Source organism: Cryptomeria japonica, chromosome 6 (assembly GCF_030272615.1).
Source record: "Cryptomeria japonica chromosome 6, Sugi_1.0, whole genome shotgun sequence".
NCBI classification, from domain to species: domain Eukaryota; kingdom Viridiplantae; phylum Streptophyta; class Pinopsida; order Cupressales; family Cupressaceae; genus Cryptomeria; species Cryptomeria japonica.
This window is the reverse complement of record NC_081410.1, coordinates 627,270,917-627,415,095: the sequence shown is the minus strand read 5'-3', so window position 1 is coordinate 627,415,095 and position 144,179 is coordinate 627,270,917. Positions and strand designations below refer to the sequence as shown.

At 39.3% G+C, this 144,179-nt stretch overlaps 3 protein-coding genes and 1 pseudogene across 3 annotated transcripts; 2 read left to right on the top strand and 2 right to left on the bottom strand.

Moving 5' to 3' along the window:
- The first annotated feature begins 27,274 nt into the window (after positions 1-27,274).
- LOC131856136 (uncharacterized) lies at positions 27,275-98,685 on the top strand (annotated as a pseudogene).
- Positions 98,686-116,921: 18,236 nt separating this feature from the next.
- On the top strand, positions 116,922-119,373 carry LOC131876757 (G-type lectin S-receptor-like serine/threonine-protein kinase At2g19130). Its single transcript, XM_059222231.1, has one exon. The coding sequence runs from the start codon at positions 116,922-116,924 to the stop codon at positions 119,271-119,273; it is 2,352 nt and encodes a 783-aa protein (XP_059078214.1). The 3' UTR covers positions 119,274-119,373.
- A 7,411-nt stretch (positions 119,374-126,784) lies between these two features.
- On the bottom strand, positions 126,785-127,264 carry LOC131876756 (G-type lectin S-receptor-like serine/threonine-protein kinase SD2-2). The gene has a single exon (XM_059222230.1). It carries the CDS (start codon positions 127,262-127,264, stop codon positions 126,785-126,787), a length of 480 nt encoding a protein of 159 aa, XP_059078213.1.
- A 461-nt stretch (positions 127,265-127,725) lies between these two features.
- Positions 127,726-129,192, bottom strand: LOC131068689 (G-type lectin S-receptor-like serine/threonine-protein kinase At2g19130). The gene has a single exon (XM_059207069.1). The coding sequence runs from the start codon at positions 129,189-129,191 to the stop codon at positions 127,728-127,730; it is 1,464 nt and encodes a 487-aa protein (XP_059063052.1). The 5' UTR covers position 129,192; the 3' UTR covers positions 127,726-127,727.
- Positions 129,193-144,179: the final 14,987 nt, after the last annotated feature.

The following is a 144,179-nucleotide window of genomic DNA, read 5'->3' as shown; positions in this document are numbered from 1 at the left end:
AATGGCAAGATTTCATATTTACCATACATCCATGCAGAGAGATTCTCTCAAGCCCAAAACGATGTTGCTTCAAGGGCTAACAGAATAAAATTAGGGTTAAGAATACCCACCACGACAAGCTCAAAGTCAATCGTCCAAACTAGGTGTATGGAGGGATACAACCCTAAACAATGCTCAAACAACACTCAGAAGCCACCGTGCAATGGCATGGACAACATAGTGATAATAAGCGACGAACACACAGATGAATTGTGGGATCATTACAATGAACTTGGGCTCTTTGGCAAATGGTTTGGATTTAGAGTGTCAACCTCTGATGTCCTCCATTGGTTGAAGTCCGCCACGAAAAACCAAATAAGTATTACTTGTTTGGAAGATGATTTTCTGTTTATTAAATGCAATTCATGTGAACTTAAAAATCATTTACTTAGGAATAATCACATATTCTTTAAAGGTTATTGTTTTAAAAAATTTAGTTGGAAACCTAATTTCTTGCCCAAAGATTTTGAAAAGCTTAGGGTGCCTAAATGGATTCAGCTCCCTAAAATGCCAGTTGAATTGATCCACAATCATACCCTAAAAAAATTAGGGGATTTTTTAGGAGGATTTGAGGGTATGGAGGAAAATTACATGGTCTCCTCTGACATAAAAATATTAGCCAGCGTTGAGATAGACAAACAGAAATTCGAACCCATCAAAATAATTACAAACCATTCGATATACCAGATTCATCCAGAGATCTTTATGGGTGATATCACAGCCAAGGAAATTATCTTCCCTGTTCAAAATATTGAGAGAAAAAGTATTAAGACAAAAAAAGATCCTGGAGTTGATAAGGGTATAAACATAAATTTCAACCCAAAAGGCGGATTTGTGTTCCATAAACAAAACCCTAGGGCTAAGGAATTAGTAGACAATCAAAAAATGGTAGAATATGAAAAAGATAAAACAAAGATAGAAAACACACCTAAAGAACCAGTGATTGAACAAAGAGGGAAATATATAGAGAACAAAGAAAGCTCTAAGCAAGAAGCAATACCATTAATAAACAATGACTCAAAGGAACAGAGTGAAGATATTGGAAAAGAATACAGCTCCTTGATGAATGGAGTTAATATTGATAACCAGGAGGAAACAATAGGAGACATCAAAAATAAGGAGGATAACAGTGAGGAATCAGAAAACCATCCCACAACACACACAACAGAGAAGGCAAGATGCTCTAAAAAAAAAAAAGAACAAGAACAAAAAAGGGAAAAAAAATTAAAAAGGAAAAAATAAAAAGAAAAAGAACTCCAACAATAACAACAGTGAAAAGGATATTGAAAGGGAAGAAAGGATGGAAAGAGAAAACAAATGTATCCTAGAGTATGTTGGCAATGAAGTTACAAATGAACTCATAGAACTATTCATAAATGAAATTGCAGATGAGGATGAACTGACATTACAAAAAGTATTGTTAGCAAGAAAACTATTCAAACTTAATGTAACCAAGGAAGAATTACAGGACCATAAATATGATGTAGTGATGGATAAGATGGACAACCTAGGGATAGCTAAAACCATAGAAACCTGCTCACCCCCGGATTATGCTATTGAACTAAAAAAGAGAGGGAGAAAATCAATTGCGGAATTATTAATCAAAGCAGGATGCGCTGCTGGCCATATTAAAATCACAAACCTTTTTGAGGCAGGGAAGGGGAAGGACCTTCCCATGGAGTCATGAAACTCCTTACTTGGAATGTTAGGGGCCTGAATGCCCCTAACAAGCAACGTATCTTTAAACGTTGCATAGATAAATTCAATCCAGAAATATTCTTAATATAGGAAACTAAATTAAATAACACTGAGATGACAAACCTCAACAAAACATTAGGTGTCAGAGAAATAGAAGGACAAACTGCTTGTGGAGCCTTAGGAGGATTGGCCATCATATGGGATCCTAGGCTAATATCCTTTAAACTAATTAGCAAAAGCCCAAACTGGATGTGCATAGGGAAATTCCTTTCAAGTGACATGGATCAAACATACATAATAGGTGGGGATTTCAATGCCATCTTAGACCCCAAGGAAAAATGGGGAGGTAATAAAAAAATGTCCCAAACAAGTCAAGACTTCAAAGAATGGACACATAAGTGTAACTTGATGGAATTCAAGACAAAAAATGAAGCCTTTACTTGGAATAATAGAAGACAAGGTTTCTGCAACATTGCAGAAAAACTAGACAGATTCTTCCTATGTGGGAATCTCACATAGTCTTATGAGTCCTCAGTTCTCCCGTTCTCAGGATCGGACCATTTCCCGATCCAATTGACCATATCAGAGGGACTAAAGCCAACCAAAACCCCCTTCCGCTTTGAAATAATGTGGGTAAGGGATGAAAATCTAATACAACTAATAGAAAAATGGTGGAATGAAACAAAAGTTATAGGCTCCAAAACTTTCAAAGTAGTTACCAAACTAAAAAAGATAAAGCAGCAATTAACAATATGGAACAAAATGCACTTTGGAAACATCTTCACACAAAAAAGAGAAATTGAGATAGAAATGGAAAGAACTAATGAAGAGGTAATTAAGCATGGGATGGATAACATGCTTTATCAAAAGGAAAAAACCAATTTGGCCCAATATGAGGAAATCCTTGCAAGAGAAGAAATATATTGGAAACAAAAATCCAGGGAACATTGGTTGGAAGCTGGGGATAGAAATACAAGCTTCTTCCACAACAACACAAAACAACGAAGAGCTATAAACAGAATAAACATAATAAAATTAAATTCAGGAGACTTTAATGAGGACCCTGATAGTATAGCAAGGGAAGTAGTAGAGTATTTTAAAAATATCCTTAATAATAAAGAGGGTTCTAGGTGGACAAAAGAGAGTGAATTCTTAAAATACATTCCCAAATTAATCTCTAAGGAACACAACTTGATGCTTAATAAAAAAACTATCTATGGAAGAAGTGGAAACAACTTTATTCCAAATGGGACCGGATAAGGCTCCTGGCCCTCATGGTTTCCCAACACACTTTTTTCAAAAATGTTGGAGCTTCATGGGGAAATAAATTACAAAAGCACTAGAGGGGATGAGAAATTCAGGAAAGATTCTAAGAGAACTAAATAACACATTCATAACTTTGATTCCAAAAAAGGAAATAGTGGACTGTTTTGAGGATTTCCGACCAATAGTATTATGCAATACCCTTTATAAATTACTCACAAAAACAATTGCAAATAAACTTCACAAACTTCTCCCCATAATCATTAGTGAGGAACCGACTGGTTTGGTGCTAGGCAGATCTATATACGATGGCATAATCATTGCTCAAGAAGCAATCCATTCAGTACAAAATAATAAGGAACCAAGCATGATGATAAAATTAGATATTAAAAAGGCTTATGATAAAGTAGACTAGCACTTTCTATGCAAATGTCTTGAATCAGTCGGGTTCAATAAGCAATCGGTCAATCTGGTCTACGAATGCATTGCAACACCTAGAGTAACAATCTTAGTCAATGGGGCCTCAGAAGGTTTTTTTGAAATCTCAAGAGGACTCAGACAGGGGGATCCCCTTTCCTCCTTTCTTTTTATCATCATGGCAGAATCATTGGGAAGGATGATCAATATGGAAAGAGAAACACAACAGCTGAAGGGTATTAAAATTACTTCAGACATGGAACCAATTACCCATCAACAATTTGTCAATGACACCATGTTGTTTGGACAGAGCAATACAATAGAAGCAAAAACACTTAAAAAAATCTTAGACAACTATACTATGATTTCTGGACAGGAAATCAACACTTCGAAATCCAACATTATCTTTTTCAACACAAATAAAGAACTCCAAAGGAAAATCTTAAACATTCTTAAATACAATATAGGAGAATTACCATGTAAATACCTAGGACTTCCCTTAGACAAAGGGATTAGATCATCCAAATTATGGGATCAGGTGGTCTCCAAAATTACAAAAAGGATCTCCTCTTGGAAAGGGAAATGGTTATCCTCTGCTGGAAAGGCCACCATGATTAAGTCGGTTCTCTCAGCGATGCCAATATACCAACTCTCAAGCATGGATCTACCCTCAACCAAAAGAAAGGAAATTACAAAACATATCAGGACATTCTTCTGGCAAGACTCTGAAGATAAATTCAGACTACCATTGATAGCATGGGATAAGATATGCATGCCTAAAGACCTTGGGGGTTTAGGTATCAAAGATCTAAAAATTCAAAGCAAGGCTCTGGGAGAAAAGCTTGTATGGAGAATGTATAATAACCCTAACTTCAAATGGGCGCAGATTCTTTATAACAAATACCTTCATAACCCGGATCCCACAAGCATCTTTAGGACAGCCCATCCACATAAAGGATCCAGATTTTGGAACTTTATGATTGATTGTAGAGATATCATAACGGACAAGCTAACATGGAATTTAGGAAATGGGGAGGATGCCCTATTCTGGAGAGACTCCTGGGGGGCTCAAACTGCCATCAATAGACTTCATAACTTCAACAAAATTATACCCATCCTTGAAAAGCAATGGGGAGATAAAGTAAAAGACTATGTGGAAGAATACTACATTGATGACCACAAACAATGGAGATGGAAATCACTGAATAATTTAGACCTACCAGACCAGGAGAGATCCCTCTTAGCACAGATCCTAGCCTCAAGAAACCCTACATTAAATTCTGAAAAAGATAAACTGATGTGGGCAGGATCCAAGAAGGAGAAGTATGAAACTAAGGAGGGATATAAACACCTGTTAATCAAGAAAAATAACCCAAGCACCAACCTGCCCCTAACACTTTGTTGGGATAAAAGGTGCCTACCGAAGGCTGGTCTGTTTGCATGGTTGGCAATTCAAAACTGGCTCCTCACCAATGAAACCTTCAGAAAACTAGGATTTGAGGGCCTCAACAGATGCCCATTATGTGAAATGGAGGAAGAAAACACTAACCATATACTGTTAACCTGCGATTATGCACACAATTGTTGGGGATGGTTGAAAAAATAGCTGAACTGGTATACCCCTATTCCTAGCACTCTCTCTGACCTATTCCATGCTTGGCCCATTCGGAACATAGGGTGTATGTATGAAAATTTATGGATCATAGCCCCCTCCATTATGATCTGGGAAATCTGGAAGGAGAGAAATAGGAGAGTTTTCAAAGATAACAAAATGCACTGGGCCCAACTAACCAATAAAATCGAAGCAACCATTGTAGAAATGATAAACAACCAGACCTCTAACAATCAAAGGGATGTTAATATGTCCTATTGGGATGAAAAAATGAGACTAAGGTGGAAGGGTCTAAAGATTCCACCCTTCATAGGAAAAGGTCCACCATCCAACAACATAACACGTGCATAATGCAAGTGGCTACCCCCCAAAGATGGATGGATCAAGCTTAACTTTGATGGGGCATCTAGGGGTGACCCGGGAGATGTTGGACTTGGTTGTTGCCTTCACAATTCAAAAGGGGAAGAAATGGCCCACATGGCCATTTCCATGGTCAAATGCACAAACAATGAAGTAGAGTTGAAAGCATTAGCTGCTGGGATAAACCTATGCAAAGTATTGAATGTAAAGAGGATTAACATTGAAGGGGACTCAACAATAATCATTAATGCCCTAAGAAAAGGGGCAATGCCTGATTGGAAGCTAAATGCTTCCCTAACTAAGATAGTGACAGACATCAAAACATTTGACAGGGTCATCTATAACCACATCTACAGAGAGGGCAACAAAAGGGCTGACTACCTAGCTAACATGGGGGCTGATGGTAAAACAATGATCCATGTGACACCTGGCATCTATCCTTAAACAATATTTTACGACGACACAAAACCTATAAAAATAACAACATTTACACAGATTTATCCACAAAGTAACCAAACACTTTATCCCATTATATACATGGAGATAGCCTAAGCCCAAAATTAGGGGCAGGGGATAAGAATTAAATATCTAACACAACCTTTTACATATACATATACATAATAATTTGTATATACATAGACATATATATACTGACTGGATGAGTTTATCCATTGGCATTAAACCTATTATAAAATATGCAGAACAATCTACATGTTAAATTTAACAAACATTATATATATATATATATATTGTCTATTAGATATATATGAATATATATTATATATAAATATATATACATAGATATATATACACATTCTATATATACTTATATATAAATAATATATATTTGTATATACATATATATATTATATATATAAATATATATACATAGATATATATACACATTCTATATATACTTATATATAAATAATATATATTTGTATATACATATACATATATATATATATATATATATATATATATATATATATATATATATATATATATATATATATATATATATATATATATATATAAGTTATATCATATATTTATATACACTTTGTTTATTATTCACACATCACTTATTATATGATAAAATATTTATTCTTCTTAAGAACATGATAATCATTAGCTCCTTATGATGGGTATACTCAAATCTAAATATATACAATCATATGAAAAATCAAAACTCTTAATCAAAGTGCCTGATCATCATTACAAATCTGATCTCAGAGAGATCCGGGTCATTATGGCAGGTTAGAGTCCCGATGAAAAGGGCATTAGCTGGCTGTCTTAGTTGGTAACTCGAAAGATCATTAGCCAAAACATAAGTATGGTAACTCAAAATGATATCCCACAGGTGGATCTTCATTTGAAGATTTGGCAATTATACTAAATCAAATAGAAATGTCTGATGAGGATGAAAAACACGCAAGATTTAAGAGAGGATGTGACATTTCAGTCATTAACATAATTACCCAACACGACTATTAAGCCAAGCCTTCATGATAAAATTAAGAAGCTTTCAAACCAATTTAGGCCTGTATAGCTCTGTGTTATCAATACCTCTTGGACTGAAGTAAAACCAGAAATGGATACCCCGATCAAACTGAGCAGCTCAAAGAGGCAGATGGCCTTTGATGGGGCTATCACTAAGGATCGCCTCAAACACATTATTCACTTTCCTCATACCTTAGTACTAGATGCTATATAAAATATCCTCGGTCCAAGCTATCTCACAAAGACTAACCAAACTAGGGCAAAATCTGATGTGGCGGCCATGTTCTTGGCTATTACGGTGATCTCCACCAAGAAAAGAGATGACACAGGCGCTCTCTGCAAGGAGGTCTTCATAGCCTCGATCTTGGGCGATTTGGAGAGGGTTCTTGTCAATATTGACAATGATTGGACCATTCCAAGGCCAAGAGACTATGATGTTTTCATAAGAAACAACAGGTTGGTGCCGAGATACCCCATTATCACTATGGATGAGGTAGCTTTTATCAGGGAGAGGAATGTTGCAGTAAATAGGAATGTTAATTTCCTGCTGCACTTATTTCATGTGAGAAACCCACCAAAGACCACTTGGTTCGAGGACTTCCTAAAGGAAGAAGGCTTGGAACTAGATGAGGGAGAAGCAGTGACCCCTTCTTCAAGCTTGGAATAAGGAGGCTTCAGTTCCTGGTTAGATGATGTGACAATTTTGTTCCTTCCTTGTCACCATATATTAAACATAGATTGGTACTCTAGCTTATTACTATATTAAGAAGAACAATGTTAGCTTTTGATCAAATACAAACTTCGAAAGAGATAATAATCTCGCCATATCTTAAGGATAAACATAGTTGGTTTAAATGAAATTAAATAGTATGCATTAATTGTTAATTTTATGGTTTTACTTATATAAACTTCATAAGAGCAGCTTGGACCTGTCATTTTAGTCACTATTGATTGTTCCTGTTCATATATTTCTACATATGTTGAGAATCGGCCGATATATTCGTACTCTGTTTTGATATTCATAAATATGAATATATACTCATATATATGATTATAAGCAATAGGATATACTCATATACAGGTATATATTCACATTGGTGGATACATAATCAGGGAGGGATTTGTTAACAAAAATAACAATTAAGGCCTTCAATTTTTATATGCGTAGACCTATATGAACTAAGAAAATCAATTGTAACGTCTAGTAGTCCTGCCAGTTGTTAAAATATACTCATTTGATACTTGTTGCTGAGCTATCTATAAATGAAAGATTATCTAACATTCTACAGACTGCGGGTAATATGTGGCTTGCACGCAAAATACTTTGGGTGAGAATTTAGGATAAATTCTACCATGAAACTCATCCACTTCTATTACCCTCTCAGTATAAATTTTACATGGCTGAGTGAGTTAGTTGGACACAGATTCAGGCATGACAGAATCCCCTTTACCCCCTTTTGTTATTGTATCCTGGATATCATCCATTATCAGGGATAGCATCTTGATACAAAAGCAAAATGAAGTAAACAAGTGATTCATAACTTTGGATGACCATTGTTCAAAAAGGGAATTATCTAAAAACTCTGTTTGTGTTTATGTCATATCGACTACTTTATAATTATAGATAAATGAGGTTAAGAATTTAGAAACATTAGAGAAGGAAATCAAAACACTCTGTTTATAATTTTTTGTTTACATTTCTCTGTTTAAGTCTTGGAATGGTAGTTCCAATCGGATAAATGGCTGAGGAATAGTCCTAGTATGGAAGATAAAATATATTATTTGAAATAGAAAATTAAAATGTTACTAACAATCTTGGCAAGTGATTTGAAAACTAACCATGCAGGAGGAGCAAGGCCATCTTTAACAAAGGAAGACAATTGTGCTAAAAAGGCTATAAACAACATGTAATCAATGCTCAAACTCAAGACAAGGCACAAGGAGAACAATGATAATTGTAATATGTTAATAGGGGCATGTAAGGGAAAGAAAATATCTTCCCACTTGATCACCCTTAGCCTGGGGTGCTATTGTAATTTTCAAAATCTGTTCATATATGTAATAGCTGTAGAAATTTTCTGGACTATGGTCCCGGGCAAGGCCGGAGGTTTTCTCGCCTCCACTCTTTCCTACTGGTGCTCGCACGAGTGGAGTGATGTAAACTTTAATAATGATTAATAATTTTTTTTGGCTTCGGCCTCTTACCGATCAAAAAAAACAAAAAAACAAATGTCTATTTTTCTTTTCAAATAATTATTTCTCACAATATAGTTAGTAAAATCAAATATCTATTTATAGAGATTTAAATTCACATTATTATCAAAACAATAAAATAAAACTTATATTAAAATACATCCATAAAAGAGATAATCTTCTCTATTTTATAAAAAAATATTTTACATAATTAAAATAAAAATCTAGATCAAATATTAACTTATTTCATTAGAAGCCTTAAATTATTCTCATTTTGTAAAATTAATTAATCAAAACATAAATAAATACATACAAATAAAAAATAAATTAAAATAATTTAATCATTATATTGTTAATTAAATGGTAATTATGTCCATAGGGCATAAGGCTAACTCTACAATAGTAAGGAGCTTGAAAGCGTAACTCTATAATGCAAGTTGCATTTGGCTTTAGAGATTAAAAACTACAATGCACAAACATTGTTTTTAAAAAGATTAAAAGGTAGATTTTTTTATTATTTTTATGAGATTTGATATTATGGATATATTTTACATAGATTTTTAAAAATATATGTATGTTAGTTATAATCTTAATTATTATTAATTATTATAATCTTAAAAGTATTATAATTATAATTAGGATTAGATATAGAAATAAGATAAGAATTGTGGTTAGAATTAAAAACAATTGTTATTTAAAGATGATATTTGAAAACATTTAATATAATTAAATAATATATTAATAGTTTAATAATTATATATATATATATATATATATATTAAAAAATATAAAATATAAAATTACTATTAACTATTAAATTGGTCCATTTAGGGGTTGTTAAGGGTTGATCCTTCTTGCTTACAGGAGAAGAAGGTGAGATGGGAAAGGCCTAATTAAGAATGGGTAAATATAAACTTCAACGGTGCCTTTAAAGGAAATCCTAGAGTATCAGAGGTTGGATGTGTGGCCCAAAATGAATATGGAGTGATTCTAGCGATTGGTGCTCAAATAATCAAGGATAGAACCAATAATGAGGTCAAAGCTCAAGCAACCTTGCTTGCTATTACACTAGCAAGATGCCTTGGTGTATCTAGATTTTGTAAATGCTATAACATCGGGGGAACATCAAAATTGGAAGATCAATAGATATATCAGAATGATTTTGAACCTCTTAGAATAATTCTAAGACTTTAGATTTTCCCATAAACTAAGGGAAGGTTGTTGGCATTTGACTGAACTGGTAAAGATTGTTGTTGTTATGCAACCGATATATGATTAGTTAGTGATTGTGATGAAGAGATTGAGATTCATGTTTGATGACTAAGTTATGTGTTGTCATTGATGGCAACAATGTTTTTGTAGTCATCTAAGTCATAGAAGCCAACCGGTAAGGGTTAACTGGTACAAAAGATAGTTTTACAAAGAACTGGTAATTAGGATCTCAATCGGTAAACTGAGACAGAGTTGCATTCCAACAACTGGTACAGGCGATTCATGAAGAGTTGGATGATGCAGTTTCACAGCGATGATGGTGACAGGTATTTTCACAACCGCATTGGCAGATTCAACTAGATGAGCGAGATTTGATTTAAAAAACAGACAAACTGATAGAACACTTAACCAGTAGTGATTTAGTCACTTAAATAGGTAACACGACACAATTTTTAATTCGTTATGTCAGTGGTTGACATATGTAAAGCGCATGATGTAAGTTTGTCTAGATTCATTGAACCTAGGAAATGGTTGCAAGGTTGTAGCCGACTTAATGTAAAATGTTTATAAAAAGTGTGATGAGGTATAAAGTCGGTATGTATGTGAAGAGAGATTTCATGAGCGAATATTGTGAATGTGATCGTGCGGTGATTAGGGAAGTTCTGTAATGAAGTGTTGTTGATGTTTTAAGGATCAGAAGTGGATCTTATCAGACACAAAAGGTGTTACTTGAAGATCTTATCACTATTTTTTTCCTAACAGTTTACAACAGCAAAATCCCCTAACCGGGCAGGTCCTAACAAGGCTTAATTGTAAATCCCCTAACAGGGTAGCTCTGAATCAGAGTCTTAAATCCTCTTGCGAGGTTGATCATAATAGGTTATTGCTCCTAACAAGGCTTATCATTCAAATCCCCTAACCGGGTGACTCTTAACCGGGTCTACTCCTAATAGGGCATAATTGTAAGACCTCAACTGGTCAAGATCTATATTCTGCAGATAGTGAATCTTGTGGGTAATAACTCCCACCGTGGTTTTTCCCTTTTGGGTTTTCCACGTTTAATCTCGTGTTATGTGGAATCTATTTTATTGGGCATTTGCTTATGTGGTGATATTTCTCATATGCTTGATAAGTTTTAAGTTTTTAAAGTTGGTGATCAGATTTATATTGTTTTTGCTTGCACTGATTCACCCCCCCTCTTAATGCCTTATAAGTTCATCAAAGGCAATGTACTCGCTGACAAAGTTTCAAATTGGGTGTGCGAACTTGATAGGGTGGATGAAACTCGATGGTGGGATGAGAAGGATAAATTTTTCTTCCCAATTGATGAGGATTTTGACAATGTGGGTGAAATGATGGACGAGAGTATGTAAGGCAGAGTCCCCCATTGGTGCGACCTGACAGAGGGAAAGATGTTGTATATGCAGATTGATAAACTGACTTCAATGCCGTCGATTTTAGACACTTTGATCTAAAGAGTGCAATGCTCAAAGCAAGAGGAATGGATTAAAATGCTCCAAATCCACTCTAAACATAAAATTGAAGGAGTAAGGAAGGTGATAGAGGAGCAAGCACAACTTTAGAGTGAAGGAAAACAAAAGAGTGAGCAGATCGAGCAAAGATGGAAGCCAACTTCTCATTAGGGGCTGCCAAGCAATATGGGGCGTTCAAAGGGGTCGTAACAAAGGAACAAATGAAGCACATTTTTAAGATTGATGACCCTCGCTTCTTTCTCATGGTAGATTTGATGTTAGGTAAAAAAAATATATGAAGTCTTTTTTTAGATTTCGAACCAATGTGGATGTGGCCTCTATTTTCTTGGCTTGGTGTTTGGAATTTGGAATAAAAGAGGACGTAAAATGGGTTATGAGAGAATGCATCATAGAGGAATGGAAAGATGGTCTCAGTACTTTTTTAGCGATGGCAAGACCAAGTGAAGGATTTGTTACTACAGGTGGAGAATGGATGCTTGTGGCTGAGTTTGAGCCACCATTAAGACTGTTTTTAGTTTGGGGTGCTGATGATGACCATGAAGCAAGAAGAGTTGAGGCACATGATGGATGGAGGCATATTAAGGAATATCTTAGAGATAGAGAGGTGGCTTTGCAATATCAAGAGGAAGAGGATGAGAAGAAGAAGAAGAAGAAAAAGCCATACTTTAGGAAGGAGGACTATTGGCTTAGTAGAGGCTTCAACAAAAGAGAATCTTCCAAATAATCAAGATTGTTGTATTTGTATTATGTCTTAATATTTGTATCTAACCTTTGGAAGAAGGGCATTTTGTAACTATGTTCAAAGGGGTAGAAAAATAGAGTTGAAGGTTTAGGAAGTGTTTGCAAGTTTTGAAGTGGTTTAGGAGTATAGAAATTGGAGAATGAATGCTCAAGTATGTAAGAGATCTATTAAGTAACTGTTTTAGTAATTAATACAATATATATAACTTTTACCGATTAAAAAAAAATACTAAATTATAGTTTTAAATATAAAAAAATCATATTTTAAAAATGTGTGGGTCCTTCGTCAAATTATAATTTAAAAAATGTGTGTAGTATTGAGTTTCTAAATTGATATTTCGCGCTAGAAGTTTCTTTGCAAAACAAACTTTCGGGCAGTTGGAACGTTCGTCGCCTCCGCTTGAAAATAAATTTTAATTTTCCGGTTTAAAGGCTGCAAAAATCTTGTCTCGCGGACAAGAATATAGCCGTTTATTGTGAATAGATTGAAGCAGGACGTACAGAGTGATTGGTTGTGGTTAATCTCATTTTAAAAAAATTCGGCGTTTGTCGGTTTCGTTATGTTTTTCCCGCTACTCTGCTCATCACAATTTGTGCAGAATCTTTAGGTAAGTCACTTGCCATGGTTTTCGCTTTAGTTTTATTGTCGTTTTTCTCCACTCATTTCTAGCTCAACATTTTTGCATTTTGCTACTCCGACTAGAATAAGGGGTTTGAATGGAGGAAGAAGAGGATGTGGTTGCTGCAGTAGAACAAGTCTTGAAAGAACATACAACTGATCGAGGCTTGCGGCACTTCAGGAGGCACCGCGGAAGCCAACAATATGCCGAGACTCAATGCAACCGCGCAGGATTGGTTATCCGCACTGCGATCAGCACAATTGAGGTTGGATCTTCTTGCTTAACAGCAGCCCACCGATCACCAGATCGATTCCTGACAAAATACTCTGCAAACATGGAAGGATGAGTATCAGAGGTAGACCATTTGTATTTTTCAATTTAGTTCTTAGTCTTTCGGTGATTTTTTTTGTGGGGTAGACGTTATCTTCAGCGTGACAGTTGAGTACTATCTCTTCAGTTGAAAATTCCCTGGTCTACATTGCTTATACACTTTTAAACCCTAGAAACTTATAAAGGAACGAAAACCTCAACCATGAATATAATGTTTTTTTGATGATATTGGAGAAAATTTCCGCTATTTAGTATAGCTCGGGGCTAGTCGCCACAATCAAGGGCTATCTCTTCATCAATTTTACCTGGACTTTAACCTACTCTTGTTTCGTCCTCTTATGGTCATCTTATACAATCTAGTAAATTCTCTCTCTCTCTCTCTCACACACACACACACACACACACATACATACACACTTATTCATAATACATTTAGGCTTAGTAAATTCTCTCTCTCTCTCTCTCTCTCTCACACACACACACACACACACATACATACACACTTATTCATAATACATTTAGGCTTAGTTTCTATAATCAAGGGACATTTTTCCATCAGAATCACTTGGATCTTGCATCCATCCACCATGGTCCGCCATTAAAGCATTTACAATTTTATCAATTCTTCCTTTTTTTAATAAGTTTTGGTTTAGTTGTCAGTTATCTCTAACATTAAATTCATTATGGACCATAGTTACGTGGAGTACGGGTATTGGTATGGAGATGGGGATGCCATTAAAATTAGGATATCTAAGTAAATAGATAAGGGTATTGCTATAGTATCTAAAAATGTAGTCACCAAAATTTTTGGGCATCAGGGCATTATCCTCGTGTATGTTATGTTGAAATGTGGCGACCGATCAGAAAAGTACTGTACACTCAGCACGTATCCTTGCTGGGGTCTGGGGCTGGGCCGGGCCTCGGGCAGGGGTTCGGGGGCGGGAGCCCCCGAGAAATTTTTTTTTGGGGGTATTTTTTGTTGATGAAAACTGACATTGTAATAAAACCCTAAAAAGGCCAACTTTGATTGTTGCCTTAAAAACACATGTTATAAGTGGCTGGGATGCTTAAGGCATTGGAAGGTTGATGTACTGTTTTTGCTGGATAATAAGAAAGATTGGATGGCTGTGTATGGTGGACGTAATCCATTTTGGGTGAACCACGTTAAATCTCTGTGTTATCCGTGTCCTGTTTTATTTCTTTATCTTTTGTATTTAAATCTGCATATAATTGTTAGTTCATATTTGCTTCGGATTTGCTTGAAACCCTAACAATTGGTATTAGAGCGAGGTTTTCTGTAAATTGGCAAGACTTTCAGATTTGAGTGGGAGCAATGGAGGATTCCAAATTCAAGGTCGAAAAGTTTAACAACCAGAATTATCAGTTATGGAAAATGCAAATGGAGGATTACCTGTATCAAAAGGATTTGTGGCGGCCATTGGAAGGAAAGGCAAAGAAACCAACCACAATGTCAGATGAAGAGTGGGACATTTTAGATAGAAAGGCACTGGGATCCATTCGATTGTGCCTTGCACCGTCTGTAGCATTCAATATAACAAAAAGCAAAAACGACTGTAGATTTGATGGCGACATTGGCTAAGTTGTATGAGAAACCTTCGGCTTCAAATAAGGTATTTCTTATGAAGCGTCTGTTTAATTTAAAAATGAGTGAGGGAGGATCTGTAGCGGAGCACTTAAATGAATTTAATACAATTACCAGTCAATTGTCTTCGGTAAAAATTACTTTTGCAGAAGAGGTTAGGGCTCTCTTGATTTTATGTTCTTTGCCAGAAAGCTGGAATAACTTGGTTATGGCTGTAAGTAACTCTGTCTTTGGTAAAAATACTTTGGTATTTGATGATATTGTTGGTGTTATCCTAAGCGAGGAAATGCGAAGGAAAAGCACAGGTGAGACTTCAACATCATCGGGTAGTGTTTTGAATGTGGAGAACAGAGGAAGATCAAAGGAAAGAGGAAAAGGCCCTGGGAATGAGAAGTCACGAGGGAAGTCAAAGAAAGGACGCTCTCAATCTAGAGGAAAGAAAGATTGCTGGTACTGTGGAAAGCTTGGTCATCTAAAGAAAGACTGTTGGTCTCAGAAAAACAAAGAAGGAGACAAAAATGAAAATGACAGTAAGGAAGCTAATATTGCAAGTAATACTTTACAAGATGCTTTAATCTTATGTTTGGATAATGTTAATGATTCCTGGGTAATAGATTCTGGGGTTTCATTTCATATTACACCCCATAGAAAATATTTTCTAGATTATGTTCAAGGTGATTTTGGACAGGTATATTTGGGTGATGATGAGCCCTGTCAAATTGTTGGAAAAGGAAAGATAAAGATCAAGTTGTAGAATGGAAATGACTGGTTTCTGCAGGAGGTAAGACATGTTCCTAATTTAAGAAGAAATTTAATTTCTGCAGGGCAACTAGGTAGTGAAGGTTGCATAGTTACCCTCTCAGACAGTATGTGGAAGGTCGCTAAAGAATTATTAGTAATAGCTAAAGGTGCGAAGGTAGGCACATTATATCTGTGTACAGATAACACTTACTCTACCCTAGCTGCTACAGATAAAGTTATTGCAGGGACAACAACAATAAATGTTGCAAGAACAGATTCGATGATGTGGCACCATAGGCTTGGGCACATGAGTGAGAAAGGGATGAAAACCCTTCACTCCAAAAATCTATTGCTAGGACTAAAGAAGATTGATTTAGAGTTTTGTGAAAACTGTGTTTATGGTAAACAGAAAAGAGTCAGATCTCTCAAGGTTGGGAAAAAAAGAAGAATGAGAAGTTAGAGCTTGTACATTCAGATGTATGGGGACCGACTCAAGTATCATCTCTTGGTGGCTCTTGTTATTATGTTATTTTTATTGATGACTCAACGAGAAAAACATGGGTATATTTCCTAAAACAAAAATCAGATGTTTTTGAAACTTTTAAGAAATGGAAAGCTTTGGTTGAGAATGAGACAGGAAAAAAGTTGAAGTGTCTCAAATCGGATAATGGAGGTGAGTATTGTAGCAAAGCATTTGAAGATTACTGCTCTTTAAATAGGATTCGAAAGCAGAAGACAGTTCTAGGAACTTCACAGGAAAATGGTGTGTCAGAGAGAATGAATAGGACTATCATGGAACGCGTGAGGAGCATGAGATTGCATGCTGGATTGCCCTTATATTTTTGGGTAGATGCTGTACATACTGCTGTCTATTTGATAATTAGAGGACCTTCAACTCCTTTGGATGGTGGTATTCTAGAGGAGGCATGGATTGGTAAAAAGGTAAATTATTCTTTTCTAAAAACTTTTGGTTGCGAAGCTTTTGTCCATGTTGATAAAGAAAATAGAATCAAGCTTGATGCTAGATCTTAGAAATGTACCTTCATTGGATATGGGATAGATGAATATGGCTATCGGTTATGGGATTTTGAAAATAAGAAAATAATTAGAAGTAGAGATGTTATATTCAATGAGAAGGTTATGTATAAAGAACAGACGCAGGAAAAGAAGCATGAACAAAACAAACAAGAATATGTGGTGTTGGATGAGATTCCTGAAAATAAAATGCCACAGGTACCTGATGGTCAGCAACAACAGATTGTCCCACAAACTCCTGCAAGTGTTAGACATTCTACGAGGATAAGTAGACCCCCTGAAAGATTTTCTCCTTCTTTGTATTCTATTTTATTAACGGATTCTGGTGAACCAGAAGAATATGAAGAAGCAATGCAGATAGATGCCAAACAACAGTGGGAGCTAGGCATGAAAGAGGAGATGGACTCCTTGATGAAAAATAAGATTTGGGACTTAGTTCCTTTACCTGCAGAAAAAAGAGCCTTGCCTAACAAATGGGTTTATCGGCTGAAGGAGGAGGAAGGAGGTCAGAAAAGATATAAGGCCAGACTTGTGGTAAAAGGTTTTGCACAGAAAAAGGGTATAGATTATGATGAAATATTTTCTCCAATTGTAAAAATGACTTCAATTAAAACTGTACTTAGTCTTGTGGTTGCAGATGATTTACATCTTGAACAATTAGATGTCAAAACAGCTTTTCTCCATGGAGATTTGGAGGAGGAAATTTACATGTTGCAGCCACAGGGATATGAGGTCAAAGGTAAGGAGAACTTGGTGTGCAGGTTGAAGAAAAGTCTGTATGGCTTAAAGCAAGCACCTCGACAATGGTTTTTAAAATTTGATAGTTTCATGGCTGAACACGGTTATCATAGATGTCATTTTGATCATTGTGTATATTTTAAGAGATTTGATAATGGCAGTTATATTATCCTGTTGCTTTATGTTGATGACATGCTTGTTGCTGGGTCTAACATGCAACATATAAATGATCTTAAACATAAATTAGTCAGGTCATTTGCTATGAAGGATTTGGGTGCAGCTAAGCAAATTCTCGGTATGAGGATTACACGGGACAAGAAAAATAGAACCTTGAATTTGTCCCAAAGTGAATATATAAAGAAGGTGTCATTTCAAATTGACTAAGGAGATGTGCCCAAAGGCACAGGAAGAGGTTAATAAAATGTCTAACATCCTGTATTCATCAGCTGTTGGTAGTCTGATGTATGCAATGGTATGCACAAGGCCAGATATTGCACATGCAGTGGGAGTTGTGAGCAGGTTTATGAGCAATCCGGGTATGGAACATTGGAATGCTGTGAAATGGATTCTTCAGTATTTGAAAGGAACTACTACAAAAACATTATGTTTCAAAGGATCTAATGCTGCTCTGAGTGGATTTGTTGACTCTGATCTGGCGGGTGATATTGATTCACGGAGGAGTACTATAGGGTATGTTTTTACTATAGGGGGAACTGCAGTCAGTTGGATTTCTAGGCTGCAAAAGGTTGTTGCACTTTCAACCACAGAAGCTGAGTATGTTGCTACTACAGAAGCCAGCAAGGAGATGATTTGGTTGCAATGTTTTCTGGAGGAATTGGGTCAGACACAAGAGGATAGGCCTTTGTATACTGATAGCCAAAGTGCCATTCATCTTGTGAAGAACTCTGCTTTTCATTCAAGGACAAAGCACATTCAGCTCAAGTACCACTTCATCCGGACTGTTTTGGAGGAGGGTCAGTTACGACTTGAGAAGATTCACACAAGTGAGAATCTTGCCGATATGTTCACGAAGGCAGTTCCATAGGAGAAGCTGATTTCTTCATCAGTTTCTGTTGGTCTTCTTGATTGATAATTGTGGAATTTATACCAGTCGAGTCCTAGTGTTTTATCTAGCAGATGCTGCATGTACAGTGGTGTCGTGTAGTATCAGTCTCCAAGTGAGAGATTGTTCGGTGTGGAGCCTGATCAGTCTCCAAGTGGGAGATTGTTGAAATGTGGCGACTGATCAGAAAAGTACTGTACACTCAGCACGTATCCTCGTTGGGGTTCGGAGTCGGGCCGGGCCCCGGGCAGGGGTTCGAGGGCGGCAGCCCCCAAGAAAAGCAGGGGTTTGGGGGTGGGAGCCCCCGAAAATTTTTTTTTGGGGGGTATTTTTTGTTGATGAAAACCGACATTGTAATAAAACCCTAAAAAGGCCGACTTTGATTGTTGCCCTAAAAACGCATGTTATAAGTGGCTGGGATGCTTAAGGCATTGGAAGGTTGATGTACTGTTTTTGTTGGATAATAAGAAAGATCGGACGGCTGTGTATGGTGGACGTAACCCATTCTGGGTGAACCACGTTAAATCTCTGTGTCATCTGTGTCCTGTTTTATTTCTTTATCTTTTGTATTTAAATCTGCATATAATTGTTAGTTCATATTTGCTTCGGATCTGCTTGAAACCCTAACATGCTAGACGTTTTTGTTAAATATGCTTGGAACTTGCACCAGTCTTTTGATAATTCATTATTGATTATGGTGAGTTATATGATTTGCTTAATTCTTCCATTTTAAGTATAAGGTTAGTCTTAGTTGCCAATGCTAGATTGAGGAGTATATCTTCCAACAAAATCACACGGTACTTGTATCTGGCTCTCCATTAGGGCAACATATGTGATTTGATCTTCTTTTGGTATTAGTTGTCAATTTGACGACTCTTGATTAAAATTCATGACTCACCAGTTTAAGAATCTGGATGTGCTGAAAGGTTGGTTGTGTGTGTTCGAACCTTGGGTTTTACTATTTAAAAGAAAAGAAAAAAACAAACCATACTTTATGTGTAAGATTTATCATTTTTTGTAAATTGAGCCCCTTTAACTGCATCAGGGGAAGATGTTGAGCTTTAGATGCCATACCAGAAGGGTATCGAATTCTCTCCTATAAACCAACCCATAATTGAATAGTTCACAAGCTCTGGAACATGTCCTTAAAGTTATGGGCCATTTTCTTGTGGTTTGGGGATTTCAACTTGGGTTAGTTTTTATACATCTAATTATTGTCTATTGTAAAATCATTTTTGTGTTCTTTTGTTAGGGCATTTGCTATCAATTTCAGCCTGCTGTTAAAATTAAGGAATGCAAATTTAAAGGCCAAGGCAAACATTCAGAAAGCTGCTCAGGAAGAGGTAGGAAATAATTGACAATTTGAGCCATAATAATGTTGACAATGTTATGTGGAGGTGGTAATATGATAGGGCTTTCATGGCAGTTACAATTTCAAATACATATAAATTGTGTCAATTGAGTAACATATTATATAAACCAAAGGTTGTCACATACCTCAACTGTCAATGCGAGGCAAAAAGTTCTGTTTCATTTTGACAAAATAATACTCCTTGGTATTGTCCCTTTCATGGTTAAAAGGGGAACATTTATCACTAGAAATTTGCTTGATCTATGTTGACGAGGATAGTTTCCTACATTATCTTATTACCATACTGGCTTGAAAACCTTGATTCAGATCCTTTCTATTTCCTTTTTGTGCCCTCGTTCTTAATATATGCAATGTTTTTAGAGACTTTTGCAAATTTATATGATTTTCTTGTGCAGTTGTGGTGCATTAGATATAATAGAATGTTATACTACACTTTGTAGTACGTACACTTTTTGGTATATTGTTTATGTTAATGATTATCTAAACAGTAACTTAAATGCTTGTTGTAAACACCAACATAACTTCCCCATTTAATAATAAATGTCTATTGAAGTGCACACTGTGTACCTTTCAATTCTTGCATAACTCCATGCAATCATCATTCCAACATGGTATGAGTGTTATTTTCTCTCAATTGCTTGTAGGCAAACACTCTTGTTCATTTTCTTTCTATATCTTAGGGGGTACTATCAAACTTACAATAACTTGTTATTTTAGAAGACCTGTGATGGGCATCTATTTTTTAGTCTCAGAATAGATTTCCAGTAGGCTGGAAGCCCAGTTTTGGTAGTGTAATGTCCTACCCCATTTGCACTTATAATTTTTTGCACTTCTTTCACCCACTCAGCTATGTAGGTATTTTGTCAAACAGTTTCCTTGCAATTATCTTGTGAAATGATATGCGATATTGAGCACAAGCTTGCTGATTGGTTTGTTTTTTCAGTTATCACTCATTGGCTTTCTGATCATTAACAATCACATTGCATAAAGTAATGATAAACTAGTTTCATTAAGCATGCAACAATGAATTGCTTATTCACTGTTCACTTGGATTAATACATAAATGGAATGATTTTCAGTCATGACAGACCTGCAATAATAGTGGCACTAATGTTAGCAACCAGCTATGATTTTGAGACTCCCTTGAGGTTGATCCTTACACAAATACCAAGGATGATGAGGTATAAATGTCCTCCAAAACAAAGCCAAACTTCTTGAACAGTTTTAGACCTGGAAACTCATGCTTCATGGATTGTCTGAGAACTTAAATGCCTGAGAATGATGCTCAGAAGATATCAGCAGTCTTTCCAAGCTTGCAAAGGGAGTGTCAACCCAAACAATGAGACTGAAACTTCCTTGAACCTCTTCAAAATGATTCCAAACTGTTATACAAAGATCTGCAGCAATAAGCCTTCCCTTATTATCCTGCTAAGAATGGAATAGGAGCTCCAAATACATCACTGTAGTACAAGTATGAATCACTGTAGCATATGAACAAATCGCTGTATCAACAGAACGAATCACTGTAGCAGTGGTACTAATCACTGTAGCAACAGTAGGATCGCTGTAGCATGCTTTCGACATTCATTAAAGCTTCAGATCTTCACAAATTTCATGCCAAATCTCTTGATAACGTGCAACTGAAAGATATATGCCAAAATCACAAATATAATGCAATGTGGAATGCCTAAATGATATTTCCAACAACATCAACTAGGGTTGATCTTTCACAACTGAAGCCAATCTATTCCAAGAGGGGTTTCGTCCTCCGGAAGGCCAAGTTGAACCAACTCCAGAAACCATGCAAGGTTTTCTTGCCATAAGAGAAAAGAGCAGAAATTATTATCTTCAGCATGTCAAATAAGAGCTCAAAACATTTATATATAGGCTATCCTTCAATTTGAAACCTTTTCCCTCCAAAATCGAAACTTTAAATCCCCAAAGAATTTTGAACTTTTTATGAGCTCACAAACAAAACATTTTAATTTACTTTTGTCTCCTTATAACCCCTGGACATCCCTTTAAGCAAGTAATGTAAACTCATAAAATTTAAATACATTTCCTTCACTAAAATGGCCCCTCTTTTAAAACAACGTTGTGTAACTAGGCCAAGGGTGGGATATTTTAAAAAACACTTTATAAGACTTAGTGAATAAAATTAAACAAATATCTTCTAAAAGAAACATAACTCTCCAAGTCCAACTTAAACCCATTGTACTAACTCAAAGAAGAATTGAGACCATGACCAAGTGCTAAAAATAACACTTACTAAAAATAGCAAGAACTGTCCAAACCTTGAAACTGAAGATGCTGCACACTGAAGCTGAGAGGAGATGGAAGCTATGACCAACTGCCAAAAAACTGCTAACAACAGTAAGTCAGCCAAAACTCCCAGTTGACCAATCGGTGTCTAAACTAACGCTTACTAAAAATAGTAAGTCTCAGATAAGCTGTACTCTAGAAAGTGTCGTTCATCTCCATTAATTTGTTTGAAATTGCGTTTACCATACAATGCCAGTAAATAAGAAGGATGACTTGAAGGCCAAACATAATAGATTGTGAATAGTCCCTTTGGAAATAAGGTATAATTATGTTTTACTTGTCATTCAATGTGTAGATTAATGCACACAATGCACATTAAATCAGGGGAGCTTACTTGGTTTATTTGCAAAATATTGTGTCCCTAACCTGCTATTATAATTGAATGTCCTGAAATCTGAAATATTGAATTGTATATGGCATGCCTATAAACAAAGAAGAATAAAACAGATGCAAAAAATTAGGAACTATCAAAGCAAAACCATTGCTTTCTAGAAAGGGGCTTTGGACAAACCAAAATATTTAACAAAACTAAGTTCTCTTTGGAAGTCCCAACTCAGCTATATCTATGTTCAAGAAGCAGTGATTTAGATTCCAGGTGGTCCAAGGGACAAACTGATCGTAGTGTAAAGATGGGTTTATATATTATGCAGCGGAATACAAGAAATACAAGTAATCCAACACATAATTGAAAACACAGCAAAAGTCTCTTAACAATTATCTATTACTTCTATTCGAAGCAGAAATGAATAGCGCACAATTGGATGTTGTAGATAACAAAGCTAGGAATAAGAATTCATTTGGCTAGAAAGGGTTGAACACATCAAACTGGTTGGACTTCAATTATACATGTATTTGACCTTCCTCCTAAAGGATCGAATATCTATATTTACAAATGGTTACAAATTACAATACACGTTGAGAAGATGAAATAGTTCATATCCTTAACTGCTTGACCTGTGTAATGCCCCCTAGTAAATTGGTTTAAAATATCCTAGTTATGGATCTCAGTTCTTAGTACAGGGTTTGAGAGAAGGTACCTTAGCCTCTGCTTTTGTCAAATGACCTGCAAAAATAAAGTCAGAAGATACAGCAAATTACATTAAAGAATGATCGTATGAGCGACTATATATATATATAGAATTAGCTATGTATAACATAAAGAGGAATTCTTGTAACATTAACAGAGTAAAAATCATGAATTATGGTGGTGAACTATAGTGCAAGATTTGGTAGGGTGTCTTTAATAGTCCCCCTTACTGAATGTAACCATGTAGGGTGCCTTAATACAGCAGTTCCCCCTACTGAATGTAACCATATAGGATGCCTTTGTACAGAAGTTCCCCCTATCATATAGGGTGCCCTTGTACAACAGTTCCCCCTATCATGTAGGGTGCCCTTGTACAGCAGTTCTCCCTACAATTTAGGATGCCCAAATTTATTTATAAGTATTCAGATCGTTATCAGATTATTTAGCAAACAAGTACCAGTATCCAAATGTTTGTATATTCAGATTATTTAGATTTTATCTACCAATATTCAGATTGTTATCAGATTATTTATCAGGCAATTACCAGTATCCAGATGTATCGATATTCAGAAAATAAATAATTTCAGATAATCTCAATTAATCATCATTACTCAGATCATCACCAATTCCTAGACTATTTCAGGATACGCCTGCTTATTTATATATAAGGTTAACGCTATATGTGATATATTATATAATAATGTTATCATTGTATTGTACACCCAACTGCTGTTTATGTGTGGTGAGTGCATTGCTTTAACGGTATGATCATGAGTATACGTACCAGTGTAATGAGTGCCTAAGTTTGGTTACCGTAGCATGAAAATGGCCTGATGCTCTTCCGCAATGATTCCTCCTTCAGTTTCATTCATTAAGTATGGCACCAAGAACAAGGATGTTACTGCCTGTACCTTAATAACAATTCTGATCTGATCTGATCTGATCTTATCGATGGTGATGTACCTAATTGCTTTTGATTCATTTCCTTTATATCTCTTAATTAGAGGGAGAGGTCACACCTATTCATCATATATGCCCTTTGGCAAGAGACACACCATTTCACCATTAGCACCCTTTGAAAGAGTGCAACTCTTCATTATTTCTGCCCTTTGAAAGGGACACAACCTTTCACAATCAAGTCTGCACTTTTATTTAAATCAGATCTGCAACTCTGATTCCCAATTATTCCCCCCTCAAATGAGGTTTTCTTCTCCCTTTTATATCTCATTGTTGAGGGAGTCGCAACTTTTCCTTCAATGTCTTTTGATCATTCATTTACTTAATTAAATTTTAATTAATTATATTTTAATTTAATTTTTTATATTTAAATTTCATTATTATTATTTATTATTAAATTCTATTTCAAAGTGGGGACATTACAATCTGCCAACTTGCAATTATGGTGTTCCATTCCCACATTTGAAATCGGTTTTATGAAGATGCCATTTGTAAAGGATTGCTGATTGTGTAATGCTTGCTAGGTGACACATGGAGATATGTGACAACACAATGACTTGTGCATAGAGCACACCACTATACAATGACTTGTGGGTAGGGCACATGTGATGCTGTTGAAGTTTGCACAGTTAGTGTGCTACTAAGTCATGCGCATTAATGTAGAATGCTGCCAAGGTGTGCAGGTGGTTCTGGAGGTTCATGTGGCTATGCTGATTATTCACTTATTCTTGAGAAGTGATGGTCCCCATAGTATCTTTAGTGAGATGTGCAAACTAAATATGGAGCCGTTGAGGATTATATCACTTTGCTTGACTTGCATGCTATCTTGCCTTAGCTACTCCAAACAAATGATATGAACCTTGATGGGTGTGTTGTAGATTTTTTGTATGATCTCATCTTGTGCAATTATGCACAAGATCCAAGTTTGAAGGATGTTTATTTGATGCAGACTCAATAATAGGAGGAAAGTATGGCTTAAGGAGTTCCATATTGAATATTGGGTGAAAACTCAAGTATTGTGAGAAATCAAGAACAACAACATTCTCGCTAGCTATGCATAAAATGGTGTATAGATTATATCACAAAGGCTTAATGTTTGGTGTGAGCCTTGAAGCACACCTGAAGAACATACAGTTAGACTTTGTTGTTGACCTTGAATGAATGACATCTGTGATTCATGTCATGGCACTCTTTGTATATGTGCTATTGGTGTGAGAGAATCTTATGTATCTGTTGGTGGACATTTTAAATGCATTATAGAAATTTTTGTGCTTTATTCACTTCTTCCTCTTGCACGTGTGCATGAGGTGGTTTGTAGTAGGATATTTTCAAGTATGTTGTAGGATAGAACCTAAGACATCTCCAAAAAGGACTATGCTTCATGGAATTGTCAGGGTTCTATTGTAGGGGTGTTGAATGTGGAGCAGGTTGTCATCCTAAGTGTGTAGATGCATGAAATTATAGATGCACAAAGATGTAACAATGTGTGGTTAACCACTTATCTTTGGCCATCTATTTGCAAATGAAAAATTGTGGTCTGGTCCAATCGTGTATCCAATCTTTTCCCACAAAGATTGCCAAAATGCGTTAACAAAGCTTGGGATGTGGTTAAACACAATGGGCATTGTCCAAATACTAGATTTACACAATACCAAAGGTATACTTATTGAAATTGGCCTACAACTTCTGTTTGTGCACATTGTCTAGGATATGAGGGATGTGCTCCACATGTTTCTCCCATGTCTTATAAAGATGTGAATGTCATCCAAGTAGTCGATCACAATGAAATTGGAGAAGGGGAGTAGGATGGCATTCACTAGTTGCATGAATGTGATAAGCATATTACAATCCCTCCTTGGGTTTGAATGTTGTCTGCCAACTATCTTTACGATGAACTAGTTCTTGGTGATACCTTGACTTGAGGTTGATCTTGGTGAAGTATTATTTACAATGGAGTTGTTCCAGAAGGTCATTGATGCCATTGATGTGGGAAGTATTACTGCAACTAGAGCTTCCCATTCAGCTTCATTATTTGATCTACTCCGCAAGAAAAGGGAATCTCTATAGATAAATCACCCTTTAGAATCTCTTAGAACAAAGCCACCACTAGCATTATTTGGACTGGCCCTAGAACCACCTTCAAATATCAACTTTACAAAATTTTCATGAATGGGGATCCACTTCTTAATCACTCCTTGACTTTTAGAGTCTTTGCAGATCTCTTTTTTTCTTTCAAATTTATTTTCTAATATTCCTTGAATGATTCCTTTTTATGTTTAAATAGAAGAGCTTACACAGACTACTTGCTAAGCATTCTTCAAGGATGTAGCTGTTTTTCCTTTTTCCAAAGAAATACAAAAGCTACTTTTCTTGCCCTCGAAAAAAATTCTTCTTTAAATCTACTTTTTGAATTTTCTAGGAAAATAAAACTTCAGATTCTGGAAGCATTTTTGCATCATTCTTATGCATATTTGCAGTCAAAGTAATTGAATTTGTTAATCAAATAAAAATCTAGCTCATGTAGTTGAAAAGCTGTCAAAAGAACTATTGGAGATCAGTTTGTATGCCAATTTTTTCCAAGCAAATTAAAAACTATTCTCAGTAATTGTAGACATTAGTACTCTCTGGCCTAACCTACTAATTATTCCAATTTTGGTGATTGATTGTTATCATAAATGCCAACAGATAAAAGTGGATGGTTTAAAGTTTGGACATGTATCCAACAATTTGATCCGCTAAATCTAACTGTTTGCATGTGTAAAATGGCTGTTGTTTATTCCTTATATCTTAATCCCTTGTTTGCTTTCTAAAACCAAACATTCTAAAGTCTCATTATGAGAATTCTCTACGTGGTACTCAAGAAATCAAAGGTTGAGTTTACACCAGATTCAGTTGTGGTAAATTTCTTGTTAACTTTGTAAGAACTAAGGCTGGAATGACTGTGGCTGCTGAAAGCATTACCCAAGGTCTTCGACGAGCTCGACAAATGATGGCTCAGGTTGTATTGTACCTTATTTTCGGATATTATTTTTGTTGGTGTAAATAAATATTCATTTTGGATATTATTACACTTTACTTAAGTTAACTTAAGATAATGCATCTCTTTGTAGTTTGGATTTGAGACACTTAGGGAAGTGTGCACATAGGGATAGAGTTTGTAGGAGAAATTCCACCTTTTGTGGTCTTATTTTGCTGTTACATTCCACATTCGGTGGGTCATCGACCTCTTGTGGAATATTATATTATTTCTCCTACCTACCCTTAGCATTTCTTACCTACCCTTGTTTCTCATTGAGCCACATGTCATATTTGTGTGCTCATACATCCATATGGCCTTGCCTATATAAGCAAGCCTCTATTCATTGTATTGGTTAATCCAGTTGATCATTTGCATATTGATGAGAATACAGTTTGTTCTTGTCATTCTATTGTCTCTTTTATGCTTTTCATTGTGCCCTTGATCTTGGCAAAATCCTACATGGTATCAGAGCTATTGGGACTTCATTGATTGGTTTTTGGAGACATCATGGAAGGCTTCTATTTTCGGATTTGGGGATCTTCATTTTTTGGGGGCGTCATACAGCGATTTGGACATCACCGTTGAATCCGAGAGGCCGTTTCCATAAATTTCGAATATAAAGTCGACCTATTTTGGTGAGAAATTTTTTTTTCCCATTTAGGCTATTATTGTATAGATTTCGAAATTTTTTTTTTTTAATTTTTCAAAAAAAAATTTCGAAAAATAAAAAAAAAGCGATCAAAAATAAATAAAAAAAAAATTAAAAAAAAAAGCGTTTTTTGGGGGTCCGCAAACCCCCCCCCCCGGCTGTACGTGTGTTGTAGGTATCACAGGCATACCTGCTGTCGGAGCGTACTTGACCCGCGCCGCGTACACGTCACCCGCCGCTGCCCGTGCAGGTCCATGCCGCCGTCGTCGGCTGCTTCATTTTGCACAGAGCCGCCACCTCCGCCGACCGGTCACCTCTCCCGCCGGCCGCCTCGGCTCTCGGCAGCCGCCGGCCCCCTCGGCACTGGGCCCGTCGGTCTCTCGTCTTCGGTAGCGCCTCCTTTCGCCGGCGTCACTAAAACCGGCGAACCCGCGTCCGCCACGTGGCAGGCAGCCACTGGCCCGCAGGCTAAATCGTACACCCTGCACAGCCACGTCAGATCCGTACGCCTTGTCAGCAGATCTGCACAGTCATCTGCCCAGTCAGTAGTCCGTACAGTACGGACGCCCAGTCAGCAGGGAGGCGAGGTTTTTGCGACGGTCATACGGCCGTCAAATTTAACACAGTGAATTGCTGATGTCAGCACCACATCAGCATTTTTTGAAATTTTTTTGACCCCTCTCCATTGGGCTTCTCAGTTTTGCAGTCCAACTTTGAAAGGCCATATCTTGCTCATTTTTGCTCCTTTTTTGGTGCAATTTTTTTTGAAATGGGCTAAAATTTCGTGATCTTCGTAGTGGTGTGGTTATTTTTTGATTTTGGTGCATAGGTTTTTCGGAATTTTCGGATTCTCTCAGCTGTACCTGTCCAATCCTCAATTCTGCAACTTCAAAGGCCTCGTTTGAGCTCATGCGACCTCCTTTTCAGGTGCGGTTTTTTTGAAAGTGCTTATTTTTTCGTCTACTTTCATAATCAATGATCAGATGCCAGAGATTTTGAGTGGAAATTGTACTTTCAGATATTGGTCTTATTTGGCCTATTAGGTACTTGTAATTTGCTTGGATCTTAGTTAGATCTCTTGCATTATCAGTTTGAGACTCTTTTGGCCTTATTGAGGCAGTTGTAAAATTGTAAATCAGAAGTCCACTTTGCCATTTTTTGCAAGTGGCCCATTGTATACGCACTACTTATAAAGTGCCAAATCATCACATTTGGGGGGGTTTCTTTGATTGAGTGAATTTGGGGGGGGTGTCTTGTGTGATTGTGCCTCTCTTTGTGCTCTTTCCATTTTTGTTGCAATGAGTCCTAATAAATTTCCACCTTTAACTGCACATAATTATGCATCATGGAAAATTAAAGTATGGAGTAAATTAATGGAAAAGGGTCTCACACACTACATAGATGGAACAATAACATCACCACCTGATCCTAAGGCTGATCCAAATGCTCAATTAGAATGGCTCACAAAGAATTGCATGGCTCTTGGAACCTTACGCAAGTATGTATCAGATGACCTCATTTTTCACATTGAGAAGTGTAAAACAATCAAAGTGGCTTGGGATATGTTTCAAAAATTGTATGGTCAAGTTGATGAAATCAGAGGTTATCAGATTGACAATGAGCTCACCAACTTGGATCCCAAGAGTTTTGATACAATCCAAGATTATGTCACCAAAGCAAATGAGCTAAGAGCAAAGCTTAAGGATTGTGGAATTGACAAAAAGGATGCTCAATTGATATTCAATTTGTTGGACAAGCTTGCACCAGAATATGCAGCATTTGTATCTAGCTTCCAAACTCATCGTTTGACAGTGGGGAGTTCCTATGTTATGCCTTCATTTGATGCTTTCACAGAAATGTTGATATTGGAACAATCTAAGTTGTTGAACATGGGGTTTCTCAAGTCTTCAAAGTCCAAGGCTTTGGTAGCAAATCAAGGAAATCAAGGAAGTCAAGGCAAAGATTCCGACAAGAAGAAGAAGCACTCTAAGTCTAAGCCACACCAGGAAAAAGGACAATCATCCTCTCCATCCCAAGGCGATTTTTCATCCTCTTCCAAGAAGGGGACACCACCTAAGAAGGATAAACCAACTTGTGCATATTGCAAGAAGTATGGTCATGATGAGCATCGATGCCACGCAAAGCAAGTTGATGAATTAACCAATCTTCTTAAGAAAAACAACATCAACTTGCCATCCGCCTACACAAAGAAGGATTCATCTCCTTCTTCTTCCTCACAGTCTAAGGGAAAAGGGCAAGCATTTGTGGCTAAAACAGGTTCTTCACAGCAATGGATACTTGACTCGGGTGCCTCATATCACATGGGTTCTACAAGGGAGCAGTTTTCTTCATTGGAGCCATCTAAGGTACCTCACATTTACATAGGTGATGATACACAAGTAGAGGTTGAAGGGAAAGGTTCAGTTGACATGGATGATGGAACATTTGAGAATGTTCTCTATGTTCCTAACTTGTCTACCAACCTTCTCTCCATCTACCAAATTACTCACTATGGGAATGGGAAAAAGGTTGAGTTTACACCAGATTCAGTTGTGGTAAAGGAACTTGATGATGATGCCTTGGTAGCAGTGGGACAAGTCAATGACAACTCTAGGCTTTATTCATTTTCCCACTTTGTGCCAAGTTCACCTTCTAGGGCCTTGCTTACTCATTCAAATTCAGAAAGTAAGCTATGGCATGAGCGGTTTGGTCACCTCAACTACCGCTATCTTTAGAAGCTAAGCACTAAAGACATGGTCACAGGTCTACCTCGAATTAGTTTTTCAGAGGGTGTATGTTCAGGTTGTTCCATGGGCAAGCATCCCGAAGAGAAGTTTGATAAAGGGAAAACTTGGAGAGCTTTGGAAGTTCTTCAACTTGTTCACAGTGATGTAGTAGGTCCATTTCCAGCACCTTCATTTAGTAAGGCCCGCTATGTTCTTACCTTCATTGATGACTACTCCCGCTTCACTTGGGTCTACTTTCTCATTCATAAGAGTGAAGTATTTGACAGATTTCAGGACTTCAAGACTCGTGTGGAGAAGCAATCAGGGAAAGTGGTCAAGATTCTTCGCACAGATAATGGAAGGGAATATGTGAACAAAACACTTGAGGATTTTTGTACATTTGAGGGGATTGATCTTCAGCATTCTATCGCATACACTCCACAGTAGAACGGGGTTGCAGAACGCAAGAATAGAACTCTCAAAGAAATGGCTAGCTGTATGATACATGCACGTTCTCTTGATCCCGCCTTTTGGGCAGAGGCTATCAGTTGTGCCACACACATCCAGAATCGGGTTCCTCACAAAGCTTTGCAAGGTATTACTCCTTTTGAAGCTTGGGCTGGTAGGAAACCGATTGTGAGACATTTCAGAGTCTTTGGGTGTCCAGCATGGGCTCGCATACCTCCGTAGAAACGCAAGGCATTGGAACCTTAGAGTCGGCCTTGCATATTTGTTGGATATCCTGAGGGTGTTAAGGCATACAGATTGATGGATCCTGAGACACATGAGGTATTCATTGAGAGGAGTATTCACTTTGAGGAAAGCTCTCCTAGCTTAGCCTCTCTACCTCCTCCACCTTCCTCCATTGTGGATAGTGATGTTAGTGACTCAGATGATGAGACTCCTTCAACTCCGACTCACAGGGTTACACCTCCGCAGGGTCCACTTGAAGTTGAGGAGCCTCGTTCTCCACCTCCACCTAGACCTCGTTGGGCTCGACAGACACTTGAGTCCGCGGGTTCTCTTGTTGGGGATCCTTCAGATACACGGAGAACTCGATCACAACATCAGGATCTTCCACATGCATTCATTGCTACCGCTTCTGATCCACAGACATTTAGGGAAGCATCAGGGGTTCCTGAGTGGGACCAAGCTATGGAGGAAGAGTATAGTTCCTTGATGAGGAACAACACATGGGATCTTTTCCATCTCCCTAAGGGGAGAAAGATGGTTCGATGTAAGTGGATCTATTGGACCAAGTTTGCAGCGGATGGTAGTGTGGATAAGTATAAGGCTCGGCTTGTTGCGAAAGGTTTCTCGCAGGTTGCAGGTGTTGACTATACTGAGACCTTTGCACCCGTAGCCAAGATGAACTCCATTCGTTTGACACTTGCTATTGCTGCAGCTCATGGTTGGGCTGTACATCAGATGGATGTGAAGAGTGCTTTTCTTCATGGTGATCTTGATGAGGAGATTTATATGGAGCAGCCACAGGGTTTCCTCCAGGATACTTCCTTGGTTTGCAGACTAAGGAAATCTCTCTGTGGCCTTAAGTAGGCCCCCAGGGCTTGGTACGCCAAGATGGATTCCTTTCTTCTCTCCGCAGGGTTCACCAGGTGTCATTCCGATCCGAATGTCTACATTTTGCGACAGGATGACTCTCACTTGATACTTGTGCTCTATGTTGATGACTTGATCATTACAGGGAGTACTTCATCCATCATTAGCAGGGTCAAATCTGCTTTGCATGACAGATTTGCTATGACTGACTTGGGTCTTTTGCACTACTTTCTCGGGATAGAGATTTCACAGTCACCTTCCGGGATTACACTATCGCAGCCCAATTATGCTCTTGATCTACTGGCACGCTTTCATATGGCTGATTGTAAGCCTGCCCCGACTCCCTTTCTTTCAGGAGTCAAGCTTGAGGCTCAGTGTTCTTCTCCACCAGTTGATGCCACTTTGTATTGTCAGCTTGTGGGTAGTCTCATCTACTTGACTCATACACGCCCTGATATTTCATTTGCAGTTGGCATGGTTTCCCGCTTCATGCAGGAACCACATGAGCTTCATTGGAAAGCCACCAAACGCATCCTTCATTACATCCAGGGTACACATCACTATGGGATTCACTATGCAGCAGGCACAGGACTTCACTTGGTTGGTTACACAGACTCCGATTGGGCTGGCGATCTTGATGATCGTAAGTCTATTTCTGGTTACAGTTTTCACCTTGGTTCGAGCCCCATTTGTTGGCAGAGCAAGAAGCAACATGCTATTACTCTCTCTTCGACTGAGGCTGAGTATCGAGGCGCTGTTAACGCAGCGACTGAGACCATTTGGCTCTAGCAGATTCTCACAGAGTTTGGATTCACCACTCCACGGCCGACAGTTCTACATTGCGACAATTAGAGTGCTATCGCAATCTCGAAGAACCCGGTCCAGCACCAGCGGACCAAACACATCGAGATTCATATGCACTATATCCGAGAGCTCATCCAGGAGCAGGTCATTGATTTGCAGTATTGTCCTATAGCAGAGTAGGGTGCTGACATATTCACCAAACCTTTCACCGAGAGTAAGTTCCAGCAGTTGCGAGCTCTCTTGGGGGTGCGGGATGTGTCATTAGGGGGGGTCAGCTGACTTCTCCTTCCTCTCTTATGGGGGGGACTTTTTCCTCTTTGAGGTTTTGTCCTTCTTCTTTGAGAATCTTTTGTACATTCATCTCTCTTTTGGGGGGGAGTTTTTTCCCACTGGGTTTTCTCCCTTTCTCCGTTTGTGAGAGATTGCATTGCATAGTTTTGCTTGCATTTGCATATTGTACATGGGTACCTATCATGGCCTAGTAGCCGGGACCCATCTTGCATTGTTGACTTGAGTCTTCATTCCCCTAAGTTGCACTTAAGGGGGGGTGTTGGTGTAAATAAATATTCATTTTGGATATTATTACACTTTACTTAAGTTAACTTAGGATAATGCATCTCTTCGTAGTTTGGATTTGAGACACTTAGGGAAGTGTGCACATAGGGATAGAGTTTGTAGGAGAAATTCCACCTTTTGTGGTCTTATTTTGTTGTTACACTCCACATTCGGTGGGTCATCCACCTCTTGTGGAATATTATATTATTTCTCCTCCCTACCCTTAGTATTTCTTACCTACCCTTGTTTCTCATTGAGCCACATGTCATATTTGTGTGCTCATACATCCATATGGCCTTGCCTATATAAGCAGGCCTCTATTCATTGTATTGGTTAACCAGTTGATCATTTGCATATTGATGAGAATACAGTTTGTTCTTGTCATTCTATTGTCTCTTTAATGCTTTTCATTGTGCCCTTGATCTTGGCAAAATCCTACAATTTTAGTGTTGTTTGTTAGAGGAGTAGTAGAATAACAGGATTATGTAAAGAATTGCTGAACATTATCAGTGTTCTTGTCATTATCAAACTCGTTCTTTGAAGTAGTCTATTGTACATGCCTGGGTGTAGAAAATTGTTATAATGTCAATTGGAACTCATCCTTAATCAAGCTTTTTTTGTTAATCACTCAGCAATTGCTAATTGTGAAATATAGCACATGTTTCACAGGAGGTTGAAAGGGGTGCAAGTATTTTGGCCACTATAGGTAGGTTTCTATTAATGTGGCTTTTCCCTCTTGATTTTCTTGATTTGGAACACTTTCAGAGATAATAGTATAACTATTCATATATTTTGTTGTTCCAATTTCCAACTATCATGGCAAAAAAAATACTTGCTGCAATTGTTTTGAGAAATAATTGGTTGCAAGTTTTTGTTACATTAACTGAGGTTCGTGGGAGATAAAAGAATGCACAACTGTAGACTGATGGTTTTACTAATCCATTTTTCAATGTTAGAAGTTGTATTTTCTTCCTCTGCTTGAGTTTTACAATGTTGAGGCCAGTGTGGAAATTTCTAAATATGTCAAATTATATGTTCTTAACTAATTGATAATTAGCCCTACGTGAAGTTCTAATTAAGCAGCAATAATCCTCCCTTCTAAGATTAAAAAAGCAAATTCTTGATACCTAATCTCATTAAACTTTAAAAATGGATGGCTATGAAAGTTTATAATCCACAAATTGGGCTAGAGTTAGACTATACAAAGTTGTAGAGAACCAGGTTTCATAACATGATATTTGTATAATCCATGGATGTGATAGGGCATATTGCTGGAATGAAATGAACTTTCTTCCTTCATGGGAAGACATCTTGCATCTATATTTGGTTTTGTCTCTTCCAAAGGGGATGAACATTGTTTGGCAATCATAGATCTCCATTGTCATCCTTTGTTGAACATCCATCATCATTGTAGGAGTTTATCTCTCTCCTATTGGGGGACATCTATTGTACATTTGTAATAGAGGTAGTACTCAGGGGTCATGTTGAATCTTGTTTCCTTCCGTCAATTGTACATGTTTGTTTGCAATTTTGTTTCTATTGTGGAGAGGGGTTTTTTCTTACCTTTTTTTTACTTTATTTTTGAGAGATTTGTTTGTACATGGGCACCTAACGTGGCCTTTCAGTTGGGACCCATCCTTGCATCTTTGTATTGTTAGTTTTATGTTAAACTTAGCAATCAGATTGACAATAAAGAACAAGAAAACACAGATGCACACATAACACAGTGATACCCTGGGAAAACCTCCCTCTTGGAGTAAAAACCCAGCAAAAATAATCTCAGATCTGATTTGATTAAGCAGATTACAAGTTTACCCTTCTAGGGCATAAATCAACTATAGAAAAACTTATCTTAATCTGGAAGTCAGGGTGATGTGCAGATCGCTGTCAAACTTCGACAGCCTTTGGGCAGCCTTGACACACTCCAGCAGACCTAAGGCAAATTCGGCAGCCCAGAAGATCTTCGCCCAGCCTAGTAGACAAATCCCTGACTGATAAGCATTCACTGCCCTAGAGTGCAGCTCCAGATTTGCTGATCACGGATGCTAATCAATGAAGGAAATTGCAGATCACATACAATAGAAGTTTGCTAACCTTGCAGAGATAATTCGCTAAGTGTGTATATGTTGTGTTGATGCTTGCATTGCCTTGAATATATATGAGCTTTTACATCTTATTTGACTTAGGTCGGCCTTTACGGTAAATTTATAAGGCATCTAAAGTTGTGTTGTGACATATTCACACATCGCCCCATTAGAAATGGAGACCCCTACTTTTTGCCTTCTAGGGTTTGCTTTCTAGGTCTTTTAGGTTCTTGTCTATTAGCCTTTGCATTTTGGGAGTCGCCAGAGGGATCACTAAGATAACAGGCTCTGCTTGAGTTAGGGTGAGTCAGTGGATGCTCCAGGTCAGGGTTTCTTTAAAGGCCTTCCTTAGGTCAAGTTTTGTAATTGTGTCTTGTTTGAGTTTGAGGAGGTCAGTGAAGCTTTGTGAGTGAATATCATATTTGGGGGTCTGAGATAGGTCAAATTGATGAGTGATGAAGTTCTAGACATAGGATTGATGTGAAGTTATCCTATTTATCCTTTGGGAACACCTTGGACAAGTCTGGACTTGGAGATTTGATGAAAAGGTCAAAATTTGAGTCTAGAGGAGAGATTTCGCTCCTGACCCTTCCAAAGGGTCCAGAGCGAAATCCTTGGAAAAGACCTAAATTGTCATAAAAAACATTGAAATGATATCACCTTGAAGGCGAATTGACCTGAAAAGATGAAGGAACGATCTAACAACCCAGTCAAAGGGCAAAGTTGAGGAAAAAAATGAGAAATTCTATCCCAATTCACCAATTTCGCTCCCGACCCTTCCAAAGGGTCCAGAGCGAAATTCTAGGATAGGTCTTGTCCTTCCAGGGGTACTTAGGCGAAATGGTTAAAATGTCTTTGTAATCCAAAATTTTGAGCCAGGAACTCCTCAAGGTGGTTTGTTAGAGGTAGGAGCAATGTGGGAGATGAAGTCAAGATTTGAGCCTAAGGGTGAATTTGTTAAGTTCTGATACTAAATGTAAAGTACTGATGCCAATAGCTAACAAGATGAGAGGGGGGGGGGTGTGAATCATACAAACTTAATCTTCCATAAAATCAACAGATTCAACCTCGGCAACTTATACTTCAGCAATATAACCAAAAACTGCTAAACATGCTAACTCATAAACACATAATCAACATAACACATATAACACCAGATTTAACGTGGAAACCCAAATAGGGAAAAACCACTGTGGGATTTTGGACCCATTAAGAAATATACTCTTCTAGAGTATGCTCGGTTAAAAGCAAATCCTGTTAAAGATTACAAACACATTGCTAGATGTGACCCGGTGAAGGGATTTCCCTCAGATCTGTTAGGATCTTCACTTTGTTAGAAGTGACCTTGTCAAAGGATTTCAAACACTCATTTAGAATGTTACCTTGCTAGAGGGTTTACAAATAAGACTGTTAAGTCCACTCGGTTAAGAGATTTTTTGTCACTTACAAAATAGACAATAGTAATATATATCTGCAACTTCACATCTAAAATGCTAAAGTAGATTCTATTTGCTCAAAACAATCTTGTTATAGGACTTATCTTGTCCCTCTATTGGGCTCCTTACTCTGTTATTCAAACAGGTCTTCAAGCTTATGTGCTCGGTAATCACTATGTAGCATCCCTGTGCTTACACTTGCCTGCATACATTGTTCATCAACAATTCCTTATTTATAAACAATTTGCTAACTGCTGAATCTCCTTGATCACATTTCCCATGATCAATCTTAGCCATCGGATCTTCAAACTTGACCAGGTTCAATGTATCCTTCAATCTGAAAATGTTTTACCTCGCCTTGGAACTTGTATACTTTCCTAGGAACTTGTGCTAGGTTATTGCGGTTCAATCTGCGCTGTAGATCTTCCTCCTGATTTTCCATTGCCGTAGATTCTTAACAAACTTCATGCGCGGCATACCAATCATTAATCAACTCCAGCTCATTAGCTTCCTTCATTAAATAATGCTTTTATCCATCCAATGCGCTCTGTCATAACTCGGTTGCAACTCGGTAAATACTAAACTTTACTCGGTAGACATTCCGCCTTCATTAACCGATATCGATAACCTTAGGGTTTACCGACTAGGTTCCTTAGGGTTTACCGACTAGGTTCTTTGCTCGGTGACATAGTATAGTATTAACCTTACAATCAACAACATATGTAGGATATCAAAACAATCTAAACATCATGATCTCATCATTGTCTAACTCGGTAATAGTTGCCCATTGAATAACTAATTTCTCCCCTTATTCATCACATTCTTTCTGTGTCTTTTACCGACATCTTAATTCTCTTCAAATCAATCTTCTCAAGATATGGCAACATCATACTGAATCAGAAAATCAATTTCTTGACATCAATGACAAAATAATGTTATAAAGATAGTAATCATCCTTCTTTAGTTATATCAATAATCTCCAACAACCTTCTCAATATCCTTATTGAAATGCTAACAATCTTTCTTTCTACTGAAAATGCCAACAAAATTTTGCTCCTGACCCTTCAAAAGGGTTTAGAGCGAAATTCTTGTAAGACCCTATTTCTTCACAAAATCTTGAACTAAATGCCAATTCAAGGAGCAAATTCACTTGATGATGATTGAAGGAGACTTGAGAAGTTATATCCAAGGCTAGGAAAGGAGAAAGGAGGTGTGAAACGAGCTCAAGGAAGAATTTCGCTCTTGACCCTTTGAAAGGGTCCACAGCGAAATTCACATTTCCTCTATTTTGCTCCTTGTTATGACCAAATTTGTTGACTTCTAAGACATGGTTGGAAAGACTTTGATGCGTTCTTACCTTTGAAAGGTGAATTGAGGCGATGGAGTAGTGAAAATCAATCCAAACTAGGAATTTTGCTCCTGACCCTTCCAAAGGGTTCAAAGTGAAATCCTCAATTTGACACTCTATTTTGCCTAAGACATTGAAAAGTGACGATTTTGAGCTAAGTGGATGGCAAGTTGACTTGATGGTGGTAGAAGGAGGTTTGACAAGTTAAATACAAGGCAAAGAAAGGAGAAAAGAAGTGTGAAATGAGCCTAAGGAAGAAATTTGCTCCTGACCCTTCCAAAGGGTCCAGAGCGAAATTTCTTAAAACACCTATTTTCTCCTTGTTTAAGGTCAAAATCTTAGTTCCTAAGGCATGTTTGAGAGGAGATGGATATATTCTTGCCCTAAGAAGTGAATTGAAGTGGAGGAAATGATGGATTTAAGCTTAAAAGACAAAATTCGCTCCTGACCCTTCCAAAGGGTCCAGAGCAAAAGTCTTATAGGGCCTGTCCCTAGGGAGGATCCTAAAGCAAATTTCATTTCAATGTCTTCTTGTTGATGATTTAAGGTAAGAAATGCCATATTAAGATCATGTGTACTTAATCTTTTTTTGGTTTGTTTTGCTTATGGAAGGAGATCAGGCTAGGACAGGGATGACCTATTCCAAACCCATAATCATCAAGGATATTCCAAATGCATAAAGGAGGAGTCAAGGTGTTTTGAAGCGTTGGAAGACTACAAGTGTTCAAGGAGTTGCAAGCTATCTCCAAAACCTTCACTTGGCCACACAAAGAAACTGCATGATGGCAGAGAAGAATGACTTTACAAGGCGAGGTATGCTACCAGAGAAAGAAAACTTGACAGTGAGGAGGTCTCATCAAACACATGGGAGTCAAGGAGGTACATCATTCATCGCGTCAAAAGACAGAGGAGGATCAACCAAGACACAAATGCCAGACAAGGTGGCGTCCCAGTCACTGTTTCTCTAACCAGATTGGTTCACCTCAGCATGTCTAGATTCAATGTACTTGACTTATCGGGGATGGCACAAACTTCGTTGTACCTATCCCTACTTCCTATTGGTCCTCACTCCTTGAATGTAATTTTCTCATTGGCTAAGGAAGTTTGTTGTAACAAACTCTAATTAGGGTTTTTCATCTTGAAATCCTAGCCATTGATTCTAAGTCAATCAGAGCCATCAATTTGTAAAGGGCTCTCTATATAAAGCCCTGGCTCTTCATTTGTAAAGGTTAATAGTCAGAGAATATATAAGAGTTAAGAGTTAGTAGCCAGAATAGTGAATAAAATACCAATTAGAGTAGATTAGGAAGACAAGGCAAGAAATTGTTGCCCTTGATTGTAAATAAACTCCATTTTCATTGAATTCATGGTGAAATGTGTCATTTGTTTACAATATGCATGGTCTCATGTTGAATCTTCGTATGTGATGGTAAATAATTAGATTGAATGGAGAAAATTGTTGAATGTACTTGTGTGAAATCCGCCTAGTCCAAACCACTAGCCTCTTGCTGACTATAAGTGCACCTTGCGTGGTCAATTGGCATAGAACAAGCTTAATCTCGAGTCGCTACACATCCGTTGTTCATGCATTATCTCGAATGGTGATTAGAGACTGATAGTGTACGATTTGAACATATTTGAATCATCCCTTAGAAGATCGCATTGAGTTGATGTTGAATTGTTTTTCTTGATGGTGAAACCCAACCCAGTAGGACTCCACCTGGTCATTCATCCATCCTCTCGCATTCTAGGTCTTAGAGTAGTCTTTCCGAGCCCTGTATCTTTTGATATTTCTTTATCTCCTAGTTAGTAGATAGGACTTGTGATTCCAACAAATCAGATGCTCAGGTCATCAACGTTAGTCCCCTTGTGATTCCAGCAAATCACATCATACCGCAAGAGCTTATCCATAAGTAGAGAACCTACATGCAAGAACCTTGGAGTTGCCTCGATTGATCCTTCGGCGAAATCTTCAGCATTCAGGGAAACTTTGTTCAAGAGAGGATAAGATACCTTGGTATTTTATTCTGTGTTTGCATGTGCATGAAAAACACATCAACAGAATTGGTGCACAAAATAGGGTCTGACCCATAATAACAAGTTACACATTATAGGGTCAGCCCTATCACATCAACAAGTTACATTATATCATCCATTTAGTGCCCAACATGAATCACAAGTTACAATGCCCATTTAGGGCCAGACCCAATTACAAGTTACACAAGTTGACCGCCCAAATAGGGCTTGCCCTTTAACATTCACAAGCTACATAATATAGTCACATAAGTAGGCCCATCAAACATTTACCAAGCTAGGTCTGCCCAATCAAGGGATACGACCTAGCTATATTTCAACATGTATGACTTATTATTCTCCTTAAGTTGCACTAAGGGTGGGTATTGGTGTGAACATATTAGGTCCTATGCACACTTCATACTTAAGCTTACTTAGGTCATTTACTTTCTATGTCTCATATCATAGGATTAAGACACTTGTAATGATCTTAGTAATTCCTAGGGTTTTGACAAGGGTTTTCTCATTGTATATTCTATCAGTTTCATTTATGCATCTAATGAATTCTTTCTCTTCATAGCATTTCCATTGCTTCTCTTTTGTTTGGAAGGTTGTTTTGGTTGTAGGTGATCCTTGAGCTCTTGTGGGGTTGATCAACAACTCGTACATTGATAACACTTGTGATATCAATTTAATTCTTTAGAAGAGTGTTTAGTGGTATTGAAAGCTAAAATTAATCTAGTCTCCAACAAAATTTATGTCAAATAGAAGGGCTTTGGAAGGATTATAGCCAAGCCATAGCTTCAAGGAAATTAAAAAAAACGGGTTTTTGTTTTGAATTGTAGGGTGGTGAGTTGTGATTCTCCTTCTCTAGGCCTGTCATACACTTGGTAATCTAAAAAGATGGCACTGTTGTGACTTACTATGTGATTGTGGCATCTTCATTGCCTCTTGGAACTACAATGATGTGATGTGGTTTTCCCCGCACGTGTTTCAAGATGTTGCCTCATAAGATCTTTCCCTTTTTAATTTGGACTCTTGAGAACCTTGAGCGAAACCTCTCTCTGGTTAGACTACATTTTGTGTCTCAAATTTTTGATGCAAGATGTGGATTAGTAGTAGTTTGTATTTGTAATTTTGAACATGTAGCTTGCTTCATTGACTACCTTTGATCCAAGGCATTACTGTTAGTTACGTTTGTGCATTCATGATACACGTGTTTTAAGTTTATCTAGGCCCATCTTCTTTGAATAATATATTTATAATTTACTGGTCTATTATTCTCCTCTGGCTTTCCATTGCCATGCACATCTATGTTGGTCAATATCTAGTCTATCTAGAGATTTGCTTGCTATTCCTTTAGGAGATTGACTTTGAAGAGTTTAGTTTATACTTATGGACGACCTCAATTGATGGAGATAATTCTCTCACAGATTATGGGGGATTCTTCTCTAGTTGGGTGAGTGGCATGGTTTTTACATTCTTAATGGGCTATCGTGTTTCCTAGATTTTAACAAATATACATGTCTCATAGTGAGGCATGATTGTGGTGGTTGATTTTCGTTTTAGCTAGTGTTTGATTTCCCATACTTGATATTTTTTTCTACTTTCGAGTCGCTACCCATTGCCTATCATATTTGTTTGGATTTTGGTAGCTCGTTGGAGGATTCAACATCGTCATGCAATTACATTAATATCATGGCTAAGTACAACGTTACCTGTTAGCTGCTTCCGCCTGGTTTCCAGCCTTTTTGCCTCCTCTTCCACTGTACTCCCTTGGGTGGCGTGTTTAATACCTTCTGGAACACATGCGACCCCTTTTGAAGGCGTGGTGTCCTTTCAGCAATGGTTTTTGGCAATGGATGCAACCTTTCGTTACCAAGATTAGTTAAGGTGTAAACGATTAAATGGGTTATATAATTTTATTAATTTGAAATGTGGACGAATATACATATATGTGTATTTCTAATAAGGTTTCTGCCTCTCATGGTCCGGCTGTCTTCACGGGATATGATAGTCCTCCCCCCTTACATTGCTTGTCCTCAAGCGATGTGGAGATTTGGATGGTTGAAGATCTCTTCACCTTCCCAGGTTGCTTCCTCCTTTGGTAACCCTTTCCATAAGATTAGGTATTCTACAATGCTCTTATTCTTTATTTTCCTTTCTCTTATGTCCAAAAGGGCTTCTGGATCCAATGTCAACTTTCCCTCATCATCTAGCGGAGGTAACTCCTTGCATGGGGATATCTGCTGTCCCAATGCTTCTTTTAACCTAGACACATGGAATACATTGTGGATGCGGCTGCCAAGGGGAAGCTCGAGTTCATATGCTACCTCCCCTACCTTCCTTGAGATTGGGTAGGGTCCATAGAACCACAGTTTCAGCTTCTCCACCTGTTGACGTGTATTTTGTACACTATCAAACACAGAATAAAATACCCAAGGGTACCTTATCCTCTCTTGAGTAAAGCCTCCGAATGCTGAAGATGTCGCGAAAAGGTTCAATCGGGATGACTTCAAGGTTCTTGTATGTAGGGTCTCTACGTGTGGATAAGCTCTCTGTGGTATGATGTGATTTGCTGGAATCACAAGGGGACTTACACTTGATGACTGAACTTCTGATTTGCTTTGAATATTTCTGGAACACGGGCTCTTACTAGCTTTGATTTGAAAAAAGGAAAAAAGATGAGGGCGAGGAAAGGATCTAATCCTAACACTAAGAATGTAAGAGCAATGAATGATCTTTGATGGAATTCTAACTAAGTCTTGTTTTGACATCACAGGACCATCTCCACAAGGTTAGTGCGATCTTCGAAGGAAAGCTTTATGATGTTCAAATCATCACTGCAGGCATAGACACCATCAGGTTGATGCATATCAATGAAGAAGCGACAATTGAAGTTAAGCTTAAGCTGAATGATTCCAGTTGACTACACAAGGCAAGTCTGCAATCAACAAACTGCTAGTAGTATGGATATACGAATTCCACCATCAATCAAACACATTTCTTCCATTCGTCTAATAACACAAAATCAAATATGAGAAGTATAAAGACCATGCAAATTGTCTTAATCGACCCATAAATTTCACCATTTCTTCAATGAAGTTTTACAAGTCTCTTACAACAACATCTTGGCAACAATCTTTGCCTTCTCTCTCTACTCTACTCTAATTGCTATTCTATCAACTAGCTAATCACCTTCTAACTACTCTCTATCTGTCTTCTAACTGCTTCCAACTATTCTATTCTAACCATCTTTACAAATGAAATGCCAGGGCTTATATAGTGCCCTCAATACAATTCGATGGCTAAGATCAATTCGAGATCAATGGCCAAGATTTTACAATGAAAACCCTAATTAGGGTTTGTTACAACCATTACATAACATTTGATGCTTGACCAATGATAAAATTGTATTGCTTGGACACATGTCCTCTCTAGAAAATTCCACCAATGGATAGCTGGGGTAGGTACATCGGAGTTTGTGCCACCTTCCATGAGTTAGGTACATTGAATCTGGAAATGCTGAGGTGGACCACACTGACTGGAGAAGTGATGACTAGGATGCCACCTCATCTGACACTTGTAACTTAGTAAATATTCAACTTGATGTTGTTGAGAAGCTAGCTTTAATTAATTCATCTGGAACTATCTGCTTCTTCAACGAACCCTTGTTCTAACTTCTTGTGTCCTTGATGTGCAAGATGATTGATGTACCTCGCCTTGGAATACTGGATTGGAGAAGTCGCCCTTGATGATGTTACTCCAAAGAAGGCCGTCCTTGTCGATGCTAGGCTGGATCGAAGAAGGTCGTCCTTGTCCTTGCTTGATCGTCCTTGATCTGGCTTGATTTTCCTTGAGGAGAGTCTTCCGACTTGTAGATCTTTCGAGCTTGGGAGTCGCCATCTTGATACCTACACAACATTTCAAAATTAGTAATATATCTTGAAATCTAAAAATTAAACTTTAAAAGGAAGATTCAAGATTTTAATTAGGAAACTTCATGATAAATCTTGAGTTATCATTTCCTAATTTAGGATTTTCAAAGCAAAATTTAAATCTTCAAAAATGGTGCCAAGGTGATTACGCCATACCTCCACTTGGGAATTAATTCTAAAAAATGATGCAAAAATAGGAGAATTCGCTAGGCAAAATGTAGATCAAGACTCCCTTTAGCAAAATGCGCCCCCTTTAGTCTTCACAAGCATCAACTCCACCACCTTTAGTCTTCAACACTTGAGGAAAATTCGCCCCAAATAGGCCAGCTTTCGCACTTCTTCTTTGCTTTTCCAAATCGCACTTGAAACAATGAGTGAATGATTTGAATAATGAAAACACACCCCAAATATATAGAGCGCTCACCATTTCATTTCCCATAGGCCGACTTGATAAAATAGACAAAAAAAAAAAAAAAAAATTGCAAAAGGAGGGGCCGACTTGATAAAATGAATGAAAATAAACCTCAAGCGCTCCATTTTCGATTTTCAATTAATAAAAATTAATTTTAAATGCCTTCACAATAAAAGTTCGATTTTTTTAAGGCCTAAAATCAATTTATTAAATGCCAATTTAATTAAATTTTTTTTTTCAAATATTTCGAAGTTGATGATTTTGGCATTTCATGCGATTTGGAGGATATTAACGCCCAAGTAAAAAAAATAATGAATGCCAATAACTTCGCTCTGGTCCCTTGGAGAGGGACAAGAGCGCCTTTTCACTTTTGTCCTCAATCCTTCATTTCTTAATTGCCAATTCACGTTGTGGGGCTAGCAATGATCCCTTTCGTCCCTTCAGTGCATGTTCAACTCGTTTTTTGCAAGGCAAAATTGATGTTCTAGAGATTTTCGCCCTGGTCCTTCAGTGAGGGACAAGAGCGCCTTTTGCATTTGGCCTAGGATATCAAGTTTTTGGAGTCAAACCTTTGTTCATCATGATTTAGAAGACCTTTCCAATCTTGCTCAACTTTGCCTTAGCATAATCTCGGAGGGAAATTGTTGATTTTATAAAAATCGCCCTGGTCCTTTAGTGAGGGACAGGAGTGCCTTTTGCATCCATTGCGCAAATTCTTGATCATATCAACCTCAAGGCATTTTAAACATCATTTCAAATTCGCGCCTTGGCTTAGGTTCGTCCAAACTTGGCGAGAAGGACTGGATATTAGGTTTTTCGCCCTTGTCCCTTGGAGAGGGACAGGAGCGATTTTGCAAATCCAAGCTTATCCGTCCTTTGTTAGCCTTCCAAATTATATTCAATGGATAAATCATGTTTTCCTTGGTCTCTTCAAATCATAAAATTGTCTTGATCCTGCAAGAACAGTGCAAATTTGAAATTCAAGCTCCGGTCCTTCAGTGAGGGACGAGCGAATTTTGTCTTCTAGGCCAAAATGCTTCACTTTTCACCATGAAATGTCTTGGCTAAGGAAGATATCATCTTGTTACACGCCATGAATAAGAGTTCAAGTCTAAGAAAGGTCTAAAAATGTGTATATAAAGAAAATCGCTCTGGTCCCTTGGTGAGGGACAGGAGCGCTTTTACCTTTGTAGACAAAAACTCCATCATTTCATTGTCTTTGATCAAGTTTGGATGCTCTATCATGCTCATTTCGTCCTTCACCATGCCTTTGATGTTTCAATCTGACCAAACAAGGCCAGGAATGACTCAAATAAGCCTTTTCGCCCTGGACCCTTGGTGAGGGACAAGAGTGCTTTGCCTTGGTCCCTTGGAGAGGGACAGGAGCGAAATTCGCTCTGGATCCTCAGTGAAGGACAGGAGCGAAATTTGACTTTTTGAACTCTCTATCTTTCTTCTTTCTTATACTTTAAGTTATATTCCATATATACTTTCAGGATGTTTGAGAGTGGTTTCAGACCTCCAGGAGTTATATTGCAAAATCTAGTTTTTTGAGGTTTTTCAGTTTCCAGACTTAGTCAAATTTCAGGATTAGGACATTCCAGACTTAGCCAAATTTCAGGATCAGGACTTTCAGACTTAGCCAAATTTTCAGGATCAGGACTTCACTCCAGCAGGACCTGCTATCCTATTGATCTCCCCGACAACACTCAAAAATGCAAAAGCCAATTGACAAAACCCTAAAAGACCTAAAAAAAACAAACCCTAAAAAGCAAAAAAAACAGGGGTCCCCATTTGCAATGGGGCGATGTGTGAAAACGTCACAACACCGCCCCACTTGATTTCAACAAAGATTGCTTATAAGGCTGCAACCGTAGGAAGACTAAGTCTCCTACCTCAAATGATCTTTCGTTGCGATTATGATCAGCGTATATCTTTTGCTGATTTTGGGCATGATCTATGTGATCTTTTAGGGTCCTTAGGATGTCCATGCTTTCCTAAATAAAATCCCTTGCTCGTAGCACTTGACTTTCTGGAGTAATTAGTGATCCAAAAGAGGTGGATTCATAACCATACAGTGCTTTGAATGGGCTCATTTGGATTGACATATGATGTGTAGTATTATAACAATACTCCCCTAAATGTAACCATTTGGTCCAAGCTTTCTCCTGCCCAGTGACATAATTTCTTAGATATCCTGAGATCCATTTGTTGATGATTTCGGTTTGTCCATCGGTTTGGGGATGATAGCTAGTGCTAGGGGTGAGACTAGTCCCTGCCATCTTGAAGATTTCTTGCCAAAATTGTCCCATAAACCGGCTATCTCGGTCGCTTATGATATTTTGGGAATCCCATGAAGTCTGAAGATTCCCCTAAAAAACACTTCGGCTACTTGGGATGCTTGGAATTTATTTGATATAGCGAAGAAGTGTGCATATTTAGTGAGACGGTCCACTACTACATAGATACAATCTTTTCCTTCGACCTTGGGTAGGTCGGTGATAAAATCCATCGAAATGCTTTCCCACTTCTAGTCGGGAATGGGCAATGCTTGTAGCAACCCGACGGGATGGCTGAGTTCTGCCTTGTTCCTTTGGCACTGTGTACATTCTTGTACGTATTTTTGGACTCCCCTCTTAAGTCCTTTCCAAGAATACCGTTGTCTGATTTGTTTATATGTCTTGTAGAACCCTAGGTGCCCTTCCAACTGATTATCATGGTATTCCCTGACTATTACTTCCTCCATGACTCTGTATTCTGCATGGTTTGATGGGTCCCTTAAGATTTCGCTAGCAAAAGGATCTTTGGCATACTCTGCCAAAAGATCATATTTCCAATCAGCATTTATAAAAGTTATGGTATTTATGTGTGGCTTCCTTGATAAGGCATCTGCTACCACATTGGTCGTTCCTTTAATGTGTTCAATATCAAAGTCATAGGCTTGTATCTTGCTGACCCATTTTTGTTGTCTATCATTTAGATCCCTTTGATTTAAAAAGAATCTCAAGCTGTTATGATCTGTCTTTACATGGAACTTGGTGCAAACCAGGTATTGACGGAATTTGGCTAGTGCATGCATGATGGCTAACATCTCTTTATCATAAACGGGGTAATGCCTTTATGTTTCTGTCAGCTTACAGCTTTCAAAGGCTATAGGGTGTTTGTTTTGCATAAGGATAGCTCCAATCCCTTCTCCTGAGGCATCACATTGTAGTTCGAAAGGAAGGGAAAAATCAGGGATAGCTAGTACGGGGTATGAGCTCATAGCTTCCTTTAGACTTTCAAAAGCTCTTTGGGCTGCCTCATTCCAAGCGTAAGGCCCTTTCTTAGTTAGGTCGGTGAGAGGGGCGGCTACTTTGGAGAACCCTCGTACAAATCTTCTGTAGTAACTGCATAGCCCCAAGAACCCCCTTAATTGTGTGAGGGATTTAGGTCTAGGCCATTCTTTGATAGTGGCTATCTTCTACTCATCCACGCTAACTCCTTCAGCATTAATCTTATGCCCTAGATATAAGATTTCCTCCATTCCAAACTCGCATTTGGAAGCTTTGGCATAAAGCGATTCTTGCTCTAAGATCCTCAATGTTTCCTCAATATGTTTGAGGTGCTCCTCCCAAGTCTTGCTGTTTATCAAAATGCCGTCAAAGAAGACTAGTAAAAATTGTCTTAGCTGCTTGCGGAAAATATGATTCATACATGACTGAAATGTTGCTGGTGCATTGGTCAGACCGAAGGGTAGAACCAAGAATTCAAAGTGTCCATAGTGACACCATAATGCTATTTTGGGAATGTCCTCCTCCCTCATCCGGATTTGATGATATCCTGATCGAAGGTCGATCTTGAAGAAGTATCTAGCTCCGTGCAGCTCATCTATCAATTCATCTATTCTTGGGGTTGGGTACCTATTTTGATGGTTTTCTTATTCAGTGCCCTGTAATCCATGCACATCCTTAGAGTGCCATCTTTCTTTTTAACAAGCACCACCGATGATGCGAAAGGGTTGGAGCTAGGTTGGATGTGTCCCATAGCCAGTAGTTCCTTAATGGTTTTCTCAATTTCTTCCTTATATTTGTGAGGGTGGCGATAAGGGGTGGTTATGACTGGTTTTGCTCCATCCTCCAATTCTACAGTGTTTTCAAATCCCCGTTTGGGAGGTAAACCTTGGGGAATTTCCCCAAACACTCTTTTATCCTTCTCCATGGTGGGCTGGATGTCAATATGAATGGATTTCTCATGAGTATTGCTCTTATCTAGTATCATGCATTGGGCCACCCATTCCCCACGATTTTTTTTGAAAATCTGCTCCATTCTTTTACATGAAACCACCTTTGGACTGCCATCAACCTTTGAGAGTAACTTCCTTCCCTTCATACTGAAATCTGATTGTTTGGTTTGGGAGATCGAACGTAAAACATCCTAGTGAATAAATCCATGGAGTTCCTAATCCGTGTCCAGTGGTACCACATACAGATCTTCCTTTACCGGAAATTCACTTATCGTGAACTCCAACTTAGATACCAACTTAGTGCATTGTACCCTTGCGCCAGTGGCTGTTGCTGCTTCGAACCCTTTGAATGACTGTGTGGGTAATTTGTGTTGTTTGACTATCCTTTCATCAATGAAGTTGTGGGAGGCTCCACTGTCCACAAGTGTTAATACTTTTTTCCCTTTTAGTGAGCTCTTGATTCTGAATAGGTTGTGTTTAGCAGCATGGGTGATGGTGGCAACTGTGGCTTGATCTTCTTCCCCCAACCTCATTTTTTTGTTGGGCGGTTCTTCCTCACCTTCATATGGTGGGGCTTCTATCCCGTGGGCCCGACTTTGGCATTTGTGGCTTCTTCCTTCATAAGGTTTTAGGAATGTGAAACATAGTCATTTTTTCTTAAGTTCCTCCAAGGCTGAGCACATGTGTCCCTTCTCTCTCCTCCCCTTACAATAGGAACAAGACTTTACAACTTCTTCTGGGTTGTGTTTACTGTCCTTGGATGGAGTTTTGGAGGAGTTGCCGAAGGATTTAAACTTATCCTTGAGTGAGCTTTCCTCAAATTTCATAACTTTTTGTATAGCCTCATCTAAGGTTTGGGGTTCATGTGCACTTACTGTGCTTTTGATTGAGTCCCTCAGCCCTTCAATGAATAGGTAAGTGAGCCTTTTTGGTGTTAGACTCGATACCATCACTGCTAATTTCTGGAATTCTGTGGCATAATTTTCAATAGTCCCCTGCTGCCTTATTTGGGTGAGCTCTCGAAAGTACCACTCGGGGTGCTTTTGGTCAAATCTTTTAACAAGCTTTTTGGTGAACTCATCATATGTGTTTATAAGCTGATGTCCTTGGGCGATGAGGCCATGGTGCCACCACTCATGGGCAACTCCGGAAAGATGAAGTATAGCAAATTTAATGGCTTTGGATTGAGTCATGGGGCTGAGGGATAGATAGGTATCCAATTTTTGGACCCACGACCTAGCCGATACCTTTCCCTCACCATCAAAGTTAGGGAGGGTTACCTTACTGAGTTTGTTTTGAAGTTCTTTGTGGGTTGGAGGATATCTTTCATTTTGACCAAGTGTCTTTAGTTTGGCATCACAATAGTCTTTGAAGGTTACAAGATCTCGTAGTTCAGGATCCAACCTATGGTAGGCTGCAAGAATCTTATCTACATCTTCCATGCGTCTGTCATGGTTATCATCTCTTATTGGCACCTCCTCAGGTAGGAATGAAGGGCGAGTGGGCCTTGAGCTCGTGTCTTTTGACGGGGTGGGGTGGTGGTTTTCAGAATGATTGGATTGGGCTTCTTTGGCATTTTGGTTACTTATGTTTTGGAGGGCCTGAAGGACAAGTTGGCTGTTCCTCTCATTCTGTTCAATGAAGGCCTACATGGTTCTTTCAGTTTGCTCCATGAAGGCCCTAAGTTCATTACTAGCTTGTTCACTCATGCTGTTGGCCCCTTTTTTCCTTTCTCTTTCTGAGGCCCTACGGGTTCTTTGGCTCTGTTGCATCAACTATTTCCACAGGGTGGCAGGAAGGAAGCTCCGATACCACTGTAACATACCTTTGCTGTACCTGCATGCCTGCCTGCGATTAGGGTTGAATTTGTTACCCCAAGGGTTTAAACAGGGAAATGAATCGGATCTAGGGTTCCATGCAATATATTAAGAATTGCAATAGATATATCTATGTTAGCCATAATAGTGAATTAATTACATAACTGATACTTGAAAGATAGACCCATTTAGGAACGTCGGGGATGCTCCAGGTTGGCTGGGCTGCCCATCCAAACCCATCTCGTCTCTTAGGGCTCCTAGGGTTACCTGAGGATGGGACCAACATACCTGTTGATGTGTGTTTTAGGCACATAACATTACAGAATAAATTACCAAGATAATTTACCCTCTCTTGAACAAAATCACCTCAGATGCTAAGAATGAGATCAGCTAAAATGATTCCAAGGTTTCTACATGTCAGGCCTTGAGGAGTGGGTAACTCAATGGTCGATGTGAATTGCTGTGTTCACTTGGGGACTTACGCAAATGTTTGGATTATCATGAATGATGCGGAATAGGTGTGTTGACAACTTAAGATTTATCAATATGGTTCTGGATTTTACTTCTTACTAAAAAATGGGCAAAAGGAATAGGGTTCAGGAAATCTATTCTAAGCCTAGGAATGTAGGAAATGATGAATGGATCTAGTGGAATTAAACCAGTCAAGGTCTCACAATCAGGTATTGACACAAGCTTAGTGCAATCGTCTAAGGTATACTTAAAGGTTTTCAGGCTATCACCATCAAACGTTGACACCATCCAAGTTGATGCTTGTCAAGGGACATGTAATAGTTGAAGTTAAGCTTACTTAAAATTCTAGTTGACCACACAAGGCGCAATTACCAGTGGCAAGAGGCTAGTGGTATGGATTAAGGATTCCACACAAATGAATTCAACAAATCTTCCACTCAACTTAACATACATGAAAATAAATTCTAATCTAAAATTCTAATCTAACTTGGAGGAATTGAGAACCATGAAGAGCAAAATCACCAACAATTGAACACTGATTATGATTCAAATAGCTGCAACATATACCGACAGTTCTACAAAAACCCTCCCTTACAAATAAGAGACAAGGAGGCATATATAGAGTCTCTTAAAAAATGGATGGCCAAGATTGATCCAAGATCAACGACCGAGATCATGGCAACAAAACCCTAGAATTGCTTTAATTAGGGTTTACATAAAAAATGGCGTCACTTACATATGGCCCAATGAAAAGATACCTAGTCATCAAATAGAGAATCTTCTAGAAGATTCCTCCCTGCATCTCTCTCTCTCTTAGCATACTCCAAGAATCTAGCCAATACTGAATCTAACTCCTCCATGGAAATGCTAGGCAAGGTATCCTATTGTAAATCAATCATGTCCAGTGAATCCGAGCAAGCATCCAAAGTGTTCTCCCATTCTGGCATGAGCTTCTGCGAACTATGAACATGAATCAACAAAGAGACCAAGTCGTCTATTTGACTCTTCTTCAAAGAGTCCAATTGGCAAAAATACATAAATTTCATCTTGTCTCTTAATTCGGCGAAGTGTAAACCACTAGCATCACTAACATCAACACCCAATAATTCCTCAATCGAGGCAAGGATCTTTATTAGAATGTCCTAAATCAATCCCTCCATCTCCATACAACTCAACTGGGCATTCTCATAAGTTGATTTCTTCACGGCTAATGAACAATACCAGCCATGGAAATCGTATTTGTTTCCACTGTGCACAATGTTCTCGCTGACCAAGGTGGAATTAGGAATCTTCTTCAAAGCCTGGAGGCATGGAATAGTCTTGTCTTGAATAGGCCGGAATTCTTCCCAAACTCCCTCCAAATACTGGATTTTGAATGCGAGCCCCGTTGTCCTATCATATGCGTGGACAAACTGAGTAAGGAAATCATCTACCTGCTTTCTTGTATTCTCAATCCACTTTTCCACCTCCGAGAGTGTACCTCTTGCTGCCTCACAGTGTGAATGCATTCCATGGTCAATTGCAATAGGGGAAATAAGGGTGGGATCTTCACGCCTTATCCCTGCAATATACTCTCTAAGTCTAATATTCTCTTCTTTGTACCTTTCTTTCTCCGCAATCTCTCTGTCTAACCTTGCATCGATTGCCTTGAGGTTTTCACCAACCTCCTAAAATTCTTGCTTTCTGGATGTACGACCAAGGGCAATTGAAGTGATCTAGAAATCTTTAGGAGTAGCAATGTCCGCTGTCATGCCTGCAATAGGAACAACAATCTGCGCAATCCGCATTCCTGTCTCATCTCTAGCTATGTGCGACAAAATCTCCGCTCTCTTGGGCTCTTTCTCCTTACACTCCTAGCTAGGTAGTCATTAATGTCATCAATGGGCTGTACCTCTATGATAGGGGGTGCCCCCCCCACTAATAATTGTAGATTATGGTGTTGGTATGTTACGTATAGAACTCGACGATCCGTCTCCTACTCAACTATCCCCTACCTTTTCTTTCTGATTGAATGGTCTTCATTAATTAGCCTGCTAGCCTATAGAATGGTAGGGGGGTGGTGTGCACATCAAATCAAATGGTTAGGAAACTCTTAAGCGAGTCACCTGATCACAGATCCGCATGAAGGCCTACCTTTTCTTTCCGATTAAAGGAAGGGTTCTTCACAGGTAAAATCGATTGAGTTTATCGTTGGCTTCTACGTGCGGGATACCTCCGCCCCTTAAGGGGCTCCAACCCACAGGACAACGTGGACAAGCTTTTCAGGATATTCTTTATTAATGTTAATGAAAGCTGGGATTACACTTAGTTTATAGTTGGCCCACGCTAATCAACGTTCAGGCTGGAACAAGATAGCCCACTGTGAGCAAGGATATGACGTATTTAGATTCTAAGTTGGTTGCCGAAAGCGTTAGGTTAGGATAGAACAAATCCTAACCGAGTTCATGGGTCACTTTTTAAGTAATATGACCCATACTTTTTTCGACTTTTTCGTACTCATCTTCATGAAATGAAGGTTGCGACCTATAGATAGTAGGTATTTGAACAGAGTGAAGGTTACGGGCCCCCTGCGCCCCCTCCCCCGTCTATTAAATTGAGGTTCTCTTTATAGTAATTAATGGCAGAGGGATCTATTCTATTATAGAAGCTAGCAGGCTGATTAATGGCAGCCCCTACAATTCAGACGGTAGTCAGTATATAGTTGTATAGTTCCGGATAGAGTTGTTGGACGATTTAGAATAACTCGCCATCCCCCCATCCATAGATAAGTTTTCCATTGCTGGCTAGCACGTGACTAGGGCTACATCTCGCTCGTATAGGTAGGCTAGGCTAAAGGAAGGAGAGAGAGGAACTGAAGCAGCTATACGAGCACCGAAGGAGGGGAGATGGATTCACACAGTGAGGCACAGTATTCACTTGCGAGGCCACGACCTCTACCTTCGCTTTTTCGTCCCTCCCACTCGCGGATGTTGGAGTGGGCCAACTCAATCACTCATGCATGATCTTAAGCTTATGATTGAGTCCCACTTAGCTGCTTGCTCATATCCCAATTGCATTGCACTCGCCTCCCCTGCATTGCTGCCCATGCATCCATGTGTCCCAACCATTCATCCACCATTAGATTATTACGACTCATTCTAAACAGATGCATGTGTGTGGGGATGGGTGGGGGGTTAAGCTCTTCCCCTTCCCCAAAGCTTTATTCATGAATTTATGCGGCTATCCTCCCACCCAACCCTGCATTGGGGCTACCTTATGTTCGAATGGGTTACGGGTTATATGTATTTATATCCGCTTCAAATCAACTATCTCCTCCAACCCCAGGCTTCTTGAACCAAGGCTCGACTATCTGACTCATCTTTAAGGGTAACAACCCTTTAGAATAGTAGTGGGCAGGTAGGCACTCTATCCATGGCTCGAGATGTGCAGGAAATGACAGGCACTCTATCCATGAAAATCACTTTACTTGCAAAAATCACTCCCTGATGGAAATTCAACCTCAGTCTGGATGAAAATCCGGACTCAAAATTCATCAAAATGCTCTCAGTGGAAAATCGATTTGGTTCTAGACTGAGAGTCTGCACAAAAATCCGCACTAAACTTGTCACAAAACATCCTGGTGGAAAATCGACCTAGGCATGGAATCATCCTTAATGTTGTTTGCACTATAGTCCGCACTCCAGTCCGCACTCCTGGTGGAAAATCGATGGCAGTCTAGAAAATCTTGACACTTAGCCAAATTTTAGCACTTTAAGGGGAAAAACGACCCAGGCATGGATAAACAGTGGTGGAAAATTATAGCCAGTATGGATTTCAAGGGAAACCCATGTGTAGTGTGGATTTTGAGTGGGGGAAAAGGGTGGATAGTCTGGAATATGAGGGGAAAAGCACCTCTAGCATGGAATTTGACCCTCTAACCCTTGGAATATGGATTTCCCTTAGGAATTTGGCATTTTAACCACTCAAAATCACTTAGAAACTTCAAAATTAGATTGGACTTAGGCAAATTTTCCAAAAAAATGAGCGAAACGCTAGGAAATTATTGGGATAAAGTGCGAAATCAACTTAAATAATACCTTAGGAGCGAGAAAACAACTCCAAAAGGTCAGGGAATATCCTGGCACTTTAAAATCACTGATACGCGTGTTTAAGAACATGTTAACGCTCAAATGGTCAACACTTGACAAAATTTAGGATCATTAAAATATCAACGTTTGCAACTTGATCCTATAACTTCAAAAAACCTAGACGGCATTAGGCATGATCAAAACTCCGAGACTCGGGCACGGGAAACACAAAATTGCCCACCAAGCAGCCAAAACCCTAACCTAACAACATAGATAGCCGGAAAAGAGGGGGTCCCCGTTAGCAATGGGGCGATGTGTGAAAAGGTTATAACAATACCCCTGGCTGGAATCCCCTTATTCCGAATGTATTAACAACAAGAAACAACAGGGAAAAAATCATATAATAGAGATTAACGGTTTCAGAATGTGTGTTAATTATTTATCCTTTATTCACTCTGTTATTTGGAGTTTATTATATTTAGTTTAATTTCAGAAACACCCCTTTCATAGATTACTGTTCTTTTTCTTAATTCATATTAATGTAGATGACTACGTTTATCCTCATCTATTGCTAGAGTATATCTTACGACTTACAATAGAATCGAGATGTGCAGGTCGTATGTTGGTGAGAGATATCTTCAGCATGCTATAGATTTGGGTTAATCCATGCGGCAAAAATGGTTTATATCTTGATTCAGATTTATAATTGATTAGTAATTTATCTATACGTTTCTTGGATTTATGTTCAGTCACATCTGATTTAGAATGAAGTTACAGAGAATCGAATTGCATATTATTTGCCTATAAGTATCATTTATAAAGAACGATACACACCGACACACTGTGCTGCCCCGACGGATTGGCCCGAGGGTGTACCGGTCTGCCAGTGATGGGGAAGGGCGTTCTACTCGCTGGTTCTTCATCGCTGGGAAGAACCAGCAGCACCTCCCTCCATACTGCATCAACCTGATCCATTCACAGACCAGGCTGTTGGAGGATTCAGCATTGTCATGCAATTACATTAATATCATGGCTAAGTACAACGTTACCTGTTTGCTGCTTCCGCCTGGTTTCCAGCCTTTCTGCCGCCTCCTCTCCCCTGGGTGGCGTGTTTAATACCTTCCGGAACACACGCGACCCCTTTTGAAGGCGTGGTGTCCTTTCAGCGACCGTTTTTGGCAATGGATGCAACCTTTCTTTACCAAGATTAGTTAAGGTGTAAACAATTAAATGGGTTGTATAATTTTATTAATTTGAAATGTGGACAAATATACATATATGTGTATTTCTCCTAAGGTTTCTGCCTCCCATGGTCCCGCTGTCTTCATGGTATATGACATTTTCCCCACACGTGTTTCAAGATGTTGCCTCATAAGATCTTTCCCTTTTTAACTGAGACTATTGAGAACCTTGAGCGAAACCTCTCTTTGGTTAGACTACTTTTTGTGTCTAAAATTTTTGATGCAAGATGTGGATTAGTAGTAGTTTGTATTTGTAATTCTGAACATGTAGCTTGCTTCATGACTACCTTTGATCCAAGGCATTACTGTTAGTTACGTTTGTGCATTCATGATACATGTGTTTTAAGTTTATCTAGGCCCATCTTCTTTGAATAATATATTTATAATTTACTGGTCTATTATTCTCCTCTGGCTTTCCATTGCCATGCACATCTATGTTGGTCAATATCTAGTCTATCTAGAGATTTGCTTGCTATTCCTTTAGGAGATTGACTTTGAAGAGTTTAGTTTATACTTATGGAGGACCTCAATTGATGGAGATAATTCTCTCACAGCTTATGGGGGATTCTTCTTTAGTTGGGTGAGTGGCATGGTTTTTACATTCTTAATGGGCTATCTTGTTTCCTAGATTTTAACAAATATACATGTCTCATAGTGAGGCGTGATTGTGGCAGTTGATTTTCGTTTTAGCTAGTCTTTGATTTCCCATACTTGATATTTTTTTACTTTCGAGTAGCTACCTATTGCCTATCATATTTGTTTGGATATTGGTATCCATGTGGTTTTGCACATCCTTGTCCATCTTCTCTATTGACTGTTACTATGGAGAAAATGATTGAAAAATTAGAAACATAGCCATCTGTGGTAGTGATTGAATAAAAGAAAATGTGCCCTTGGGACACTTCTCTGGTGCTATTCTATTGACCCTTGTTTGGGGAGGAATTGGGAAGGGTACAAAGGGAGGATCCCTCCCTATCCACATTTTCTGGTATTTTTTTGGGATATCCCCAATGCAGGGTATGTTTCTGGGACAGCCCCTTTTGGAAATGCTAATTGGATGGCTTGCCACCCTTAACATCTTTGTGGCCCAGGTACATTAGGATATCCCCTTAGAAAACATAAACAAAAAATACCTCTAGAGCTTAAGGGGCGCACAAGGCCCCTCAGCCTATACATTTTCGATTAAACATCCAAGAACCCAAAAACCCTAGGCCATTTCATTTTTTGTTTTTATCATTTGCACTTGGGGCATTTTTAACTATATACTTTTGCAAGCAAGAAGAGGGAGTGAAACTGAAAAGAGAGGAAAAAGGAAGAAGACATTTAATTTTTTACTCTAAGCTAGTTTTATCTTAAATTTAAAATATTTATTTATCATTAGTTTATTATCCACTCTCTAGTGTCCCTAAAATCTAGGTGAGTTTTAGCTTCCTCCCATCCCTAAATTCTAGGAAAATTTCAGTTGCCTTGTTCCACCCCTGCCAATCGCAAAATCTAAGAAATTTTTAGCCGTCCCTGAAATCCCATCCCGATGTCCCAGAAACTCAAAAATACAAATAATAGTCAATGATAGAACAAAGCTCCCATTTATGTGATTTCTTTGTAGAAGTAAACATGAGGATTACACTTTTTTAGGCTCATTAGCTCTCTTTGTGACGACCTTACCTAAACTTGTGTGAGAGTCGATTGTTGATTGAACTGGGGCATCAATTTCATTCTTCTGTTGGCTTACATGGCTTACATCTGCTCCTATGAGGAAAGGTGGCTGCTCTGATTTAAGACAAGTTTTAAAATATGGCTTTTGGGCTGTTAATCTCATACGAATGGTGACAGTGGTCAATTTTTGCCTATTTAATTGTAATTATTTTGGTTACTGCCTATGACCTTGTTTAGTGAATAGCAAGAGTCTCTAGGTGACCATTCAAAGTGCTATCTTCATTTCTCTTGCGGAATGTTCAATTTGCTTCTGTGGTTGTGGACCTAAGTGCAATTCTGGAAAAATGAGGTGGCATACTTGTGAAAACTGATGGAAATATTGTCATTGATGTCAAAGCTGTGAAGAAGTTGTCTTTGATGTCAAAGGAATTTGTTAATGAAGATTTTGATGAACAAATAGTTGATGAACATATTGTTATAAATCTGATGGATATTTTACAGTTTGATCATATAATCATACAGTGGTTATATAATGCTAGTAGATCTTCACAAATAAAGGCGGTGACTTATGTGTACAGATTGTGATCTGCATAGAGAATAACAAATACGTTAAGCAACACTTGTATTCCACAAGGGAAGCAACAATATTACAGCAGAAATTAAATCTCATTTAAGAGCAGGGATACTGAAACAAACAATGGTCAACACTATAATCCACAACATCGCCAAAATACCATTATATCTAGACAGTGAAATGATGGAATCATTTGTGTTGATAAAAGTTTGATATATAATATAGACAGTGATATATACACAGCATGGTGACCAACTTCATACAATGATCGACAATGAAAATATGAATAAGAACAACAAACATATAAAGATATCGATAAACGAAAAAAAACAGTAATCAGTATGTGAATTGCAGATGCATTTGTACCAGGCCGACTTTATGGTGCTAAGAAAGATTTGAAGCGGCGATTAAAAAAAAAAAGGGATGATGCGATTAAAGAATATAGTGGCGGATTACAATATATAACAAATTTGTAAGTAAGATGCAGCAACTTGAAGATGGATCGTATTTCTGATCTGAAAGACACATCATATTAATACGTATGACAGAATTATTGGTGATCGTATTAATACATGACAGTGACAGATCGTGGGTGTATGTTAACTTAAAGACTACGTGTTATATGATAAAACTCATTTGTATTACCAGTCTTCACAGTTATAAGTTCTTAGGCCGTAACTAAAACATATTAGTAATGAATCGGTTGGTAAAACAAAAGTGTGGTTAAATGAAAAGGTGCGATCGTGTTTAAAGAAATTAGCGATCATGATTGAAGTAATTCGGCGACTCTATTATGAAGAGACAATATGCCTTGGGTTAGTTAGCGCCCAGATAATATATGAAAGAATTAAAATATTATATTAGCAAGCACTTAATAAAGGTTTTGATAATTATTAGTTAAGACAAATATCATTGATGACAAAGATTGTGTCTCTATGGAAAGAGGTCTTTATTCAAAGAGATGCATCATTTTATTTGGAGACGGGAATCTATATATGATGTGGTGGTATGTGTGTTGAGGAAGCGTATTGTGAGTAGTGTGGAATGTATGTGTAATCAGGAGAAAAGGGAATAGCGTAAGGGCAGGTTTACGAAGAAATCTAATAAATAATACTTGAATAAAGTGCAGAAATCTGAAGCAAACTGGAGAAAGTATAAGGGTAGAATTATGAAGAACATAAGGGCAAATCTATGAAGACTTTATGGACAGATGTATGAAGAAATTATCAGCAGAAATTTGAATGAAACCTTATCAATACTTGTGATCAGTTTATGAAAAGAGTCTGTGCATGAAGTGTGATAGAAATACTGTAAAAATAATTTAAAGGAGAGTATGCTGTATAAGTGGGTTTACAGGATATATCTTTAAGAATTCTGAAGTAGATCTTGAGAAAAATATTTGAAGGAACATTGTATGTAAATTTCTCATCATTCATATGCAGATTTGAGAAGGAAGCAAACTGAAGATTTATTGAGGGGATTCATTATTAAAGAATATATCAATGAAGTAAAAAAAAAGGTAATAACTTATGCAGATTTGAATAGAGGAGTTTGAGCAGATTAATGAAGCAGAATTATGAAAAGATCATAACAGATTTGTGGAAGATAATATAACAGTTTTATGAAGAAGAATATATGCTTGTGAGGAAGGAATATATGCAAAAGATTAAACTGTCCATCATCAGTTGAGATAGCAACATTGTCAAGATGGAAATTCAGAATTATATGAAGTGGGTTGGTGCTCACTAATTCAGAAGTGGGAGTTGGTGCTTCCAGTGGGTTGGTGCTCACGAAATCAGATTTGGGAGTTGGTGCTTCCAGTGGGTTGGTGCTCACAAACAGAGTTAGGGGTTGGTGCCTACAAATATTGTAATAGAAGAATTATATAAAAGCATTATTTTGCCGTGGTTTTCTCCCATAAGGGTTTCCACGTATATATCTTGTGTTCTATTTTGTTATATTACATGTGAATGTTGATCACCAATGAATATGTTTATAAGATATATACATGTAATGGAAGTTGAAAAAGTTTAAGTTGGTGAAATTTGTTGTTATACCGATTCACCCCCCCCTCTCAGTATAACCATGTGCTCTTCAAAAGCAAAAGGAGGCAGATAAGTTAACATTATTTTGCTGGTTGATTGGTTTTTTGGCTAACTGTTAAATAAATTTAATCTGGCTTAAATAATTATGAACCAAGGAAGGAGCCAGATAAATTAAAGCACTTTGTCAGTAGTTTAGCAGTTTCCCAGAAAAGATTTGATATTGGCAAGTTTTGCTATTTATATAGCAGGAATGATTTTTTGTTGCTATTCACTTTTGAATTCTAGTATTACTATAATGTATATTATTTATGAAGCTTTCTAGTTTTTGGCTTTCCCATTCCAAAAAGTTCTAAACATGTTCTTTTCTGAGTTCAAAACAAATGTTTCACGGTATCTCATGTTTTGGGACAACTTTGGTATGTGTTGTCGGGTAATTAAGCAATAAGACATTTAATGTAATTAGAGTTAATGACGACAGTTAACCCATCGGTTGTCGACAGTTGACACTGGGTAACTGACCTGTCACCTTTATATATTAGCGAGTCCTTGGTCATGGAGACAGGGTTAGTATGGTCATTGTCATTGTACCGACATTATTATGAATCAATGAAGATCTGAGTTTCTTTATATTCTGTCATGTTGTATTCTGTCATGTCTATTATTTTTGCAATGCATTGAATTACACTTTATTTGCAAAACATTTGGCGTCGTTGCCTAGACAGAGTCGGGAAAAGGAGCGGATGGCGTACGGACACGATGGGCCTACCCGTGAGTGAGATTAACCCTGAGGCGGACGACGCACGAATAGAGCTCTACGACGAAGAAGATACTACAATGAGGGAATTTTCAATCTTGCTTCAGGTGGCCATCGAAACCTACATCCGAAGAGAGGCCACGGAGGCGGAAGTTCCAACAAGTGCCGTGTGGACCGCACTGGAAGTTAGCCCTGCGGTGAATCAGTTGATGAACCACCTCCCCCGATTGCTCGCACAGGCTTCACTCGCACAGCGGGCTCGCCTGGAGGAAATTGCTTGCGAAGAACGACGCCAACAGATCCTCCTACAGTATTGTTGATGTGTATTTTGTACACGACCAAACACAGAATAAAATACCCAGAGGTATCTTATCCTCTCTTGAATAAAGTCTCCGAATGCTGAAGATGTCGCGAAAAGGATCAATCGGGATGACTTCAAGGTTCTTTGTTGTAGGATCTCTACGTGTGGATAAGCACTAGTGGTCGTTGTGTATGCTGTTTCTTCAAGGGGCCTTACACGCTTTGAGAGAAAGCTTGTCCGTGTTATTTTCTTTCCAAATGCAGGAATAGGATTTTCCTAACACTAACGGATTTTCAAAAAATGTCCAAAAGATAAGGGTTTCAAGGAAGAGATACTTAAACTATTCCTAAGAATGACTCAATGAAGACTAGACTTGATAAGATTCTACCAATTTCAGTATCGCCAAGAAATTACAACTCTACTGAAATTGATGCGATCTTCTAAGGGGATTCAATAACTTTCAAATCATCAAGGGTATAGATACTATCATAGAGATACATATCAATACTTCCAAAAATGATTGAATTCTTAATCAATCTCAATGTTTCCAGTTGACCACACAAGGCTTTTTCACAATCAGTAAGAAGCTAGTGGTTTGGAATATGAATCTTATCAAAGGTCAAGCACAACAATTCGCCCTTCAAACTTAAAATCTAAATGCTATTTCAATTGAGAGTGATTCAAGAAGATAAACAATCATGAAGATAGCCACAAGTATTGCAATAAAACACCATAACTTCAATATTTTATTGATCTTATAGCCAAATGGACAACAATTGTTCAAAATTCTTTCTTCACTACTCGATCTTGCTACAACAATAACTTTCTAACTTTCTTCTCTCTAAGCTCTCTCTCTTTTTCTAACTTTTCTAACTCTTTAAAATGAAATGAGTGAGGGCATATATAGCATCCTCAAATACAATGAATGGCCCGGATCAAAAGAAGATCAACGACTGAGATTTTGACACCTAAACCCTAATTAGGGTTTGTTACAAAAAAGTCCCCATTTAGATAAACATTACTAATCCATAGCCAATAAAGAATTGGCACAAATACCGAGGAGACATAGACCAATAGGAATTAAGTTGCCACATCATCTTATAACAACTTTTCATGTAGAATTTTGTTCCCTTTCCTGTGCTCTTTCTTAGCATATTCAATGAATCTGGACACAATTCCCTCAATCTCAGCAATGGGAATCTCAGGAAGATTCTTCATTCGTTCTTCCAAGTGAAGGATTTGATCAAAAGCAGTGAGAAGAGTCGTCTCCCATCCAGGTTCGAGTTCTTTAGTCTTCTCAATCAAGAACATAGTAGTGAACATTTGATCTCGTTGCTTATCTGTGATGATGTTCTCCTTCTTGCAAAAGATGACCTTGATTCTATCCTCCAACTCTTGGATGTCCACATCTGTCTCGATCTCAATCCCCCTGTCAAGGATGGTACACAACACCTCAAACACCTTATCTTGAATTGGATGAATGATGCCTTCAACTCGGCTGCATTTGGTGTTGACGTCTTCAAAAAGGACCTCCTTCATCTGGAGCAGAGCTGACCACTGTAGGAGGTTATGGGTTCCTGTTGACGTGTATTTTGTACACCATCATACACAGAATAAAATACCTAAAGGCATCTTATCCTCTCTTGAATAAAGTCTCTAACTGCTGAAGATTCGCATGAAGGATCAATTAGGATGACTCCAATGTTCTTTTGGTAGGGTCTCTACGTGTGGATAAGCTCCAGTAGTATGATGTGATTTGCTGGAATCACAAGGGGACTTACATCTGATGATTGAACTTCCGATCTGCTTTGCTGGAACACAAGCTCTCACTAACTTAGATTAAAAAAAAGGGAAAAAGGAAGGGGGTGAAGAGAGGATCTAATCCTAATACTAAGAATGTAGGAGCAATGATTTGATTTTTGATGAAACTCTAACTAGGTCTTGTTTTGACATCAATGGAACATCTACACAAGGCTAGTGCGATCTTCTAAGGGAAGCTTTATGATGTTCAAATCATCACCACAGGCATAGACACCATCAAGTTGATGCATATCAATGAAGAAGCGACAAATTGAAATTGAGCTTAGGCTGAATGATTCCAGTTGACTACGCAAGGCAAGTCTGCAATCAACAAACTGCTAGTAGTATGGATGTACGAATTCCACCATTAATCAATCGCATTTCCTCCATTCATCTAATCATCTACCATCTAGGATTGAAGACTCAACAAGAAACCATGCAAATTGCAAGAAACGACACACTTCACCATTACTTCAATGAAAATGGAGTTTGTTTACAATCAATGGCAACAATTTCTTGCCTTGTCCTCCTATTCTACTCTAATTGCTATTCTATTTCTATCTTCTAACTATTCCAACTATCTTCTAACTGCTTTCTATTATTTACAACTCTCTCTAATTATTGCTAATTAGCCTTTACAAATGAAATGCCTGGGCTTATATAGTGCCCACAATACAATTTGATGGCTTAGATCAATTCAAGATCAATGGCCAAGATTCAACAATGAAAACCCTAATTAGGGTTTGTTACAACCATTACATAACATTTAATGCTTGACCAATGATAAAATTGTATTGCTTGGACACATGTCCTCTCTAGAAAAATCGACCAATGGATAGCCGGGGTAGGTACATCGGAGTTTGTGCCACCTTCCATGAGTTAAGTACATTGAATTTGGACATGCTGAGGTGGACCACACTGACTGGAGGAGTGATGACTGGGATGCCACCTCATCTGACACTTGTAGCTTGCTAGATATTCAATTTGATGTCGTTGAGAGGCTATCTTTAATTAACTCTTGTTCTAACTCCTTTTGTCCTTGATGTGCAAGATGATGATGTACCTCGCCTTGGAACGCTGGATTGAAAGAAGTCGCCCCTGTCCTGGCTTGATCGTCCCGGCGAAGACCGTCCTTGATCCGGCTTGATTTTCCTTGATGAGATCTCCATTTGGTGCCTACACAACATTTCAAAATTAGAAACATGATTTTGCAATACATAACATAAATTAGAGAGCAAATTTTAGGAAACTTCATAATAAGTCCTTGAATTATCATTTCCTAAACGACGATTGAGCTAAGGGAAAACAAATTTTCAAAATTCAAAATTAAGGCAATGATGATCAAAATTCGAAATTAAAACAAGAGATCTTGCCATACCTTACTTGAGAGCTTAACTCTAAAAATAAAGGAATTTGCCTAGGCAAAATTTGAAATAAGATGGTCTTCAACGTGATCTCCCTTCAAAATAGCAATTTCGCCACCTTTCAAGTTTTTGATGTGATCTTCAAGCCTTTGACAAGTTCGCACCAATAGAATTTTCAAGTTCGCACCCCTTTTGAATATAATTCGCACCTCTTTGTCTTCCTTAAATCGCACTTGAGATGATAAAATAACAATGTGAAAATAATGATCTTCACCACCCTCCTTTATAAGTGCTTACCTCTCATCATTATTTAGGCCGACTTTTGTAAAAAATAAAGCAATTATAAACGATTTTTTAATAAATAAGAAAGGCCGACCTTCATAAAACAATAAAATACCAAGCGCTCTATAATAATTAATTAATTTGCCATCATTTTTAATTAATAAACTTCGATTTTTTTTTTACAAGGCAAAAATTAATTAATATTTAAATGCAATATTTAAATGCTATTTTTAATTAAATTTTCAATCTTATCGAATTTTCTAGCATTTAAATAAATTCAAAAATGTGTTTGAGCGCCAAAATATTTTGAAGATGGAAAGATACGTACCTCATCGCCCTGGTCCCTTGGAGAGGGACAGGAGCGATCCATCAACTGGGTCTTGATTCTTGCAATTTCGACGTCCAAAGTATTTATTTCCACGTTGAATTAGACATTTTTGCTAGGATCTTTGAGCTTAATTGACTTGTTTGTATGAATGAATGCATCTCATGACTATTATCGCCCTGGTCCCTTGGAGAGGGACAGGAGCGATCCATCAATTTTTACTTGAAATTCTCCGTCCTTGATATCAACTTCTCCTTTATTACCTTTCAAACAACGCTTTGAACCCTTTGCAAGTTTGTTTTGTCATGATCTCCGAAGGAAAATGAGTGCTTTAGCAAATATCGCCCTGGTCCCTTCCTGAGGGACAGGAGCGATCCTAGTGTCCTGGCTCAAATTTGCAAACTTTTGATCTTCGTTCTTCGTTCATTGCCTTCCAAAGGACGTCCTTGACCTTGCCTATCCTTGCCTTGTCTTGGTTTTGACGGGACATGAGTGTTTTGATGAAAATCGCTTTAGTCCTTGTCCAAAGGACAGGAGCGATATAGGCTCTTTATACAAATTGGTGATCGTTTGACGTTTGAAGCCTTTGGTATATCACCTTCGAAGGACGCCTTAGACCTTTTACCACCTTGCAAAACCTTGACTTGGCATGAATTTTACATGAATTGGCAAATATAATAGATATCGCTCTGGTCCCTTCCTGAGGGACAGGAGCGAACTTCAAGGTTTTGAGTTTGTCCTTGTTTTGACCAATTTGCCATCACTTTCATTGCGTAGAATGAAGTCCCTTTGAACACCTTGGACGCTTGAAACTTTTGTAATCTATGCCTTTATGGAAATATCGCTCTGGTCCCTTCCTAAGGGACAGGAGCGAATTAGGTGTCTTGATGCAAATCTTTCACTTTGGTGATCTTTGTAACTTTGTGCTTGATTGGGACACCTTAAAACATCTTTGCCACCTTGTACTTCGCCTTGAAGTGTCTTGAATTTGGAGGAAAAGGCAACATAACTAAGATATCGCCCTGGTCCCTTGGAGAGGGACAGGAGCGAATTTGTACTTGTAGTCTCCATCACACTTCGCCAGCTTCCAAATTTATCTTCAACGGTCTCGTAATGTCCCCTTTCATTCATCCATGCCTTGGAATTCATTGTAACTTGGCAAGAAATTTGTCTAAGACAAAAATCGCTTTGGTCCCTGCCTGAGGGACAGGAGCGAACTTGGGCATTTGGGTCCCTTGTTGACGTTTAATAATCTTCAATTTGTCTTCAATGGGTTCAATTCATCTCCTTTCTTACCTTCAAACATAAAACTTGCTTGATCTTTGCCCAGATCGTACCTTATGAAGAATTTCGCTCTGGTCCTTCAGTGAGGGACAGGAGCGAATTTGACCCTCTAGGTAAAAACTTCATCATTTCATTGTTTTTGATCAAGTCTGGATGCTCTATCATGCTCATTTCGTCCTTCATCATGCCTTTGATGTCTCAATTCGTCCAAACACAATCAGGAATGGCTCAAATAAGTATTTTCGCTCTGGTCCCTTGGTGAGGGACAGGAGCGAAAATTCGCTCTGGATCCTCAGTGAAGGACAGGAGCGAAATTTGACTTTTCGAACTCTCTATCAGGACAATTTTAAGTTATATTCCATATATACTCTCTATGTTTCTTCTTTCTTATACTTTAAGTTATATTCCATATATACTTTCAGGATGTTTGAGAGTGGTTTCAGACCTCCAGGAGTTATATTGCAAAATCTAGTTTTTGGAGGTTTTTTCAATTTCCAGACTTAGTCAAATTCAGGATCAGGGCATTCCAGACTTAGCCAAATTTCAGGGTCAGGACTTCAGACTTAGCCAAATTTCAGGACATTCCAGACTTAGCCACATTTCAGGACTAGGGCATCACTTAAGCCGGACTTGCTATCCATGTGATCCCCTGGGCGACACTCAAAATGCAAAGGCTAACTAACAAAACCCTAAAAGACCAAAAAAAACAAACCCCAAAAAGCAAAAAACAAGGGTCCCCATTTGCAATGGGGCGATGTGTGAAAACGTCACAACAGTTCCTCCATCCATTATCTTTTCTTGTGCTAGAATCCGTCTTGGTGTTTCTCTTATCACTTGTAAAACTGGGATGATAACATCTCTAGTGTGAGTGAAAGCAGCTACAGTTATCATTAGATTATGGATAATCTCAAGGACCTGGATAGCTCGATGAACTGTCTTCATCATTCTTGTTGCAAATTCAACGGCTACCTCATGAGATTCATCAATCCAAGAACTCATAAGTTGTACCAAGCTCTTCACCCTTTCTGCCTCACCTACTGATTCAAGAGGGAGTGCTTGTAAAGGAGGAGATACTGCTGGATCCTGACGTCTCAAGGGCTGATTAAGATGACTAAAATAGTTCCTCCAAGCACTGACCTCCCTCTCAAGCTTCTTATTCTTTTCCATTTCTTCATTAAGTTTGTCTTTAAGTGCTTCAAATGAATCAGTTTTTTCTTCCATCGCTTGCTTGGAGGTAAGTGGACCAAGCTCAAATGTTTCTAAGTCATACTCTTCTGCAAGAATCTCATCCTCATATTTGTCCACCACTGGTGTAGCTACCTGTACTTTCCTGGATTCTGTCTCATTTCTAATTACCTTAGACATCTTTGTGGCCTTCTTCTTCTCCATTACCTCATGAGAGTTTCCTATAAGGCTTTCCAAGTCAAACACATCCTCTTCTTCTTCAACCACAACTACCCTTGTCAGTCTCTCTTTCAGCCAATCAGGAATGACAGATCTTGTTTCCCTCACTTGTATTACTTTAGGTAGTGGTCTATCTTCCCAGAAAGGAGATGTCGCTTCATCATCATTCTTTTCTTCGTGTTGCTCATTAGCACCAACTTGGGGAGATTGACTTGATGAATGCTGAGGGGTCCGTCCTTTCTCCTGTTTATCATTCTGTACCATGGATTCCATAGACTCATCAATTTCATATACTATCTGCCTCTGATCTTCCCCTTGACTTGCTTCCTTTTCATGCCTAGAAGATGTACTTGGTGGGTGATCAGGATTCGTTTTCTGCTTCTTCTTGGACGGTTCTCTCTTCTCAGGTCCTTCTTTCCTCTTTGAGCCTCTGGAATGAGAAGTATTCTCACTCACACTTGCTTCTCCTTCTTTTGGTCTTGCTTCCAAGGTGAATGTCATTGATACATTCTGCACCTTCAACTTTTGATGCTGTACATCCACCCATCTGCGAGTGCAGGATAAAATGGGAGCAATCAAAGCTCTCAAGTCTAAAACCTCGGGCTCATTCCAATCTATCTTCACTTCTTTGTCTTCTTTCTCATAGGATGACTGGAGGTATCTACCATTATCTTGGGCTTGATCGGCTACTCTATAAACTTTGCATTTCCTGATGAGATCTAAGGGTAGCCTGGAATGCATCTTTCTTTTGACTTCTAAATCACTTGGGACATTCATCCAAAAATCCTCCACCTGAAACTCGTGCTTGTACTTTTTGCCGACTGTCTCCTCCATATAACCATGAGGGTCAAAATTCTCTCTCGAGGCAAAGGATGTGAATGAGTATAGAGATAATTCTTTTTCTGCATCTTCTGCGGCTTGAGTGTTAGGACACACTTCGACTGAATTCCCTAGTATGATGGGCACGGGAATTCCATTTCCATGCTTGTGTCTGGATGCCTTCACATAAGCTGCCAACTGTCTAGTCACCTCAAGTAGTACTATCCTGTCTGTTGGATATCTTGGCAACATGTAGGGAGGTGAAGGACACCCATGAACTCTGATGTATGTGAATTTTTGAAACCGAATGAACCATGCACCATGCTTCTTCACAAGCTCTTGTGCATCCAGAGACAGTCGATTGTGAATCCCACCTTGCAATATCCTGGTAATGTTCATCGTGAAGGTGTCATTGACTAACTTGTAGTCACTTCTAGGCGGATGATGCAGTTGAACATAAGAATCACAAACTCTTATTTCTCCGGGTCCTCTTCCAATCACTCCCCTGTGAGGTAACCCTGCATACTCGAAACTCCTAAGCAAGGCATATATAACATATGAGCTCATGTGGAATGATTTGGTGGGTCTTAGCCTTCTCAACTGTACATCCAGACAATTGCTAATGATTCTGGCCCAATGAAGCATTCCTTTTCCTTGGACTATCACTTGTATGAAGAAGAACATCCACTTGTCGAAGAAGGCTTGAGAAGCACCTGTAACTCGATTGAGCAAATTTATCAAGTCCCTATATTCCTCTTGGAAGTCAATCCTATGTGGTGTATTGGGAATCTTGTTCAGGCGAGGCCGACTTTTGAGTAACCAATTCTTATTGATAAAGTTCAAACAAGACTCAGGATCATCTTCATAGATCGACCTTGCTCCTTCCAAGCTCTTGTAGATCATGTCTTTATGGTCCGGAAGCTAAAGAGCTTCGCCTATAGCTTCCTCTGAAAGGTAGGCTAAGATGTTCCCATCCTTGGTTACGATCGTCCTTGATTGTGAGTCATAGTGGCGAGCACACTCGATCATCAACTCATGACACTTGACTGCAGGAGGGAATCCTGCAGCCTTGATGATGCCACTCTCAATTATCCTCCTTGCAACAGGTGATGGCTTGCCAATGTAGGGGACCTCTCGAAACTTCTTCACATTGAAGTTTCCTAAGTTGGTGTCTCCGATATTATTCCACTTGGACATGATCCTGGTCTCCAATTCGTCGCTCCTTTGATCTTCCTTGATGAGAGCCTGCCGACTAGTAGATCCTTCGGCTTTGGGGGTCGTCATTTGATGCCTACACAAAAATTTAAAATTAGTCTTTAAGCATCATACCTTAAAGCATAGAATTTAAGACCTTTGAAGGGAATAATTCAAAACATTAATTTGAGAATGATAAATCCAAGAATTATAAACTTTCAAATTAATTATGAATGGAAATTAGATTTTTCAAGACTTTAAAATATTGCTATGGAAATCAAAACAAGTCTTGAATAAGAACTTCAAAAAGGATTCTTCATACCTTCTCCTTGAGTGCTTAACTATGAACCTTGGAAAATGGAAGAAAGAAGATCAGATTTTGCTGGACAAAAATTGAATTTCTGGCCTTCTTTTGGATGAACTACACCTCAATTAGCCTTCAAAAGAACTTCACCTTCACTAGCCTCCAACACTTAGCAAGGAATTCGCCTCCAATCTGCTAGAATTCGCTCCTCTAATCTGCTCCTCAAATTTGCATAAGAAGGAATGAATGAATGATTTGAATTCACCACAAAGCATCTCCCTTAAATAGGTCGCTCACCCTAATCCTCATGAGGCCGACTTAGGTATTTAGCAATAAAATGAAATAAAATCCCACTTAAAAGGAGGCCGACTTGCTTGTAAAAGCAAATAAATGTATTTTAAGCGCTCTCCTTAATTTTTTGTTTTTAAATTAAAATGAATTTCAAGGCCTCCAAGGTGGATTTTATATTTGCTTTAAGGCTTTAAAAATTAATTAATTCAATTATAAAGGCCTCAAATTATGCGAACTTAATTTAACCTCCCAAATGTCTTGAATTTGGCAAATTTGGTGAAAATTTAGGAATATGGAGGTTTGATTGAGGCTTAATGAAATTTCCTTTCTCCTTAGGCTTTGAAATATTCAAAGTGATGAAGGTCTAGATTTACTTCAAGACTTGTTTGAACCCCTCATCCATGCTTGTTCTCTTGATGAAATTGAAATTTTCTCCACCTACATTTGCAAATTTCCATGTCTTTGTCTTTACAATCTTGCAATTTGCCCTAAACTTAATCAATCAAGGTTGAATGATAGGTTTTTTGATGATTTCGCCCTAGACCCTTTGGAAGGGTCAGAAGCGATTTTTCCAATTAAGACTTGAATACCTTATTCCCTTCACTCCAAAATCTCCCGGAAGGCGAGTTCATGTTTGTTTTGCCTTGATCGAAGTCTTGCATTTCAATTTTTTATCTTTCACATGAGGAAATTAGGTGAAAATGTGAATTTTGCCCTGGACCCTCTGGAAGGGTCAGGAGCGATTTTTACATTTTAGGCCAAAATTCACCTTAGTTTGATCATTAAACTCCTCCAAGGCAATCTCCAGGGTTCATTTATCTCCATCACTGGGTTAGCTCATCAAAACTTTGAAGGAAATATTGCATTTCTGGGAATTTCGCTCTGGACCCTCTGGAAGGGTCAGGAGCGAAATTCTCTCCTGAGCTCAAAATTCTTATTTTTCAAGGTCAAAAACCTCTCCAATGCATTCCAAATGGGTTCTTTCACTGTAGTCTAGGCTTAGTTTTACTTGAATTTTGGAGGAAAAGGTGACTTTAGTGTTTTTCGCCCTGGACCCTTTGGAAGGGTGAGGAGCGATTTTTCTTGCTTGGGCTTACTCCTCCATCAACTTTTCTTCAATCTACTCCTCAAGGCTAGGCAATGGTCTTCTTCATTCACTCCACCCAAGCTTGGTTTGTTCTTGCAAGGCAAAATAGGGGATTTTGAGATTTTCGCCCTGGACCCTCTGGAAGGGTTAGGAGCGATTTTCTTCTTTTGACCTAGAATCATCAATTTTTAAAACAAACATCCACTCAAAGGTGGTCTCAAAGGCCTTTTCTACCTTGGTCTAGCTTTGCCTCATCACAAACTTGAAAGGAACATGTTGGTTTTAGGATTTTCGCCTTGGACCCTTTGGAAGGGTGTTGTGACCATTTCACACATCGCCCCATCGCAAATGGGGACCCCCTCTTTTTGCTTGTCTTTCGCTCGCTTTTGCTTTCGTTTTTAGGGTTTTGCTAGTTAGTTAGTCGTCTGGATTTAGGGTCAAGCCTTAGGGTTTTAAATTTTGTCTTTTCAGGCCAAAATCCAGTTGTTTTGAGAGCTTTTGAGCTTCCTTTTCTAGGATGCAAATTTTGAATGCAATGAATTCGCCAAAATGGTCTAATTTTCAATTGGAATGTTGATGCAGAGCTTAAATTTGTCTAAGTGTTGAAAGTGAAATGTGAATTTTTGTCCAATTGAATATTTTGACCAAATTTTGACTTTTCTGATTTTTGATCCTGGGCATTGGAATTGATTTGTTTTCGCCTCGTGAAGTGTTAAAATGTGAAAAATCATATTATTTTGGCCTATAGGAGCAAGATCGCTCCTGTCCCTCAGTGAAGGACGGGAGCTCGTTTTCAAATATCTCATCATCCCTGCAGAGTCCAGACAAATTTCAAGTTGGAAGTGATGGAGAACGGCGGTATCTTTCCATTGAATATAAATTGAAGATTTTCATGAGCACAGAAATGCCTCCAGGAGGAAAATCGCTCCTGTCCCTCAGTGAAGGACCGGAGCTACAAATCAAATTTCGCCTTGTCCTTGCAAGATTTCGATGACTTAATGATTTGAGGACGTCCAAAGGAAGATGCTTTGCCAAATGAATATAATTTGAGATGCTGAAACGAAGGAAAATGACCTATATTGACCAAATCGCTCCTGTCCCTCTCCAAGGGACCAGGGTGAAATACCTTATAGCTCCTGTCCCTCTCCTAGGGACCAGAGCGATTTCCTTCATTATGCAAAATCCAGACAAAGGTCAAGGCAAGTTTACGTTCGAAAACAAGGAAAAACATGAGATAAATGCGTTGAATATAAATTGAAGATTTTGGGGACGTCCATAACAGTGCTAAATGCCTAGTTCGCTCCTGTCCCTCTCCAAGGGACCAGAGCGATTTTTGATATAAATGATTTTCTTGCAAAGTTACAGATGATGTCAAGGCATGGACGAATGGAGTGAAGAGGGACGAGTCCGTTGAATATAAACTTGGAACCTGGCAAAGTGAGGTAAAGGCTACAAAAGGAGGATCGCTCCTGTCCCTCTCCAAGGGACCAGGGCGATACAATGGTGATGTTACTTCCTATGCAAGTTCAAGGTCGATACAAGTCAAGACAAGGTGGCGAGGGACACTTCAAGACGTCTTTAGCAAGCACAAACATTAAAAGGTCGTCACAATGATGAAATTCGCATTCTAAGACCTAGATCGCTCCTGTCCCTCAGGAAGGGACCAGGGCGATGTTGAATATATTAGTCATTTCATGCAAAATTTACGTAAGGACAAGATGTTGCAATGTTTTAGAGGGTCCATGGTATGATAAAAAGATGATATACAAGGGTTTTGAACGTAAAATGATCATCATTTTGAGCATGGAGACTATATCGCTCCTGTCCCTCTCCAAGGGACCAGGGCGATTTGCTTTGGATTCATCGTTTTGCTTCAAGTTCAAGCTAAGTCAAGACGTCATGAGATAGCATATGGTCCAAGGCATCGTTTGAAGATAATTCGCAAGAGTTTTCAACGTCCAAACATTGCCAATCAAGGTGAAAAGCTCCCATCGCTCCTGTCCTTTGGACAAGGACCAGGGCGATCCTATCAAAAGCACGCATATTCCTTCAAGATCAAAGCTAGGCGAAGTTAGGTAAGGTCAAGGACGGCGTCTAGAAGACATTGCAAAGGAGATCAAAGTGTAAAGTTGCCAAGGTTAAGGAGAAAACATGGATCGCTCCTGTCCCTCTCCAAGGGACAAGGGCGATGATCCCTTTAATACACCCAAAACTTCATGCGAACAAATGGAATAAGCGCAAAAGACACAAGTAAAGGATGTTATTCGCCAACAATGAAAGATCAAAGTTAAAAGATGCAAGATGGACGTGGAAACAAGGAGATCGCTCCTGTCCCTCTCCAAGGGACAAGGGCGATGAACACTCAAAAGGCACTTAAACACACATGCAAGATGATCAAATGCGAAGAACCCATCGAGATGATCGATTTTCAACGTGGAGATGAAGGAGTTGGACGTAGAAAATGCAAAAACCAAGACAAAATAATGGATCGCTCCTGTCCCTCTCCAAGGGACCAGAGCGATGAGGTACGTCCCTTCCTTTTTTCCAAATTTGGCGCCAAGTAAACAATTCGAAGTTTCCTTAAATGCTAAATCGATTAAAAAAATTGAAAATCCATTTTATTTAGCATTTAATATGGCGTTATCTTTTATTAATTATTTTTTGCCTTTATTTAAAAATCGAAATTCACATTTAAAAAACGCAAGGCATTAATAATTAATTAATTAATTAATAAAATCGATTTGAAGCGCCCAATTAAGCAAGTCGGCCTTGTTATTTTATTGCAAATCATTTAAAAAAATGGTTTTATTAAGCAAGTCGGCCTAAGGGGTGAAAGGATGAGCGCGCTATATATGAAGGGTGAGATTTCATTTTCACATAATCATTTTTACCTTTCTTCATGCGAATTAAGAAGAGGCGAATATAGTGCGAAGTATGTTCAAAGGTGGTGCGAATTCAAACCAAGGGTGGCGCTTAGTTATCAAGGGTGGTGCGAATTTGAAGACCACACCAAATGCGAACTTGAGGATACATTAAGGCGAATTTGCTAAAGACTTGGAGGATTTGTTTGAGCGATTTGTCAAGGACAAATTTGAAGATCATTTAAGACCACGTCTAAGGCGATACTTGAAGATCACGTTCACTCCAAGGGTGGCAAAGTCAATTTTGAGGAGATCATATTGAAGATTATTTTATACCTCAATTTTTGCCTAGGCGAATTTTGTTTTTGCATTCTAGAGATTAGCTCTCTACCGAGGTATGGCGATTTTAATTATTATTGCTTTATTCATTCATCGTCATATTTCAAGTTTTGAAATTTTGATTTTTGAATTTCTCTTAGCTCAATCGTTTTTTTTTAGGAAATGATAACTCTAGAGACTTATCATGAGGTTTCCTAAGAACTTTATCTCTCTAATCAACGTTATTTATTGCAAAATCTAGTTCTTATAATGAAATGTTGTGTAGGTATGGCGACCCCGAAGGCGGGAGCATCCACCAGTCGCTCGGCTCTCATGAAAGAAGATCAGAAGACCGAAGAAGTGGAGACCAAGATCGTGTCTAAATGGAGCAACATTGGAGATACCAACTTGGGGAACTTTAGCACGAAGAAGTTTCGAGAGGTCCCTTACATTGGCAAGCCATCACCTGTCGCCCGGAGAATAATAGAGAGTGGCATCATCAAGGCGGCCGGTTTTCCTCCAGCTATTCAGTGCCACGAGTTGATGATCGAGTGTGCCCGTCACTACAATCCACAGTCCAGGACAATTGTGTCCAATGAGGGAAACACTTTGGCGTACCTTTCAGAGGAAGCCATAAGTGAAGCCTTCCATCTTCCAGAGCACAGGGACATGATATACAAGAGCATTGAAGGAGCCAGATCAGTGTACGATGATGATCCAGATGCTTGCCTAAGCATAATCAACAAGAATTGGCTACTCAAGAGTCGTCCCCGTCTAAGCAAAGTACCGAACACACCACACAGGATTGATTTTCAAGAGGAGTACAGAGATTTGATTACCATGCTCAACAGAGTTACAGGAGCACCTCATGCCTTCTATTTTGAGAAATGGATGTTTTACTTCATCCAGGTGATTGTTCAAGGAAAGGGTACAATACATTGGGCTAGGATAATTAGCCATTGCTTAGACGTTCAGTTGAGAAGACTCAGGGCTACTAAGTCCTTCCACATGAGTTCATACGTCATCTATGCCTTAATCAGGAGCGTTGAGTACGCAGGACTACCTCACAGAGGAGTGATTGGAAGAGGACCCGGCGAGGTCAGAGCTTGTGAATCCTATACCTACTTGCATCATCCGCCAGGAAAGAACTACAAGCTAGTCAATGACACTTTCACGATGAACATCACAAGGACGTTGCAAGGTGGGATTCACAACAGATTATCTCAGGATGCCCAGGAATTCATCAAGAGGTACGGTGCTTGGTTCATTCAGTTTCCCAAGTTCACTTACATTAGAGTGCATGGATGTCCTTTACCCCCATACATGTTGCCGAGGTATCCGACAGACAGAATTGTGTTACTTGAGGTAACAAGGCAGTTGGCAGCATATGTGAAGGCATTCAGACACAGACATCAGAATGGAGTTCAGGTACCTATTATTTTGGGTAATTCAGTTGAGGTATGTCCTAATGTCTTAGCCATGGATGACGCAGAGAAAGAGTTAGCCTTGTATTCTTTTTCATCTTTTGCTTGGAGAAATAGTTTTGATCCACATGGACATTTAGAGGAGACAGTCGGTAGAAGATTTAGACATGAGCACCAAATTGAAGATTTTATGATGAACCTCCTAGATGATCTTGAAGTGAAACGTAAGATACATTCTAGATTGCCTTTGGATTTCATCAGGAAATGTAGGATTTACAGAGTGGCCGACCAAGCTCAGGACAATGGCAGGCACATCCAATCTTCATATGATAGAGAAAGCAAAACAATTAGTTTGAATTGGAATGAGCCCGAGGTCGTGGATTTAGATGATTTGATGGCACCAGTTTTGTCTTGTACTCGCAGATGGGTAGACGTTCAGCATCAGAAGTTGAGAGAACAAGGCATAGCTATGTCTTTTACTTTGGAAGATAAACCAGCCGAAGGTGGAGCAAGTGTTAGTGAAGGCAATCCTAATCCTAAGAATTCAGGTGAAGGTAACCTTCGATGTGCCAGTGAGGGCAATCTTCATTCGAGAGGTTCAAAGAGAAAGGAAAGATCAGAAAAGAAAGAGTCTTCCAAGAAAAAGCAAGGTGCCAACAAAGATCAAGCGCCAGGTACTTCTTCTAGACCAGAGAATAGAACAATTCGAGTAGAAGAGTCCATGGAGTCGATGGTACAGAATGACAGACAGGAGGAAGGACAGGCACAGCATGTTTCGTCAGATGGATCTCTCCAAGACTATGATTTGGATAATGATAATGAAGTAACATCTCCTCCCAGACAAGAAGAAATAGTACATAAAGAAATTCAAGTTCAAGAGACAAGATCGAATATCCCAGATTGGTTGAAGGAAAGATTGACTAAGGTGATCGTAATTGAGGACGAGGACAGTGCAATTGATTTAGAGAGCCTTGTTGGACGTTCACATGTGACAACAAAGAAGAAGAAGGCTACAAAGATGTCCAAGATGATTCGAGATGAGACTGGATCTAGAAAACTGTAGATAGCTACACTGGCAGCAGATAAATATGAGGGTGAGATTCTAGCAGAGGATTATGATATACAGACTTTTGAGTTAGGACCATCCACAGCAGAGCAGACTTTAGATGATGCCACCGACACATTTGAGGCATTGAAGGACAAGTTTAGAGAAGAAGTAGAAAAGAATAGAAAGCTGGAGAGAGAGGTCGGTGCATGGAGGACATATTTCAGTCACATCAATGAACCTTTGGGACGTCAGGATCCAGTTAGATCACCAGTGCAGGCATTGCCCCTTCAATCGATCAATGAAGCAGAAAGATTCAGGAACCTGGTCCAGCGTACATGTAGTTGGATGGATAGATCTCATGCAGTGGCCATAGAATTTGTTTCGAGGATGTCGAAGATCATTCATCAGGCTATCCAAGTCCTTGAGATAATCCACAGATTGATGGCAACAGTAGCTGCATTTGCCCATACCAAGGACGTTGTCATCCCTGTCTTGAAAGTAATAAGACACACATCCAGAAGAATTTTAACGCAGGAGAGGATCTTAGAGGGTGATTCTCACAGTTTGTTTCAGTGGTCAACCTTACTCCATATAAAGAGTGTTCTCTTCGAGGACATCAGTGTTAGATGTGGTCAAGTTGAGGAGGTGATCAATCCGATCCAGGACAGAGTATTTGAGGTACTTCGTACCATTCTTGGCAGAAGGATCGAGGTCGAGACAGATGTGGATATACAAGAATTTGAGGATAGAATCAGGATCATCTTTCGCAAGGACGCAGATGTTACAGATGAGCAGTATGATCAGATGTATGCCACCATGCTCCTGATTGATAGAACGAAGGAACTTGAACCTACTTGGGACGCAGCTCTTCTAGATGCATTCGATCAGGTCATCCACTTAGAAGAGAGTATCAAGAATCTTCCCGAGATTCCAATCACAGAAATCGAAGGAATCGTGACAAAATTCATTGCATATGCTAAGAAAGAGAATTGGAAAGGGAATAAGATTCTAGATGAAAGGTTGTTATAGATGACATGACATCTTATTTCTCATTGGTTGATACCTCCTAGATTTTTGTGCCGAATTTAATATTTGGCTATGTATTTAATATTGTTTAGTAAAAAGGAGGTCATTTGTAACAAACCCTAATTAGGGTTTAGGTGTCATGATCTTGTCCGTTGATTTACTTTCAATCTGGACCTTTCATTGTAACTGGGGATGCTATTTATACCCCCATTTTTCATTTCATTTGAAAATAGTGAATAGTTAATAGTCGAATAGTCAGATAAGAGTGAAATAGAGAGATTAGAGTTAGAAGCAATTCTTATTTTGTAGCAAGATTGAGTCTTGAAGAGAGAAATTCAAGCAATTGTTGTATATGATGACTTGGAAATCAATAAAATATTGAAGTTATGGTGTTTTGTTGCGAATTTCTTAAGTTATCTTCATGGTTGTTGGATGTACTTGAATCACGCTCAATCAAAATAGTTTGTTAATTTGAAAGACTAAGTGTGGGATTTGATATTTGGTAGGATTCGCAATCCAAACCACTAGCTTCTTGCTGATTGTAGGAACGCCTTGCGTGGTCGACTGGAGAACATTTTGAGTCCTTAACCTTCAAGCATTTTCGTATCTAGGATATGTACCTTCGTAGTAGTGTCCTTGGTCTTTGATGCATTGAACATCATTATTACCTTAGAAGATCGCACTAATTTCAATTGAGTTGTTATCTTATGGCAAAATTGAAGTTGGTTGAGTCTTGCCAAATCTCATTCATGCTAAGTCGTTCATAGGGTTAGGCTAGATTAGACTTCCTTAAACCCTGTCCTTTTGCTATTTTTTGAAAGCTCCTTTTAGTTTAGTAGAATCTTCGAGCCTTTGGAATCCGTAAGACGCCTTGGAGGAAACAGCAAATCACATCATACCACTAAAAAAGCTTGTCCACACGTGGAGACCCCACTAAAAGAACCTTGGAGTCCATCTAACTGATCCTTTTTGCAGATCTTCAGCAGTTAGAGACTATTTTCTCAAGAGAGGATAAGATGCCTGTCGGTATTTTATTCTGTGTATGATTGTGTACAAAATACACGTCAACAAAGGGTCAGGAGCGATTTTGAGGTTTTAGGGCAATTCCTTCATCCTTTCAACTTCAAATCATTTCCAAGGCATAGAACATCATGCCTTACTCCTCTTTTAGTCCTGAAAACCAAAATCTTGTCTTGATCTTGCAAGAAAATAGGTGTTTTTAGGAATTTCGCTCTGGACCCTTTGGAAGGGTCAGGAGCGAAATTCACCATTTGGCTCAATTCCTTCACTTTTTGATGATTTCTTGCAACCTCAATTCACTCCTAGGGGCAATTCTTTCTATGTTTCACCTTATCCCATACTTGACTTGGCAAAATTTGATAGCAAAGAGTGATTTTGAGAAAATTCGCTCTGGACCCTCTGGAAGGGTCAAGGAGTGAAATTCTCAATTTTGACCAACAATCTTCATTTTTTCACCTTGAAACTTCTTTGCTAAGTGGGATTTCATGTTTCATCATGCTAGGGATAGGATTTCATGTCCAAGAAAGGCTAAAAATGTGTTTATAAGGAATTTCGCTCTGGACCCTCTGGAAGGGTTAGGAGCGAAATTGCCTTTCTTGGCCAGAATCCTTCATTTTCATTACTTCTAAAACATCTTCAAGGGTTTCAACATGCTCGTTCTTCCTTTCATCATGCCTTTGACACATCAATTTGACCAAACAAGACAAGAAATGCCTTCTATAGAAATTTTCGCTCCGGACCCTTTGGAAGGGTCAGGAGCGAAATTTAGGTTCTAGGCCTATTCCATCATCAGTTCAAGTTGAATTCACCTCTCAAAGGAAGAAAACACTACTCCCCTCTCATCCAAGCCATGAAAACCAAAAAGTGACTTGATTTTGCAAGAAAAATAGGTGATTGAGGAATTTTTGCCCTGGACCCTCTGGAAGGGTCAGGAGCGAAAATTAGTTTTTAGGCAAAATCCTTCATTTTTCCAAGTCAAAACAACCTCAATAGGTAAAAGCAAGATATTCTTGTTTCATTCATGCCGAAATCCTGACCTTTTTCATTGCAAAATGAGAGCATTTGGGAATTTCGCTATGGACCCTTTGGAAGGGTCAGGAGTGAAATTCTCCATTTGTCCAAAATTCTTCATTTATTCATGCTTTCCAAATCCTCAAATGTGACAGGAACGTTCAATCCTCCCTCCAAGATACCCTGCACATCAAAACTTAGCCGAAGTTAGTAAAAAATAAGCTCTAATAAGATTTTCACTTTGGACCCTCTGGAAGGGTCAGGAGCGAAATCTTCATTCCAGGCTAAATTGGTCAGTTTTCATGTTTCAAACCACCTCATAAGGAAAAGTCAGGTCATTTTCTAAGCTAGGAACAAAATTGCAAGTTTATCCAAGGCAAGAAATAGTGTTTAGGATGAGATTCGCTCTGGACCCTTTGGAAGGGTCAGGAGCGAAAATCCTCTTTCAAGCATCATCTTGCTCTTCAAAAATCAATCAAATCCCTCTCTAGGCAAGAACATATCAATTCACCTCCAAACATGCCCTAGAAAGCATCACCTAGTCAAAAATGAGGAGAAAAAGAGGTTTACAATGATTTTCGCCCTGGACCCTCTGGAAGGATCAGGAGTGATTTTGACATTTCCAGGCTAGATGTTACCTTGATTTGCTTCACTCTCCTTCAAACTTGATCAAATCAATTCCCTTTCTCCAACGACTCTGCTCAACTGACTCAAACCGGGAAACAAACAGGACTCTGACAAGAAAACCCTCAAATCTAGTCTTGACCTGACATGAGACCTATTCACCCTGTCCCCTGATCTAACCAACTTGACTCTCCTGAAAGGCATGCTTCATTATAGCAATCTTGAGGCTACAGGCAGACGACTAACAACCTCCCAAAACAAGACTAGACTTAGCTTGAAAGAAACCCTAAAACGATCTTCCAAGGTTTTAGCCCTAATCTAGCTAGCCCAGGCAGATCACTCACTCACTCAAAACCCTAAAAAGTAGAGAGAAAAACAAGCAAAGAGAAACAAAACCTAAAGCAAAAAGAGGGGGTCCCCATTCTAATGGGGCAATGTGTGAAATGGTCACAACAAGTATGAAGAAAAGAACCGTCGTTGGGAAGCGCAACAGGATGGCATGCGACGGGACACTTGAACCTTGAGCCGTACGGGGCAGAATAAAGAACACTCATTGTAATAATTATGTCATATTGTTGACATAGACTTGTATCCCACAGGATGAATGAATAAAAGTGTTCTACTTTTATATGTCGTTGTTATATATAAAGCCGTACGGGAATTAATACCTAATACATTGAATAAAGACAAAAATAAGCAAGAGTATATAGATGAATGTGCAGTAGCCCAACGTGCCTTGATCCTTGAACAACAAGCGGAAAGGTGACGAAGGTATAAGCGAAGGGAGGAGGAATGCTCCGAAGGGGACGGTGAGGCCGACGGCCGCCCACAGAGTCGGGAGGAGTTACTTGCGGAAACCCGCCGCAGGATAGAGTGTACTAAAACTCAGTTGAGGGACTTGAGGGACTTGTCACGCACACCAGAGGCTAGGAAAAATCCATGGAGTGGGGAGGAGGAAAGGGAGGGAGAAGACACCGGGGCTGCCAGGAGTGTCGGAGGGACACCGGGGCACGGCGGTCAAGCACCTCTTACAGGATCTAACCCATCCGGAGTAGGACAGCAGCCACCAGTAGTAAAAAGACAAGGCATGGCGCAAAAACAAAAACTTCCAAAGTTCCATGGGGACGGGAAAGAAGACCCTGTTTGCCACTGTCGCACTTGTGAAACAATTTGGGGAGCGAATGGTGTTACCGATCAGGATGAGTGGGTAACACAGTTTCTCGCAACCCTAAGGGGCGTGGCCATCGACTGGTTCTCTGATACGGAGAAGGCTACAATTAGCACATGGCCTGACTTGAAGAAGGAATTTCAAGCGGAGTTTCGTCTCCTAAGAGACGATAATGAGATTGTAGCCGAAATTTACGGCACGAAACAGAGGAAGAACGAGATGGTTCGAACCTACAGCCGACGGCTCAAAGAGCTGCTAGGAAAAATGGAGAACCAGCCCGCAGACGAACTGAAAAAACGGTCGTTCGTGGAAGGTCTGAAGACGTCTCTTAGACGGAAAATGAAGATCGTACCTCCCTCTTCATATATCGACGCCTATAATAGGGCAATGGATTTAGAAAGCGATTAGAAGACGTCCAAGAAAAAGAAAAAGAAATCCTCGTCAGACGACGATTCCTCTTTTGACAAAAGTAGTAGCAGTGATGACGAGTCTAATCGGAAGGTACGGGCTCTCCAGAAAGATATGGAGCGAATGATGAGAGAGATGAAGGTGACCAAAGGAAGCACAAGCAAAGCTGACGAAGGGGATTTATGGTGCACGGATTGCCGCAGCGACGGACACACCAAGGGGTCTTGTTTGAAGAAAGCATTTTGTGATATTTGTCAGATTGCCGGACACCTTACCAAGGAGTGTCCGTACAATATGAGGACCCATAACCAATAGGTTCTCTTTACGGAACCGTCTGCGCCAGCCGACACGTCCTAGCCTGCGATCAACAACGTGTCGTCTGGCGGCTATCGAAACAACAGGGGAGGAGGAAGAGGCAATAATAATAATACTAATAATAGAAGCCGAATCCAATACGACGCTAAAGGGCGGCCGATGATACAATGTTGGGCTTGCAACCAATGGGGGCATTTTGCCAGGGACTGTACGGCGAAGGAAGTGCCACAAAAACTTTGCAAGTGGTGCGGTCCGGGGGACCATGATGATGGCAACTGTCCGAAATCTGGAGTGAATTTGTTGAATGTAGAAACGGAGGATGTGCTCGCCATAACAAGATCCAAGACGAAAGCGACCACTTACCCAAATCCTCGTACGGAAAAACGAAAGGCACTGGAGGCACGAGCGGAACTTGAGAAGATGTCGACGAACAAGGACGCACACGGGCTTGAAGGTACTTCTCGCTCTGAAGCAGAAACAAATATTATAAACCAACTGCTACAGGTTGAGATACCCGTCAAAATGAAGGATGTCTTGGAAAGTATGCCACACTTGCGGACGACACTTCTGCAATCCGTACTGATAACCCCAGTTGGCTGACCAACCTTGGCGAGACGGCGGCAGACCCATTAGCCCTGACGATCAACAATGGTAGACACCCAACAGTGGTGGAAATGGGTATACTGGGCACCATCTTGACCGACACCATTGTCGATGGCGGGTCGGGAGTAAATGTCTTGCCAGAGGAAACATGGAAAAAATTGGGCAAACCTACTCTCTGGCCGTCCACCTTTAATTTATTGGGAGTAGACCAACATGGCATCAAGCCGCTTGGCACACTCATGGCGTAGCCAGTAACGATCGGAGCACAGCCGTTCGTCTTGAACTTTGTGGTCATCCCATTGAAGAAGAAGGGATATGATGCCATCCTTGGCAGAGGCTGGCTGGTGGCAGCAAAAGCAAACCACAATTGGAAAAAGAACACCTTGTCCATGGAAAAGGCCAGCAGAAGATATATCATTGACCTCAAAACCCAACTGGTCAGTGAAGAGTTGGCATCAGAGTCAGAGTCCGACAGGGACGACGGTACGGACGAAGGGAAGGATGGCAGGGAACCAGATGACGAAGGCATCTTAGGAATTCAAGCCTGTTCTGAGGACGAGACGGATTCTTTGAGAGGGCTCTTCCATTGGCAAATGGAAGACTATGAATTATTGTACGGGTGCAATGTGCTGGAGATCGAAGAAGAACCTGATGAGAATGAGTTCTCGCCAGAGTACAAAAAATACAAGGAAGGGGATGCCCCTATGGATGACGCACCAGCGCACCAATTCGACAAGAGTAAGCCCATAAGGTACGAGGAATCCGCACTTAAAATTACAAACCTTGGAGAAACTTCAGAACAAAAAAATATTCTGGTTGGCGACGACTGGAATCCGGTCTTGAAGACAGCGGCGTTCAAAATTTTCACAGAGTACAAGGATGTGTTCGCTTAGACGTATAAAGACCTCAAAGGGGTACCACAAGAACTTTGTGTACATTGGATCCCTTTGGTTCCCGAAGCCGTGCCTGTACGGAAGCGGCCATACAGGATGAACAAAAATTATGCCGCTAGGGTAAATGACGAAATTGACTGCATGCTCGAAGTAGGAATCATCTTCAAGGTCCAGACCAGCGAATGGGTATCACCCATTGTGATATCCTTGAAAAAGGAGGCCGATTAGATAAGAATCTGTGTAAACTTCAGGTGTTTGAATGCTGTCACAATTAAAGATCCATTTCCCATACCATTCACAAACACCATCCTCGAGGAAGTAGCGGGCCATGAAATTTATTCATTTATGGATGGATTCTCGGGATATAATCAAATTTCCATTGCAAAGGAGGACAAATTGAAGACCACCTTTGTCGTAGAAGATGGCATCTATGCATACAACCGGATGCCATTCAGGTTGTGCAACGCGCCAGCTACCTTCCAACGGATAATCCTCCATATTTTCGACAAAATGTCCGTAGGAAACTTCAAAGCATTCTTGGATGATGTTGGTGTCTATTTTATCATCTACCAAACATTAGGATAGGATACCCGAAGGTATTCTATCCTCTCCTGAAAAATCACTACTAATTCCAAGGTCTATATGTGCGAACAAGCGACTTTAGTGGAATAGCTTCCTGGGTAGTGTATGCTGAAATTTTCAAGGGGGACTTACGTTTGACAAGTATTCTTTTGAACTGCTGAACTTAGATGCATTTAGCAATTTAGGCTCTTCTTTTTTTGGGGGGGGATTTTCTGGGATTTAGACTTTCAAAAGAAAAGGGAAAAGGAGATAGGGTTCAAGAAGGCTAATCTAATCCTACGAATTCTGGAGACGGTATCAACTGGATGCTTTCGAGAAACCAAACCTTGCTTCGCCACACTAGGGACAACTACACAAGGCCGATGCAATCTTCAATGGGTTGTGCTTATGATCGAGATGTTGGGATGCATAGGGGATGGGCTCAGACTAACTTTGCACGGTAGAATGGAAATCATCCATTTACCAAAAGTATGAGCGGAAATACACCATCAATTGATACTTATCAAATCCTTCATTCAAATTAACAATAATGAAAGCAAATCTAAATTATTTCTAACTAAGTGTTGAGGCAATTGAAACCATGCAAATCATTCAAATAATAGAGATTACAAAGCAGCGCACATGCAATATATTATCTGGAAATGACCTTAAGCAACAATACATCAAAAACCTCACCCTTTTCAAATGAGAGGAGGCAACCTTATATAGTTTCTCAAAAATAATGAACGACCGAGATCAAACAGTGATCAAGGGCCAAGATTGAAAGTCCTAAACCCTAATTAGGGTTTCCTGAAATACTATCAGTTCAAGCAAATGAAAGAGTGACAAGTGGCGCAACTGTTAATTTTATTGATGTGAGTGGCCACTTTCCTCTTTCAGAGATTCAACGTATCTGGACACCACGAGCTTGACCTCCTCCATGGTGACACTTGGCAAACCGCCAACTTGGAAGTCGACGAGATCCACATTGTCGGCGCATGTGGCAAGGATGCCTTCCCTCTCCACTGCTTGGGTGAGGAAGTTGTCATCGATGGAGAGGAAGTTTGCAATCTTAGAAAGATCGCCTTTGTCAATCATCCCTGAATCTCGGAAGAAGCTTGTCTGAATCTTGGCTCTCAGGTTCTCTGCTTGTAAATGCTTCTCCCTTAGGCTTTCCTTCTGCCAGATCTCTGACGCCAGTCGGAATACCTTGCCCAGGATCTCTCTAACCCTTGCCTCTGTCTCAAAACACTTGGTCTTGGATTTCTTTAGAACCTCAATCTGAGTGACCAGAGCATAGTACCATGTGCCGAAGTCGTACCTGTCTCCTATTTGTATGATGCCTGCATCCACTAAGCTCTTCTTTGACATGCCTTGAATAACCTTTAGGTGAGGGAGTATTTCATTTTGAATTTCATCCACTTCTTCCCAATTGGATGATAGATCCTGGATACGATCAATCAACAAAGAAGTTGCCTCATGCGCTGATACTAAGTTTTCTACCAGGGTGTCAGCACGTATCACAACATCTGAAATCTACTCCTTTTCTTGAGTGTATGATCCCTTCATCTCATCATAGTCCTTCATTGATCCTTGCTGAAGAGGCTGTGGTGGAGTAGCTGGGACTTCATGGTTGAGCGGGCTGGTAAGATGGAGAACATACTTCCTCCACTGCTGGTTCTCTTCTTCCACTTTCTTCCTCTTTTCTTTCTCATGAGCCAGCCTTGTCTTTAGAACATTACAGGAGTCGTCAAAATATTGGATCTCCTGGTCTTGGGTAGGCTTACCCATCTCTATGGTGGTGATCTTGTAGTCATCTGCGGTGACATTGTCCCTAGTCTTCCCTTCTTTGGGCACTGCTATCTGGACCGTCCTGAATCCGGCACTGTCTCTCTGAATCAGGGAGAACTTCCTGGCTGGTTTGGGCGGTTTAGCTGCGGCGGGCTCATTCACCTTCTCCAGGAATGCTGTGGTAGCCTCCTCGGTTGAGTGGACCTCCTTGGGAACCTTGGCCTTTATCCTTGCTCTCAGCCAATCAGGAATGGTCGATTGTTCTACAGTGTTCCGATCAAACTCATCGTCTGCTTCTCCTGGGTTCGTTGGTATGCCATCCAAGAAGATTATAGGGGCTTCATCCTGCCCTCTGTTTGGAGTTCGGAAGACCTTCTCTACCACCTCCTCAACTGGCTGAGAAAGCACTCTTACTTCGTCATCACTCACATAGATGTTCATCTCTTGTTCCCCAATTGTACTCTGATCAGGCGCAATGGAAGCAGCAGTTAGGATGGAGTGAAATTCGCTGGATTCTCTTCTCTCAACTACAACCCTTTTCCCTGTGCACTTTGTGGAGCTTCCACCCAACTCCTTTCTCTTTCGAGATCCAACGCTTTCCGGATTCCGAGCATCACCGACGGAGGTACAAGGGTGGACGGACAGAGTATCATCCACTCCCATTAATTCATAAGTTAGAACCATACCTTTGGCCTTCAACTGTTTTGTCTTTTCAGATGCCCACCACCTTGAGTACTCAACCACTGACCTCATGAGGTCTGCTAGATCTGATTTTTCTCCCTCTGTCCAATCTATCAAGACTAAAGGTTCATTCTTCATCTTTTCAAAACCCGGTTGTTGAAGTTCTAGGCTTTCTTCCACCTGATCGGCAACCTTGAACACTTTCATTGCTCTCACCATACTTAAAGGGATTCTTGATGAGAACCTCTTCCGGATCTCGAAACTATCGGTTGCATTAGCCCAGTAGTCTTCCAGATCCAGTTTGTGCTCAAACGTTGTCCCTTCGATCTTCTTTATCCTATGGAATGGATCGAAATCTTTTCTTGCCTTGTATTGGTAAAAGGGATACCAGGCCAGTTCTTTCTCAGCGGTAGCTGCAGCTTGTGATGATGGACATGTTTCCAGCCCATTACCAATTGTAAGTGAGGATGTGCCTGCCTTCTTCTGCTTATCCCTTTGAATCACTATATACTCCTCCAATTGTCTCACAACCTCGAGCAACACCACTCAGTTGGTAGGGTAAGCTGGAAGCTTGTATGGAGGACCAGAGAATCCCTGAATTCGGAGGTAAGTGAACTTTGGATATTGGATGTACCAACACCCGAATCGACCGATGAAGTCCATAGACTCTTGAGAGAGCCTCTAGTGCAGGCCACCTTGAAGGGTCCGGGTAATGTGCATCAGGAAGGCATCATTCACCCTTTTGAAATGAAACTTCTCCTCCATATGGAGCTGGGGATAGCAATCATATACCGGAAATTGGTTCTCCTTGTTCCCAACTTCTCCTCTACAAGTGAGACCTCTGTACCTGTAGGTCCTGGCTAAAGAATAGAACAAGTAAGAACTCATGAAGAAAGTCCTATTTGCCTCCAGATTCCTTAGCTGGTTGTCTAAACTGTCGCTGATCATACGGGCCCAGTCTATCATTTTTACTCCATTGATTATTTCATTAATGAAATAATACATCTAGGGTTCGAATGGAGCTCCCTGAGGATTTCCTATTATTCTATTGAGCAAGACAATCATGTCCCCAATGTCCTCCTTGAAGTATGCTCGCACTAGGCTCTTTCTCTGGAGTTTAGAGGCGCCCTTCCTCGGCTTGTCTAGCCAGGAATGATTAACTATGGCATCATATTCTTCCAGGTGATCATGGTACAGACTGTCAGCTTCATCCTTGGTCATATATACTGTGTTGTGGTACTCAGGGATCCTGAAGGCCTCTCTGATGGCCTCATCGCTGACATTCGCCAACACTCTTCCATCAGGTGCAACAATATCCTTACTGATGGGGTTGTAGTGTTTGGCACATTCAACTACTAGTTCATTGCACTACATGGTGGGGAGGAAGCCGACAACATGCACGATACCACTCTTCATCATTTTCCGCGCAATGGTGGTAGGCACAAGGTTGTCCAGACCAAACATTCGCTTCTTAAACTCCCTCAGATTGATGTGTTCGAGGTTGGTGTCGTTGATGTTCTTCCACTTGGAAGTCATCCTTGACTCTGGAGGAGCATCTTTATCTACTTAGAACTCCATAGTGCTCAAGACCTGCAGATGAATGATAAAAACTTTAAGTTAGAAAAAATTCTACAGAATTTCGAAAAAAATAACGGGGCTGCGAAATGGCTAATTGTTGGAAAATTTTCCATTTTTTTCACTCTCATTACTTAGCCACAAAAGTTGAATTTTCACCTCCAGACCCTCAGCCTTGAAGCTGGTTGAAGTCACCATCAAGTGTTAAAACTTTCGAAAATTTTCATACTTGGCCAAAAAAATTGAATTTTCACCTCCAAACCCTCAGCCTTGAGGTCGATTGAAGTCACCATCAAGTGTTAAAACTTTCGAAAAATTTTCATACTTAGCCAAAAAAATTGAATTTTCACCTCCAGACCCTCAGCCTTGAGGTCGGTTGAAGTTACCATCAAGTGTTCAAACTTTTGAAAATTTTCATACTTAACCAAAAAAATATTTCTCAAGTTCTTGAAAATATTCAGAAAAATCCATTAAATCTGCATTTTGAATTGGATTTTACCTTCGAATGTGCAGAAACAAGGCTAGAAATCCTCTCGAAAATATTTAGAAAATTTTACGAAGGTTTTATAATCTTCTCGCGCTTGATTATTTTCCAAAAATCCGCGAAAAATCTAGTCTAAAGCGATTATCCAGCTTCTAAAAAATGTCAAAATCCTTGTCTAGATGTTCTTCGAACTGAACTTTCACCAAGCTTTCCTTAGTAATTTCGAACTCTTTGATGTAATAATGAAGTTAAAATGAAGTATTTGTAAGCAAGGTCAAATTCTCAAGTAGAAATCTTTAAGATAATACTTCTAATTTCATCTCCAGTTCTTTTAGAAAGTTTTTTCGCCTTGTTTCCAATTTTGAAAATATCTTCCAAAGTTTCTATTTTGGTTTATAAGTTCGAAATATTAATTAATCCTCCAATATTCTTCTCTGGAAACTTTCTATTTTGGTTGAGGTTGGAAAATATCTGACAATCCATGAATTTTCTTTTTTAGAAACTTTCTATTCTGGCTTTGGAGTTCAAAATCCTTATTAATCTTCCAATATTCCATTTTGAAAAACTTTCTATTTTGGTCTTCGAATTCGAAATTTTAGATAAGTTTTTTATGACATCATATTGATCGTTTCTGACTTTTCAATGCCTTGGTGAAATTTTGAACTTTGAATTTCCAATTTACTTCAATTTTGGCGCACTTTTAGATATTTTCCTCCAAGGTATGGCGGACTTTGGCTAGAGCTCTTCCTTGGCCTCCATTATGGCAAAATTTTTGGCTAAGGCATTGGGGCGGACTTTGACCCTTGCTCCCACATGACCTCTTCACCTTGGCGGACTTTAGCCTTAGCACCTTCAAGGTCTCCTTCACCTTGGCGGACTTTGGTGTTGACTCCTCCATGGTCTCTCTAGGTGGGGTGGACTTTGGTGGTGGCTTGTCTTGGGCGGACTTTGACCCCTGCTCCCACATGACATCCATCAAGGTGGGGCGGACTTTAGGCAAGGCTCTCCACATTGTCTCCTTTCTCCTTGGGCGGACTTCAACCTTATCCCCTTCATGGCTTCTTAGGCATTGGCGGACTTTGGCTTGGCCTCTTCATGGCCCCTTCAACCTTGGGCGGACTTTGGTGACCTCTCCTCAGGTATCTCCTAGCCTATGGCGGACTTTGGTGACCTCTCCTCATTGGGCAGACTTTGGAGAGTGCTCCATCATGACCTCCTTAACCCTTGGCAGACTTGGGCATCCTTCCCCTTGCTTGGGCAGACTTTGGTGTTAGCTGGCCATCATGGTCTCTTCAGCACATGGCGGACTTTAGACAAGGCTCCTTTGCTTGACTTAGCATCTTGGGCAGACTTCTAGCAAGGTTTCTACATGACCATGGCGGACTTTGGTGTCTTCTCCATCTTGGGCGGACTTCTAGTGCTTCTCCTCCTTGGGCAGACTTTAGGTTGGCCTCTTCATGGCCCCTTCATGGCATGGCGGACTTCGGCTTGGCCTCTTCATGGCTGGGCGGACTTTGGAGTTACCTCCTTCATGGCCCCTCTTATGCCTTGGGCGGACTTCAAGCCTTGCACCCATGTGACCTCCTTTGATCTTGGGTTGACTTTGGAGTGGGCATCCATGTGACCTCCATACTCATGGCGGACTTTAGGCAAGGCGCCCACATGGCCTCCTTAGCCTTCATGATGGGGTTTGAACCTGCAGAAACACTTCAAAACCCTTGTTAGCCAGACTTAGAAGAATTTTCAAAGAAATTTCAGAATTTCACAGTTTAATCTAATTTAACCGGATTAACTTGAAATTTGAAATCTGTGCCTAGGTGGATCATCTGAAAAAGCAAAAAGCCTAAAATTTAGGGATTTAGCTTTTTTAGGTCAAAACTTGGAATTTTCGAATTCCGGTCGAGGCAGGTCAGTATTACAAGTGTAAACCCTAGGTTCCCCTCCCGAAAAAGCAAAAAGCAAACATCCCTAAAAAATAGGAAAAACTTTCTAAAAATAGCCATACCGGTGATCAGGCTGAAAATACCAAAAACGAAACTTTCTAAAAATAGCCATACTGGTGATCAGGCTGAAAATACCAAAAACGAAACTTCCTAAAAAATAGGAAAAAGCAAAAAAGCAAACTTTCTAAAAACAGAAAGTTGTCCAAATTCGTCCAAATCAATTGCGAGCTTCGTCCTTTGGCCTCTCTAAGCACTTTGGTGGCGTTCACACTTCGGAATCACATAACTTGCAAAAACTAACTTTCAATCGTTAGGGCTTGAAATGCTTTGAACTGGACAAGGCTTGGTGAAACTGCAGCAAAAGGTCACAGGATACTAACAGAATCCTAGAAAGTAGGAAAAGAGAGGGTCCCCATTTGCAATGGGGTGATGTGTGAAAAAGGTCACAACAAACGACTGGTCCATTTACAGCACGGAAGAGGCACATCTCGCCGCACTTGGCGAATGCATGGAAAGATGCCGACGAGCCCGCCTTGCCCTAAATCCCAAGAAATGCAGATTTATGGTGCCTCAAGGCAAGTTACTAGGGCACATCGTCTGCAAGGCCGGACTGAAGACTGACCCTGACAAGGTACGGGTCATTGTGGAGATGGAGGCGCTCGACGATGTCGCTGGCGTCAAGTCATTTCTTGGACACATTGGGTATTATAGGCGGTTTATTAAGAACTTTGCCCAAGTATCATACCCACTTGATATGCTGACACGAAGGGGGGAGCCGTACATCTGGGGGACGGCCCAAGAAGAGGCTTTCTAGGAGTTAAAGTCACGGTTGGTAGGTGTGCCAATCCTGACATATCCAGACTAGGACAAAGAGTTCCATGTACATGTCGACGCATCCAACTTTGCCATAGGGGCCACACTAGCGTAGGTTGGCAGCCACGGGCTGGACCACCCAGTGTATTTTGCAAGCCGACTCTTGTCAAAAGCAGAGAAGAATTACAGCACGACGGAGAGAGAAGCCCTCGGGATGGTATACTTCGTCCATAAATTCCGACATTACCTATTGGCGACACCATTCACATTTTATGTGGATCACCAGGCGTTGATGTACCTGGTGAACAAGCCAATCATCCAGGGGCGGATTAGCCGATGGCTGTTGCTGTTACAAGAATTTACATTCAACATCATTGTCAGACCTGGCAAGAGCCATGTCATCGCCGACCAGCTATCACGGATCAAGTCTGGAGAGCCGACTGAAGGTGTTAACGAGGATTTTCCGGACGCCCATCTATTCCGCATTGCCGTCCTTCCTGCCTGGTACACGAGTGTGGGTGAATACCTGTCAACTTCAAAATTTCCTAAGGAAATGTCGTCAGGCGAAAGACGAAAACTTGTACTAAGAAGCAGAATGTTCCAACTTATAAATGGCCTTCTCTACAAGATGGGACCTGACCAGATCCTACGACGATGCGTCTTGGAAGAGGAAATCCCAGGAGTCCTGAGAGAAGCACATGAAGGGGTCGCAGGAGGACACATGGGACCGGATACGATGGTAAGGAAAGTCTTACTAGCAGGCTTATGGTGGTTGACAGTGCATAATGACGCCAGAGAATGGGTGACAAGTTGTGATACATGTCAACGCGCTGGACGACCGTTAAAGAGGGATTTTATGCCACTCAATCCGTCGAATGATCAAGAGCTGTTTGAAAGATGGGGGTTAGACTTCATTGGTTCGTTGAAACCAAGCCGGGCCCAACGATGTAGATACATTGTCGTGGCGATCGAATACTTGACCAAATGGGTCGAAGCGAGGGCCTTGGCAGACAACTCCGCCGTTAGTACGACGAGATTCATTTATGAACAGATTATCACTCGGTACGAAATACCTATACAGTTGACAAGTGATAGAGGAGGGCACTTCGTAAACCACATTATCCGGCTGTTGACAACCGAATTCAAAATTTTCAATTCTCTATCAACTCCGTACTATCCTCGGGCAAATGACCAGGCTGAGGCGACCAACAAAATCATGGTGTCAGTAATTTATAAGTCCTGCGGGGTTGAGAAGGAAGACTGGGAGGAGCGTCTACCGTCGGTACTTTGGGCGTACCGAACAACTTACAAGGTAACCATTGGGCAGACACCATTCCAATTAATGTACGACCAGGAGGCTGTGGTGCTAGTGGAATTCATGGTGCCAAGTCTCAGAATTGCCATTGACAACAGATTAAGCGACATGGAAAGCCTCCGGGAGAGACTATACGCCCTGAATAAGTTGGATGAAAGACGGACGATGGCACAGTGGGCGATGGAGACAGCTTAACAACGACGGAAAGCCTGGCACGACAAACATTTAAGAAGGATGCAGTTCACCTCGGGGCAATTGGTATTGAAGTTTAATGGTCGAAATGAAATTAAGCCAGGCAAGTTCAGGGTAAAATGGCTAGGTCCCTTTAAGATTCGCGAAGTTGGCGTGAACGGAGCCATCAAGCTGTGGACGATGGACGGGATGGAGGTGCTTGATGTTGTAAATGGCTCCAAGTTGAAAATCTATCACCAACGGAGGCAAGAGACGAGGTCTGCCTAGGCGAACAGGTAAGTGCGGTCGTATGGAAATGACCGTACGGTGCTGTAGGAAAAAAAAAACGGAAAATTAAAAAAATTAAAAATATAAAAAATGCTATCGTACGGAAATAACAGTACAGTAGGTTCGTACGGCCGTACAGTACGGAATTTTAATTTTTTAAATTTAAAAAAAACCAAAAAAAACGTACGGTCGTACGGAAAAGGCCGTACGAAATTGAGTTTTTAATTTTTTAATTTTTTTTAAACCGTACGGTCATACGGAAAAGGCTGTACGGACGTACAGAGTTGAGTTAAAAAAGAAAAAGGAAAAAGAAAAGAAAAAAGGGACGTACAGAAAAAAGTTAAAGTTATTTTTTTTGTCATTAAGTGTTTCATATGGTATGAATACTCAGGAAATTGCCAAGTTAGAAAATTGTCGGGTTATAAAGACGTCTGTACGGACAAATCAGCTACTTGTCAGTTAGAAAATTTTCGGGTGATAGCTGTACAATCAAATCAGCCGTACCACATTAGCAAGGCAAATCCGTACAAAATGAAAGACAGTTAAGGCTCGAAACAGTTACAAATCGAACCCTAGACAAGGAATTTTATTTTATTTTGATTAATGGCGACTGAACCTAGGGGATTGAAAAAGCTAGACTGGAGGAAGAAATTGCAAGAAAGAGAAGAGCAAACCAAGAAGGAATCCAGAAAGAAACTTGCTGTAGCAATGGGCGACCAAGACATGGGCAAAGCAATTGCACAGGATGCAGGAAAGGGAAGAGTTACGCAGGTCACCGCAGATACAATTCTATTCGAGGGTTTGACTGGAACGGTGTGTAGGCAATGGTGGGAAAATGCCACGAGCCCGTCAGATATTGAGGTAAAAATTGAATTAGCAAAAGCTAGGGTCCATGATGCTATTCAAATGCCCATTTTTAATATTAAGGAATTTGAACGCTGCCTACGACAAATTATTAAAACATATGATCCTGAACTTCGCACATCGTCATTCAATTTTCAGCACACTGACATCATTGTTTCATTTAACTCTGATGATTTTGAGAGAGTATTTGGCATTCCTGACAAGGGTAAAAAGATTGACAAAAAGGTAACAAAGTTGTCCGAGGAAAGAAGAACCCAGCTATTAAAAGAAATGTGTAGGGACAACTTGACTACAAAAGAATGGAGGCGCATCCTGGATGAAGGGAAGAGGTCTGAAGAAGACATTTTTAAAATCTGGCATCTGGCAATGTTTACTTGACGTAGTACAGAGCAGGCTGATTGGCGCCAGCAGAGCGTCGGACGCTGCAGTACCTATGATCGCATTGATGGTAGGACTCAGAAAGGGCACGGTGTATGATTGGGCCAGTCTACTGTCAGACAGAGCCCACGATTGTATGATGCTGAAACATAAAGTATTTTATATGTCACATCACGCTATCAGATTATTTTTAGATTCCGTATGGGTACAGGTGCCACCACACCGTAGAGGATGGCAGTCACGGGATAGCATCGACTCCCTTAAGCCAGCTATATTTTATTGGTCAGAGCTGGATATTTTGACTACCGCTGAGGGACAAACTAGCAGGAAGAGGAGGAGACAGGTCCACGTAGTGGTGTCGGCCAGTGACACGGATTCAGGACGACATGGCACTAGTGAGGAGGAAAGTGAGGGGTTGGATGATTCAGAGGAAGATAGCACCTTCAGGTTTTCACAGACCGAGCAGCCAGTACCATCGTAGGAGACCCCCACCACTCAGGCAGTATCGTTGGCAAGTGTACCGAGGGGGCATCGTGGAATGCCTGGAGGGGGAGCTGGCAGGACCGGCCAAGTGGTATTTACTCCAGCATTCCTGACCGTCGGAGGAGAGGGAGGACCATTGGCATCATCTGGAGTCACAGTGGGTACCATTTCTACCATCCCCATACCTGGGTTTGGTGAGATGCATCCTCGGCCTCCACCAGTCCAGCCATCGCTAGTCACAGCCAAGATGACGACACCAATGAGTGCACCAGTACGCATGCTCGTCATCCCGACGGAACCTAGGACAGAGGAGGCCCAGAGGACGGTCGAGGAGAGGCCGGTGGGGGACGATGTCGATTCATGGCTAGACAGATATGCGACTCTACCTTCATCCCCACGCAGGCAGGAACCACCCACACCTTCCTACCCTTGTATTCCTTCACCTCCAGGGGTCATCGACTTGGACAGTGGCACTAGAAAGAAGGGCGATAGAAAGACACCGCTGGTGGAGGAGGGGGTGGTATCACCGCAGCAGCAGCATCAGGTTGGACGGATTGGAGAAGGGAGACCTACTGCCATGGTGCAGTTCTTAGCCAGGATGGAGGAGGAGGTTCAGTTATTGGTTGCCTCGACAGTAGAGGAGTCTGTCGGACAACTCACTTTGCAAAGACTCCTTGCGTTTGCTACATCTGGAGTAGCAGTGGCATTTCAGCAGTGTTTTGAGCAGCATGGATGGCCGACTCTTGATCTTCCAGAGATGCAAGCAGAGTGGCAGAGCTAGGAGGTGGCCAGAGGGAGTCAGACACAGTTTGTGGTCAGACGGATTGAGCAGGCTGTACGAGATAGGTATCTCGAGCTTCGAGAGACTCAGCTCAGGGCGGATAGGGCTCAGGAGGAGTTGGCCACTCGCATTCCTGCATTTTAGACAGAGTTAGAGCAGCAGCGCACCCATGCTAGGAGTACAGATGAGATCCTTGCCACCGTGAGAGGAGAATTGAGTGCCGTGAAGGCAGAGTTGGCAGTGCAGTCAAATGAGAGAGCCTCAGTAGAATTGAGAGTTGCTACCCTGGCAACTGAGTTGGAGGTGAAGCATTAGGAATTGATGGAGGCAGTGTTTCGAGTGAGGAGTTCCCTGGAGCGGCAGTTGCAGCTGAGCAGGACCTCCGATACCGGACCGACCAGGTGGTACAGCTTCGGGAGCAGTTGGCAGTAGCAGCCCCAGCCCCTCCACCATCAGGGACGCCTCCCTTACCCCCTCAGTAGTTTGTGTGTAGTTGTTATTTTGTGGGGTTCGTAGTTGTTATCTGTTGTAGGCATATCATTCCCATTTTGTTGTCTGTCGTCCGGAGACGACATTTCTTTTTGGGGGGGATGATGTTGTCGGGTAATTAAGCAATAAGAGATTTAATGTAATTAGAGTTAATGACGGTAATTAACCTGTCGGTTGTCGACAGTTGACACCGGGTAACTGACCGGTCACCTTTATATATTAGCGAGTCCTTGGTCATGGAGACAGGGTTAGTATGGTCATTGTCATTGTACTGACATTATTATGAATCAATGAAGATCTGAGTTTCTTTATATTCCGTCATGTTGTATTCTGTCATGTCTATTATTTCTGCAATGCATTGAATTACACTTTATTGGCAAAATAGTATGCTTGTCAAATTAGGCTGTTTACAAGTATATTGATTAATCTATCATGCAAGAAGATTGAATTCCCACAATTAGAGTGTTTCTCCTGATAGTTGAGTTGAAAGTTTGAAGTCTTCCACAATTTTAAATAGAAAACCAATGCGATTCTTGTGATTGCTTTCCATATTGAAATTTGTTTTTATTTGGGTCCTTTTGATGATGTTGCATATCTAGTAACATGTAAACGGTTTGCTTTTTTTTTTTGTTTATGTTCAAAGTTTGATCAGGCATATAATAAAAGAGTCTTTAACTCTATTTTGATTTCTGTTAATGTAATTCCAGATCGATCCACTGGGACTGTCATAAAAGCTGAATCTGAATATAAAGGACACCGCTCTTTACTGATGAGCACTAGACACATGCTCACAACTATGTGACGACAGGCTATCCTTGACAGGTGGACTCTTCTCTGACCATACTGTTCATATTTTGATGTCTTTCTTAGCTTTGTGTGTGCTGCTACAATGCTGTGAAATGATCAGTTACCAGGCTCAACCATATTGAATATAAATTTAAAGATATTTCCTGCCTCACTGGCATTTTATATATTGAATCCAAAGCATCTCACTGGCATTGTATATATCGAATCCAAAGCATCTCACTGGCATTTTATATATCGAACCTAAAGCATCATGTTTTTTTTGATTTTTCAACCCAACTCAACAAATTTGTTCTATTAAAAGCCAACCCATGTGTGTGCGTGTGTTCAAATTCCCAGCGATATCATTTATTTGGGTTTTTTGTTGGATTTGTTTTCTTTTGCTTGGTTGTTTTATACATTTTCACCAAGCGTGTTGGGGTTTTGAAGTTACAGCATAAATTGTCTGCATGAATGAAATGTGTGTGTGATCAAATTCCCAGCCATATCATTTTTTTGGGTTGGTTACATGCAACTGTGTTTGCCATACCAAATTAATCTCTAGTCCATTTTCTGACATAGTTTTTTTATGAATGACTGGATAATAATGGTTGTTGGATTTGTTTTCTTTTGCTTGGTTGTTTTATACATTTTCGCCAAGCATGTTGGGATTTTGAAGTTACAGTGTAAATTGTCTGCATCAACGAAATCAGATCATACAGAAACATATCTAGCTATAAACTATCCACATCATGCTAGCAGTTCATATTTTGTGAAGGAGAAGGTGAAAGCGACCATTGGAATCTCTGAAAAAACGGTTGCCATGGATGCAAGTCCTTCCTCTGAGCCAGCACTTTTGGATAACAGTATAAATCAGATCAGCAACTCCAATCCTGTAGATAGTAATGTACAGCTAAATATCAATGATGGAAAGGAAACCAGAATTCATTTAATTTCCAGTAATCCATCCTTTCTTTCAAAGAATTTCCTGCCCCAAAGTCATGATGAACTTTGATTGCTTGAATAATAATTGCATTTGCTGACAACAATTATGCATGTGGGTTTGTTCAGTTTTAAAAACAGTTCTCATGGTTGTTAGATCGGATATGTTCACACTACTGGTATCTAACATAACTTGAGTAAATGCAATTGTCAACAGCCAATAAATTTTTTAATACATCTACAATTCATGTTGGTGACTCACTGTAGTAATCCATCAGGTATCCATGTTGGTGAGCTGTTGTTATCTGCCTTTCAGTATGAATCTGAAGTGAATCGAGTCTACAATTAAATTTGGATTTCTTTGGGTTTGGGTTGAATGGTTAGTCTGGGTGCTTATTGTGATGAAACTGAGGTTTGGACCAGGTGAGCTGCTCTTGGGTGTGTGTCTGTTGGAATTGCAGCTTTAACAAGCTCAACCATCAAGCTGTAGTTTCTGATCTCAATGTACTGGGAAGTAATTCTAGTGAAAATAATAATCGTTTTAGTTGTGAGGAAATACAAACTTTTGATCGAGTTAAAAAATGGTGACTTATAAAATGTGTTGGTGCCTTGTTTATACAATTCACGACTTCTAGCATTTAATCGCTTTGGTTCCTTGGCATGAGTAATAAATAATAGGAAATGCATCCCGTGAACATGGAGCTTAGACACAAGGACCTAATAAAACAACAAAAAATTTCATTTCAAAGACTTGTTGAATCTCATTTAGAAGAATCTGAGAAAAAATGAGGACCATTTCACCATCTCGTTGATATTTTCATCTAAATCAACACATCTTTGAAATGTATTTTGAAACACCTACTAAGCTTAATTTATATTTTCTTGAAAATTTTACTTCCAAACGATACTAGATGTTCCTGTTTATTCTGCAGCACCTGAAAAGCATCAAACCTGTTTGCCAAGTTGACTTTGTTTTGTAAATTTCTTGCAAACTTGATTTTCAGAAGAGGATAAATGCCTGCTTCTTCCCTTCAGTAAGCTCCAAACCTGTTTGCCAAGCTTATTTTGGCACATTTATGTTCACAAGCTAATCGTTGATAGAAGACCTACTCAGTCACTTTGAGCTGGGAATCATGGGCTTTGGTTGACTCAAATGAATATTGTGTTCTTGAGTCACTATTTGATGTTCTGAGGTCATGAATCACTTAATGTTTTTTTGTTTTGTTAAAATTAGTTTTTTATATCAGATATTTTTAATAGTTTACGAAAAGAGGTTAAAATACATATAAGCCTACTGGTCAGCACTGGATGCAAATTTGATGGAACAAAAATAAAACTAACAGTGATAAATGATCTAGTATACACAGACAGACTCTACAGGAAATTGCCTGGAATATATACCGTAAATAATCAATTGAAGTGAGTTTTTACATGTATAAAAAAAGAGTATCGCAGCAAGAACCACTGAACAGCTTTAAACATCACACTTGTTGATGTGTGGCTAGGTCGGGTCCTTCTAGGGTCGACCTAGTACACTTGATGGCTAAGTGGCCTGTTGGCCTTGGCCTTATTGATGGTTCAATTTGATATGTAAACATTGTTTAAGTCTGGCCCTAGTCGGGTGTCACATGTAACTTGTAATTGAGCAAGACCTATATGTAACTTGTAATTGTATTGGACAAGACCTATATGAATGTAACTCGTAATTTATAGGTCTGATCCTATTCTTGGCGCGAAAACAATAAGGCCGACCTAAGGTCTATTAGGAGGCATTGAGACATATATATACAAGTTGATTTGTAATCATTCAACACCCAATTCACATACAGTGTGTAGATAGGAATTTGGAAATCATCAAAGCAAGTAGCAAATTAGACTAGCTCAATCACGAAAACTCAATTGCGATGACAAGAAAAACCTACAAACATTCAATAGAGATATGGAAATAAAACATTCCATTCAAATGCAAACCATCGTAAACGTGAATGTCTCCTCCATGATTCTCCATTGTCCTTCTTTCTCCTTCAAATTGCTTTGTTTTGTGGATCTCACCTTCAAGTGCATAAGCATAATGTGAAAGCAAGATTGACAAGATGGTAGCGCAAGAATACTAGAAGCGTGATTGATTCGGGGATCGATTCGAAAAAGTGATTAATTGGGATTGAAGAAATTCATCCAATTTATAGATAAATTGGGGAAAAGACAAGATTAGCATGAAGAGATTTGAAAGGAAATTTCAAATCAAGAATGACAAATATGACAAATTATGACAAATTGACACTTTCTATGCGAAATTGATTGATTGATAATTATGACAAATTATGACAAATTGCTATGTCAAAATTGATTGATTGACAATTATGACAAATTATGACAAATTTGCTATGTCATTCCCATGAAATTAGGAGAAATAGGAGAAATTAGATGAATTAGAAATTAGAAAATTAGAAAATTAGGAATTAGGAGAAATTAGTAAATTGGAAAATTAGGTAAATTAATTAATAATTTTTCATTAATTAATTAATTCACAAAGAAAGGAGGAATTAGCTAGCCAATTAAATAAATATTTAATTGTGACAAGAAGACTTAGGATAAATAAATAAATTATTTAACCTAGAGGGAGAAATAACAAACAAGATTAGATGAATAAATCATGAAACCCTAGAAGATGAATTAGAAATGCAAGGACGACAATTAGGTCTTGACAAAAGATAATTGATGTCGATTCGATCATGATTCTGATTAACAACAGGACCAATGCTGACAAACGATTTGATTGATAAATGCGTCAATTGACGAGGAACGATGACTACTTGCCCCAAATTGACATGATTGAGAAAGACGACGATCGATTTGGCAAAATGACAAGATTGAAAATGACAATGATCAATGACAAATCGATCGCAAAACGACAAGATTGAAAATGACAACGATCGATGACAAATCGATCGCAAAACGACAAGATTGAAAATGACAACGATCGATGACAAATCGATCGCAAAACGACAAGATTGAAAATGACAACGATCGATGACAAATCGATCGCAAGATGACAAGATTGAAAAGGACAACAATCGATGACAAATCGATCGCAAAATGATAAGATTGATAAGAGGACAAAACCCTAATTCCATCATCGATTAGGATTGACGATGTCAAAGTATGACAAATGAGCACACACATTGATGCGACAGGATAAGATCGACCAAAATCATGATCGAAGATTGTTATCGACAAGACCAAATTCAAAAGCGAGATAAATGAAGAATGCAGAAGGACTTGATGCTCGCAAATGATAAAGACCAAGTGCGCGACATAGAAGAAATGTTAATGCGACGCAAAAACCCTAAAATAAGGTAATGCGCAAATGTTAAAATATGACTCCACAAGCGTTGACCATTTTTAGACGTCTACATTTTGCCCCTCTTTGAGACAATGCGATTCTAAGCGTTGTTTCAAAGAACGATAATGAAAATGCCCCAGACATTGACAATGACACATGCATGCCCCCTCGAGGAATTGGCCGGAAACATCCAGAAAAGAGGCCAATTGATCGATAAGAATGATAGAAAATGATAGGAGCAAACAGACTGACAATCGGGGATCGGATACACAAAGGACAAGCAATTGAAGGCACAAAAGACCGCAACCAGCATAAGATGGAGAGAGTGCACGTCCATCTAGGCACTGACAAAGAGCTATAAATGAGACAAAGAGAGTGAAAAGAGCTCATTTGCACTAGCCAAAGAGGAGGATTTGTTGCTCTGGAAAAGGACACTTGTAGAGAGATGGCGAACATTCCAATGGCAGATCACCTCGGGGAAAGTGTACGCACCTACAGACGATCGGACGACGCGGGAGCAGCGGTATGTATCTCAAAAACCCATATTGTCAATTTCATGAATTTGACTTGCTTGTGGGACATTGCGGGGCCCACAGGGAATGAACAAAATGACTTCTGCGCCTGTGTGAGCGCATCCTGCGCTTGTGTAGGGTATCCTGCGCTTGTGTAGGGTACACAGGCGCAAGTTGTTGCTACACAGGCACAGGACCTAGCACACAGGCACAATTGTGCATTGGGAACCCTAATTTGATCAAAAACGGCATGCGAATGGTCCCGAAAAGGGGAATAAGGGTAGGATAGGTCAAAATAGATAAAGAACACCTTGATTTGTGGATGAAATGAGGAAATGCAACCCGTAGGAGCAAACCCTAAAACTGACAAAGTGTGCCCCAATTGTGATGCAGAGTCGACAGTATCCATTGATCACGCGGGAGAACCGACTTGACTGCTTTATGTTACGACATAGACTCAGGAGTATGGACAGAGATACATTAGCAGGACTTGGATTATACTATATCACATTCATGCCCGAGATTAGGGCAAACATAGGACTGCTTACCGCATTGGCAGAGCGATGGCATTCAGAGACCTCCTCATTCCATCTGGCGACTGGAGAGGCGACTGTGACACTAGAAGATGTATGGCGTATCCTCCACATTCCGATTCATGGGGAGATGATAGAGTATGACCCGACGATAGGGAGAGACGCTTTGTGCAGATTATTTGAGTGCGACGCAGATGATCTGGATATCGTAGAGAGGGAGATTAGCTGGGAGACCATGGCATCAGAGTATGATCGGCGATATGTAGTGATAACAGTGGTTATAGCATGCCTATTAGCACATGACATACGAGGACATGGATTCCCTATTGGATGGGGAAGAGTGCTAGAGTGGATGGCGACGGAGGAGACGGTATACGCATGGGGACCATGTGTGCTTGCTATGCTATATTTTCAGTTGCATCAGATAGCATATCAGGGGGTTAAGACTCCGAGCTGTGGAGTCACACTGTTACAGGTATGGGCCTTTGAGCACATAGCCATATGTCGACTGATTGTAGAGAGACAGGTATTACCACACCGACCATATGTGTACTGCTATGGGGGAGCACTGAGACAGGGTCCTTTCGGATACATATTGTATTGGCAACATGAGCTAGACAGATTGAGAGAGTTCACATGGAAGCCATATCTTGATTGCCCTGAATGGTCAGATTATAGTGATGAGCTACTGTATTGTAGACATGAGAGATACCTGATTGGGCGACCAGTGAATCGCCAGAAGGTGATTGAGATGTACCTCCCAGAGAGAGTCAGACGACAGTTTGGAGAGAGGCAGGATGTACCCAGAGGGACAACACACTTTGCCCGATCTCACAGAGAGACGAGTCAGTGGGGGAGGATGATTCAGCCACACATAGCATATGCCGACTTCACACAGCTACAATGGAGACAGTGGGATTGGAGGTCAGAGGTGGTGGACGCCGGGACGACAGAGGAATATGAGAGATGGTTTGCACGACGACGACCAGTACCATTGACAGATCCTGATATTCCGGTACCAGGAGACAGGAGGACTTTCCACTCGCTGGAGAGGAGGGAGATGATGAGGATAGAGATGAGGACGAGGACGGAGATGATGATGATGAGGGAGATGACGAGGACAGAGGAGATGAGGATGAGGATTATGAGCCAGATTCAGCCGATCAGGAATCATTGCAGGATATACCCATAGAGCCAGAGACAACTAGGATAGAGGAGATGGAGATATGTAGGGCTACCATAGCGAGTCAACATGATCACATTGCGACATTAGAGACAGAATGCTATCTTGAGGACAGAGCAGGATCAATTCAGAGCAGAGATAGCCAGACTTACAGTGGTTCGAGATACAGCAATAGCCCAGGCACAATGAGAAGAACAGAGAGTCATCGAGTATATTGGGTCGATTAGGGATGCCAGTGCATGTGAGATGGCACTGATGTTGGTAGAGACCGGAGAGGAGATACGCCATTGGAGGACACTATATGAGAGTGCAGTTCCACCAGAGCAGAGAGCAGCGTCATATCGGGCACGATCGAGGGCAGAGAGCAGGCCACGTTCTCGGAGGTCGGTGAGCAGCATGGGGGTGAGTGGACCTATGAGACCACCACAACCAGAACCTAGGGCAGGAGGGACATCATCTGTGAGACATGGCAGGGATGAGGAGGACAGAGGGAGCACCCAGTGACAGAGGCACGTGCTCCTTACAATAGAGACATATGTAGTTTGACATTATGTATTCAGCCTGTGGGCCATACTTAGGACAGACAGTCCAATTTTGTACTCCGATACTTTTTGATATATGATATGATATGCATCGATATGATGGGATGCAATGTGTTATGACTTATGTTTATTTTCCATGCATGGATGTCTTATGCATTGTTTATTGTGGAACATGTATGGATACAGTTTTATGTGTTTTTGATGCGTTTATAATTTGAAATGGATAAAATGCTTGATATAATGCAAATGCACTAACCAATGGATGCAGGATGCAGCATATGTTTTTGGAGATCGGAGAACTTAGACCGAACTGACTACCCGAACTGACGGAAGAAATGTTAGTAAGAAGAAATGAGACAGAGGACAGTTAGAGACGAAGAAAAACTTGCTTTCACTAATGCACTTTGTAGGTGAGAACCTTTATTTAATGTAGTAAAACGGATGCATAGCATCATGGCATTGAAGGCCAGAGCTGAAACACAACCTTTTTTGCAAAAGACAGACACATCGCACACAAGGAATGAGTGAAGCATCCTAGGGTGCATACATCAAGGGTCGAGGTATGTGCGGCGTTCACAAAGCGAACACACTTATCACAGACACCCAATGATATAGTTGCCCCAGTTTGTAACAAACATTCCACAAACAACAAACACAACAAAAAAAAGGGACCATGAACCATCCCGGTTACTCTAAATCACTCAGTGACATCATCGAGCAACATAGGAACATGATCGAAGATAAATCAATAAATGATAAGACTCGCTAATTCCAACAAGTCAAACAAATATCTTGATCTTCATTGTCAAAAGTTGAAAGTGTTGATAGGACGATCATGCTGTCTGGTTTCAGGGAATGCGGTACCCCGTCTAAGATAGGACACAGTCTGGTTTCGAGCATACCACACCCTGTATAAGACTCATGATAATGTGCCAAGGACGAATGATATTGATGTTGATGGATGGATATGACAATTGTAATCAGTTTGAATGTTTGGCTTGATGGAAAAGTTCATCTGTGAATGCGTGATTTTAGTAAAGCGCAGTGTGTGATTGCCTGTCGTTGGAGGTATGCTCAACGATCTGTCTATGCACAAAGGGGATGATGTATCCTCTGAAAACAAACAATAATAAAATATGAGTCTAACGAGTTCAAACGAGTAGGGGTACTACACAATGCTATTCACAGTAGACTTGCACTACACTTGTGCTACACTTAGCCTTCACCAAAAAAATGAACCTCGACTCAACCAACCAATCCCAATAACTACTCATATGCTTTCTTTTATAGAAATAAGCTTACACAAAACCACTAATTTGTATTAGACAAACCATGTGACTAATACCGTAAGCTTACAAAACTATTTTCTCCCTCATTTTCTTTTTGCTATTATATTTTTCTAATATTAAATATTCATCTCAATGTTACACATAACACATAAAGTGGTCTCAATAATGTCTAATAGATATGATGCACATATCACTAGATTTACTAGGTACATAACATGTAATATTAGTTTTACATTTTAACATTATGCAAGGTAAACAACACCCCTTTTCCTAAGAAAATCAACTCCATCTCTCTAACAGCCATAAACATATCATTACTAATACATAATACTTTACAAAATGGTCTGAATAAATTTCATGTATGTATGTGAGCAAAAAATAAGTATCCAAGTCCATCCTCAACTACATCATTTGTCAATTTAGAATTTCTACCTCCATCATCACTAACAATGAATATTCCTTCAAAATTAATAAATTGCGGATTCTTTTACACAAATGGTCCACTCCATACTACCCATAACATAACAATCAAGGTATAGCATCCAATAAAATCCTTATCAAAATCCTTAAAATATCATCAATTTAATATTGGCCATAACTAGAACCTCTAAATACACCCCTCTTTGTGGGCCTATCACACAAGTATCTTTGCCCCATAACAACCTCCATATTCCCTATGATTTAGAGCAACAATTATATTACCAATTGAGATTTAATTATCATTTATGTTATTGATATGGTGCAGGGGCACAAGCCTCAATTTCATAATTTATTGATTGAAAAGTTAATGTTTTTGATAGCAAGGTGTTGGGAAGGATCAAATAATCCTTTGTTTATGTTTTGTTTTGTAATAAGGTCCTAATTGTCCATTTTGTAAGGCCTAGTGGCCTAGGGTGCATTATAAACCCTATGGTCAACTATGGTCAAAGGGACATAGGATGAGTAGATTTAGGGAGTCAAGGTTGTTTTGGTCTATTTATATCCATTTCAATGTGTTTAGGTCCCTAGGTTGATGATAAAATTAGTTTGAATGACAAAATGCAAAAATTGTCAAAAATTGACAAAGTTGTCAATTTGTAAAGCAACTTTTCAAAAAGTTGTTGTAATTGGTTGCCCAATGTTCATAACCATCTAAAATAAGTTTTAACATTTTGGGAAAACTATAAAATGCCTCAACAAACTCGTGTGAGGGTTGTGGTCGAAATTTGTAAAACTTGATATTTGAAACCAAATATTGATAACTTTGCACAATGTCCCATTATGGGGTTATGGAGATGGAAATAGGTGAGATGGGATGTTGAATTTATGCTCTTAAAGGTGTGAGGCTTGGTTGGAGTGAATCCTTAAAAAGGAGGGTTTGTTGCTTGGTTGAGCAAGTGAGTAACTTGGAACATTTTCAAGTTGTTTGAACCATACCTCTACATCAATTGGTATCAGAGCAAGTGTGATCCTTAGAAGAAGGATTGTTTCATTTTAGCCATGTTAGGGGAAGAAGAAGAGGGTGAGTTGTCCTCAAGGATGACTAATGCACAAAAGGTGAAGTTTTTGAAGGATCAAAACTTGGTTCACAAGATTGATTCCTTGCAGAAGGAGGTTGATAGACTTAATGGGGAACTTTGTAAGAAAAGTGGTGGAAACTCTGATGTTGTTGAAGAGGGGAGTGATGAGGAACCCCTTGAGCAGGATGAGGAAGAAGAAGTGCCTGCTGATCAGAGACTACTTGTGAAGACCCTGAAGGCTATGGAGAGAAGGACCATGGATGTTAGGTTGGACCTACCTTCTTATGATGAAAACTTGAATCCAGATGCTGCTGTGGATTGGATTGGTGCCCTCACAAGCTTCTTTGAATGTGAAGACATACCTGAAAGTCAGAGAGTTAAGATTGCTAAGTCTAAGTTGAAGGGACCAACCCTTACATGGTGGAAATTCACTCAAGATGATAGGGTGGAGAAGAAGAATCCAGTGACCACTTGGAAGAAGATGGTTGCATTGATCAGGGATGCCTATGTTCCTGATGAATATGAAGTCCAACTTCATAAGAGGAGAATGAGTTTGAGGCAAAAGGAGATGAGTGTCTCAGATTATACTCAAGAGTTCCATAAATTGGTGATGAAGTCCATTGTGGTGGAGCCTGAATGTGTGAAGCTTGCAAGATACTTGCAAGGGTTGAGAGTTACCATTCAAGATGAACTCAATCTAAGCAGCCCTCCCACAGTCCAAAAATGCTTTCAACTTGCTTTGAAGGTTGAGGAGAAAATCAAGAGGAAGAGTGATCAGAGTGGTAGAGGGAGAGGGCAAAAAGACTTTGGAAATAGGGGCAGAAATATGTCGCAAGGAAGAGGACAAGGTTCCAAAGACCTTGGTGAATCAAGTCAAAGAAGTGAACAAGGGGAAGGCAGTTCTAGAGGATCTTTCAGAGGAAAGAGAGGAAACTTTAGAGGAAGAGGTGGTGGAAGAGGCCTAGAAGGCATAAAGTGCTATAGATGTCATCAAATAGGGCATGTTGCATCCAAATGTCTAGAGAAGGCAAACAAACAAGGTGAAAGTAGAGCAAATTTGGTGAGAGATGAGGATACACATAGTGTTCACTCTTATGGATTCTTTGTGCAGCCTGAACAAGGAGAGATCATGATGATGAGAAGGACATTGATCAAAGAACCTAGTCCACCAGAGCCACCCCAAAGGAAGGCACTTTTCAGAACTACTTGTAGAAGTGGTGACAAGGTATGTAGTGTGGTGATTGATTTGGGTTCTACTGATAACTTGCTGTCCATTGAGGTAGTAGAGAAACTGAAATTGAAGAGGATTAAACATCCAAGACCCTACAAGGTATCATGGCTCACAAAGGGGCAGCAAACCATCATTGAAGAACAAGCATGGGTGGAGTTTTCTATTGGCAAGTACAAGGACAAGGTACTTTGTGACATTGTACCCATGGATGCATGCCATTTGCTGCATGGAAGACCATGGCAATATGACATGAAGTCAAGGCATGATGGTGAGAAGAACACATACACCATCTGGTATAAAGGTGAGAAGGTAACTTTACTACCCCTACCTGATAATGGTGAAGAAGCAAAAGACTCTAAAATCATGTTTGTAGGTGAGAAAGAGTTTTTAGAATGCTTGAAAGAGGAGGATACTCCTTGTTATTCTTTGGTTGTGTTGCCAAAACAAGAAGAAAAGAAGGTGCACAAAAAGAAGGAAGAATCTAGGAGGGTAGGACCAAAAGAGGTGGCAGATTTGCTTGAGACCTATAAGGACATTGTAACCAAAGAGTTGCCTGATACCCTACCTCCAATCAGAGAGATTAACCATAATATTGATCTAATCCCAAGGGCTACACTCCCAAATAAGGCTGCCTATAAGTTAACACCCCAACAAAATGAGGAAATGGCAAGACAAATCCAGGAACTCTTAGATAAGGGTTTGATTTCTAAAAGTATGAGTCCATGTGCTGTTCCAACAGTGCTAGCACCTAAGAAAGAAGGTACATGGAGGTTATGTACAGACTCAAGGGCCATTAACAGGATCACTATCAGGTATAGGTTCCCTATGCCTAGGATTGAGGACTTGTTGGATCATATAGGGGGTGCAAGGTGGTATTCAAAGGTGGATTTGAAGAGTGGGTACCATCAAATCAGAATAAGGGCTGGATATGAATGGAAGACAACCTTTAAGACTAATGAAGGCCTTTATGAGTGGAGAGTGATGCCATTTGGCTTGTCCAATGCACCTAGTACATTCATGAGACTCATGAATGAAGTTATAAAACCTTTCCTTCGTAAATTTGTTATTGTTTACTTGGATGATATTCTTATTTTCAGTAAGAATAGAGATGAACATATGCAACATTTGAATTTGGTCCTTAAGAGATTGCAGGAAGAAAAGCTCCTAATCAATGTGGACAAGTGTCTTATTATGCAAGAAGAATTGGTGTATCTTGGTTTCATAGTTTCAGGTGGGAGCATCAAGATGGATCTTGAGAAGGTGGAGAGCATCTTGAATTGGCCTTCTCCAAGGTCAATGACTGAAGTTAGAAGCTTCCATGGCTTGGCTTCCTTTTACAGGAAGTTTATAAGAGGTTTTAGCCAAGTTTGTGCACCTATCCTAGAAACAGTCAAAGGGGGGCAGAAGTGCAAGTTTGTATGGACCAAGGAGGCTGAGGAGGCTTTTCAAAGTCTCAAACAAAAGGTATCAAAGCAACCTGTACTTTCTTTTCCAGATTTCCAAAAGGTTTTTACAATTGAGTGTGATGCATCTAATGTTGCTATAGGGGCTGTTTTGAGCCAAGAGGGTAGGCCCATTGCATTTTTTAGTGAAAAACTCAATGAGGCAAAGAGGAAGTATTCCTCATATGATTTGGAAATGTATGCCTTAGTTCAAGCCTTGAAAAAGTGGAGGCATTATCTCCTTCCAAAAGAATTTGTTGTTTTTACTGACAATCAGGCACTTAGCTTCTTGAATAGCCAGGAGAAGTTGAGTCACAAGCATATGAAATGGGTAGAATCTATCCAAGCATATACCTTTTACAATCAAACACAAAAAGGGAGTTGCAAACAAGGTGGCAGATGCCTTGAGGAGAAGATCCTTGACAGTGCAAGAGGTGAAGTTGCAAAGTGTGGGGATTGACTCTTTGAAAGGTATGTATGAAGGTGATGAAGACTTTCATGAAATTTATAAAGTTTGTTCTGATTTTTCTGAAGCATACCATGTTGAATATGCTGATTACTTGATCCAAGATGGTTTATTGTTCAAAGGACATCAACTATGCATTCCTAGGTGTTCAATGAGGGAGAATATTGTGAAAGAAAAGCATTGTGGAAGCATGAGTGGACATTTTGGGTTGGATAAAACCCTTGAGCAGGTAAGAAGACATTATTTTTGGCCCAAGATGCAAAGTGATGTGAGAAAATCTGTTGAAACATGCACCATTTGTCAAAAGGCCAAAGGTACTTCCACTAATGCGGGTTTGTATCAACTATTACCCATACCTACAAGGCCTTGGGAAAGTTGTAGTATGGATTTTGTAATGGGGCTGCCTAGGACCCAAAAAGGCTTTGATAGCATCTTTGTTGTTGTAGATAGGTTCAACAAGATGGCACATTTCTTGCCATGTAAGAGTACAAGTGATGCAACTTATGTAGCAAATTTGTTTTTCAAAGAGATTGTAAGGATACATTGGCTTCCTCTAACAATTGTGTTTGATAGGGATGTGAAATTCATTGGCCATTTTTGGAGAACCTTATGGAAGAGGTTGGGAAAAAACTTGAACTTTAGTTCAGCCTACCATCCACAAACAGATGGGCAAACTAAAGTTGTGAATAGGTCCTTGGGAAACCTATTGAGATGCTTGACAAAACAATATGGAGAGAAGTGGGATGTTGTACTTTGACAAGTTGAATTTGCATTCAATGATTCTGTGAATAGGAGTACAGGAAGGAGTCCATTTCAGATTGTGTATGGTCAGAATCCAAGAGGCATCTTGGAGTTGAGAGACCTTCCACATGATGGGCAAACAAGTGCTCATGGTGAACAATTTGCTGATAGCATGAAGGAAGTGCATGATCAAGTAAGGCTAGCCCTCCAAAAGAGTTCACAAAAGTACAAGGAACTTGCTGATAAGAAGAGGAGGGATGTACAATTTCAGATTGGTGATATGGTGTGGGTGTACCTGAGGAAAGAAAGATTACCAAAGGGGAAGCATATAAAGTTACTCATGAAGAAAGTGGGTCCTTGCAAGGTTTTGAAGAAACATGGATTGAATGTCTATGAGACATCTCTTCCCTCTAACCTTGGTATTTCTCCTATCTTTAATGTATGTGATCTAACACCCTATAAAGGGCATGTTGTTGCAGGTACAGACTTTCATGTGGAGGAGATTCAAGAGGACATTGCTGATATACCTCCTCATGCACCAAAGAAGCTTGAAAAGATCATTGATGAAAGGGTCATTAAGAAGACCAGAAATAAAGAATACAAACAATATCTTGTGAAATGGGTAGGACACCCTATAGAAGAGGCAGTATGGATGGATGAGGCAGAAATTCTGAAGCATGGTACTTCATTGGACCAACTTATCTCATGTGGAAATGAGATAAACCCACCCCGGGAGTATGGTGCGAGATAAATTCTGAAGCAGTTTTAGAAGTCAAAAGTTTAGGAACCACTGATTCAACCCACTCTCAGTGGTACTCTGTGTTCAACAGTCTACAAGAACCTAGAATAATAAACCTTATCTCTATCTTTTTGTACCCCTCTCTTGGCCTTGGATACATTTGATAATGTCTATGATAAGCCTTTTGCCCCTTTAATTCATTTGTTATACCCCTCTCCTCCCACAACTTGTAAATTTCCACCTAAGCTTAATCTCACTGTATTAACACTACATCCAACTAAGATTGCATCCTATTCCATCTTCCTTGATAGCCTACACCCCCAAGTGACTCTAACCTACCTCTTGTGTGCCGTAGAATGCGTCTAGCCTATCCAATGAAGTATCTCACTATACTTGTGTTGTGGCTAGCTTACTCTAGATTATCTCTAACAATGTCTGCAACATAATCTCTCCATCCTAGGCTACTATATCCCAGATGTAGGCCTTCACATATATCTGTCACCTAGTTTCTCTTATAGTTAAGGTCCCTATCATTGTACTTTCCTCTACATCCATATCCCCTTTACATGTACCGATCCCTACAATACATATCACTACTCTTGTATCCCTACCCTAGATCCCTCTCCCTCATCCACCTCCATGGCCTTCACACCATCTCCTCTATCTCCTCTATCTCTACCTCCTCCCTATCCTTATATTCCCTATGTCCATGACCATCTATGGAAACTATCGATGCCCTCTTCCCTCTAGCCATCCCTTTGCTATGCCACCAGGTTAGTATCGATGCAACACAACCTCTGTCTTATCATACCCTCCAAACCATCCCCATAAGCCATAATGGTTATTAATATATTGTCTAGGCATCATCGTCAACCATCATACATGAACTACTACCCCATCTCAGTAGTTCCATTCCACTTGAATCCCCATCTCTCAACCTTCATGATCACTCTATGTTCTACTAATGACCTTTATTGCCCCACATAGTAGGCCACCCACACAAACATGTGAGGTTCTCCAAGTATAGTCCACACAAGCCACTATCTCCCAACTATCCATGGTTGCTCTCTGATCGACCAATATTCCCACCACTCTATGTCCTAAGCCACCCATGCAAGCACATGAGGCGATTCAAGTATAATTTTCCCAATCCCAAATCATTGTAGCACATGGCTTTGTATGCAATGATTCTCTCTCCTACCCTACAAATTATTAAGTTCAATTCCTAGTCTAGTTACATATTAACATGCAAGGTCCCCAAGTGAAGATCCTCTCATCCTTGATCATATCTACAACATAATCAATAAGCTTAATTAACAAATATTTCCCAATCTTGGTAGGCAGCAAGATGCCATTGTCAATAAGGACCATCATAACTAGGGGAGAATTCTCCACAAGCCCTACACATCCCCAAATAAAATGATAAATCCTATAATGGTAGGTCACTCTTACCCAACAATCTCTAGAATGACTCTTGTAGATTCCTATTCCTATAATACACTAGCCTATCAAGATCTTTTATATATCCAATAGTATGACTATTATTTTTTGGTTGATAAATGATAAGTGTTCATCTCATACTATCACCGCTCTGCCAATGTTTTCAAGATCACACAATGAGCCTAGATGACTACATTGTCATGATATGCCAAAATAACACCACCTCTAACACTACTTATTCATGCTATATGAACCTCTCTGTTAGTTCCAATACCCTTGAATGCCTTTCTTGGGTCATCAAAAGTGGTAAACAATTTTACATCTAGCCTAAATACATGCCAATTCTTAAATCTTTCCCTTAGCAAACATAAATATTATCCTTTTCTATAGATATGCTCCCTACCTAGTATATGTGCATCCACATTAGGATGTAACAAATATGCTCATCCTTTGATACATGTGCTTCGATGATGAATATATGCTTAACATCTGCACTCTTTTGAGCATGCATGCACGCACTTCATCTTCATCGCCTAAAGTTATGCATGTTCTTAGATTGAATTTCATCCTACATTGCATGTATTGTGGTATGCACTTAACCAAAAGTGTGTGGTCCAGGTTCAAAGCTAGGGGTTTTCTTTGGAGGGTGCGGCCCCACATCCATATGCTGGTCTATCGGACTTGGAATGCACACAACTTTTCTCCTTAAATTGGCAGGAATCTTCGAACGTGTACTAGCAATCGGTAGTATTTTGAATGAAGCATTTGTTTAAGAGCGCAAGTTTTTCTACCATTGGTCATTCTTGACATCTGTTTTCACATTTAAAGTCTGAACTATGTGCAAGGTGCAATGTGCTCTTTGGTTTGGCTTTATTATACGATCATGTAATGTGCTGTTTATCTAGAGATTAGGATGTATCTGACAAAACAAATGAGTGACTTTTTATAATTAAATAAAAAATTAGAAAATTTAATTAATAAATGTAAAATATTTGTCTTGTCAGATGCATCTTCTACATGTAGGTTTCAATAAAATAAAAGTGCTATCATAAGTTACTGATTATGACACTACATCACCTACCTCTCAAGTGATGGTATATTGTTGTTCCATATACTTGTTACTTACCTTCAAACAAGCATATCTTTGCGTCTTTAAGTAATTTTATTTAGTTTTTATAATGTTCTTTGTTGAGTTATTTCTATTCGAAATTATTTTTAAATTTTTTATTTAGAAGTGTAGTTAATTCATCGAATAAATGTTACTATCTACAAACTATTTTATAGAATGCCATGAGGGGGTTTATTATGCTTTTTTTTCACAACATTATCCACCTTTCAAGCAAGTGTTTTATTTTGCACACATATTCTCAATTATCTTTCCACTCATGTTTTTCATCACATTAGGATTTTTTGTTTAGAACTAAGTTGTCATATTTCTTCCTAATCAATATTATGGGGGTATTAAATATGTTGCATACTATAATTATTATCCATAGATATAGCAAGACAAGATCAAGGAGCTTTAATGAAAGCACAAGAGACCCAAAATGAAGGAATACTTTTATTCTATTAAAGGATATGGATATACAATAATGAAATAGTAAATTTCTTATATGAGAGCTACACGTGGGTATATATATGATACAATACCAATAGATATGAATGTAAAAAATATGGGATAAAGGAAATGGAATCATATATGTGCATAACGTCTCCACCAAATTATGAGAATATAAGTAAAATGATCTAAATACAACCCACCTAAGCAGATTCCTACCTAGGCTAGCTTATCATATATTAGGCAGATAGTCTGTAATAAAGTAACTAACTATATGTAAGAGTGTAGCTTATGTAGATTGAAAAAATAGATTGATGAGTTTCAATATATATATATAATGGATGTTAGCTATCCATGCACAAAATGCATCCTTGAAGGAACTTGAAAAGTTAAAAATTTAATACGAAAGAAAACCCCCTTCCCCCTTCCCCCGGCCAAAAAAAAAAAAAAAAGAGAATTCCGTCCCCAAATCAATATACAATAAGAGAGATCACTAAGCATATGTAATCTATTAGTTTTATGGTAGATGACCAAGCGTGAATCGTAAGGTGATCTATGAAGTCAAAACAGTTTTCCTTCCCATAGGAAGAAGCAGAATTACTGGCTTGACCTTGACCTTGACGTACCTCAGTCTTTAATGCACATGACTTTCTCGTGGAAGGTAAGTTTGCAATAAATTTCCAAACCAAAACTATTGCTGGCCATTTTTCCTCCTACGTTTGCTGCTCTGTTCACATTCAGAAAAACCATGTCTGAATTTTCTGAATGAATTTGAAGGCCAACAACATAGAAATGGGAAGTAATGGTGCCTTAACATATATGCTCTTCGCTCTCACTCTGCTAATTACATCTCACAAGTGTACTGCTGATGGGGGAGATACCCTTTTTCTGGGTGCCTCGCTAACGGGAAATCGGACAATAATTTCAAAGAATGGAACTTTTAAACTATTTGTTGACCCATTGCAAGCGCAATTGATAGACGTTAACGGGTATTGACATCAATAGATCAAATGCGTGTAGGTGCAGACCTGACCCTGAATACGGTGAACCTAAACTTTCCTTCCACACTCACCTGGTTTCAGTCTCTGTTCATATTCAGAAAAAGCCCTTTAGCCCTAAGTTACTCCTATATATTCCGATCAACCCAAAAAAATATGGGCAACAACAATATGGAAATGGGAAGTAATGGTGCATTTGCGTATATGCTCTTCGTTCTTACTGTGCTAATTATATTGCACAACTGTGACGAGTGCACTGCGGATGGGGGAGATACTCTCTCCTTGGGTGCCTCACTAACAGGAAATCAGACAATAATTTCAAAGAATGGAACGTTTGAATTAGGATTCTTCAGCCCAAATGGAACCAACAACTGGTACATTGGCATCTGGTATAGTAAAGTGGCAGAGAAGACGATCGTTTGGGTGGCTAACAGAGAGAGACCCGCAAAGAAGAGACCCGGCGTTTTGAAGCTGTCAAGACAAGGTAGTCTGGGACTGTTTGACGCAGAGGATGTGTCTTTTTGGTCGGTCAACTTGTCTAACAAGGCTTCTCAGGCTGTGATATTAGATTCTGGCAATTTCGTAGTGCTTAGCGATGGCAATAAATCGGAGATTGCTTGGCAGAGCTTTGACCATCCCGTCGATACCGTCTTGCCTGGGATGAAGATCGGCCCAAAGCAAAAGCTTGTCTGTTGGAAGAATTCATTGGATCCAGCTCCTGGCCATTTTTCTTTTCAAATGGATCCGTCAGGGGCCAGACAATTAGTGCTAAGATGGAACAATTCTGTGAATTACTGGGAGAGCGGAATTTGGGACGGAAAACATTTCGGTCAAATTCCGGAAATGGCGTTGACAGGCTTGTTCAATTACACTGTTGAAGATACTAGCTCTGGTTTGTATTTGAGTTATACATCGATGCCTGGTAACAATGCGCTCTCACGTTTCATCATACACAAATCCGGAGAATATCAGCATTATGTTTTGCTTGATAACAATAAATGGAGTATGTCCTGGTCTCAGCCCAGAGATCAATGCAACGTACATAATGCCTGTGGCGCTTATGGAATCTGCAACTCCAACAATTTTCAGTTCTGCAGCTGCATGGAAGGCTTCATCCCAAGGGACAATCTCTCCTGGAGTTTGCGAGATTGGTCCTCAAGTGGGTGTGTTCGACGGAGCCCGTTAAATTGTGATGCAAAAAACGTCAACACCGACGGATTCATCGATTCCAACGCAATGTTGCCTGATAAGCCCGATTTCTCTGAATACCCTGCAACGACGAAGAAAGATTGCCAGAAAGCGTGCCTCCACAACTGCTCCTGCACTGCGTATGCTTTCAATCCGCCTTCAGGGCCATGCCAAATCTGGTCCGGAGATTTGCTAAACATGCAGAATTCTCCATCACAAAGCAATTCAAATGTCTTTATTCGAGTAGCTGCCTCTGCATTTCCAAAGTCTGATCCACCATCCTCCTCCACACGCAAAACCACGGGTATCCTGGGCGCAGTGATTGGTTTTTTTGGTGTTCTTGCATTTGCTCTGGGTATTTTGTCATTTTTAAGGAGGCAGGGGTATCGGTTACCGCCGATGGAGAGGAGTGCAGATTCGTCTAACTCTTTTCTTAGAGTGTTTAGTTACAAGGAGTTGAAGATTGCAACTAAGAATTTCAGGTGTAAGTTGGGGAGCGGAGGATTCGGCTCGGTGTTCAAAGGATCTCTAACAGACGGCACGCTTGTAGCAGTTAAGAGATTGGAATGTTCAAGACGAGAAGAGAAGCAATTCCGAGCAGAAATCAATTCTGTTGGAAACATACAACATGTGAATTTGGTAAGGCTTCGAGGATTTTGTGTGGAAGGATCAGAGAGGCTCCTGGTTTACGAGTACATGCCCAACGGCTATCTGAATTCCTTACTCTTCAGTGGCAACTCTGAAAGTGAACGTACGGTACTCGACTGGAAGACCCGATTTGAGATCGCGCTAGGCATTGCGAAAGGGTTACTTTATCTCCACGAAGAATGCAGAGAGTGCATCATTCACAACGATGTTAAGCCTGAAAACATTCTCCTGGATAGCAACTTTACCCCAAAGCTGGGCGATTTTGGGCTAGCAAAGTTGTTGGATAGAGATTATAGCCGCGTGCTGACAACTATAAGAGGAACGATTGGATACTTGGCCCCAGAGTGGTTCTCCGGTCTTCCCATCACTCCCAAGGTTGATGTCTACAGTTTTGGTATGACACTCTTGGAAATCATTTCGGGCCGAAGAAATTTGGACATGAGCGTGCGAGATTCAAATAAGTATTACTTTCCCTCGTGGGCAGCAGGTCAATTCTACGAGGGAAATATTAGTAATATTGTGGAGTGTGTTGCATTTGCAGAGGAAACAGATATGGAAGAGGTGAAAAGAAGTATTGTTGTAGGACTGCAATGCATTGAAAAGGATGAGAATGCGAGGCCAAGCATGGGGCAAGTGGTACGGATGCTGGAAGGGTCGATGGAATCCCTCTAACTCAACAGATTTCGAGCGATGGTGATGTTATTGCCGGCAAAAATGTAAATGGGATGCACTTTAAAGTGAAGCTTTATTTAATCGTTTTGCACATAATTTGACTCTCGCTAATGATATTTAGGCTACATGTGATGGCTTGTTTCAGTTATCTTATCTGTATTTGTTCCTTCTTAAGTGTTTACTCCGTCAGCATTTCATTTGAGACAAAATAAGTACCTTCTCTTTGAATGGGTAAATATTATTCACACAATTGTACACATTCCTTCCCCCACTCTTTTAGTTCTTAAATTTGTTTCCTCGTATAAGATGCCAACGAATTATTGTGTGATTCCACTTGAAAAGAAAATTCCTATTTCCAAGGATATGGGAGGTTCACATATTTGGAATAGAATGTGCAAATTATGCACCAATCAAAATAATGTTATTATAAAAATATTCATATTATTTATTAATTTAATATATATTATTGATTTATAAATCTAGATTAAGTTAATAGTTTTTTGGGTTTATTATTATAATATAAATTTAGTATGTATGCATGCATGTTATTTAAATTGATAGATATTATACTCTAAAAAAAATACAATTCATTGATAATGTACACAAAGAGGATGGGATTGACTTGGACCCTGCCCTAGATGATCAGTTGTTGGACTACTTGTATATGATCCTAACTCCAGCTACCAATGTTCAAATTTTGGCACTTGTTACCAAGGAAGAGGTTAAGATTGCTACCTTCTCAATGGGTGTGTTCAAGGCTCTTGGACTGAATGGCTTTCCCTCAGCTTTCTTCCAAGAATTTTGGGATGTTGAGGGCTATGATATTACAATAACAACTAAGGACTTCTTCCACACGAGTAAGATCTTAAAAAAATTGAATAATTCCTTTATTGCTTTGAATTTGCATCTTTCAAACTTTAGACCTATCAATTTGTGTAGCACAGTTTATAAGATCTTCTCTAAAGTCCTAGTTAGTAGAATCAGACTAATGCTTGATAGGATTATTAATAGGAATAAAACATGATTTGTCCTAGGAAGACAAATCCTAGATGTCACAATTTCAATGCATGAGATTATACATTCAATGGAAAGATGCCGCCTACTTGGAATGCCCCTTAACCTTCACATTTCCAAGGCTTATGACAAAGTGAGATGAGATTTCCTTTTCAAAGTTCTTTAGAAGATGGGATTCCAAGATAGCCTTATATGTTTGATCAAGGGATGTGTTACTATAGTCAAATTTTCTATTATGGTCAATGGAGCCCCCAAGAGATTATTTGGTGCTGAAAAAGGCCTAAGGCAAGGGGACCCACTCTCCCCTTACCTTTTCATAACTTGGTTGAAGTTCTGGGGAGGAGCTTCATGAAAATGGTGGATAATGACAACCTTTAGGGGGTTAAGGCGACCTCTACTACATCACCCTTTGTTTTGTAGCAATTTGTTGATGACACCATATTGTTTGGAGTGGCCTCATTTCTCAAAGCTAGAAGATGGATTTTTCTTTTTGTTGAGTCAATATGCTTAAGCCTCATGACAACATATAAATTATGAGAAGAGCAACATCTAGCCCTTTAATACAGGGGATGGACTATAGAGAAAAATATGAAAAATTTTAGGTTGTCAAAGTGTGGTTCTCCCAAGGGTCTACCTAGGCCTACCCTTGACTGTCAAAGAAGTAACCCCTTCTTTCTTGAACTCTATATTGGAAAGAATCCAAAGGAAGCTAGCAGGATGGGAATGGAAGTTATTAAGTAGTGTCGGGAAATTAAAACTCTTATTTGTTTCCCTATAGGGTCTCTTGGTCTACTTCCTTTCCCCTTTTAAAATCACAACAACTACAACTGATAAAATCAAAAGAATTAAAAAAAAATTCTTATGGACTAGGATAGAGGAAAAGAAAAGATTGGCTTTGGTCAATTGGGACATGGCATGCTGCCCTTAGAAGTTAGGAGGACTAGGTTTAAGGAGAATTAACCTCCTCAACAAGACCCTCTTATCCAAAGTGGGATGGAATCTCTCATTACACAAAACTGATTGGACTGACACTATGAGTGCTAAGTACCTCAAATTAGAAAATTTTAATAGATCCCTATCCACCTCTAGACTCCTAGGTGGCTCTAGGATCTAGAATAATATCCTTAGAAGTAGGAGATTGATCTCAATGGGCCTTAAGTGGAAAATTAGTGATGGGCTGAATTCACTTATGGTAGGACAAATGGATGGGGGATATGCTTCTCACTATTCACCCCAACTTGAAAGATATTAGAGAAAGGGATCAAGCCTTCTTTAGACCCCTAGCTGTAGACTACATATCACCTTGTAGATCACAGAGAGACATAACATAATGCTATCATAATCAACCACACTTATTACATATCACTTCATTACTACAACAACTTATCTAATGTTTTAGAATTCCTTTTTTTTGACAAAAGAGGACAAGATTGTCTAGACCAAAAACCTGAAAGACAACTTCTCAATTAAATCTGCTTACAATATGTTGTTAAAGGAGGGTAATTGTATGGGACTTTGGTGAAAATTTTGGAACCCCCAACTCCTCCCAAAAATCAACTTCTTCTAGTGGATGATGATGCATAACAAAATCCTAGCCCAGTATAACCTCAACAAACGAGGTTTTCAACTCTCGAACCGATGTATCCTCTACAAGCAAGAGGAAGAACCCATCTTCCAAATCCTGTTACATTGGCAATTTGCTTATAATACGTGGGTTTGGGTTTTGTAGAAGCTAGATATGTATTGGTCTATGAATAACACTCTCCCAACCCAGGCCCTTAATTGGAAAATAATGTCCCAACACCCTCTGGTTGGAGAACTTGGGAGACAAATTCCACCACACCTATGCTGGAGTATCTAGAAGGAACGAAATAACAATATTTTTAGGAAAGAGGAGAAACCTATGGAGGAGGTGTTTCACATCTTCACCGGAATCTTGATGGATAGCATTTTGGTCTCTAGATGGGATCACACCTCCTACCCCCCGTTTCCTACTTTCCAATGAGTTTCAAGGGGTTTATCCATGAATAGGATAATTATTTTGAATGAATATACAATATTAGGTCTTGGTGTGGTCAAGTAGTTCAAAATTTCCACCAACTTTCTATACAAAGTGTCATTAACTTATTTTGTACCACAATTAAAAGAAATATTAATATTAAATAGTGTAATGGAGTAACTGCTAACTTTCAACCATGCACACTAAACCTTTGAACCATTTTATTTTCTTACCATATTCTCTCCATACTTAAATTTCTAAACAATAACATCTCTTTCTGACATCCTTCATTTCAAATTTTGTGACAAATCTCTTTAAATTTCATTAATTAAACCTACAAATATTTCTATTTTGATTAAATCGTTAACATATAATGAAATCAATGCAAAATTCTCATGTTTATGTTTCTTTATGTATAAATTTTGATCACACTTATGCTTGATAAATCCTTGTTTGAAGAAGTTATCAATTCTCACATACCATGACCTTGGTTCATACACGGTTTATATTTCCAAGAGTTTACATACTTTCTTTATCTTGCATGAATATATTTGTCTCCCTACTTTACAAAGTCTTTAGGTTGAACAAGATAAATTTCTTCTTATAAATCAGCATTCAAAAATATTGACTTATCATCTATTTGATATAGGTTCAAATTATGCTTAGGAAGGAGTGAAAGTATAAGTTCAATCGTGCTCAATTTAGCTACATGTGCAAATGTGTCATCATAATCGAATATAACTTTAAATTTTTCAATAGTACTATCAACATTAAACGTAGACTTTAGCAACAATTTAGAACCTAGATATAAATTTTATTTGAGGTAATTCAGTTAGTTGGCAAGTGCAATTTTTCACAATCAAGTCATGAATATTTTTCTTACATAATGTTCATACAATATTCTTATTCTTAGGCATCAATGCTAGGAATCTGTTTTATTAGGAATAGATTAAGACTTCTGAATAGAAGATTTACAACTTTACAAATGTGAGGATCTTTTTTCTTTTATTTTCTTTTTTTATTAGAGATAGGTCAATACTTTTTTCAATAAAGTATTGCTTTAAAAAAAAATTCTTCTCTTTCCTTAGAAATGGCTAATTCCATTGTTTTAAAAGGATAAATTAATTAACATTTAGAGTGTTGGTAGCAACAAGGAAGTCATACCTGGGGTTTTCAATATTTCTTTAGGATTAATGTAAAAGCTTTTAATAGTCAATCAACTTTTTCTCTCATTGTGACTTGCTGAGGGTCCGTCTTTCAATATAGTATTATACAAATTTCTTTTAGTTTCAAAAAAAATACAATTTAAAAGAACTTAAGTTTATTTAAAATATGATATTTAAAGTTAATAAAAATCAACCTAAAAGTATATTTAAATAATGATTTTTAAAGATACAAATGTGATAAAAAAAGATGAATAAATTGTATGAATGTTGTATAAATATCAAACCACTCAAGAATGAGAGACATTCCATAAGTTCCAAAAGATCCTAGTTTACTTAGATGTCATCATACACAAAGTAAAGAAAATGAACAGGAATCTGTAGAGTTGGAAGCTCCATTTTCCCTTCCAGCATCTGCACCACTTGCCCCATGTTCACCCTCACATTCTCATCCTTTTCAATGCACAGCAACCCAACAACAATACCTCTTTTCATCTCTTCTGTATCTGCATCCTCTGCAACTGCAGCAACCTCCTCCACAATATTACTCATATATAGGAGTAGAATAGGAATACAAAGAAAGATAAGAGATGGTTTTTCTGAATATGAACAGAGTTACCGAAATCCCATAAGCGTACGTGGAAGGAAAATGAGCAGAATCTGATTGAGAAATTACGTCAAGGTCAAAGTCTATCAAGAAAATATGAAGTGATTGCGCATTCAATCTATTAATGTCAATCTACGTTAAGATCTATCAAGAAAGGACTAAACCAGCAATCGTGATTCTGATGGGTCAACAGATAGTTGAAAATATATAGAAACTGATACAAGTTTTTTTTAAATGAAGACATATCTTGTCATCCTAAATATTCGCACTACGGTAAAACGCTAAATGTTCGCCCCATGGAACACATATTTATTTGTACAAAATAAAAGATATATAATTTGAATTCCTCGCATCTTAAATTTAGAATCAAACAACAAATTTATAAATAAATTAAACACTAATTTTTTTAAATTAGTGTATTAAAGGCATACCGTCTTGAATATGAGTTTGATAAAACATATAACGCTAAAAGTTATCAATTTCAGAAAGTCAAATATCAATATGTAAATATATATAATGACAAAATATTATTTACATATTTCAAATCCTCATATTTAAGGTGGCAATTGAAATAATATTAAAAGTTTGTAACAATATTATAACATAGAGTTTTATACAAAAGCTTTGGATTGTAATTTAATGAAAATAATATGTAAGAAATATCTTCTTATACATTTCATGCAACTCTCACTTACAAGCATGCAAAGATGCTAATAATAAAGATGTAGAGATTGATGGTAGTCACATTGAGTTGTGGAAGCTCAAGATGGAAGATAAGCTCATAAATAGTGACCTATAAAATATTTTATCTAGATTTAAACCTACTATAGTATCCCAAGTCACACACACACACACACACACAGTGTTCTGTGTTGTCTATTATTGTTGAAATTATTGGATTTTTCTCTTTGCATGCATTATTTCTCTCCTAACAATAATAGTTTTCTACCTCTAGAGTTCCCACTTTATTTATACATTGAATATTATCAAATATAAGAATGGACTAATAACATATTTTTTGGTCTAATCCTTCATGTCCATAGTGCTTCTAGATGTAAACAACACACATAAATCCTCATCTAGAGAATTCTTAGGCTCCAAACCAGCAAAGATTAGGATTCTTGGTATCATAGTAGTTCATCTTTTATGTCTCATCAAATGACATCAATGTATTTGAGCCTTGACATCAAATGTTGAGATCCATTAGATTGCCTTCAAATTCATTTCAAATTTATTCAAATGATGGATTGTTGACATTAATGTCTTTTCTAAACAATAATGTCTTTTTTGAGATCTCCATACTTCAAATTTCTAAACAATAATGTCTTTTCAAGATCTTTCATTTCAAATTTTAGTGATATATCTCTTTAAATTTCATCAATTAAACCTACAAATATTTCTATTTTGATTAAATCATTAACATATAATGAAATCAATGCAAAATTCTCATCTTTATCTTTCTTCATCTATAAATTTTGATCACTCTTCTACTTGATAAATCTTTGTTTGAAGATGTTATTAAATTCAACATACCATGACATTGGTTTCTATTTAAAATATTGTACAATACTTTCTTTATCTTGCAGAAATATATTAACGTTTGGGGTGTTAATAGCAACAAGGAAGTCATACCTAGGGTTTTCAATATTCCTTTAGAACTTATGTCAAAGCTTTTAGTAGTCAATCAATTTTTTCTCTCATTGTAGCTTGTTGAGGGCCACTCCTTTTAGGTATTATACAAATTTCTTTTAGTTTCAAACAAGAACTTAAATTTATTTAAAATATGATGTTTATAATTAATAAGAATAAACTTAAAAGTATATTTAGATAATCATTTTTTAAGATACAAATTAAAAAAGATAAGATGATTAAATTGTATGAATGTTCTATAAATATCTAACCACTCAAGAATGAAAGACATTCCATAAGATAAAAAGAAATTAGTAAATGCGATAGAAAATTTCCAAAAGATCCTAATTTATTTAGATGCCATCATACACAAAGTAAAGAAAATGAACAGGAATGCAATGAAAAGGAAACAAATACATAAAAGATGTCTTGCTAGGACGGAAACTGACTATCACATGGAAATCTTTGTAGGAGGTGGATGGGTGGATCAATCATAAGATCTAACCATAAAACGTGAAACACAGAGCAAAAACTATATTTCCACAAACGAACATATGCTACAACATAAAAAGCTAATCTCATTGATTCAAATACAAATACATCTATACAGATATAAACTCTCCAGAGTTCTTACAATAATATTTATCTGTGTTGTATTCTTGTCAGACACATTTTTCTCTTACATCTAACATCTGAGCTTCAGCTCTTCATCTCCCAAACATCATTACATTCTGCTGTTTGACACGATTTCTTACAGCTCTACGGAGCTGGACTCAACAGGGAGTAAGTAGCAATTCCATTACATTCCATTTATAACCAATATGAGGCTGGTAACATTGATATCTTGGTCTACATGGTAGTTGTGAGGATAAGGCAACGATAAATAGAAATATCTAGAATGTTGATTGGGAAAACATCTGGAAATCAAATCTAAAAGCTTCTGTCTTAAAAGGCCGAGTTTGACGATTGCCATATGTTCGGTGATAGAAACTAATACCAACCAACAATCTAAATCTCGCTAGGCTAAATATTACAGAAGACGTAAAAACTGAAGTTTTTCTGACACATAAAAACTTGTAGCTTTAGCTCCTACTTGACTTCAAACTGCATCCCCACTTACATTATTGCAAGTAATAACATCCTCGTCGCTATCGCTATCCCTCGGAGTCTGCGAAGTTGGAGGGTCCATCTTCCCTTCCAGCATCCGCACCACTTGTCCCATGCTTGGCCTCACATTCTCATCCTTTTCAATGCACAGCAAACCTACAAGAATAGCTCTTCTCACCTCTTCTACATCTGCCTCCTCTGCAACTGCAGCACCCTCCACAATATTCACTGTGTTCCCCTCGTAAATCTGCGCTGCGGCCCACGAGGGAAAGTAATGCTTGTTTGGATCTTGCACGCTCGTGTCCAGATTTCTTCTACCCGAAATGATTTCCAAGAGTGTCATACCAAAACTGTAGACGTCAACCTTGGGAGAGATGGGAAGACCCGAGAGCCACTCTGGGGCTAAGTACCCTCTCGTTCCCCTCATAGTGGTCAGAACGCGGCTGAAATCTCTGCCCACAAGCTTTGCCATCCCAAAATCAGCCAACTTCGGGGAACAAATCGCTGTCCAGAAGAATGTTTTCGGGCTTAACATCGCAATGGATGATGCGATCTCTGCATTCTTCGTGGAGATAAAGAATCCCTCTTGCAGTGCCTAGCGCGATCTCTAATCGGGTCTTCCAGTCGAGCACTTTCCGTTTACTTTCAGTGTTGCCACTGAAAAGTAAGGAATTCAAGGAGCCGTTGGACATGTACTCATAAACCAGTAGCCTCTGCGATCCTTGTGCACAAAATCCTATAAGCTTGACCAAATTCACATGCTGTATGTTTCCAAGAGAATTTATCTCTGCTCGGAATTGCTTCTCGTCTCGTCCTGAGCCACCCTTCAATTTCTTTACGGCTACAAGCGCGCCGTCTGTTAGAGTTCCTTTGAACACTGACCCGAATCCTCCGCTCCCCAGCTTAGATCTGAAATTGATCGTTGCAATCTTCAACTACCTATAACTAAACATTCTCAGAAAGGAATTGGAGGAATCTGCACCCATTTGCATCGATCGTAGCCGATTCCTCCGCCACATAAAAAATGAATAGATACACAAAGCAATTGCGAGAGCAGCAACAACGCCGAGCACTGCGCCCACTATACTTACTGTTGTTTTGCGTTTGGAGGATGGCCGTTGATGATCAAACTTCACAAGTGCAGAGGCAGCTAATCGAATAAAGATGTCTGAATTGCTTTGTGATGAAGAATTGCGCATGCTTGGAAAATCCCCAGACCAGATTTGGCATGGTTCTGATGGAGGATTGAAAGTAAAAGCAGTGCAGGAGCAGTTGTGGAGGCACGCTTTCTCGCAATCTTTCTTTGTGGATGCAGGGTATGAGGAAGCTTGATTATCAGGCAACGTTACGCTGGAGACGAGAAATCCGTCAGAGCTTCCATTTCTGGTATCGCAATTTAACGGGATCTGTCGAATACAGCCAGTTGAGGACCAATCCTGCAAACTCCAGGAGCGATTGTCTCTGGGGACGAAGCCTTCTATGCAGCTGCAGGACAGAACATTTTTGGAAGTGCAGCTTCCGTAAGCGCCGCAGATATTATATACGCTGCATTGATCTCTGGGCTGAGACCAGGTCACACTCCATGTAGTGTTATCAAACAAGGCATACAATTGAAATACTCCGTATTTTTGTACGACGAAACGTGTGAGCACTTTGAGAGCAGGAGACAATGCAAAGCTGATATAAAAACCAGAGGTAGTATTTTCAACGCTGTAAAGGAAGGAGCCTTTCAACGACATTTCCGGAATATGAGTGAAACGTTTGCCGTCCCAAGCTCCGCTATCATAGTACTGTACAGAATTGTTCCATCTCATCACAAATTGTCTGATCCCCGACGGATCCATCTGATGAGAAAAAAGCCCCGGAGCCGGATCCAATGAATTCTTCCAACAGACTAGCTTTTTCTTTCCGCCGATCTTCATCCCTGGCAACCAGGTATCGAAGGGATGGTCGAAGCTCTGCCAAACAATCTCAGATTTATTGCCACCGCTCAGCACTACAAAATTGCCAGAATCTAATATCACAGCCCGGGAAGCCTTGTTCGACATGTTAACCGACCAAAGAGACGTACCCTCTGCGTCAAACAGTCCCAGACCACCTTGTGTTGACAGCTTGAAAACGCCGGGTCTCTTCTTTGCCGGAGTCTCCCTGTTAGCCACCCAAACGATCGTCTTCTGTGCCAGTTTAGCATACCAGATGCCAATATACCAGTTGGAGGTTCCATTTGGGCTGAAGAATCCCAATGCAAACGTTACACTATTTGAAATTAATGTCTGATTTCCTCCTAGCGAGGCACCCAAGGAGAGAGTATCTTCCCCATCAGCAGTACACTCCTCACAGTGGTGAAATATAATTAGCACAGTAAGGGCGAAGACTATACCGTTTCTTCCCTTTTCCATATTCTTGAACTTCATATGTTTTTTTTTTGTTTTGGCTTGATAATAATATATAGGAGTAGAATAGGAATACAAAGAAAGATAAGAGACTGTTTTTCTTAATATGAACAGAGTTACTGAAACCCCATAAGCATGGAAGGAAAATCACGGTCAAGGTCAAGGTCTATCAAGAAACTATGAAGTGATGCGCATTCTATCTCTCAATGTCAATCCACGTGAAGGTCTACCAAGAAAAGGACTTAACCAGCAATCACGATTCTGATGGGTCAACAGATAGCTGAAAATATATAGAAACTGATACATAAATTATTTTTTAATGAAGACATATCTTCAAATCCTAAATATTCGCACTACGATAACACGCTAAATGTTCGCCCCATAGAGCACATTTATTACTAAAAGATAAAGTTATTTAATTTGAATTCCTAACATTGAAAATTTAGAATTAAATCACAAATTTCTAAATAAATTACACACTGAGTTAAGGCATACCGACTTGAATTTGAATATGAATATGTTAAAATACATATTGTCAAAAGTTATGTAAAAATTACCAGTTTTAAAAAATCGAATGTCAATATGTCATTGTATAAAAATGACAATATTATTTGCATATTTTCAAATTCACAAATTTATGGTGGTAATTAAAGTTGTATTAAAAGTTAGTAATAATACTAAAATTTAGAGCTTTATACAAAAGATTTGGATTGTAATTTAATTGAAAGAATATGTAAGAAATGTCTTCTTATACATTTCATGTGACTCTCACTTACAAACATGCAAAGCATGTCAATAATAAAAATGGAGAGATTCATGGTTAGTAACATTGAGTTGTGGATAACAAATCTCAATGTCTCCTGCCCAGGCGTTTTTGAAAAACCCTTGCAACGACTCCTTTGTAGCGCTGGAGCCTGTGTTGGGCAATGCTATTGCGGACGTACCTGGTGGCGGATCTTTGTGGCCCTCAGCTTCGCTGAACTCTCTCTCAACATCCCCTGTTGGCAGCCCTGCCTCCTTCCTGGTGGGCGATGTGGATGCTTCATCTCATCCCTCTGCCTCTGTTGCTGGTGGTCTGCAGGATGCTGGTCTCCCTCCTCCCGTGGTTGTTGACGGAGGCTCTCTTCCATCTTCAACCACGCCCTCTGCACAGGGGTTTTGGGCTGGGTCCCCCACGGCTGGTGTCTCTGACCCAACTTTGGATTTGGAGACCCTTGCTGCTGCTGCGGGTGAAGCTACTCTGCCCAGGGCCTTTGATGGAAAGCGTAGCTTTGCCCGTGTGACTAAATCTGTTGCCCAGCCTTCTAAGGGAGTTCGTCCTCTCCCTTGTGCCCAGACCTCTCCTGTTGTGGTCTGTGGCCGAGAGGTTATGGAGAATGTTGACTTCTATCAACGCAGTGCTCTGGTTTGCAAATTTACTGGGTTTTGGCCTTACCTCTCGAACCTTCATCGCTGGGTGAGTGATTCTTGGAAGCCCCTTGTTTCTTATGGTATTGAGCTTTTCCCTTGTGCTAAGGGGGTTTTTGTTGCCTCCTTTACCTCTACTCATGAGCGTGATTTGATTTTGGGAAAGCTTTGGACTTGGGGAGATCACTCCCTCTCTATCAAGCCCTGGACTCCTTCCTTCAACCCCCTTAAAGAATCCCTCTCTGTTCGTCCCGTTTGGGTGCGCCTTCCCAATCTCCCCCTCCATTTCCGGGAACATTCTTGTTTTGAGGCCATCGGTAACTCAATTGGTAGCTTCTTGAAGGTTGATGATGCCACGTTCTCCATGGGTCATTCTACCTTTGCTCGCCTTTAAATTGATGTTGATTTATCCCTCCCTAGGGATGTGGTTCTTATGGTTGGAGATAGGCCTTGGACCCAACCGCTGTATTATAAGGGCCTCCCTTTTCGCTGTCGAAGGTGTTTCTCAACGAGTCACCTTGCTTTTGATTGTTCTCTTTCTTTGGTCGCAAAGGTGCTGCTACTTGGTGGAAAGATGCTACGGAAGACCACTTGATGATTAATACTCCAGATTTTGTTTCGGTTGATTCATCTCATGATGAGGTACCCCTTACTACTGATGAAGGCCTGGTTGATATTACTATTGTGACGGACCCTTCCCCCTTGGTTCTTGCACCTGTTGCTCCTACTCTTCATCTTCACTTTGCTCCTAAAGTTTGTTCTCTTGCTGTTGCTCCACTGCAACAACATGTTGCCGCTCTGCATCAGCAGTTTGGCAGTGACCCTACAGGGTCTTCCCTGCTTGATTCTTCTTTGAAAGTTCCTAATTATAGTGTTTCATGGACGGTTGTTTGTCGTAGGAGGAAAGGAAAATCTAACCCCCTTTCCCAAGCCCCCCCTGGTCAAGTTTTGGGTTTTTCTCTCCCCTCTTGATTTGGGTTGGGTTGTGTTGTGACCATTTCACACATCGCCCCATCGCAAATGGGGACCCCCTCTTTTTGCTTGTTTTTCGTTCGTTTTTCGCTTTCGTTTTTAGGGTTTTGTTAGTTAGTTAGTTGTCTGGATTTAGGGCCAAGCCTTAGGGTTTTAAATTTTGCCTTTTCAAGCCAAAATCCAGTCATTTTTGAGAGCTTTTTGAGTTTCTTTTCTAAGAGTGCAAATTTTTGAATGCAATGAATTCGCGAAAATGGTCTAATTTTCAATTGGAATGTTCATGCCGAGCTTAAACTTGTCTAAATGATGACCGTCAATGTGAATTTTTGTCTGATTGAATATTTTGACCAAATTTTGACTTTTTTGAAGTTTGATCCTGGGCATTAGAATTGATTTGTTTTCACCTCGTGAAGTGTTAAAATGTGAAAAATCTTGTTATTTTGGCCTGTAGGAGCAAAATCGCTCCTGTCCCTCAGTGAAGGACGGGAGCTCAATTTCAAATATCTCATTGTCCTTGCAGAGTCCAGACGAAGTTTACGTTTGAAGTGATGGAGAACGACAAGATCTTTCATTTGAATATAAATTGGAGATTTTCATGAGCACAGAAATGCCTCCAGGAGGAAAATCGCTCCTGTCCCTCAGTGAAGGACCGGAGCTACAATTCAAATTTCACCTTGTCCGTGCAAGATTTTGATGACTTAGCAATTGGAGGACGTCCGAAGGAAGATACTTTGCCAAATGAATATAATTTGAGATGCAAAAAATGGAGAAAAATGACCTATATTGACTAAATCGCTCCTGTCCCTCTCCAAGGGACCAGGGCGAGGTACCTTGTAGCTCTCTTCCCTCTCCCAGGGACCAGAGCGATTTCCTCCATTTTGCAAAATCCAGACAAGGGTCAAAGCAAGTTTACGTTCAAAAACGAAGGAGAACATGAGATGAATGCATTGAATATAAATTGAAGATTTTTGGGACGTCCATACCAGTGCTAAATGCCTAGTTCGCTCCTGTCCCTCAGGAAGGGACCAGAGCGATTTTTGATATAATTGCCTTTTTTGCAAAGTTACAAACAATGTCAAGGCATGGACGGATAGAGTAAAGAAGGACGAATCCGTTGAATATAAACTTAGCACATGGCAAAGTAAGATGAAAGCCATAAGGGAAAGATCGCTCCTGTCCCTCTCCAAGGGACCAGGGCGATACAATGGTGAAGATACGTCCCTCTCAAGTTCAAGGTCGTCCCTCCAAGGTTCAAGACCGATCCAAGCCAGGACAAAAGGTGGCGAGGACATTTCAAGGCATTTACATCAAGCGCAACGTTACAAAGGTCATCACATGGAAGGATTTGTACTCTAAAGACCTAGATCGCTCCTGTCCTTTGGCAAGGGACCAGAGCGATATTTACATAATAGCGTAAATTTCAAAAGGCAAACAAGTTTCGAGCAACCAAGAAGGTCGAAAGGACGTCATTTCACGCAATGAAGTTGATTGCAAGTTGGTACAAACAAGAACAAGCACATAATGATGAACTTCGCTCCTGTCCCTCAGGAAGGGACCAGGGCGATGTTAGATGCATTGGCCATTTCATGCAAAATTTACGTAAGGACAAGACATTGCAATATTTTAGAGGGTCCATGGTATGACAACAAGGTGATAAACAAGAGTTTTGAACGTCCAACATCGCCAAATGGTGTAAAGGCCCCACATCGCTCCTGTCCTTTGGACAAGGACCAGGGCGATCCTATCAAAAGCGCTCATATTCCTCCAAAATCGAAGCAAGGCGAGGTTAAGCAAGACAAAGGACGGCGTTTGGAAAACATCACAATGAAGGATCGAAGGTCAAAAATGCATATTGAACGTGAAAAAATCAAGATCGCTCCTGTCCTTTGGACAAGGACCAAGGCGATACTATTAGAACACTCCCGTTCTTTCAAAGATCAAGGCGACGCAAGGTTAGGAAATGCGAAGGACAACGTTTGAAGGACATTGCAAAAGAGATCGAAGTTTAAAATCGTCAAGACCAAGGAAAACATGTGGATCGCTCCTGTCCCTCTCCAAGGGACAAGGGCGATGATCCTTATAACATCGAAGGTACCTTGCAAAAGCAAGTGGAAATAAGCGCAAAGGACACAAGCAATGATATTTCGAAAGTCAAAGATGCAAGGTGAACGCAAAAACATGGAGATCGCTCCTGTCCCTCTCCAAGGGACCAAGGCGATAATGGTCATGGGACGCACTTGCTCGCACAAGAGAGGCATTCAAATTCGAAGGACCACCAGATGATCGATTTGGGACGTGAAAATGAAGGAGTTGAACGTTGAAAACGCAAGAATCATGCCAAAGATGGTGAATCGCTCCTGTCCCTCTCCAAGGGACCAGAGCGATGAGGTACGTCCCTCTAATTACATATTTTTTGGCGCCAAATTAAACAATTTGAATTTTCTTTAAATGCTAAATCAATTTAAAAAATTGAAAATCCATTTTTTTATTGGCATTTATTATGGCGTAAACATTTATTAATTATTTTTGCCTTTATTAAAATCGAAATTTGCAAATAAAAAACGCAAGGCATTAATAATTAATTATTTAATCAAAAAAAAAAATCGATTTCAAGCGCTCATATATGGAAGTCGGCCTTGTTATGTCATTGCAAATCATTTAAAAATCGTTTGAAATTGTTATATTTCATCAAGTCGGCCAAAGAGATAAATCGATGAGAGCGCTATATATAGGGGGGTGAAAACTATCATTTTCACATCATTATTTTACCTCTCTACATGCGAATTAAGGAAGACAAAGGAACGTGTTAAGTGTGTTCAAAGATAGTGCGAATATTACCCAAGGTGGTGCGAGTTTCATTCATCCAAGGGTGGCGCGCTTAGCTATCAAAGGTGGTGCGATTCCAAACCAAAGGTGGTGTGAATTTGAAGATCACGCCTAAGGCGAATTTGCTAAAGACTTGGAGATTTATTTATGCGAATTTGAAGATCCATTTGAGACCACGTCCAAGGCGATAAGTGAAGATCACATTCTATCCAGAGGTGGCGAAGTCAATTTTGAAGGGATCATATTGAAGATTATCTTTATACCTCAATTTTGCCTAGGCAAATTTTGTTTTTTGCATTCTAGAGTTAGCTCTCTATTGAGGTATGGCGATTTATTGTTATTGTTTTATTCATTCATCGTCATATTTCAAATTTTGATTTTTAAATCTCTTAGCTCAATCGTTATATTTTAGGACATGATAACTCTAGGGACTTATCATGAGGTTTCCTAAAATCTATTTCTCTTATCTGCGTTATTTATTGCAAAATCTATTTCTTATAATGAAATGTTGTGTAGGTATGGCGACCCCAAAGGCGGGAGCATCCACCAGTCGCTCGGCTCTCATGAAAGAAGATCAGAAGACCGAAGAAGTGGAGACCAAGATCGTGTCTAAATGGAGCAACATTGGAGATACCAACTTGGGGAACTTTAGCACGAAGAAGTTTCGAGAGGTCCCTTACATTGGCAAGCCATCGCCTGTCGCCCGGAGAATAATAGAGAGTGGCATCATCAAGGCGGCCGGTTTTCCTCCAGCTATTCAGTGCCACGAGTTGATGATCGAGTGTGCCCGTCACTACAATCCACAGTCCAGGACAATTGTGTCCAATGAGGGAAACACTTTGGCGTACCTTTCAGAGGAAGCCATAAGTGAAGCCTTCCATCTTCCAGAGCACAGGGACATGATATACAAGAGCATTGAAGGAGCCAGATCAGTGTACGATGATGATCCAGATGCTTGCCTAAGCATAATCAACAAGAACTGGCTACTCAAGAGTCGTCCCCGTCTAAGCAAAGTACCGAACACACCACACAGGATTGATTTTCAAGAGGAGTACAGAGATTTGATTACCATGCTCAACAGAGTTACAGGAGCACCTCATGCCTTCTATTTTGAGAAATGGATGTTTTACTTCATCCAGGTGATTGTTCAAGGAAAGGGTACAATACATTGGGCTAGGATAATTAGCCATTGCTTAGACGTTCAGTTGAGAAGACTCAGGGCTACTAAGTCCTTCCACATGAGTTCATACGTCATCTATGCCTTAATCAGGAGCGTTGAGTACGCAGGACTACCTCACAGAGGAGTGATTGGAAGAGGACCCGGCGAGGTCAGAGCTTGTGAATCCTATACCTACTTGCATCATCCGCCAGGAAAGAACTACAAGCTAGTCAATGACACTTTCACGATGAACATCACAAGGACGTTGCAAGGTGGGATTCACAACAGATTATCTCAGGATGCCCAGGAATTCATCAAGAGGTACGGTGCTTGGTTCATTCAGTTTCCCAAGTTCACTTACATTAGAGTGCATGGATGTCCTTTACCCCCATACATGTTGCCGAGGTATCCGACAGACAGAATTGTGTTACTTGAGGTAACAAGGCAGTTGGTAGCATATGTGAAGGCATTCAGACACAGACATCAGAATGGAGTTCAGGTACCTATTATTTTGGGTAATTCAGTTGAGGTATGTCCCAATGTCTCAACCATGGATGATGCAGAGAGGGAGTTAGCCTTGTATCCTTTTTCATCTTTTGCTTGGAGGAATAGTTTTGATCCTCATGGACATTTAGAGGAGACAGTCGGTAGAAGATTTAGACATGAGTACCAGATTGAAGATTTTATGATGAATCTCCTAGATGATCTCGAAGTGAAACGAAAGATACATTCTAGATTGCCTCTAGATTTCATCAGGAAATGTAAGATTTACAGAGTAGCCGACCAAGCTCAGGACAACGGCAGGCACATCCAATCTTCATATGATAGAGAAAGCAAGACAATAAGTTTGAATTGGAATGAGCCCGAGGCCGTGGATTTAGATGAATTGATGGCACCAGTCTTGTCTTGTACTCGCAGATGGGTAGACATTCAACATCAGAAGTTGAGAGAACAAGGCATAGCCATGTCTTTTACTTTGGAAGAAAAATCAGCCGAAGGAGGAGCCAGTGTTAGTGAAGGCAATCCTAATCCTAGGAATTCAGGTGAAGGTAACCTTCGATGTGCCAGTGAGGGCAATCTCCATTCGAGAGGTTCAAAGAGAAAGGAAAGATCAGAAAAGAAAGAGCCTTCCAAGAAAAAGCAAGGTGCCAACAAAGATCAAACACCAGGTACTTCTTCCAGGCCAGAAGATAGAACAGTTCGAGTGGAAGAATCCATGGAATCGATGGTACAGAATGACAGGCAGGAGGAAGAACAGGCACAGCATGTTTCATCCGATGGATCTCTCCAAGACTATGATTTAGAAGAAGATAATGAAGTAACATCTCCTCCCAGACAAGAAGAAGTAGTACACAAAGAAATTCAAGTTCAAGAGACAAGATCAAATATCCCAGATTGGTTGAAGGAAAGATTGACTAAGGTGATCGTAATGGAGGACGAGGACAGTGCAATCGATCTAGAGAGCCTTGTTGGACGTTCACATATGACAACAGAGAAGAAGAAGGCTACAAAGATGTCCAAGATGATTCGAGATGAGACTGGATCCAGAAAACTGCAGATAGCTACACCGGCAGCAGACAAATATGAGGGTGAGATCCTAGCAGAGGACTATCATATACAGACTATTGAGTTAGGACCATCCACAGCAGAGCAGACTTTAGATGATGCCACCGACACATTTGAGGCATTGAAGGACAAGTTCAGAGAAGAAGTAGAAAAGAATAGAAAGCTTGAGAAAGAGGTCGGTGCGTGGAGAACATATTTCAGTCACATCAATGAACCTTTGGGACGTCAGGATCCAGTTAGATCGCCATTGCAGGCATTGCCCCTTCAATCAATCAATGAAGCAGAGAGATTCAGGAATATGGTCCAGCGTACATGTAATTGGATGGATAGATCTCACACGGTGGCCATTGAGTTTATTACAAGGATGTCGAAGATCACCCATCAGGCTAACCAAGTCCTTGAGATAATCCACAGACTGATGGCAACAGTAGCTGCATTTGCCCATACCAAGGACGTTGTCATTCCTGTCTTGAAAGTTATAAGACATACATCCAGAAGAATTTTAGCACAAGAGAAGATCTTGGAAGGCGATTCTCACAGTTTGTTTCAGTGGTCAACCTTACTCCATATAAAGAGTGTTCTCTTTGAGGACATCAGTATTAGATGTGGTCAAGTTGAGGAGGTGATCAATCCGATCCAGGACAGAGTATTTGAGGTACTTCGTACCATTCTTGGCAGAAGGATCGAGGTCGAGACAGATGTGGATTTACAAGAATTTGAAGATAGAATCAAGATCATCTTTCGCAAGGACGCAGATGTTACAGATGAGCAGTATGATCAGATGTATGCCACCATGCTCCTAATTGATAGAACTAAGGAACTTGAACCTACTTGGGACACAGCTCTTCTAGATGCATTTGATCAGGTTATCCACTTAGAAGAGAGTATCAAGAATCTTCCCGAGATTCCAAGCACAGAAATCGAAGGAATTGTGACAAAATTCATTGCATATGCTAAGAAAGAGAATTGGAAGGGGAATAAGATTCTAGATGAAAGGTTGTTACAGATGACATGACATCTTATTTCTCATTGGCTGATACCTCCTAGATTTTTGTGCCAAATTTAATATTTGGCTATGTATTTAATGTTGTTCAGTAAAAAGGAGGTCATTTGTAACAAACCCTAATTAGGGTTTAGGTGTCATGATCTTGTCCGTTGATTTACTTTCAATCTGGACCTTTCATTGTAATTGGGGATGCTATTTATACCCCCATTTTTCATTTCATTTGTAATAGAATAGTCAATAGAGAAATAGAGAATAGAGTTGAGAGATTAGAATTGTAAGCAATTTTTATTTTGTAGCAAGATTGAGTCTTGAAGAGAGAAGTTCAAGCAATTGTTGTATATGATGACTTGGAAATCAATAAAATATTGAAGTTATGGTGTTTTGTTGCAAGTTTCTTGAGTTATCTTCATGGTTGTTGGATGTACTTGAATCACGCTCAATCAAAGTAGTTTGTTAATTTGAAAGGCTAAGTGTGAGGTTTGATATTTGGTAGGATTCGCTATCCAAACCACTAGCTTCTTGCTGATTGTAGGAACGCCTTGCGTGGTCGACTGGAAAACGTTTTGAGTCCTTAACCTTCAAGCATTTTCGCATCTAGGATATGTACCTTCGTAGTAGTGTCCTTGGTCTTTGATGCATTGAACACCATTATTACCCTAGAAGATCGCACTAATTTCAGTTGAGTTGTTATCTTATGGCAAAATTGAAGTTGGTTGAGTCTTGCCAAATCTCATTCATGCTAAGTCGTTCATAGGATTAGACTAGATTAGATTTACTCAAACCCTGTCCTTTTTCCTTTTTTTTTGAAAGTTCCTTTTAGATTAGTAAAACCTTCGAACTATTGAATCCGTAAGAAGCCTTGAAGGAAACAGCAAATCACATCATACCACTAAAAAAGCTTGTCCACACGTGGAGACCCCACTAAAAGAACCTTGGAGTCCACCTAACTGATCCTTTTTGCAGATCTTCAGCAGTTAGAGACTATTTTCTCAAGAGAGGATAAGATGCCTAATGGTATTTTATTCTGTGTATGATTGTGTACAAAATACACGTCAACAGGTTGTTGATGGTTTGACAGGTCAGTTTGGCCTGTTCGACTTTGTTCTTTTGGGATTTGCTCCCCTGCTTGGTGTTTTTAATTTTGATAGCCTTTGGATTTGTAAAGGGTCAACGCCCTCTTTAATGCTACTTTTTTAATAAAAAACATTGAGTTGTGGAAGCTCAAGGCGGAGGATATGCTCATAAATAGTGATCTATGGGATATTTTATCTAGATTTTTATGTATTATAATAACTCAAATTAATTGGGATAATGCTAGATAGAAAATCAAAGGGCCCTAGTAATGCCTATTTTCTAGATTTAGGGTTATTAAATATATATGAATAAGCCACAATACAAGCCTTATGGGAGAAGGTAGGATAAATTTATTAGACATATCTTGTGTTGTGTGTTCTCTGTTATTGTTGAATTTTTTTAGAATTTTCTCTTCACATGCATTATTTCTCTCCTAGCAATAATAGTTTTCTACGTCTAGAGTTTTCACTTTACTTATACATTCAAAATTATTGAATATAAGAATGGAATCATAACATATTTCTTTGTCTAATCCTTAGTTCCATAATAATTCTATATGCACACAACACATATAATATCCTCATCTAGAGCATTGTTGGGCCCCAAACCACTAAAGATTAGGATTCTTGGTATCATAGTAGTTCATCTTTTATGTCTCATCAAACAAGATCAAAGCATTTGAGCCTTGACATCAAATAGTGAGATCTAGCAGATTACGCTCTAATTAGTTTCAGATTTATTCAAATGATGGAAATAAATATAGTTTAGATGATGGTCAGAGGTCAAATTGTAAACTCTATTCAAGAATAACACATTTTAATTATCTAGTTAGCAAAAGTCCTTGAATAATTGGCTCCATTGGCACAACCATTAGTTGAAGCTTCCCTTGGCCTAGTCCCCTTATATTCCATTTTTTTATTAATAAAAGTGAGATAGGCCCGTTTTGTTACATAAACCTAGTGAAACACCTACGACGCATGAGGGATACACAACCAACAAACCCCCCCCCCCCCCAACACAACACAAAAACCAAAAAGGGCAGCCCAAGAGCCAGTAAAACAACTAGAAAGCCAAAAGAAACATGAACACCAAAAGCCACAAAAAATCTAGAACAACCACCCATGAAAGGCAGAAAGAGATTGACAATTACATGGGAGAATTTTTATCTTTCTAATCTTGGTATAATATTAACACTTTATCAGAGAACGACACTTTTTTGAAAGAACCATTCTCAGAGCTAGAGAACACCAAGCCAAAATTAGGGGTGGCTCTAACCAGGGACTCCGTGGGGCCCAAAACCCACGATCAGGGACTGTGTATATTTCTGTGTTTTCTCCCTTTTCGTGTTCAAATTTTCTTGTATGGTCTTGATAGCCTTCAGGGAGGCGTTATGCATATTGGTCGCATTCTTGCAAGCTAGAGTGTCTTCCTCAATTTTCATTTTGAGGGCCTCTTGGGATCGCTTAATTTCTTCTACCTCAAATTTAGTCCTAGTCAATCTTGATCTTGGCTCCATATCTTCAATCCTCCCATTCATATTATCCCACTTCTCTATAAGGTCAACAAATTCATTAGTGGAGCTCCACACTTTGTCATCATTAATGTTCTTTGACCAGGTATTAGCCCTACCTTCAACTTTAGCTGCTGCCTCCAACCTATTATGTTTCCTTATCACCACATTCATGTGCCCAAAAAACCATTTCAACAAATCGTCCGGCCTTTGCACATCATCATGAAGGTCCTTCCCAATTTTGGTGAGGACCATAATCAAGCTCGGGGCTTGGTAGTTGCAGGGAGGAGGTTTTGTGGGAGGAACGGTAGGGTTAACATCATCCATAACATTAGTGGCAGGGGACCAATCCAAGCCCATAATTTCAGAGGAGTCCGATTCATCAAAGGAAATAGAATCAAAACTTGAGTCCTCAATATCTCCACATCCTTGTGCACCTCAAGTCGGGGTTCCATGCTTTTATTCCATGTTAATATTGATGTTCTTGTAGTAATTTTTAATTGTTATAGATTTTTATGTATTTTTCCTTGCATTATGATGATTCAATATATCACAAGTATTCTAATGCACTAATTTTTATTTTCATCTAATATCACACATAAAGTAAGAGAGTGGTATTTGTAAAGGACTTTACATTGGTTGCAACCATTAGATCAAGTTCTGATAAAATCATTGGGTGGATTATATTGGTTCTAATCCTTTCAAATATTGTGGTTAGAGATGTGAAAACTATCTTCTATGAGTTTATGTGTGGATTTTTAAGGCCAATAAGAAAATATATCAATGACGTAGGAGCATCCTGGGGTAACATAGAAATATTATATAACTATAGAAGAGTAGACTTTCAGGTTTATCTTAGTTATTTGTTTCTCTATTAAGTTTCTAGTTACTAGTTTATGTCAAATAGTTACCACATTTTATTGCAATTTTAAGATTTGACTTACATGATTTCTAGAGTAGACTTTGAGGTTTATTTTAGTTATGTGTGTTAATTTATTTTGTAAGCATCTCCTAGGCTAGAAGGCTTGCACAATTGCAGTTATTTTGTTTGTCATGATTTATTTATACTTTATGTTAGTAGATGAGTGCTTGAGGAGTTTTATTATATCTTTGAGGATACATGTTAAGGACTGCAAGGAGATTGTGGCATAAAATATTAGAAGCACATTATGGCTAGCTTTCCATCACGATAATGATTATGCAAATATAAAATAAACAAGAAATTTATTAAAAAAATTGTAGTATTTAACGTTGTTATGGGTCTTTTTTGCATGGTTGGATATCCTTTAATGGTGTCCTCTATCCATGACTGCATCAAGTAGCATTATATAGTTCAAGGTTGGAGTATTGAAGGAGAGAGAAATCTTCCATTTGAGAAAGTTGGATAGAATATCCCTAGTTAATTACCAATTGTAAGTAGTTTAGTTAAAATGAGGTAGTTTGTATAAAATATTGTGGGTAGACCGACAATCTAAAGTAGTTTTTGCCAAGTTAGTGTATCATCACAAAGAGGGAGTAGTAAATTAATATTGAAGAAAGAATGGAGGATATTTTTGAGATGTTAGAGTAATATGGAATCTCCGCTCTCCCAGTACTGTACATAATTGTTCCATCTCAGCACAAATTGCCTGGTCCCTGACCGATCCATTTCAAAAATTACGTCAAGGTCTATCAAGAAAATATGAAGTGATTGCGCATTCAATCTATTAATGTCAATCAACGTGAAGGTCTATCAAGAAGAGGACTAAACCAGCAATCGCGATTCTAATGGGTCAAAATAGAGTTGAAAATATATAGAAACTGATACATAAGTTTTTTATTAATGTAGACATCTTGTCATCCTAAATATTCTCCCTACTATAACACGCTAAATGTTTGCCCCGTGGAACATATATTTATTTGTACAATATAAAATTTATATAATTTGAATTCCTCGTATCTTAAATTTAGAATCGAACAACAAATTTATAAATGAATTATACGCTAATTTTTTTAAATTGGTGTAATTAAGGCATAGTGTCTTGAATACGAGTTTGATAACACATATAAGGTTAAAAAATGTGTCGAAGTTATCAATTTTAGAAAGTCAAACATCAATATGTAAATATAGATAATGACAAAATATTATTTACATATTTTCAAATTTACAAATTTAAGGTGGTAATTAAAAAAATATTAGAAGTTTGTAACAATGTTAAAATGTTGAGTTCTATACAAAAGCTTTGGATTGGAATTTAAAGAAAATAATATGTAAGAAATGTCTTATATATTTCATGCAACTCTCACTTACAAGCATACAAAGATGCTAATAGCTCATAAATAGTAACCTATGAGATATTTTATCTAGATTTAAACCTACTATAGTATCTCAAGTTAATTGGGATAAAGCTAGATAGAAAAGCAAAGGGTCTCATTAACATCTATTTTATAGGTTTAGTGTTATTAAATATATATGAAGAAGACACTATACAAGTCTTTTGGAGAAAGGCAAGATAATTTTATTAGACATATCTTGTGTTGTGTGTTGTCTATTATTGTTGAAATTATTGGAATTTTCTCTTTGCTTGAATGATTTCTCTCTTAACAATAATAGTTTTCTACCTCTAGAGTTCCCACTTTATTTATACATTGAATATTATCAAATATAAGAATGAACTCATAACATATATTTTTTTTCTAATCCTTCATCTTCATAGTACTTCTAGATGTGCACAACACATATAATATCCTCATCTAGATAATTGTTAGGCCCGAAACCACCAAAGATTAGGATTCTTGGTATCACAATAGTTCATCTTCTGTTTCTCATCAAATGAGATCAAAGTATTTGAGGCTTGACATCAAATGTTGAGATCCATTAGATTGCCTTCCAATTCATTTCAAATTTATTCAAATGATGGAGAGAAATATAATCTACATGATGGTCAAACATCAAATTGTAATCTCTATTCAATAATGTATCACATATTCAATTAGCTAGCTACCAGAATTCCTTGAATGAGTGGTTCCATCGGCACAACCATTAGTTGAAGCTTCCCTTGAACTAGTCCCCTTATATTCCATGTTAATTTTGTTGTTCTTGTAGTAATTTTTAATTGTAATAGATTTTTTATGTATTTTTCCTTGCATTATGATGATTTAATATATCACAAGCATTATAATGCACTAAATAATTAAAATAATGCAAACAATTACTTAGTTTCATCTAATATCATACTTCAACCAAGAGAATGATCCTTTGAAAAGAGAACTTTATGTTAGCTAAAACCATTAGATTAAGTTGTGGTATAATCATTGGGTGGATTATGTTGGTTCTAATCCTTTCAAATATTGTGGATTGAAGAGCTTTTTGAGATGCTAAAGTAATATTTGTGGTTTTTTTTAAGGCCAATAAGGAAATATATCAATCATGTAGGAGCATCCTTGGGCATCTTAGTTATTTGTTTCTCTATTAAGTTTTTGGTTACTTGTTAA

What these genes read in the sequence shown, in the direction of transcription:
- LOC131876757 (XM_059222231.1), top strand. Translation starts at nt 116,922, where the DNA reads ATGGGCAACAACAATATGGAAATGGGAAGTAATGGTGCATTTGCGTAT.
- LOC131876756 (XM_059222230.1), bottom strand. Translation starts at nt 127,264, where the DNA reads ATGGCAAAGCTTGTGGGCAGAGATTTCAGCCGCGTTCTGACCACTATG.
- LOC131068689 (XM_059207069.1), bottom strand. Translation starts at nt 129,191, where the DNA reads ATGGAAAAGGGAAGAAACGGTATAGTCTTCGCCCTTACTGTGCTAATT.